The sequence below is a fragment of the Phocoena phocoena genome, chromosome 4 (assembly GCF_963924675.1).
Source record: "Phocoena phocoena chromosome 4, mPhoPho1.1, whole genome shotgun sequence".
NCBI classification, from domain to species: Eukaryota; Metazoa; Chordata; class Mammalia; order Artiodactyla; family Phocoenidae; genus Phocoena; species Phocoena phocoena.
Window position 1 is genome coordinate 91136596 of NC_089222.1, and position 144179 is coordinate 91280774.

The window sequence follows — 144179 nt, forward strand, 5'->3', positions numbered from 1 at the left end:
ACTATTTCTTTAGTTCAGATTACTATTTTCAGTCGAAGACCCAATGTAGCTGACATGCATTTCAGGTCTATGTGGTACCAAAAATGTCTGTAACAAGCGATATATTCCTAATCATTATGAAATAGTTGCACTTAGAACTATGCAGTATGACTTTTGGAAAGTCACAGAACACTGTGTGGTGTCAAATACCTTTAAGATCTGGTGATGTAGATTCACTTATATATGAAAGCAACAGAGCTTGAGGTCACTCCCCACTCTGAGATATGGGACTATGAAATAGAGTCCTTTCTATATGGAAGAAAGTAGTCAGCAAGTATTGATCCACAATAAAGAAAATCGGAAAACCCCAGTGCAAAATGCTACCTTTGACCTGTCACCACTAAGACTCTAGGTCAGCACCCACTTCAATCACCTAAGTCTGAATTCATAGTTTGGATTTTTGACTCAGCCTCAGAATTGATGGCCCTTTGACACAGAACTGTATCAAAAGTTTGTGTCAGTTTTTTAGCATAACTTTAGCAACAGAAAGACCTGCATTTGAACCTCAGAACCACTTTTGTTTTTCATTTTTCCCTTTTTGAGATAATTATAGATAAATGTAAAGTTGTAAGAAATAATACAAAGAGATCCTATGTACCCTTTACCCAGTTTCCCTGAAAGGTGGCGTCTTGCGAAACTGTAGTATAGTATCATAACTAATGTATTAGTTTGCTAGGGCTGCCATAACAAAGTACCACAGGTTGGGTGGCTTAAACCACATTAATTTATTCTTCATAGTTCTGGAGTCTAGGAGTCTGAGAACAAGTTGTCAGCAGGATTGGTTCCTTCTGAGGCCTCTTGGCCTCAGAAGCTAAAGTTCAGGTGAGCTGAATACCTCAAGGTGATGTCAGGGTTGGTTTCTCAGCATGTAGATGGCTGTCTCCTCCCTGTGTCCTTATGTCTTCCCTCTGTATATGTCTGTGTCCAAATTTCTGCTTCTTATAAGGAAAACAGTCATATTGGATTAGGGCCCACCTTAATGACCTCATTTTAACTTAAGTACCTCTTTAAAGACCCAATCTCCAAATATGATTACATTCTGAGGTACTGGTGATTAGGATTTCAAAATATGAACTTTGCTGAGGGAGATAAAATTCAGTCTGTAACAACTAGGGTATTAATATTCATACAGTCAAGATACAGAACATGTCCATCACCACCTCGTATTGACCTTTTAAGCCACATTTACCTCCCTCCTCTCACCCTACTTAACCCCTGGCATTTATTAATCTGTTCTCCATCTCTTTAATTTTGTCATTTTGAGAATGTCTTATAAATGGTATCAGAGAGTATGTTACCTTTTGGGAATGGCTTTATAAACTCAGCATAATTCTCTGGAGATTCATCCAGGTTGTTGCATGTAACAGTAATTCATCCCTTTTCATTACTAAGTAATATTCTATAGTGTGGGTACTCTAGTTTAACCATTCACTAGTTGAAGGACATCAGGGCTGACTTCAGTTTTTGGCTGTTATGAATAAATCTGCCATAAGTATCTATGAAAGGTTTCTGAGTGAACATAGTTGTTCATTTTCGGGGGATAAATACCCAGGAGTGCAATTGCTGGGATATTTTGTTTTTTAAGAAACTGCCTGTTTCCCAGAATAGCTGTACCATTTATATTCCCTCCAGCAGTATGAGTGATTCATTAGCAATATGAATGATCCAATTTCTCTAAATCTTCACCAGCATTTGGTGATTTTTTTAACCAGCATTTGGTGCTATCACTATTTAGCTATTCTGATAGGTAGGTAGTGACATCTCACCGTGGTTTTAATTTGCATTTCCCTGACGTCTAACAATGTTGAATATCTTTTCATGTGCTTATTTATTTATATACTCAAGTGAAAAGTTTGTTCATGTTTTTTCCCATTTTCTAATGATTTGTGTTTTTACTGTTAAGTTTTAAGCATACTTTATATATTCTAGATACTAGTCCATTGTCAGATACATGGTTTACAAATATTTTCTCTCTATCTGTAACTTGTCTTTTCATCCTCTTAACAGAGACTTGTGCAGAGCAAATGTTTTTAATTTATGAGACTCTAGATCTTACTTTTACATTTTAATTGGCTTTTTCTGCTACAGCTTCAATGGGGAAAGGCAGGGACGCCACTTCATTATGGCGGGGGTGGGCGAAGTTCTCCCTACTGCCTAGAAAGGATGAAAGTCCCTATTCAGCCTTCTCTGCCACCAGCCCTGAGGGAGGGCGTGGCACTTCCTTACAGCCTCCAGAAGGTGCAAGTCTTGGCTTTCCACCACCATTTTTCTGTGATGTTTGGTATGACTGGAGAGGTTACTGTCTAAAAGTTTTCTGTCTTGCTAGGTTTTCCCTTTCTGGTCTGTTTTGTAGAGAGATCAGGCTTTTATTTGGGCCCTTTGCTCTGTGCCTGTTGGCATTTCCGGTTGCCAGTCTCTTCAGTGCTAAGTCTAGGATACAAGAGGCTGAGAGAAAATTCAGGGAATTCTCCAAACTGTAGCTCCTTGGGTCCTGGGTTTCCTAGCCTGTTGTCCTTCCTCTTTCTACATTTCAGAGCCTTATATTTGTTCTGCATACAGTGTTCAGTGTTTTCACTGTATTGATACTTAGTGGGAGAAAAAGAGACAAGTACTTCTACTTGGTCTTCCTGGAAGCAGAAGTCCTTCACTGTCTCTTTGGCTATTTGACCTTTACACTGCAGTTACCTCATCTGTGAGACCTGGGAAACATCCACCTCACAGGGTGGTGCAGAAGATTAAACAACAGAATTTGTAAGGTGCTTGACTCACTGTAGACACTGAAATATTGAATTTCTCCTCTTTGAAATGAAACTATGCTACCAGTCTGCTGATCTTTCAAGTGCATTTTACAAGACTTCCTCTGAATCTTCTAGCTCCAGACAGACTCAGTATCTGCCAGACCCTTATATCCTCTCAATACCAATAAGACTATTCCTGACTTTCCCCCTAGGAGTTGGCGATTTTGCTCTGTACAGGAATGTGATTTCCTTAACAAAGCCCCTTGTTCATAGTAGACACTCAAACAACTACTCAAATGCAAGCTCCTCCTGTATTATTGTGATTTTTAAGAGTGCCTTTGGGCCTGTTCTCTCACAACAGGGCCATTTCCCCAGTAACAGAATGGGGATGACACCAGATATCTACCTCATAGGAACAGAGTGGTTAGACAAGGCAACCCCCTCTTCTGCATGATATCCTCACCTTTTACAAAAAAAAGGCACACTACTGCAATAATGCAATAAAATCCTGCCATTATCACCAGTCTTGCCCTGTCTTTATTCCCAGTTGCCCACTGTTCCACAGCAGGGTGAAGTAAAATTATAGTGAGGTCAGCAAAACAGAAGTGGAGACAGTTGCCAGCAGAGTCAAGGACTATCGTGTAAGGAAGTTACATACAGCCACCACAAGGGAAAACTCGGGCCTCTCTTCTAGCAGTCACAAACCAGGCTTCCCTCCATTATAGAACAGCAATATAAGTACATAGCTAGTGTAATATATAGCTTATTTCTCCCATATTAAATTCTTGGATGAGAGCTATGCATAATCAAATTTAAACTATAACATTCCAAAAGCATATAATTTATTGGGTGAAGAACACTAATTTTAAAATAATTTTAGAATTCTAAAACAATGGAGTACACAATGAGAATTTCTTTAAGTTATTAAATAGTTATTTAGAGCTGGAGACAATAACCCTGAGGTTAGTTGGTTCAGCTTCCAGGTTCTAACAATCAAAGTAATCTGAAGGTGAAGATTCTCTAATGTGTTTTGAGAAACCTCAGATACGTCAATTTGGTTGCCACCCCAGTGGTCTGTTTAAAATATTTACATTTCCTTAAAAAACAGTAAATGAATCCATCTGACTTTTACATACCCATTCTTCAAAATTTTTCTGGAAGATGTAAATTTGCCAGGATCTCCTACACCACTCTGGAAGAGAGTTGAAGGATAAATTCCTTAAGAGGAGCCTATTTTATATGAAGATCAGATGTCTTCCTCTGTGGAAATGTATTTTCTCCCTGCATGTTATACAAGGAACTCCCATCCCCAGAAACATAGATTTACCATCTCCATATGAATCAGATATTCCCTCATAGTTTTTCTCTTATTCATCTGTAGAGGCCAAGTTTACCCAGACTTAGATTGTATTTCTTCAGTTACCAGTGGATGTGAAGAAGTTTCAAATCACATGGAACCTATTTACTTATCTATATAATTTTTAAAAAGGCTTGAGGACAGGTATCATATTTATTCACTTTGTCACCATAGCAACTAAGGTCCACATTGCTTGGAAACTAATAAGCATTTATTAAACAAAGGGGTGTGAAAGGAGAGGAAAAACAAAAGGAGTTAACTGAAGCATTTATTTTAAAAGTTACAGTGTGATGAGTGCTCAAGTTGAGTGTTCTAGGGGGGAAAAGACACTTAAAGATTTTATAGACTATATTAAGGAAGGTCAAATTTCATTGTATAAGTTATTGAAAGGTATGAGAAAACTGAGGTTGTGTTAATCACAGGACAAAATGCAGGGATGTCAAAATTGGGGCCATGGTTTAGCAGCCAATGATGGGACAATTTGGTTTAGTAAGAGGTGAAGAGGAACAGTTGAGGCTAAGGTCTTTCAGGGGTCAGTGAAAAATTTTTAGTCCTTCAGTGTCTTTCACAGGAAAAATAATGTAAATGGGAATCTTGGGAATGCATATTTCTACGTTCCAATGGATTGAATGCTGCCCTACCATAAGAGCATTCAAAATATCCTGTGGGGATGGAAAGGAGACGAACAGAAGATCAGTAGAAGGAAACATGAAGGCCCTAGAAGCAGCATAGATTATGGATAAACCAGAAAGGGATAAAAGTTTTGTTAACATAAAGATTGTATTAGATAGCAAAGGAAAGCAGCAAGTTGGCTTTAAAAAAGAAAATGTTTTGGAGACAAATAGGTTTTTCTTCCTGGACTACAGTTAAACTTTTTCCCTTCTCATCAACAGGGAGGTTTTCTCCCAGGAGTATTTTTGGGTAAGTTAGATTTTTATTGAAAGTTGGTTTTATTTAAATTATCCAGTTACTAAAATACGCAACCTTTCTTTTGAATAAGGAACATTTTGGGAAAAATTGGGATTAAATAAAACACATAATAGATAAAGAGCTATCATTATTTATAGTTTGAGAAGTATGGTGGATTAAATATTATAAACAACACTTCCCAACTGAATCTAAGAGAATAAATATTTTTTAGATCTTCTATAAAATGGCAATAGACAAGATTAAGGAATATGAAAAAAATTCCTCAAATTATTTAAAGCCAGGAATGCTGGACAAATAGGCACCAAATCGGTTTCTTGACCTGTCAGTTTCTGCGGAACCCTAGAGATTCTCAAGCATCTTCTTTGTGACCTAATATGAGAAAAAACTAAATCCTATGGCCCATCTAGTTAGGGAATCTAATAGAAAATCCCCACATAAAATTTTGACTCCTTCAGAAAAAAAGGGAAAAAAAGAACATTGCCCCCAAAAGATCACATCAAGAAAACATGCCTTTTCAAACTTGGTGCTAGGGGAAGGGAAAAGAAAATAAATGTTTCCCAGAGAACACATAAACATAAACTAGTCCTCAAGCTTACCGCCTACATTCAAGTTACCTGTGTGGAAACCCCAAGCACAGAATTTAATTTGCAGTTGTCCTGGATTAGTTGAACCTCCAGGATACTAAGAAAAGGAAATATCAATCCTCTTTAGGAACCTAACAATAACCCAGAACTCTAAGAATTACCACAGATAAAACTCCAAGAAAACTGAGCACCTCCATACACATACCAAAAGACAAATCACAAAATAATAATGACAACATATTATGAGTAAGAACTGGCAGAAATAGACCCATAAACATTTCAAATATCTGAATTACCAATAAGAATAAAAAGCATATATGTTTACAGAAATGAGATCTTTGAGACTGAGCTAGGAACAAGAGATTTTAAAGAACAAAAACGAAGAGATTTAAAACACAACCAAATAGAATATGTAGAACAGAAGAATACAGTGCATAAAATATAAAATTCAGAGTATGAATTAAAAAGCTGACTAATTTTATATTTGCTCTGTGTACACTGGAGGTATAATTTGAAAAAAAAATCCAAAATGCATCTTAGAAGGATTGATATATAAATATAAGAGAGATGGCAAGAAACATGGAGAATCAAATGAAAAGTCTAACACATGTCTAATTGGAAGTCCAGAAGGACTTGAGAGCCTGAGGAAGAGATAGTGGCTGATAATTTTTTATAATTATTAAAAAGCGAAGATTTCCTAGAAGTCTGAAGCAGTAAAAAATAAAACCATACATTGACACATCATAAATATTAAAGAAAGACAGACTGTCATAGCAGTCAGAGAGAAGTAAAAGATAGCCTATAAAATAAAGTCAATTAGAATGATGGTTGAACACTTAAAAGAGTATCATGGAAGGCAGAAGACAGAGAAATGGTATATGTAAGATAAGATAACATCATTCTATACCTAAAGACATTCTGAAGAAAAAGACATTAAATTATTCTGGTTTTTACAACCACAATAAATTCACTAAGTAAATTCTAATGAATGCGATTCAAAGAGAAGAAATGATCTCAGATAAAGGGTCTGAAATGTAGAAAGTAATGTCTAACCTCTAACCCATATCTAATCTGGCAGCATAAAAGTATAAAAGCACATTGCTCAGATCTCCCTTTAAGGGAGAAACTGTAACATGGAGTGCAAGCCACTGACAACCTCCAGCTGTAGCATCTTCAGAATCTATTGTTGTATTTGAGCCAAAGGCAATCTTCCCCAAACAGCTCCCAGCCAGTGACTTAGAAAAACAGTGATACTGGAATGTGATCATTTCTGGCCAATGCAAGCATCTTGTGATATGCTGTCTTTACTCTGGAGCTCTTTGTCAGGCTCATCAAGTCAGAAAGATAAAAACAAATATCATATTTTGATGCATATATGTGGAATCTAAAAAAATGGTATAGATGATCTTATATGCAAAACAGAAATAGAGACACAGACATAGAGAACAAATGTATGGATACCAAGGGGGAAGCCGGGGGGGGGGGGTGGTGGGATGAATTGGGAGATGGGGATTGACATATATACACTATTGATACTATGCATAAAATAGATAACTAATGAGAACTTACTGTAAAGCACAGGGAACTCTACTCAGTGCTCTGTGGTGACCTAAATGGGAAGAAAACCCAAAGAAGAGGGGATATACGTATACGTATAGCTGATTCACTTTGCTGTACAATAGAAACTAACACAACATTGTAAAGCAACTATACGCCAATGAAAATTTTTTAAAAAGACTCTCAAAGCTACATTTCACTCTCATGCTCTTCCTATCCAAACTGTCCTTCCTTCACTGCCTTATTTCATAAATGTCAGACTTTCATCATAGTCAGAAGGCTTTCCCTATTCCTGCTTACTTTCCTCTTTATGTGTCCAGGCATTACCAGCAAAACAACAAACAAACAAACAAACATACAAACAAAAATTCATGCATTTCTCTGTCTTGGTGACTGCTTCCTAAAAGATACAACCTAACGCAATTGGTACCTTGAGTGGTCCAAGAGAGTAGGTGGTAAATGGGGTCTGGGGGCTGATTCAGTCACTAGCTGGGTGGCAAGAAGGACTCCATCTTGAGTGGCATGTGAGGCAAGGTTACTCCCTGGCACAATGTGGAGGCCCAATTGCCAAAAAATGTCACTGGTTAGGACAAGACATCTCAATGGAGGGATAATCTTGCCAGTGGGACTATTCAGGCATTTAAATATAATAAGAGTAACAATACATATAAGGAAAGTAGAATTGGCTGATTATTGCTAAATTTTGTTTTTTTTCAGATACACATATATACATACATATATATATATACACATACATATATATATATACACATATATATATATTCTTTTTCAGATTCTTTTCCATGAAATGTTATTACAAGATGTTGAGTATAGTTCCCTGTGCTATACAGTAGGTCCTTGTTGTTAACCTATTTTATATATAGTAGTGTGTATATGTTAATCCCAAACTCCTAATTTATCTCTCCCCCCAGCCCCTGCAACCATAAGTTTCTTTTCGACATCTGTGAGTCTATTTCTGTTTTGTAAATGAATTCGTTTGTATCATATTTTTAGATTCCACATGTGATATCATATGATATTTGTCTTTCTCTCTCTGACTTACTTCACTTAATATGATAATCTCTAGGTCTATCCATGTTGCTGCAAATGACATTATCTCATTCTTTTTATGGCTGAGTAATATTCCATTGTATGTGTGTATGTATATATATATATATATATATATATATATATATATATATATATCACATCTTCTTTATCCATTCATCCATCAATGTACATTCAGGTAGAACAAAATACTGCCATTTGCAGCAATATAGGTGCAAACTATCTATGAAATGAGCCTATCTATGAAACAGAAACAGAATCATGGACATAGAGAACAGACTGGTGATTGCCAAGGGGGAGGGAGCTGGGGGAGGGATGTAGTGGGAGGTTAGAGTTAGCAGATATAAGCTTTTATGTATAGAATGGATAAACAACAAGGTCATACTGTATAGCACAGAGAACTATATTTAATATCCTATGATAAACCATAATGGAAAAGAATATTTTAAAAATAATGTATATATGTATAACTGAATCAGTTTGCTGTACAGCAGAAATTAACATAACATACATCAACTATACTTCAATAAAAATATTAAAACTAATAAATAAATAGTGCTGCTATGAACATTGGGATGCATGTATCTTTTCGATTTAGAGTTTTCTCCAGATATATGCTCAGGAGTGGGATTGCTGGATCATATGGTAGCTCTATTTTTAGTTTTTTAAGGAGCCTCCATACTGTTCTTCATAGTGGCTACACAAATTTACATTCTCACCAACAGTGTAGGAGGGTTCCTTCTTCTCCACACCCTCTGTAGCATTTGTTATTTGTAGGCTTTTTAATGATGGCCATTCTGACTGTGTGAGGTGATATCTCATTGTAGCTTTGATTTGTATTTCTAATAATTAGTGATGTTGAGCATCTTTACATGTGTCCTTTGGCCATCTATATATCTTCTTTGGAGAAATGTCTATTTAAGTCTTCTGCCCATGTTTTTATTGGGTTGTTTGTTTTTTTGATATTAAGCTGTATGAGCTATTTGTATATTTTGGAAATTAATCCCTGTTGGTAGCAGCGTTTGCAAATATTTTCTCCCAGTCCCTAAACTTTTTGTTAACGGAGTGGGAGAAAACAAGACAAAACAAATACGTTTTGTTTATGGATTCCTTTGCTGTGCAAAAGCTAGGCCACAAAGAAAGCCTTGGTAAATTTAAGAAAACTGAAATCATATCAAGCATCTTTTCCAATCACAACACTATGAGGCTAGAAATCAACTACAAGAAAAAAACTGCCCAAAACACAAACATGTGGAGGCTAAACTATATGCTACTAAACAACTAACGGACTACTGAAGAAATCAAAGAGGAAATCAAAAATATCTAGAGACAAATAAAGTGAAAACACGATGATCCAAAACCTATGGTATGCAGCAAAATCAGTTCTAAGAGGGAAGTTTATAGCAACACAAGTTTACCTCAGGAAACAAGACAAATCTCAAATAACAACCTAATCTTATGCCTAAAGCAACTAGAGAAAGAAGAACAAACAAAACCCATAGTAGAAGAAAAGAAATCATAAAGATCAGAGCAGAAATAAATGAAATAGAGACTAAACAAACAAAAAAACAACAGGAAATATTAATGAAACTAAAAGCTGGTTCTTTGAAAAGATAACCAAAATTGATAAACCTTTAGCCAGATTTATCAAAAAAAAGAGGAGAGGGCTAAGTTTTGTTGATGAATGACAGAGGGGAAACAAGACACTGTAGGGCAGCTAAAAAGATCAGAACTAAGTATGGGAACCAGAGGGGCCTGTTTAGTAACTTACAAAGAGGTTCTTATATTCTTCAGAAGGAGAGCAGGTACAAATGAAGAACAAACTCCAAATCTGATAGGTAAGGTTGGGAAAATTCAAAGACTAATGAAAGCTCATCCAAAACAGAGGGTACTATGCCAAAGACAAGGCCATGTTTGGGGAAACATGGCAGGAGGGTGTCTGGATGAGTGTCCCTGAGGACTGTGGCTCTGTGGACACCCTGAACCAGAGCCTAGAAAGGTGGCCCAACACTGCCTATTAAAGACTAATATTGACCTCATACAGGAAGACACTTTGAAGGGTTCTTCCTCATAAGGCATCACGTGTCCACCCTAAGAAATGCCCCCATTTTGTTTCCTAGTTTTAAGGCTGATAACTAGGGTTAAATCCCAGCATAAGCCAGCTGGGGTTTAGATCCTAAAGGAATTGCAAAAATTGGTTGGCCTGTACTTACAGGAACAAAATCCACTGTAAAGGATTTTGAGGGTGTTTGCGCAAGAAGGGCACCAGACTGGATAAATGAGAGTTTATTGACTTGGGGGCACATATGGTTATAATATGGCAAGGACCCTGGGGTTGGAGTGAACATGCTGCTAGAGTGGCTCTTAGAAACCTAGTGCTGGTCCACACCGTGCAGAGTAAAAATGCCTGAGTTGCTGAGACAGACAGTAGAGAAAGGGCTCAGGAGAGTGGGCTTGCTGGAATGGATATATTATATGAGGCCAGAAAGAATACCCACCACAGGATTATGTTCCACACAAGGGCCTAGAAAATGTGCCATTCAACAAGGCTGCTAGGAATGTGCTGGAGAGTATGATGCCAGCATCTCTAAAAGGGTCAGTGTTTGCTTTCTTCTTCAGGCCAGGGCTAAGAGTAGGAAAGGTGGTCTTAGGGTTAGCTTATTCATAGCAATGAGGTTAGTGGGAAATAACAGGGGAGAGGTGGTGGTGCTTAAATACCATAAGCCAGGGGCCCCAAATTCCCTTAACAACCAGCAAGTTTAGAAGGGCAGCCAAGGGGCTTAGCCCACATGGGGTTGTAGTATTTCCAGAGACAAAATAGACCAGCAGTTAGTGAGGATGCTGCTAGTTCATACGAACAAAAGAAGGTAAGATTGGAAGAGCAGGAAGCTGAATGTGGTCATCTCATTTAAAAGTCACATTATTTTGTGTACTTCCTGGACTTGATCTGTTCTAAGACCTGGAACTCATTGACTAAAGAGGTGGCTGAGTCCTCATGATGAAGGACTTTTCAAAACCATAGCACAGGGAGATCAGCTTGATGCTTTGTGATGACATAGAGGGGTGGGATAGGGAGGGTGGGAGGGAGATGCAAGAGGGAGGGGATATGGGGATATATGTATACGTATAGCTGATTCACTTTGTTGTACAGCAGAAACTAACACGACATTGTAACACAATTATACTCCAATAAAGATATAAAACAAAAGAAAAGAAAAAACATGGCAGGTATGTACTGTAACGATTCCTCTAGTTCTTTTCCGATGAGAATTATGGCGATTTACTTGAAAATAGGAAAAAGGGGAATACCCAGACAATTCAAGGACTTTGGGACATAGGGTCTTCACTGACACTGATACCCATAGAACAGAATTAAGGCTCCCCTGTTAGAGGGGGGCATGCAGAGACCAGGTAATAAATGGATTCCACTGCCTTAGAGTGCATCTATTTGGTTTGTAGAACTACACATCATCAGTCTCTTAGTCTTCAAACATATAGTTAGGATTGACGTATTTGCCAGTTGACACAACCCTCATAATGGGTCCCTGTCCTATTGGTAGGAGCTATCAGAATCAGGAGGGTCAAGTGGAAGTCTCTGAAATACTCTCACACCAGATACAAGAGTAAGGAAAAAACAACATCACATTCCAAAAAGGATACAAGAGTGGTGGTCCCTATTATATTTCCGTTTAATTTGTCACTCCGATGCTAGAGAAGTCGAGTGCACCTTGGAGAGTGTCTATAGTCCACTGCAAGCTCACCAACAACTAGTAGCCCCTGTCACAGCCACTGTGCTGAATGTGGTAGCATTGCTAGAGCAAATTAGTAAGGCCTCAGGTACATGGTATGCAACCAGAGATTTAACAAATTTTTTTTCTGATCCAATCAGAAATGAGAATCAGAACACCTGCATTCATGTGAAACAGACAAAATTCCTTTACAATTTTACCTAAAAGACAGTTAACAATGTCCTCACTTAATAAGGCTCTCTGCCTTAATACAGTCCAAGAGATCTGGACTGTCATCTAGGATTCATCGCATCAGTTACAGCCACAAGATCAGCTGCCGTGGTAAAGTTATGGTTACTCCCTCCAAGTCCCCACTCAGGAGTAGAGGCCCATGGGAACTCTGGAGAAGCTGCTTCTTGAAGTTGTGTTCACTGGATCTGTGTAGTGCAAGTATGGACTAGGGCAGCAATGTAATGTTCCATTAGGACCTCCTATAAAGAGAAAACCTGCCACAAGGAGTACAGTTAGCTGACAACTTCCAACAGCTATGCTTTTGAGATCTGCCACAGCATTCAAATTGAGAACACAATCTCCCCAGGCAGGTTGTGCTCAGTCACTCTGGTATAAGGTCCTGGCCATTTTTCCTAACACGGGACTTCCTTAAAGGGCAATCTTTGCTCTAGAGGTCCCTGTTGGGTTAACCAAATGACTTTCTCTGAGATTTATCTAGTTTGAGGTGCTTTGTTCTTAATTCTCCTTCTTTCTCTTCCTTCACAAGTATCAGACCTGCATCACAGTCTAAAGACTGTACTTGATTACTCCTCTGTCCCTCTTACTTTTATACTTCACAAGCTCATTTCTTCCAATGAAGCTCTTGCACTTCTAACTTCTTCTTATTTATTTATTTATTTTATTTTTATTTTTGTCTGTGTTTCATCTTCGTTGCTGCACGTGGGCTTTCTCTAGTTGCGGCAAGTGGCGGCTACTCTTCACTGCAGTGCATGGGCTTCTCATTGCGGTGGCTTCTGTTGTTGCAGAGCATGGGCTCTAGGTGCTCAGGCTTCAGTAGTTGTGGCACGTGGTCTCAGTAGTTGTGGTTTGCGGGCTCTAGAATGCAGGCTCAGTAGTTGTGGCGCACGGGCTTAGTTGCTCCGCGGCATGTGGGATCTTCCCAGACCAGGGCTCGAATCCATGTCCCCTGCATGGGCAGGCAGATTCTTAACTACTGCACCACTAGGGAAGCCCCTAACTTCTTTTTGACATCTGTTTTCCCAGAAGTTCTGAACAAACACAGTCATCTATAAATCTGATGATATCACATGCAGCACAGTCCCTATTGCTAACTGAAAACATCTAGCATTTTCTGCTGATGCTGAACTAATTATGAAATATTGTTATTTTCTTCCCTTCATATTCTTATCTACTGATTAACATTCTTAATCCAGCAACATGATTAACCTTACCTAATGAAAGACAACCTCGTGCTTCTTTTTCTATACTTTGAAAAGTGTCTATCCTAGAACAGACCTTCTGGACATGCCCATACCAGATTCAGACTTTTTTTGTTATTGATAGGTTTTATCTTAAAAGTGAAAGGTAATAATACCAAAATGGATATGCAATTACTACTCTAGACTCTCTTGTAGAACCCAATCCCTTAACAGAAGACAAATCAGCTCAAATGCTTGAACTTGTGGTCATACAAAGGACATGTTAAATTGCTAGTAAATGATACACATACACACACACACACACATCACTGATTTGATTTTGGAATAGCTCATTAGTAGTTCAGTAGCTCATGAATTTGAAATGTTACAGAAACACAAAGATTCTCTACCCAAGAAAGTTGTTATCATCAAGATAGAGGCCTACAGTAAAAGAGATAGCCATAGCAGACCACCATTCTTAATAGATTGTGTTGACTAAAGTTCTAATACAAATACACTCTCTTACAGAATAGAAAGGAAAAAAATTATGCAGAAGTTCAAGGAGTCCACAATAGAAGCATAATATTAGACCCCCAAATCAGGGCAAAAATGGAAATCATCAAGTTTTAAAATTCATGAAAGTAAGATCTATGGAATCGAGGAAGGATGCCTGGTGTCACCAGATAACTTCCAAAGAACCTTGCTAAAATCCTCCATGATACAATTAATTATAATTGAGACAAATTGCTTCTGACATTAAATATTAACGGGAAACTTTTCTAGGATAAGAGAGGATATGCTCAGTTTATGCCTCAATCTGTAATTTACATAATGCTGAAAAAAACTGTAAAGTTAATACAGACTGAAACTATGAATGACAGGATCGGTTGAGCATCTCCAAATAACTTTTCTCAAATTGTTTACTCCATAGGTGAATATGTAGTAGTAATAGAACATTTATTTTCTGGATGGTTGAAGACACAGCAATTGCAGTGAGCAGAATTGAAAAAGAGAGACTGTAAGACTTCATGATTTCTACCTAGGTCAACCTAACATTTATCCCTACCCATTGACAGGGAAAGACATTTTGGTGGAGAGCAATTTTTCATGGTTTATGAAAGGCTTTGTCCTTAATTCAGAAACTTTACTGTCCTTATTAATCCCCAATTCGCTGTAAAAGTAGAAATATTCTTAACATAATTAGAAAGTTACAACTATTAGAGACCTTAAAATGACATTCAACTGTAAGTCAACTGCTGATTCAAGATCCTCAAGAGGAAGCAGACAACTGAATGAAGTAGCTATTTCTGCCCCCAAATCATCCGAACAAGATATCCAGAACCATTAACTGCCATACTCTCCACTGCCCAAGGACTGGGCAAACAAAGGACAACTGGATAGACTGGGGACTTACCAGGACAGAACTGTCTCCATTAGTACCTACTATAGACCTCTTAACAGAGTTCCTTCCTATTCCATGGACGGAGACTAGGCCAAGACAATATACCCACCTCTGAGAAATGGCTGGCTCAAGACTTTCTGAAGACTCCCAGGTCATTCCAGGAATACAGTCTTGCTGGACGTTAGACCAAGAGATAAAATGCAAAACAATTTTAAGTCTCCTTATGTCCAATATTTAAGGTACTACAAAAGCAGTATAGAACTGGGCAAGGGGACTTGGGCTGCCTTGGAGTTAAAGACAGCAAAAGCCATCAAGAAGTTGATGCAAACACACATTCTCGGCAGCCATACACCAGCCTTGGGGTTCCTTTTTGTTTTGGCCCTGGGGATTCTATGATGCCTGGCCTGGTTTATACTATCATGTACCAGCCTGACTCAGACCCTATACAGCTCTGCCCTGGCACACGCCTGTCAGGTGCCGTGCAAAACACCTGCCATGTACCATGCAAAACCTCAGTAAGACCTTCAAAAGGAGAGATGTAAAGACCGAAGGCACATGCACTAGATTTTCTCAAGATCATAAGAGGTCTTTTCCCAGGATTATTGTGCAAGAGCTGTGGTTAAAAGAGTTTAACTGCTCCAAAGGTGGGCATGATACCTGCAATTCCTTAGGCCAAAACATACAGAGCATTAAAAGAACTAAATAACCCTTTCTAGATATCAGCTCAAGATTTGAGGACTTTTTTGTTTGTCCTACAGATCTTCCCATCAGGAATCACAAAGAATGAGCGTAGGGGCCATTTTAAAATTTCTTTTTATAATTGAACTTTTGGTATGCTTTTAAAACCTAAATGTCTCCAATATTCAGAATTTTCCCATTTTTTTCTTATAGCCTAGATAGTGCTAAACTTTTTTCTAATCAAGTAAACTTTGATAGTATCTGTAAATTTGGTGTTGTCAGAACTGGTTTGAAAAGTACCCAGTTTTCAAGTTCTACAAAATTTCTCAAATAAACTGTTTAAAAATTACATCTTACATATTTTGCACATTCAAGACCTCCTTTAGTCTGTGAATATAGCTTTTGTACTCCTTTCCCTCTATGCCTATCCAAACCTCTGATAAGAGATAAAGTTATTTATCTTGGAATCCCCAATTATTTTTAACCACATTGTACAAATTCACTGGTGGTTGTTCAAACATCTTCATAAACCAGGTATAGATTAGAAAGTCAAATTGTTAAGGACATAATTGAAAATCCATCTCTATAACCAATTTCATCTTAGCTCTGTAGCCCTACGTATGCTTAGCAGTAGAAAAGGTGGTCCAATTCAATAATTATTTCCAGCTAAGTTCAAAATCATTTAATTGCATTCCTATTTAAAGATCCTTCTTCAGGCTTCTTCCTCATCCTTGTTCAGTAATTATGTCAATGCAGCTGTGGGGAGAAAGGGCATATCCACATCTTTCTATGCATAACTGCTGGTGCCTAGGGATTTGGTGTTTTAGCACAGTCATTGACCAATAATGACTCCATTATATGACATGAGTTTTTCCTGCAGATGTCCCCTAACCTCCCTTGTAGCATCCCAGTATCCATGGTCCTATAGATATCTGGACAAATTTCTCTATACCAGGGACTGACAAACGACAGCCCGTAGGCCAAATATAGTCTGCAGGCATGATTTTGTATGATCCAAGAACTAAGAATGTTTTTTTCATTTTTAAAGAGTTATAGCAGAAGAAAGAGGAAAATGAGAAGTAGAAGAAGGAAAAGGAGGTGGTGGTGGAAAAGGAGGAGGGGTTAGGAGAGAAGGAGGGGAAAAAGAATATGTGACAGAGATCACATATGGCCTGCAAAGCCTAAAATACTTACTATCTGGCTCTTTAGAGGAAGTTTTCAACCCTTTCTCTACATACAGATTTCATGAGTTGGCCTACATTTCTCTTTGATGCAGTCACTTTCTTCCATCTGCCCATCTTCCAGAGTTGATAACTGTGGTACCCAATAATCAGGTGTTAACCACCTGGGTTCATTGGGAGTTTGAGTCTTCTTGATGTCAAGCTCAGTGGTGTGATTAATTCAGGGTCATATTTGACCCTCTCTAGCCTATCAAGACTTCTTTACTCTCTTCATCCACCTCTTATGCCCTGGCAGTTCTGGATGGGTCTAAGATCTGTTGCTCAACAAACTCTAAACATGAAGCTGGTGTCAGCTCTCTCAAGTCTTATGGAAGAGTCTGTTGCCCACCCTGCCAGAGTAGAGGAGCATCGTTCATTTCTCTATCTCCCTCACATCAATACTTCAATACAGTAGTGTCTAAAATTACTCAAGAATCCCTTGAAAGGACAAACCCACAAAGCTGGAGACTGAGTATCCTCAACACAATTCCTCAAAAATTTCTGATTATGCAAAGACAGGTAATACCAAGTTACCCATTTATTCTTTGTACCTGTGTGAAAGAATCAGGCAAGAAGGCAAATCATATGAGAAATATCCTCAGGTTTGCTACAATTGTAACAAGGAGGAAAAGAGATATTCAATATATTAGTTTTAGATACTGATGATTTATATATTTATATTTATTTAGTGTTACTTGAACATTATATTTGGTAACTGACTTAGAAATATTAGAACTTAAGAGGCAATGAACCAATTAATTGTCCCCTCCTAATTCAGTAACAAGAGGAAGATAGTCCAGTAAGCAGCAGAACCTCACAGTTACCTGCTACATTAGCCACCCATCTTAGAAGAATGCCTGGATCATTATACAAGTAAGTATTTAGAAAAGGAGGTATCACCTAACAAAAATATCAACTTTTTTGGCACTGGCCTAAGGGCTAGGTAGCAAGAAAATAAACTTTGGAGGCTGAAAGAATAACAATCCATGTTATACAGTGGTGAAACATTTGGTTAAGTTGTCACCTGTGACATTTGGAAAGCACGTAATGTATTTTCTTGATAAACTTGCATTTCTGAGGGAAAAGCTTGGAAAGGAGAATTTAAATTACCATTGGTTATATTTGTCAATAAACAAGAAATAGATTACTTATTTAACTTGGGGAAAGAGTTGGCTGGTTTACAAGAAAGAATGAAAGGGAACAGAGAGGATCCAGGAAGTCTAGGACTTGCAGGGTTGGGAAGGGAAATACTTCTCAACCCCAACTGGTAAAAGATAAGATGAGAAGACTTTTGATACAAAAAAAAGGCTCATTAAAATTTAGCCTTACAGCAAGAACCAAATCAAAGGCATGACTAAAACTGAAAACTTCTAAATGGTTTCTGTTATCAGAAAGCATAGATCTAGTTAAGGTTATGGCATCCACTACATCATTTAAAGAGGACAAAATGACTCAGTGAAAACAGACAAAGGCTATGATTCTCCCACCAAATCCTCACAGGTTCAAGCTGTGCACTTAATTGAACTTAGCCCAGTCTTGAAAATTATTGTGGACGTCTACTGGCACATGCTGATGAATGAAATCAAACGGATGAGAACCTAATTAAATATGTAGTTTTAGTCCAAAGAAACCACAAGACTAGACCAACATTTGATGATTATTTGAAACTTAAAATGATTCTTGGCCCGAAAGCACAAGCTGAGAAAGTTTCTTAATCTCTAAGGCAGATATATTCTCCAACCCTCTCCTGAACTATAGCCACAGAAGACAATGGAGAAAGGAGAAACTTCCCAAGGCCTAAGCAAAGGACCTTGGAAAACAGTGAACTTGGAAGTCCTTCCCACAAAGCAAAATTGAGTCCTAATTAGATATATCTGGGACTTCCCTGGTGGTCCAGTGGTAAAGAATCCGCCTTCCAAAGCAGGGGACGTGGGTTCGATCCCTGTTCAGGGAACTAAGATCCCACATGCAGGGCAGCTAAGCCCCGGTGCCACAACTACTGAGCTCACGCGTCTCAACTAGAGAACCTGCATACTGCAAACTACAGAGCCCACGAGCTCTGGAGCCCACGTGCCACAACTATGGAGCTCATGTGCCCTGGATCCCGCACACCACAACTAGAGAAGAGAAAACCCACCACAACTAGGGAGAAGCCAATGTGCCACAATGGAAGATCCCTCGTGACTTAGCAAAGATCCTGCGTGCCACAACTAAGACCCGACGCAGCCAAAATAAATAATAAATCTTAAAAAAAAAAAAAAAAAAATATATATATATATATATATATATATATATATATATATATATCTCCCACCCACAGCATAAAGGATCCTGACAACACATTCCCAGGGTGATCTTAAAATTGACTTCCCATTTTTTCCCAATCTGAACAGGATTATTTGTTTCAGTTATCATTCCTTTATTCCACCAATGTATACTGGGTGTGTGAGAAACTAATAACTTGTCATTTTAATTCACAGGTTTCCAGATAATGAAGGACCACACCTGGACCTAATGTAAAGAATTCTATTTATTACTTAGAGATGTTGGGCTTTGAGTCTGATGCACTCACTGACTTTAAGTGACTTTTGGATTGTATCTCTCAAGAAAGATGGAATGGGTTTTGGCGGCAGGAAGGCAGATAATAGTGATTTTTGCTGACTATTTGCATCTTGCTTATTTCTCATAAAATGGCAGGATTGTACTTCCTGGACCTCTTGGAAATGGGTAAGGCCGCATGACCAACTCCTGGCCAAGCATTTATTTGCTGGTGCTAAATGCTTCAGAATTCCCTCTTTCCCTTTGTCTTAGCAACCAGCAATGCTGAGGTGGTGGCTGATCTGACAGTCCCTGAGTTACTGTAAAAAGCGGAGCCCCTCTGCTGATCCACAGTTGACATATTTATTTCTCTCTCAGGTATGCTGCCTGTTTAAACCATAAAGATATGGAAAATGTTTGATACTGAAACATGATCTAATCTATCTTGACTGGTAAAAGAACCAATCGCCACAATTTTCTTCTCAGTACACTTTCACCAAAAAATATGAGATTGTGGGTTCCTAATTTAAGTAAAGGAACTTAAATTTGTTTTTCCAAAGAAGTTTGCAGGATGTGAAATTGATAAGAAATTAATATCTAGAATGTACAATAAAGAGACAGGAACACCAAAGAAAAAAAGTTGTGCAAAGTATATACCCACAAGCTATTTACAGAAAATTCAAATGCTAGCAACTGTATAACAAGGTGCTCAGACTCATTAGTAATCAAAGGAATGTAAATTAAGAAAAGATATTATTTACACCTATTAGCCTGGAAATAGGAAGTTGGAAAATTGTCAAGTATTGGCAAGAACATGAGAATATGGGGATCCTCAAGACTGGATGATGGGGAAGTGATTAGTGAAGTCTTTCCAGAGGACAACTGGTTACAACATAGTCAAATTAAAAATCATTAATACTAGTTCTGGGTGTAAAAGGTATGGAACAGTGTAAGACAGATTGAGATGAACCATTTCTATAAATTAATATATGTATGCAGAACAGTTCACATTTTATAAGAACACATTCAAAAATATAGACAGTAAATCGATTAGAATGTTTGCCAATGACAGCAGAGGGCTTTGGGAAAAAAGAATGAGGATGAAGGGAAATAATAAAAGCTTTAATGATAATGAGGCACAACCTGATTACCACCACTGTCCACACTAGAGATCTCCCCCTAAATAAGTAACTTTGTTACTTACCTCATCCCAACCAAAAGTGTGTTATGTAAAAGAAGCAAATAATTTTTTCAGTAGTTGTCATATGGCCAGTGATTGTAAGCCATAGAAAGATACCCTTGAGTACAAGTAAATGCCAATGACCACAGTTGAATCATTTTATAACCTTTAAACTAGTATACCTATACAATGTTTAACAATTAGTTCAGAAGCAGGGAGTAGGGGCTGGATTTGTAGGGTTTTCTGATTTTGAGATGTAAATATTGCCATCACAGTTGATTTCAAACTATCAAGGATTTAATAGACAGATGGCAAAACTCCTGAAAATTTAACAACTGGTCCTCACAAGCTGGTAGGAGCATGTTTTAAGCACTACCTTTGAGACTCCAGAATTAAAGCACAAGACCTACTGATTTAAATGTAGATCTTACCAAGAATGGCACATAAACACTTAGAGGTTTTCTGTCCATAAACTTGTAGAAAGCAACACATTTCACCCACATTCAATCTTTAATATGAGCTAATGGGAACTTCTTCCATTTTTCAATTTGAAATGTTTAATTATCGTAAAATCACAGGCCACAATATGTAATGGGGTCTAGCCACAGCTAGACCTGAATCAAAAAGCCTAAAACTTGGGTGGTGTATTTTGTTCCTACCTACAGGGAACAAAGTACAACAGTGGTATGTTCTTACCACTTGGACAAAAGACCTTAGCTCAGGTTAGGAATACAGAGTGTCTGGACCTACCATCTCACAAAGGCTTTCTATTTCTCCCAAAACATTGATCTGTCACCTAACAAGCCTGCTTTCCCATTCAACAGCATGAGTATGCCAATCTGTTCCATTTCCAACATCCAGTTTTCTTCTTGTTCCTCTTGTTTGGCAGACTGTTCTTCAAACAAGGTAGGAAAAGTTACACAGTTTCTTAGAATCCCAGTCTCCTCTACCATAACCTGAGAATTAATTGAGAACAGTGTAGCCTCCTCAGAGTTTTATGGAGATTAGATTTGGAAGTGTCAGTACAGCTCTTGGTACCTGGTACACACTGGCATGTCAGTTTCCTTTTCGTCTTTCTTCCCATGTCCTCACCCAGTTTTGTGGACTAAAAAAACAACAAAAAATTAGCAACATTAGTTTCTGACCTAGCTTTCTTCTTCTCTAATACCCTGTTTCCTCCTCAAGGACATTTTTTGCACGTACCTTTGCAAAATCTGACATTTATCATTTGAACTCTGTTCTGAAACTCCCATTTCATCAAACACATGATGGCCTCTCCAGTCACCACGAAATTGTTACAGAATCTACTTATCCAGATTTCACTCACTAGGCTCAAGCAGCTGAAACTTAGAATATTCCTCATGAAAGTTTAGGAACCGTAGATTTAGTTGAGGTTCTCAACAAGGGAGGTACTGTAGGCTAGGGTACATCTTGGAAATATGGGAGCATTTTTGCTTTTCTGACGACTGGGGACAGAGACACGGAGGCTCAGGCATTTAGTGGTTAGGGGCAAAGAATGTTAGATATTCTAAACAGAAAGGACAATCCCACACATGGAGTATCTTCCTGAACACAGTTTTAATATCACAGAGTGCCAAACCCACTATAAGTACAAACTAATGATACTTCAGTAGATGAGATACTAAAAATATTTTTCATATATTTATGCAAAAAGTGAACATAATTTAAGAGAAGGATGTTATAGAGAGAAAAGCTTAAATGGGATAGAGACTTTTAAAACTATTGAATAGTTTACTATCTCTCTACTTTCTATCTACTCAATGTTATACAGCATTTTAAAATGCATATTAGTTAAAAAGGGTTTCAGTGTAGAAATGCAATTATTGCAAAAACGACAAGGCAGATTGCAAATATATGATAGCTTTGGGACTCCTTTTGCGACTTCATGCCAAATATTATAAAACTAGCAGAACACTACATTTCATTATAAAAATATTTTTTAAATTTCACATTCTTATCATCTTCCATTATTTCTTTGTAGTACAGGGACAAACACTTATATTGGGAAACTAGCATTGGAATTATTTTGGGGTTGCCTGTTTTCAGCTCTTACTACAATATTGTCCCTTACGGCTCATCACATTTCTCTACAGCCTTTTTTATTGGAGTAGAACTGCTTTACAACGTTGTGTTAGTTTCTGCTGTACAGTGAAGTGACTCAGCTATGTGTATACCTATATCCCCTCCCTCTTGGACCTTCCTCCCACCTCCCCGGCCATCCCACCCATCTAGGTTGTCACAGAGCACCAAGCTGAGCTCCCTGTGCTATACAGCAGGTTCCCACTAGCTAGCTATTTTACACATGGTAGTGTATTTATATCAAACCTAATCTCCCAATTCGTCCCACCCTCTCCTTCCCTCCCTGTGTCCACATGTCCATTCTCTATGTCTACATCTCTATTCTTGCCCTACAAATAGGTTCATCTGTACCATTTTTCTAGATTCCACATATATGTGTTAATATACGATATTTGTTTTTCTCTTTCTGGTATACTTTGTTCCTTTTTATGGCTGAGTAATATTCCATAGTACATATGTACCACATCTTCTTTACCCATTCATCTGTCATTGGACATTTATGTTGTTTCCATGTCCTGGCTATTGTAAATAGTGTTACAATGAACATTGGGGTACATGTAGCCTCTTATTTATAGTTTCTTTCCAATCTATTCTATAGTCCCTATTGCTTATGGAAGAATATAGCCTCCCAGGCTGTTTTAGCTGAGACTGAACGTATGTTCCAACATGTAATGGGATTTCAAAATGGCAGGAGACATGTACTTTGTCACTAACACTTTATGTCACAATATATGAAATTTTAACACCATACTTGTAATACTGAGTTCATTTGCAAGAATATCTCACCATTGCTTTCACTTCAACAGTCTGTAATTTTTAAAAGTTAAAAAAAAAAACAGTCTGTAATTTATCTTGGCATATTGGTCCTACTTCAACTGGGGTTGTTCCTCCTCATTACATATAAATAAGTTCTCTTTCAATTATGCACAAGAGTAATACTAGATTTTATTCTAGTGTCCACTCATACCAATGCTTCAATTTCCCTGTGTGTCTTGCATGGAGTGGCTTCTGATATTCTCACTTGTTCGGGAAGAAAGTACTAATACCTGACTACTTCATTGTCTTTTAATATATTTATGACTGAACATCTACATGCTTGAATATCTAATTTTTAATTTTTAAAATTTCTCCTGTATTTAACAATTATATTGATTTTTTAAAACTATGCAGTTAGGTTATATTACTGATTCATTTAATTTTGGCATAGAGAAGAAGGCATTACAAACATTTGTTGTAAGGGTGCACTGGGTCTGATAGGGCTGAGAATCATGGATTCCAGGGAATGTTTACAAACATGGGCTCTTCGGGGTCTTCAAGAAAATTCCTTAGCAGTGACGCCAATCCTTATTCTGTGAGGAGGAGGCAAAGTCTATGGTTATCAGTGTCTTTGAAGAGTATCATTTCCTTAATTAATTCTTCTGCATTCATTAAAAAGAATGAAATAATACCATTTGCAGCAACATGAATGGATCTGGAGATTATCTTACTAAGTAAGGTAAATCAGACAGAGAAAGACAAATATCATATGATATCACTTATATGCAGAATCCTAAAAAAATGATACAAACAAACTTATTTACAAAGCAGAAACAGACTCCCAGATTTAGAAATGAATTTATGGTTACCGGGGGAAGGGTGTGGGGGAGGGATAGATTGGGAGTTTGGGATTGACATCTACACACTGCTATATTTAAAACAGATATCCAACAAGGACCTAATATATAGCACAGGGAACTCTGCTTAATACTCTGTAATAATCTAAATGGGAAAAGAATTTGAAAAAGAATAGATACATGTATACGTATAACTGAATCACTTTGCTGTACACCTGAAACTAACACAACATTGTTAATCAACTATACCCCAATTTAAAGAGAGAAAAAAAGACACAGAAAAGAAATTCTTCTGCATTGCAAAATAATCTGTTTCCAGTATATATTTAAAAATAAAAATGTAATTTACACTACCCATCTATGATAATGGATAATTACTTTTTTAAACTGAGAATCCTAATTTCTGGTGAGGATGCAGAGCAACAAGAACACTCATTCATTGCTGATGGGAATGCAAAAAGGTACAATCACTTTAGAAGACAGTTTAAAAGCTTATTACAAAGCTAAACATAGACTTACCATACAATCCAGCAAGTATACTTCTAGATATTTACTCAACTAATATGAAAATGTATGTTCACACAAAAATCTGCACATGAATGTTTATTACAAATTTATTCACAATCACAGAAAACTAAAAACAACCTAGATATTCCTAAATAAGTGAATGGATAAACAAGCTGTGATACAAATGGAATATTAGTCAGCTATAAAAAAAGAAGCAAACTATCAAACCAGGAAAGGACATGGATTAATTTTTCTTAACATCTTTATTGGAGTATAATTGCTTTACAATGGTATGTTAGTTTCTGCTTTATAACAAAGTGAATCAGTTATACATATGCATATGTTCTCATATCTCTTCCCTCTTGCGTCTCCCTCCCTCCCACCCCTCTAGGTGGTCACAAAGCACCGAGCTGATCTCCCTGTGCCATGCGGCTGCTTCCCACTAGCTATCTATTTCACGTTTGGTAGTGTATGTATGTCCATGCCACTCTCTCACTTTGTCACAGCTTACCCTTCCCCCTCTCCATATCCTCAAGTCCATTCTCTAGTAGGTCTGTGTCTTTATTCCCGTCTTACCCCTAGGTTCTTCATGACCTTTTTTTTTTTCCTTAGAGTCCATATATATGTGTTAGCATACGGTATTTGTCTTTCTCTTTCTGACTTACTTCACTCTGTATGACAGACTCTAGGTCTATCCACCTCATTGCAAATAGCTCAATTTCGTTTCTTTTTATGGCTGAGTAATATTCCATTGTATATGTGTGCCACATCTTTATCCATTCATCCGATGATGGGCACTTAGGTTGTTTCCATCTCCTGGCTATTGTAAATAGAGCTGCAATGAACATTTTGGTACATGACTCTTTTTGAATTATGGTTTTCTCAGGGTACATGCCCAGTAGTGGGGTTGCTGGGTCATATGGTAGTTCTATTTGTAGTTTTTTAAGGAACCACCATACTGTTTTCCACAGTGGCTGTATCAATTCACATTCCCACCAGCAGTGCAAGAGTGTTCCCTTTTCTCCACACCCTCTCCAGCATTTACTGTTTCTAGTTTTTTTGATGATGGTCATTCTGACCGGTGTGAGATGATATCTCATTGTAGTTTTGGTTTGCATTTCTCTAATTAATGATGTTGAGCATTCTTTCATGTGTTTGTTGGCAGTCTGTATATCTTCTTTGGAGAAATGTCTATTTAGGTCTTCTGCCCATTTTTGCATTGGGTTGTTTTTTTGTTATTGAGCTGCATGAGCTGCTTGTAAATTTTGGAGATTAATCCTTTGTCAGTTGCTTCATTTGCAAATATTTTCTCCCATTCTGAGGGTTGTCTTTTGGTCTTGTTTATGGTTTCCTTTGCTGTGCAAAAGCTTTGAAGTTTCATTAGGTCCCATTTGTTTATTTTTGTTTTTATTTCCATTTCTCTAGGAGGTGGGTCAAAAAGGATCTTGCTGTGATTTATGTCATAGAGTGTTCTGCCTATGTTTTCCTCTAAGAGTTTGATAGTTTCTGGCTTTCCATTTAGGTCTTTAATCCATTTTGAGCTTATTTTTGTGTATGGTGTTAGGGAGTGTTCTAATCTCATACTTTTACATGTACCTGTTCAGTTTTCCCAGCACCACTTATTGAAGAGGCTGTCTTTTCTCCACTGTATATTCTTGCCTCCTTTATCAAAGATAAGGTGACCATATGTGCGTGGGTTTATCTCTGGGCTTTCTATCCTGTTCCATTGATCTCTGTTTCTGTTTTTGTGCCAGTACCATTTTAAATGCATAATACAAAGTGAGAGAAGCCAGTCTGAAAAGGCAGTATACTGTACAATTATGTGACATTCTGGAAAAGTATAACTGTAGAGACTGTAAAAAGATCAGTGTTTTCCAAGAAGGAGGGGTAAGAGGGAGGTTGAATAGGTGAATCATGGGGGATATTTTTAAGGCATACATTCTGTATGATAACATAATTGTGGATACATTAAATTATGCATTTTTCAAAACCCACAGAATTCCATAGCACAAAGAGTAAACCTTAATACATGCAAATTTTAAAAAATCATTCAGGAGCTTGGGATTCTAGGATGGAATGCAAACTGTGACAAAACAATCTAATTGTACTACAAATGTATGAAACAACTTTACTGAAAAGGTGGAAAGTGGGGGAAAGGTGTCGAGCAAACTAACTCTGGAAATGAGCGGAGTCTCTAACACTAAAGCAAAAGAAATTGTACGTAAGCACTGTACCCTCATTGATAAAGTTGTTCCCACTGGGGTCCAGATTAACAATTCTGACACCACTATATATGTACATTGGAGCTGAGCAATTAAGTAAATAGATGGCAGATGATAGGAGTCAGTTTTCTCACTGTTGGGAATTTACGGATAAGCAAGGGAAGGAAGCTAGAATGATCCATATGGTAACAGATTAGAGTTTGAGACGTCAATATAAACTCAAGTTTAGCTTAACTATAGATATAGATGGTTACATATAAAAATATTTCTAGATATGTACATGCAAGTTTTAGTGTATGAGTTAGCATAACACATATTTCTTTGATTTGTAGGCTAGAATAGTTGATTCTAGGACTGACGCAGAAAATCAGCCTGAACTTAAGAATAAAAGGTAAGACTGTGAAACTTTTAGAAAAAAAAAAAATAAGAGAAAATCTTTAGTAACCAGAGCTGGGCAAAATTTCTGAGATTTGGTACTAAAAGTATGATCCATAATCATACTTATAAACTTGATATCATCAAAAATTTAAACTTTTACTTTGTGAAAGACCTTGTTAGGAGAATGAAAAGGAAAACTATAGATTGAGAGAAAATATTTGTAAGCCACATATCTGGTAAAGAACTAGTATCTAAAGTATATGAAGCACTTCCAAAGCTCAAAAGTAAAAAAACAAAGAATCCAAAAGAAAATAGACAAAAGGCATGAGGAGACATTGTACCTAAGATATTTAGATAGCAAATAAGCATATGAAAAGATGTTCAGCATCACTAGACATTAGGGAAATGCAAATTAAAACTACAGTGAGATAATCACTACACAACTATCACAAAAAATTTTAATTAAAAAATTAAATAAAAATGATAAAAAGTTTTAAATGATAATTAAAATGTTTTAAAAGTAATGACAACCCCAAACACTAGTGAGGATGTGGAGAAACTGCATCACTCACATTGCTGAGGGGAATGCAAAACGACATGGCCAGTCCAGAAAACATCAATTTCTTTAAAAACTAAACATGCAACTACCATACAACTCAACAACTGCACCCCTGAGCATTTATCCCAGAGAAATGAAAACTTATGTTCACACAAAAACCTGTAATATTCAGAGCAGTTTCATTTGTAATAGTCAAAAATTGGAAACAACACAGCTATCCTTCAATGGGCGAATGGTTAAACAAACTGTGGTACATCTATACCATAGAAAACTACTCAGAAAAAAAAAAAAAAGTACCAACTATACATAGTTGTTGAATCATACAACAACGAGGATGAATCTCCAGAGAATTATGCTGAGTTTAAATAACCAGTTCCAAAAGGCTACATATTGTTTGATTCTATTTATGTAACATTCTTTAAATGACAAATTATGTAAACAGAGAACAGTTTTGCAGATGCTAGTGGTTATGTGAGGTGCGAGGGAGGTGGATATGGCTACAAAAGTTCAACATGAGAGATCCCTGTGGTGATGTATCTTGATGTATCTTTGACTATGTCAATGTCAATATCCTGATGCTATTGCACATAGTTTTGCAAGACGATACCTAGGTAAAGGGGACAAAGGATCTCTCTGGATTATTTCTTATGACTGCATGTGAATCTACGATTATCTTAAAAGTTTAATTCAATTAAAAAAATCTAATTGAGAATCAGGGCAATGGAGAAGCTTTATTGTATATCCAAATAATTCTGTTAGAGGCTGCTATATTATCCAAGTACTCTGGACAAAGCATGGTAATGTTCACTTTGTAGTGGAAAGACTATGGGCTTTGTCATTAGAGACCTTGGATGAGATATAGCTTACCACATATCAGCTGTGTGACCTTAGACAGTCTGACCTTCAGTGTCCTGATCTATAAAACACTAGATTCCTTTTGAGGCTTAAGCAAGGTAGTGTCTAAGTTAGATACATAAAACACTGTATACTTAAAACCGTTGGCACTGTGTCTAACCACACAGTAAGTACTCAAACGCTAGCTATCATGAAGGAGAAAGAATCAGAACAATTGTTTAGCAAGCAACTGTTTCCCTGTCCCTGTATTAAACTTGACAAAGGATTATTAGATTATAAAACAACATATAAAAGAGACATAGAATGCCAACTAAGCAAACATGTGTTAACAGAAGTGTATATGTGATTTTTAAAAAAATTGTCTAATAAATGTTCCTTATTTTTAAAGAGTGTATGATTACAGAGACTGGAAAAATTAAAAAAGAAACACAGATAATGCAATCATCATTACAGAATAACATGACTAACCTTATTTTTATATGCATATAATTTTAGAATACTGATATTATGCTGCTTATATACCATTTTCAAATCTACTTTTTGATTGCATGCGTATTTTTCCATGTCATCCAATATCTTAAAACACCTTTCTCAATGTTGCCTAAATTAGCGCCTATATATACAATGGAATATTAACTATGTACCAACGGACATGTTAGTTGATTCCAATTTTTTTCTACTGTAAAAACTAACAGAAAAATTCTAGTTACATAAAACTTTGTCTAAGTTGGCTATTGATAAAGGAATGCTTCCTATAGAGGGGATATTAAGAAGAAGAATATACAGGTACCACTCCCCTTTTTGAAAGTTTGCTTTACGCCACTTCATTTTTATAAATTACCCACACTAGTACCTGTTTTCACTAATGGAAGGAAATCCAAAGAGGATTTTGGGTTTTACAAAAAAAAGGCGAAAAGTAAAAATTACATTCAGCATTTGTTTTGCAGGGGGCTGTTATAAAGGCAGTGTGTGCCTCAAGCAGTGAGAGTGGCCCTGCTAAACTCCTTCCCCAGGAACTACACTCAGAATCTCAGCATCAAGCTGCCATAGCTTTGAACTGTTTCTGTGAGCATCTGTGCTTTATCTTGATTTACTTTGTGCATCCGTTAGCAAAATGTGTCCTAAGATAATTGCTTCTTTGCTTTCCACCATTTCCACTTACGAAAAGTTTAATAGGAATGCTCTACTTTCAGGTAGTGGGGGAAATTTGTACTATAAAATTCTTGATTTGCGTGACAAATCCTTCTGAGAGGAATGAGGCAGGATTTTTAAGATGCTTTTTTGGAAGTTAAGTATTTGTTCCACTTGAATTAGTTTCACTCTGATCAACATATATTATGCTTTTTAAAGTAGAAGTAATAGAAACTTTGGAAGAAAGTGAAAACACCTCAGAATCTATTACAATCAACGAAAAGAATGTCAAGTACATTGTGAAAAGTACACCAGATATTGGGAAGGTTTATTTCAAAGCAGTTAGAGCATTCAAATGCCAGACAGTCTATTATTGTGAAAGACAGTTCAGGCCTGCAACGGAGGCTCAAACTAAACTCTAGAATCATTTAGGAAGTGATAGAGGAAAGAAAAAAGGGAAACATATACATAAATTCAACAACCCAAATTATAGTTTCAGGGAACAGGCATATAATCAAAAAACAAGAAAGGACTGCAACAGGAAGTTGAAATTAAGTTTTCAAAAGAAAAAGCAATAAAGACAGGATAAACCCCACTACTTGAAGAATTGGATTAAAAAATCATCCAGTGAAAAGAGGCAGAACTGCTTAATTTTGGTTGTGTTTCTTCTTTATAAAGGAGAAAAAATCTTTATTGTACGGTAGAACAATATTGATAGAAAGTTGAAGCCCAAGATGGATACAGGAAAGTGATAACTGAGGGAGGAAACTTCACATCGCAAAATGTCACAGTGTAGTGTAGTTAACCCAACTACACTATATACACGGTATTTCATGAAAAGGGAGGGAGTTCTGCATTTTTATCCACAGCAACATGATGCAAGATAGAAGCAGTAACGTTACTTTCCCAAGAGGATGATATAGCTACTAGCTGCACTTCAGATTCAACTGTAGAGATTTTAACCATGTGCATGTACAGGCGCCTTCAAATGCAGTAAATCAAAACATCCTTATTGGTTGGGGATAGGCATCTGCATAGCAGCAGCATAACTGCTGCTCAGTGAACTAGTTTTCAGCAGATTAGGGTCGCCAACCCTATATATTTAAGAAGACTCTCAACAAATGTTACTATTGTAATCTAAAATGTTAATCCTTAATTACCTTGACTTTATAGCCAGAAACTGCCAATGACAAATTGGTACTATAAAATACATGTTTTATTGATGTATATTGAAAGATTATCTTAAGACTCTGATAAATTCAATTAATTTCTCAGACTAAAAGAATCTCCTCTCTAGTTTTGTAGCCTTAATTAACGTCAAACATAGGTGCCCTACTTCCCCTCTCTCCAAGACACTTAGAATTGATCTCTAATCAGGATATAACTACCCAAACAGATCTTTCTGGATTCATGGTATTTTTCATTATTATTTTAAGCTTTCAAAACCCAGTAGTTTATGCTAAAACAAATGAAAAGAACTACCCCCCATTTCTACATACATATTCTCTCTTTGATCAGAAGTGAGACAGAGAGACCATGGAGAAAGCAGCCCACTTTTTTCTATGCTAGTCTGAATACAAAAACAAAGGGAATATAAGAAAGATAAAGGTGTAATCCTACCAATCTTCGAAAAAGACAGGCCCAAGTCCAAAAATTAGATTCAGTAGAACTCAAGGTAAACCTATTGCTTTATCAAATACATAATGAAAAGCATGGACTCGTAGGAAAACTGTTTTTCTAATTTCAATGGATGTTTGTTTTCTCTTTAAAATTGTGTAGATTTCTTAAGTTACCAGGCTATGCAAATTATCACAGGCAAAATCAAATTTATAAATAAATGATATCTATTGCTACACAAGACTAAAATAAGAATTTTAAATTTAGCGATAGGTCAAAGCTAAGTTTTCAATAAGGATTTCATTAGTGATAGAGCTTTGTACTGAGTTTTGCTAGTCCCTAAGCCAATTTATTTTAAATGGTGGATTTTCTTATCTTCCCAACTCATTTTAGTTTGGAAAAACTGCCTTCACTCTGATACCTCTGAGTTCTCCAAACAATATCACAAATTAGCTAGCTCTTCATGTATAAATCACATAGAGATTAAACAAACTCAGGGGTAATTTGACACTCAGCCATAAGATGTATTTTGGTTGGTCTCATTTATTTCCCTCTTGCTTCTTCTGTTACTTTGCATTTTAACCACTGTGCAGAGAGAGATTAAATACTTTAATCCATTTTATTATCTAACATTTGTCATTTACTTTTTGGTAATATTTTTAAAGGGAGATATAAGATATATGTCCTTCAGGACAAAGTCCTGTCATTCTTCCCAGTTCTCTTATAGTTTTCTTACTGTGGTAAACACTGCACTTGAATACACTGAGAAGGTCCTTAAGACGTCATTAGTTACCTATTAAGGCCATTTAATTACCTTTGGATGAGAACTCTTCCCTAATTCCCAGTTTAGAAAGGCCATTTCAGGAAGCAAGTTAGGATTTTATTATTTTGGAATTAAATATCAGACTACAGTTGAAATGTTTATCAACCACCTCAGAAAAAGGAAGAATCTTGAAATAGCTCCCTGTAGTTTGTTTATTTGGATAATTCCTGGTTTTCATCAACCTGGATTTAATTCAGATGAGGGAGAAAAGAAAACTCTTAACTCTGACTACCCTGAGATCATCATGTTGTAAGAAAGCCAAGCCACACGGAGAGGCCATGTGTAGGAACTCTTATTGGACATCCTAATCGTCACACCATCCCAGCCGAGGTGCCTGCCATGAGTGAATTTGCCTTCGGAGGAACCCAGTCCTCAGCCATGGAGTCGCCCTAGCCTTCCAGTCTTCCTAGGTGAGGCCTCAAACATTACAGAGCAAAGACAAGACATGCTTGTTATGCTCTGTTTGAGTTCCTGGACCAATGTACTCTCAAAAGAAAATTCAGAGAGCATTACTTGATATAAATATTTTATTGAGCAAGAGACAAACCTTTTGCAACAGGGAGACTTCAAAACCAAAAGTAACACGAAGCTCAGGTCTCAGCAGTTACACCTCAATTTACAACGAATGAATGAGAGTTCAGTTGACCCTTGAACCACCTTAGGGTTAGGAACACCAACCTCCAGCACAGTTCAGCATCCTTGGATTCAACCAACTGCAGATCATGTAGTACTATAGGATTTACTATTGAAAAAATACACATATAAGTGAACCCAAACAGTTCAAACCCATGTTACTCAAGGGTCAACTGTAGCTTGTTTTCTATTGTGACTGGTTACTAGAAACTTACATTCCTTTTAGGGTAATAGCACTGTATAAGTTTACTAATTTGTAGCTTATTGGCTAGGAAGCTGTAAGGTCACACAGACATGAAGAAAGCTTAAGTTTTGTTTAAGGTCAGAGTCAGCATTTCAGGGAAATCAGCACAGCTTATTTTGGTTATGTGATATGAGTGTTTGATTTAAGGGTATATTCAAACTATGGCCTCCATTTTGTTTTTTCTTTAACACTATAAATATAATAGAATGGTGTCTTGAGCTGCAAAATTTTGGTGTATGTTGTGATGCAAAAATGGTAACTAGAACACTGATTAAGCTGTGGGGGTCATGAGAATGGGCTCCAACAGCTGTGCTCTGAAAAACCGCTACATGTTTGGACAGAGGCAACACACCCAAGGGCTGCTTGCAGGCAATGACTGAGTTCTGTAGGAGACATGCGCCTCCTTGGATGGGCGATTTTGACTGGACTTCCTTGACGGCCTTGCTGAGCATTCCTCAGACTGTAATGGCATGCTTCCACTCAACCGTCCTTCCATCTCTTCCTCATTCACATTCAGACTTGCCCACGGTCTGACTGCTCTTCCAGCCTTTTCCATCTCCCTCATCATTTTTTCTCATATAGGCATTTTCTCTAATAAAATTCTTTTACACTTAACCCAGTCTTGGTGTCTGATTTCAGAGGACCCAGACAAACACCAGTAGTACCAGAAATGGTCCGAAAAAACACACAGTAAGATGGGGCTTTGGTACTGGCTTACCCACCACCAGGCAGACAGAGGACACCATCCTCCTTAGTAGGTGGATCAAACACTTTCTGGCAAAAGATAGTGGCTAAATTGCTAGATTCTAGTGACCTCTCACCAGTGCATTCGTGATGGCCTTGGTGAATGCTCTCTGGAAAATGTTCCAGTGGAGGTGAATGCTGCGGCAGGTAGGGATGATACTGGCATTTGAAAAAAATTGGGGGGAACAATGCTTACAAAGATAGAGGGGTTGGCTGGTTACTGCTAAGTTGCATTGACACTTTACAGAAGGATAATGAGAGATGAGGGCTGTAAACATCACTCAGAAACTAAATAGAAGAGCCAGAAAGCCTTGGTGGTAGCTTACTAAGAGGCCTGTCTCTTGCTAGGAGGGTAGACACAGTTAAGCAGCAGGCTGAAGACTTGATTATTAAAGTTCCAGAGCTCCAGAAACATTTTAATTCTCAGCCAAGGCAGGTCAGTTGTGTGAAGGTCAGGGCCCTGGTGGGGAAAACCCATAACCCTGAAACTGGATCGGGACATCTGAGTGGATGTCCTGAGGATGTTGATTCTGCAACCTTCCAGACCCTCTGGGACTGCAGAGGTAGCATAACCCTCCCCAGTAAGAACAAGCCCAGCACGGCAAAAATTTTACCCTGACAAGGCAGTAGGTGATATACACACTGGCTACCCCTACTATATGTCTTGGCTGCCAGGACGATAAACAGGGTTAAATCTCAGCTTAACCCAGCTGAAGATGGGCTGGGCCTTATAAGGAAGGAAACAGACTATACACCTAAAGAATTATATGAATGACCTGGGATACACTAGTAGGAGCCAGGAAATTATTGCTGGAAGTGGATTTTGCAGTGCTTGATCAATGGGGACAGAATGTACATTTGAATAAGCCAGAATTCATGGACTTAGAGACACTTTATCAAGCCCCAGGATTGAACACCCTAGCAAGGACCCCAGAGAGTAGGTAAACTAGCAGCTGGGGTAGTTCCTAAAAGCCTGGCTAATTCTCAAAGAGGTTACCCTAACAGAAGGCAAGTGAAGGAATTAAGTAGCTGAGGAAAGAGGGCATGTGGTATGGATATGTAAGGCCAAAAGACCCACCAGAAGATCGAGCTCCGTAGGAGGGCACGAAGAGCACACCATTTACCAACACCATCAGGAATGCACTGGTTAGAGGGGTACCAGTACCACTATGAAATTCTGTGATGGCTTTCCTCTACAAGCCAGGGATGTTGATACTAAAGGCAGTTGCATAGCTAGGCTGGTTACCATCCATGGAGATGAAGGGGCTTTAAGTAATAGAGGACAGATGGCAGCACCTGTCTATCAGGAGCCAGGAGGCTGTAATTATCATAATGACTGGCAAGGCCAGAGGGCAGCCCAGGCTGCTTGACCTGCAGGGAGTTGTAAAAATGGTTAACAGAGCATGGTGTCTCTAGAGGCAAAACATATGGGCAGCTAACAAGGGTGTTGCTTAATATTACAACCAAATAAAGAACAGAGAAGCAGGATGCTGAAAGTGGCTGACCAACAAAGTCACAATTGCTTACTCAGTTCCCAGACCAGATGTTCACATCTGTAACCCTCTGACTAAAGAAGGGGCTGGGGGTCCAGGAGGAAGGACTCTGTTACACCATGGCAAGCATGTACCATGACAATAGAGTGCCTGTACGTGTGATTCAAGTTGATACAATTGGCGGGTGGAATAATCTCCACATTGTCTCTGGCCTCTGGAGTGAGAGCTGTCATAGTGGGGACAGTCATATGGAAACCTCTGAAACTGCCTCCCAAGATAATTTTAAAAAAGCATTATCATATCCCATGGAGGGGTGTGGCAAAGATGAGTATCAGCATTAAATAAATATCGGAAGGATGCAGGAATGGTGGGTTCTATCATATCTCAATTTAATTTGATAATCTGGCCCTTCCAAAAAGCCAGATAGTTCTTGGAGAATGACTGTAGACTGTCACAACGTCAACCAAGATGTATCCTAGATTGTAGCTATCGTACCAGGCATGGTATGCTTGATAGAGCAAATTAATATGGCATCAGGTACACATACACAGCCATTAGTCTAGTGAATGTATTCTAATTAATCCCAGTCAGGAAAGAGAACCAGGAAGTTTGCATTTGCGTGGATGGACGACAATATTCATTTAAAATTTTCCCTCAGGGCTATGTTAACTCTCCTGTCCTCTGTCATAGTCCAAAGAGATCTAGACCTTCAGGACATGCCACAGAACATCACACCTATCCATTATATCCATGATATAATACTGATTGAGCAGGAACAACAGGTGGTTGGTAGGCTGGAGGCCATGGTAAAATGCATGCACTCTAGAGGGTGAGAGTTCAAATTTTCAGGTGCCAGTCCCTTCAGTGAAGTTTTAAGAATCCAGTGATCATAGGTATGCTGGGACATGCTCCAAAGTAGAAGACAAATCACTGTATCTTGAATTCCCTGCACAAAGAAGGAAGCAATACATGTGGAAGGTCTCTTCAGCTTCTGGAAGAAACCTAGGAATATTCACCCTGCCCATATACAGGGTGATACTGCCAGCTTTGACTGAGGTCTTGGACTGCATGGCAGTGAGGAGTGAACACTTCCATACACAGTTTCTTCCCTTTATTCTTCAATTGGGTCTCTCTTGCGCCAAGATCTGACTGTTGACCCAGACTTTGCCAGCTCCCTTCCCATTTTCCATCCCAGGTATATAGCTTAATAAATGAGATTGCATGTCTAATCACATTTTGGCCTCTGATTCTTGGAAGACTCAAACTAACACAAGGCTTTAGAGAAAAGTCACCTAAAGAATAAGAAATCACTGCCATCTTTAAAAAGAGGTTCTAGAGGAAAGAAAAGGGAGGAACCAAATTTACTGAGTGAAGAGAGGATGGTCACATGGGGTAGGAAACAATGAAAGTATGTGTAGCCGTTCTCATCATTCCACCATCTCAGTCTCAACTGAAAAGAAACCAGAACCATCATCTGGTGTGAGGAAGAGTTAATCAGAGCACGACTTTGGTGGTGTTGACTACAAAGCCAGACAAAGGCAGAAGAGATATAGGATCCAATCAGCCATTGTTAAAACATCATTAAGATTGGTGGCTCAGTCAGACAAGAAGACTGTTAAAATAGATATTTCAACCATGTAGCTAAGGATTAGCGAAGGAAGTTAGTTACTACCATGTAGAGAGTTGCAATCTCAAATCAGAGGGAAGTAATTTAACTAACTTTAATTTAGTAATTTAAGGGTTGAACTGGAACCTATTTGAAATAAACCTAGTATGAAAACTATGGGCTTAATATTTTCCTTATTGTGGTGACTCTAAAAAGGCTCAAAATATGTCTCATTTTAGGAAGAACCATCCTGGCCACATGCAGCCACTGGGTCTTGAGTTCTAGTCAGATCTCAAGTCTGTAGGGGATCAGAATATGACACACAAAAATATGCCACTTCAGCATAAGGATTATTTTGAGCTGAAGACAGTTGAGAAATAGCAGACGCCAAAAAAAAAAAAAAAAATGTGCTCTGCCCTCCCCCACATTTGCCTGAAACAAACTTAGATACGTAAATCACTGGAGACTCTTACCAGCCCAGAGACAGCGCTAAGAGGAATCTACATAACATGCTTTACCAAAACAACCTTTATCTTCCATTGGTTCCCCCATATATTTACCTTGGAAGCTTAAAACCCTTTTCCTTTGTCTTGTCTCTTCTCTACACATTTACTGTTCTTTGTTAAAATGCTACATAAGCCCAAGTTCTAACCACCCGTATGAGTTACTCATCACTGAGTTTCTCTCCTGCATGTGAGCTCACTGCACGTTAATAAACTGTTTATTCTTTTCTCGTTAATCTGTCTTTTCAGTCTAATTCACAGAGCCTCAGCCAAAGAATCTAGAAGGGCAGAGGAAAAAGTTTTCAACTTTAGCTTATTGGACACTTTACCTTAGTCATGATTTATTAACCTGGTAACTGCAACTCATTTGAGATAATAAAACAATCCCCTTAGTAGAGGCAGATACCCTAGGAAATTAGTAAAATTTATGTTTCAAGGAGCATTGCCCCTTGTATTACCCCTTCTAAGACCCTGAGGCTCATTTTGAATTCAAAATTTTATATTTCTTTATATTAGGAAGGATCCCCACCCCCGAATTGCATAAGCTTCAAGCCCCACAAAGCCAGGATATGCCCCTAGAGGCTTCTATAGCAGGCTAAAAAATGCGGACATTGTCCCAAATGCAGGATCATGTACGGATGTCAGGCAGGACAGTGATGTGTCCATATTTGCATTTTAGAAAGATTACTCTGGGAACAATGTAGACAAAGTGTGAAAGAGGACTAGGTCTGCTGGGAAAACAGAAGGAAGCTGTCATTGTATTTCAAGCAAGAATAAAGACCTTTTTCCTTTTTATTTTGTGAAAGGACTTCATGTTCCTTTTGAAAGAGCAAGATCCTCTGGGGCATTTCTAATTTTACATATAAAAGCTCTGGCTTCCCATTTCAGAAGTATTATTCTTCCTCCAAGAATCTGAGGAGATTCAAACCTTCTGCAGTATAACAATCTTTCCTTGCCTTCAGAAAGTAAAATATGGAGTTTCCATACTCAACAGTGTTAACCTACTAGCATAAGTAAGTAACATAACAGCAACAGTTTGTTTTAAAATTACCTGTCAGTTTTAAAATTGAAAATATAACAGATTTTCAGAGACCTTTTTTAACCCAATAAGAGATTCAAATAGAGTATATGCTATATCCCTGGATGATAAACTTAATATTACAAAAAATATCCTAAGAGTACATATTTTCACATTGAATAAATTTTAGAGTTCATCTGGAAGAAGAATATATCATAGTCAAGAAGACTGAGAGAATTAGAAGTGGGTTGTTCTACCTGAGGGAAAATCTTATTTTAAAGCCACAAAAACAAAAACAGTTTTTCTTCACAGGCATGAGAATAAGCAAGGAGAAGTCTGTTCAAAGTTTGAAGTCTGAAAATGGACCAAGTATAAATCTTTCACATTAATAGGGTAAGAATGGGCTGGTAGATGGCTAGCCATTTTTTTCACAGCTCTCTGGGAAACCAGCAACTCCTGCTCTATGTGGGAGCTGTGGGGAAGGTCTCCCCTCCCTCCTGAGGGCTTAGACAATCACACAGTCTATGTACCATAACAACTGTCTACTCTTTCCCAGAAGGTTACTGTGACCAATCCATACTCTGCCTTGGGGTACTGCAGAGAAGGAAGAAAAGCTTTATACAGAGTTTATGAGTATTCCTCTGAACTCGGTAGCTACAAGTTTTCGAAATGTATATTGGGTGTGCAGATCAAGCACAAAGACATACTGAAAATAAGTTGTTAGAAAGTCAAAAGCATTTTTAGTTTATGCTCTTGATTCAGGACTACACTGAGGTGAGTTCTTTGGAATGCACTTAAACACTTTCCAATTCGAATTCTTAGTGAATGGGACATAGGTGCATGTTCTTCTCCAGATTCTGGAAATACCTGACTCTAAATGGCAGACCCCTTGCTAAAGTTCCTAGGTAAAGAGAATCAGCTCATACACCCCTGCCCCTTAAGCAAAAGGCTAAAGGGCATTGTCCCCCATACTAGACACAAAGGAGAGGACCCATCACCTTTATTCTGAAGTTTGGCTCTCCAAGCAAGAGATCTACCTCAATCATATGAATTCTCCTACCAATTTCCCCTAAAGCTTCGCAACCCTTCAGAGCATAGGAGAAAAATGGGACTCCAGAAAGTATCACAGGCCATGGGGGTACAGAGGAGGCACAACCAACTGTCTTGTGGAGGGGTACGAGAAAAGAATACACTCTACTCTTCTATATCCTAGGTTGCACTTGCCAATTTACACATGTATGCCGTGCTAGAGTATGAGCTATTTGAGCACAGAGAGGAGGCTCACAAGTCTTTGTATCACCATGCCCAAGCATAGTGCCTAATGCATTGTATGTACTCAAATATTTGCTGCGAAAAAAAATTTAGAAAATACTCTGTGGCTGTCAAAAGCAAAATACTGATCTCTGGACCTATTAGTCTGGGCTTTCTCCTTCACACCTCCAGAAAGAAAGAAAAAAATTCTCTCGTCAAAATCTCACTAGATGCAAAGGCAGAATGGATTACTTGTTCTATTCATGAAGCAAAATATGTAGGTATGGAGTAGGAAATCATCTCCACTAAATAGCTAGGAATAAAAATAAGGTGTTTGGATTTAATGTTTGATTACCATGTAATGGTTTGAGCAATGGGTTCCAAAACCTCAAGACAAGGTGCCAATAACCATTTGAAAAACAGGCCATCAGAGAGCCTGGTGTACTGTGTATTGCAATGCAAAGTGTGGCATATAGCAGATTTTGCTTTTATTAGGTTCTAGGGACCCCCATTAAGAAAGATTTTATGACATTTATTATTTACTCTCCGTCTTGAATTTAATTTTTCCTTGAGGGAAAAAATGCTGTCCCATAAATAAACTGAATCTTCTCAATCTAGACCTTAAAGAATAAACCTATTTCTATTTAACCTTTAAAACTCTGAAAAATCAGATCAATCTTTCTTGTTAGTACCCAATATGTGTCAAATTAAGTGTTACTAACGTATATGATGGAATAGAACTCTTTATCAAGAAACTAGAATGTTTCAATATTTGCAGAGTTACCTATTTTGCCATCTGACAGTATATACTACAGCTGATCAATCTTTAGCAGACTCTTTAAAAACAAAAGCTTAAGACCGTCTTCACTACTTCAGAACCACATAAGAAATTCAGAAGTGTTGCATTTTAATGTCAACTGTTGTAGTAAAAGTTGCCAGTGCCTGCCCAGATCCCTTTTCACCAGGCTGATATATGTATTCCCCAGTTGCTATGAATATTGGGGGCTCAGTGTTCACAGCTGCATCCTTTTCCAGAAAATTACCCTTGACAATAGAGGCCACCTCACCCAGAGGTGTCTGGGACAGCCCACAGCCAATGACCCAGGGAGACAAGGGTATAAAGACCAGCCATTTTGCCCCACAGTGGGGCATCTTATGGTGCCAATCATGTCCCAGAGAACATATCATGGTGCCCATTACTATGTTCTGTTGAATCTCCTTCCGAATATCTATCATTTTCTCACCATTCTAATTGTTTCTCATCCCAGTTCAGGAGCACCTCTCACCTGACTATTTGAATTGCCTTCTGAATCAATGTTCATCTTTCCATAGTCCCTTCTCTACAATATTGTCAGAACACTCTAAGATGCAAATTTAATCATCTTCCACTTCCCCTCCCACAACACACGTGCCTCTACTTGAAATCCTTCAATAACCATCCCCATCACCTACACAGAGGCATTAAATGGAACTCAGTTCACCCATGCACTTTGTTTCTCCTCCAAGAAAATGAGACCATGGAGCAAAGAAAAGCCTTGATACACATATAATACAATGCAACTTGATGGCATTTATCTACCTTGAGAGCCAAAGTTAGCTGAAACAGTTAACTATAATCTTGGAGGCGTTAGAAGACTTCCATTTAGTAGAGGAGAACTAAAAGACCAAGTAAATCCAGGGGAATGGGTTACAAAACCACTCACTTCCCTTTCTAAGTTAGGGAGTTTATTACAGCAAGTTAGGACTGAGTGTGTCCTACTGGTGTTTTGGGCAATAACCTCCTGGACCTCTGGCCCAGGAATCTCTTGGAACATTGGATGTGAAATTTCACAGGTTAAGGTTGGGATAATGATGAGTTCTTAAGTGGGTAACTAATGATGAAAGTCAAACCTACAGTAGTATAATTATGTTAAAGAATAATGTGTGCCTATAGATACTTAAGTATCTAACGTTTGAAAGTTTTGCCTGTTAGAGAAACAGACTTGTTGGGAGCCAAGAAGTTTTCGCCATTAGAAGATGGCCGACATCCTGCTTCTCTTCCTGCTTAATGAGATAAAAGCCCGCGCCTAAAAACAAAAGCCCGCGCCTAAAACGAAAGCCCGCGCACGCAGCACCAATGATAATTTGCCAAGTACTTCCCTTATTCTGGATCCCGCCCCCCTTTCTCTGTACTGTATAAATACAGCTACTGCAGCAATAAAAGTTTGAGGCTTGATCAGGATTTTGTCTTGCCTCCATTCTTTCGCGTCTCCTGCCCCTTCTTCTCTTTTCAACCCCTACAGGTTCCTCCTCGGACTCACAAGGATTTGTCCTGCTGGTCGGGACTCCCGGGGACGCCCGGGGCCGAGCACACAGACTGACTTGTGATTCCCATTTATAATACAGTTGAGTAACTGATTTAGACTTTTGGTTTTACATTAAAATCTACCTTTACAACCAGTAATGGAATATTTCATAGAACTTATTTCCCTCCTCTCTCACTTTTTACTTTTAGAGTCAGGAGATTTTATAGTATCTGGAATAGTTTGTCAGATAATATTAAAACAATATAATAAGCTTATGAACAGTTTAAAACCTCTATAGGAATTTAAGTTGTAAATCCCCTCATTAAACTCCACTGTAACAAATTTACTATATTTACAAATTGAATAAGATTTGAACATCAAAATAAAAGAATAAGGTTTCTCATTTTGAACTTCAATGCATTAATAAATTAAATACATTTAACAACTAAAGTAGCCCCTGAAATAGTATTTTCTGGGTTAGAAAGGTCACCCTCAAAGTCATTAGGATCTCACAGTGACATACAAATCCAAGCTCAGATCCTAGCAGAATCATAAAACATCACAAGATTGAGCTGAATTCCTGCATGACAAAAATGTCCCCTCCTTGAGATGGTTCATGAGTTTTCTAGGTCACCACAGTCCCTCCCCATACCACATACACGCATCGCTCAGTCACTCATTTACCTTTACATTCCTGGTTTTTACATAGGCATTAGCTACTTCAACCCATGTCTCTAGAGCAGTGGTTCTCAACCAGAGGGGATATTGTCACCCAGGGGCCAGCTGGCAATGTCTAGAGACATTTTTGGCTGTTACAAGTATGGGTGGATGCTACTGGCATCTAGTGGGTAGAGGCCAGGGATGCTGTTAAAATCCTACAGTGCACAGCATAGCCCCCAACAACAAAGAATTATCTAGCCGAAAATGTCAATAGTGCTAAGGCCAAGAAATCCTGACCTAGAAGAATGCATCTAAAACCCTCCAACACGGCACAGAGGCCTTACAGTGATCTATCATCTTTGTGTATCCTGGAAACTAATCCATTACATTAAATAGGTCACAAGTATCTCCTTTCTTCATGGTTTATGGAGTCCTCATTTGTATTTAATTTCTTAAATTTTGATGAGCTTCTCTTTTCTTTAAAATTTGTTCTTTATTTCCTTCAAGAAATCCTTCCTTACACTGAGATTAAAGATACTCTATTTTGTTTCCTTCTAACCATCTTACAAGTATTTCACATTTATGTCTTCAATCCATATGGAATTTATGTGCTGGAATTCAGAGATGTAATTTTGTTTCCATATGGATAACCCATAGCATCAACAGCATTTATTGAACAGTTCATCTTTCTCCACTAGTTGGTAACACCAACTTTGTCATACTGAGTTTCCATGTAAACTCTCACCTGTTTCCAGGCTATTTTCTATTTATTCCTGTGATGCTATTATTTTAAGTTATACTTTTATTAGGGAACTTACTACCTGATATGATTCCTTTCTCTTGCTTCTTTAAATTTACTCGTACATGAATTTCAGTGTAGGCCCTCTTGGAATTATACTTGAAATTGTTTATGGATTAGGTAAAGATAACGGACTTTTCTCATTGATGAATAGTGTATCCCTATTTGGATTTTCCATGACTTTAACAATTTCTCTGTAATCATAATGACAGACTTATTCCTGGGTGCTATATATGGTTTGTTTTTGAGGTTTTTGGTTTTTACATAATTTTTCTTTAGTTTGGATCTTATATATGGCTAACTTGCTGAACTGTCTTAATAGCTTGTCCGTAGATTCTCTTGGATTTTTCACTTAATCATATTACCTGCAACAGTTTTTTCTTCTGCAATACTTACTAATTTTTTGTCTCATTGTACTGGCTCTGATCTCTAGCATAGTTTTGAAGAGTGGATGTCTTCACTTTGTTCTTGACTTTAAAAGGCTTTGCCTCTAATGCTTCACATTTAAACATTTTTTTCTTTCTAGATTTGTGGCCAATACTTTCTATCAGGTTAAGGAAATTTTATTCAGTTAGTGGTTTTCTAAGTTTTTAACATCCCAAATGGGTGGTACTAGACCATTTATAACACAAAGCAGCTTTGTTCTTTAAGTCTGCCCAGTCTTCCTGGATGACTTCTTATATTAGGAGATACAGCTGGAAAGCCTTCCTCCATCTTTGAACCTGCCTCCTTTTCACCCCTAGCCTTGCTCAGCATCTCCCAGGAAAACCTATTTAGCTTAAATCACTTTTGATTGGGATGCTCTTTAGTTTTCAGAGATTAACCCATTCACAGAAATATCTTAAGGACCTTAAAAACTACCTCCTATCATTTCACAGATAGTTTGCAAGAGATAAAAGAGTTAGAAGCCCAGCTATCAATTGTGGTCAACACATAGAGCCAGGGATAAATCTTTAAGATTCTTGAAAGTATACACATGCCTCAACATTCCAATCTCTTCAAGCTCTTATTTAACTCCTTAGTCAACCAGTGAGCAAGTCCTGCCAAAATACTAACACAACTGTACCCCAAACTCCTGGGTGGCTGAGGAAGCTGGAAGAGGATTTGAGTGTGTACTCTCACACAAGTGAAGGAAACGACCTCCATCAGGCAAAAGACCTCTTGAAGTGTTAAACTGTTATGGGTAAACAAAACTTCAGCAAAAATAATCCCTAGGTCTTATAAAAATAAAATGACATTTCAGTGTTCTTTCCCATCTTTTCTTTCTGTGAGAAAATATGCAGTGTTGAACAGTTGGTTTTTCCTTTGTTTCTTTCTTTTTCTGTGCCAGTTACTGGGGGACAGTTTATATTTTAATTTCATCTTTTCTTCTTCACACAGTTAAAGGGGAAAATAATTATTCATACTGGTTTCAAGCCAGGCTGCATCAGTATTGTACCTGGGAAGGAAATGGGTAGGTTCTGGGAAAGGTTTTTTCTCCCCCCAATCAAAATACATATGTTGTTGGAGGATTTCTCATCAGCCAAAAAACAACGTTTGACTATTTCATTCTGAGTGTTATATATAACTTTCTGAAAATGTCAGAATATCTTATGTAGGCAGCCTGATTTCAAGTGAACATCTCCTTGGTTATAATCAATTTGCCTGTAAAGCCTGACATTGTTCTGAGAGTCATCTAAAAAGCCACAGGTTACTTGTGGATTAATCAAGGACCTCAAAGCATATAACTGAGCTTATACTTTTTTTTTTTTTCCAGTCCTAAAAAGCTATGCATCTCTCTTGTTCTCTGAAAGTTATACAGACATACCACAGTACCCTTTACCCACAGGTATGGTGGTTGCTGTTGGTATGTATGGGGGAGAAACACTGTTCTACGGATCAAAGAAAAACAACAATTCGGCAGTGGTGCAGAATCAAATCCAAATTTCCCACTCGTTTTTATTAAAAGCAGCTGTTAATGACCTGCAGTAGGCAAACGATGTCATTTATCTAAAAAAATTTTCAGTGGTCTTCCCCTTTGGGTTATTTTCTACATAAATCAGTCATTTTACATATTCCTTTTCTTTGGTAAATAGAAAAAGGTATTTGCCTTTCTGGTTTTTCACTTTGATCCTTTATTGGTATCAAAAGCAAGTTAGGTCTAGACTGATATTAAAATGAGAAGTGTTCTTCTGCCCATTTTTCTAACAAAAAGATACTACAAATAAATTTTAAACTTCAGTTCTGTCAAAAAATGGGCCGCTTCTATGTTCTCTAGTAGCAGATACAGGAGATCAGAGACCAAAAATCACATAAATACAAACATACATTCAACCTCTTGCCATACATTTTCTTCTCCCAGGAAACCTCCAGCATCCACCACTTACCTCATTTTTTATGTAGCTGGTAGGAAATCTGCTTGACACACAAACTCTTTTTGACAACTGTAAAGCTGTGGTCAATTATGCCCTTTCTTGTATTTTCCAGGTCAACAGCTGCGCAGTACAGTAGTTAACACTCTGTCTTTAGCCACACTTAAGAGTTATAGCGCGGGGAAATTCCTTTCAAGATTATCTCTCCTTTATTTTGTTGACTTTTAACAAGGAACCCCCAAACTTTACACTACGTGTAATGGGCTTGCAACAGATTAAGCAGCAGGATGTGAGTTTAGAGTTCTTATTTCTGAGGTAGAACAAATCGTTCCTCATGCCTCCTTTCGGCTTATCCTCAGCCTTTCTTCTTCCCCACCCCCTCCCAACCAACAACTTTTCCCAGCCCTGGAGTAACAGCGGAGAATTATAATACTTCAAATCTTACAATATATTGTTAAACACAGCATTCCCGAATGAGAGAAAGATTGATGAAAACTCTCGTTGGAAAGCTCCTCAGGTAAGGGGAAACCTATGATATCGACTATCTTTACAACTGTGAAAAACTTTCAGTTTTGAAAAGGAAAGTAAAAAAGATACCAGCAGGTTAGCGTAGCCTTCAATACTGCAGCACGTCTTCCTTTACTCTTTTTAACTGCTACCAGCTGACTCACACTCCGACTCAGGGGCCCTTGGCAACCAACGGCCCAAGCCCCCTAAAGACTGCCAAGGACCACCAAGAGAGCACAGCGGAAACGCCCGCAGACCCTCCTCGGTGTTTAAATTTCAGCGGGAGGAAGCGTGGCCTAACGTGAGTAGGAGAACGCCACGCCCCCACGGGGCGGGGCTGTCTCACAGCCACCGTCTCCCTAGAGGCGGGGAAGGGGCGGGGGCCACACGTGACGTCATCCAGGGAGCCCTCCCTGGTTGGAGGGAATTTAGAAGAGACTAGGTGGGAAGGAGGCGGAGTCTAGTTTCCCTGGTGATGGGTTGCCCGGCGGTCGCCTGGTAACCGGCCGCGGAGGTCCTGGCTGAGCCAGCTCAGGCCGCGGAGGTCTGTGGGCCGGAGCTGACGCTGGACTCTTTCTGTCTGTTCCGCGATGGCAGCGGCAGTGGTCACGCCGTCGGGTTTGGAGGATGGGGTTTCTCGGTCCCGCGGCGAAGGGGCAGGGGAGGTGGTCGTGGAACGGGGCCCCGGCGCGGCCTACCACATGTTCGTGGTGATGGAGGACCTGGTGGAGAAGCTGAAGTTGCTCCGCTATGAGGAGGATCTCCTCCGGAAAAACAACCTGAAGCCCCCGTCCAGGTGGGTGCCCTTGTCCCCCGAGCGCCTGGATACGGGCTGGGCTCTGGGGAGATGCCTTCCTCCGGCCTTCGGGGGAACGCCAAGCGCGGGTTAGCGAACACTTGCCTCTGTCTTCCTACGCAGGAAAGGGCACTTCACCCCAAACTTGGCGACGGAGGGCCGGACTACTCACGGAGCTTAGACTTCGTATTTTCGTAGGGAGAGTAAAGTTTTGGAACTACAGATAGGATTGGAAGACAGCTTGCCTAGAGCACACACGCGGCTCCATAAAACACAATTTTTTTTTCGGATTATAAACGTAATAAAACAACCTCATAGAAAACTCAGAAAACACAAGAAAATGTGTAAGAATAGTACTGCAGTCACTCATAATCTCATCCCGAAAGATGAATGCCATTATCAGTTTAGATCTATCTCTAGTTTTTGTTTTCCTCTTTGAGAGCCTGTCCCTACAACTTGTAACTGTGGGTACCTAGACCTTGCTGAGCACTTTGTATGCAGTTAGTAAACTTGTTCACTAATTGCTATGGTTTAAAAGACTTCTGCCTTTGCAGTAACGGTATTCTCGGAAACTGAGAAGTGAAAAAGACAAATGAAATGACAATTATTGGAATTGTCTCTCTCTCATAGAACCCAAAGGCCTGCCCTGTTCTGGTGGGGAATAAGTCCATCATCCTCAAGCCACTGGCATTAGTTACTGAGAGTAGTGGACAGCCAGCACTTTCTCTTCCAGTCAGTGTAGCTTAGTGATAGCCTCATAAATAAGTTTTATAGCTTTCCTTCACATTAGTACTTAATTTTTTGTGTTTATTTTAAATCAAGAATTTGTAGTACTTTCTCTTAAAGGCTACAGCTAGTCTCAAATAATTTCCCTTGACAGTTTGGATCTCATTTCTTGTTCTCTTCCAATAACTCACATTAGAAGATATGTAGGCTTCATGTAAACTGCCCATATTGCTAAGCCAGTCCGTAATAGGAGAAAAGTTAGAGGAAGAATCATTGTTGCTTGATTCATAATAGAAATTGTAGGATTGGAAGTTTTTACTTAAATGAATAGGATAATATAAACAACCAACATCTTCTATGTTAATAAAAATGTGGTTTTTTAATCCAAGTATATTTTCAAACTAAAAGAAAGGCCTTAAGGTTCTATTGATATAATCTGTATACTATTTCCTCAGCAGGTTAGCAGGGTACTTTGAGTGATGGATTTGCATGGAAATATCCTAGTTTAATGGTTCTCAAAGTGCAGTCAACAGACCAGCAGAATCAGTATCACCTGGGAACTTATTAGAAGTGCAGTCCCGCAGGCCCTTTCCCTGGTCTAGTGTATCAGAAATCCTAGGGGTGGGGCCGGGGCCCAGAAGTCTGTTTTAACAAGCTTTCCAGGTGATTCTGATGCCTGCTAAAGTTTGAGAGCCACTGTCCTAGGTCTACACTATTTAACAGTATCCTCTGTCTTGGAGTTGTTATCAGCTGATACGGAAAAGATGGGTTGTTAGTGGTGGGTGACCATACATTGATACCTACCTGGAAGGACTTCATGGCCTTTTCTTCTTCCCAGCTTTCTGTTATCTTTCAGAACATTTACACTTACCCTGCAGGAAAAAGTTTTGGAAACAGGAAGGAGTAGACTGCTGATTCTTACGAAAAATAGTTATAATATCTATAAATCCAAATGTAAACACAATAGTGATGGCTACACATAAAAGCAAAATAAGATCTTTGATCAAACTGACCAATGCTGTTGCTAGCAGGTTTTATTCCTGATATGTTTAGGCACAAATCATGTTGACCCTCATAGGGCTATTTTTAGTAGGCTGGGGATTTAACCTAAAGTCAACAAATGTTTGTTAGACTGGGGATGTGATAAAACGCAGTGGTTCTTACTCCTGGCTGCACCTTAGAACCACCTAGGAAGCTTTCGAAACATGCCCATACTGGAGCTTCACTCCCAGAAGTTCTGATTTAATCTGCGAGGGAAGAAGCAATGTTTAGTAAGGTAGCAATAGTTTGACAAGATCCTCAAGTGATTCAATATGCAGCCAAGATGAGAACAACTGTTTAACGTAGAGGATAGGTTAGAATCAGTAAGCAAAGATAACAGTGACATTGTAAAAAATGTAAAAATGCATAGTGAATAATCATTAAGGTCTTTTTTTAACCTCTGAGCATCTCTTAATTCCAAATGACCATTTTCTGGAAGTACTCTCTTATTAATTATTCCTGACACATAAATGATTTTGGCCAAAGTTCTACATGCTCGGTTTTTTAACATGACCTGCACTTTCTGGATGTAAAGTCTTTGATCTAATATTTTGTGTCCAGTAGTAATTGCCCTTATCCTGTTGATTAAAAACTTTAATGTGAGTGTTGTGGTTTACTAGAAACTTCAAAGAGTGAATTATCAATGTGTTTTGTTGTTAAAGCCATTTGGAAAAAAAATCCTTTGGCAATTTTGGATTTAGCTCCTTTAGCTACTATGGACTTGTTTGAAATATTTCATATTCTACCCTCTCCCCTTCTTTTGAAACAGACACTATTTTGCACTGCCTACCAATCCTGGGGAACAGTTCTACATGTTTTTCACTCTTGCTGCTTGGTTGATTAATAAAGCAGGACGCCCCTTTGAGCAGCCTCAAGAATATGATGACCCTAATGCAACAATCTCTAACATATTATCTGAACTTCGATCATTCGTAAGTGTAAACAACTCTCTTCTTTCTGCATGTTCTCAAGTTAGGACATTTTTAATATTGGTAATACAGCCACATAAATGCTAGCCTTTTAGAAGAATTCTCTGAATAACTATATATATACACATGCATATATATGTGTATATATGTATACATATAATTATATCTAGATTTATTTTTCAGGTAAAATCGTCTCAGAATGGTTGATATTATAACATTAATGCCACTTCTAAACATGTTTAGTGTGTACACATTATAGCCGAAAGTAATAATATTTTTCTTAATCTTGATATGTCTCTGAGATAAATTTATGGATACTTAGTTCTCCTTCTAAAAAATGACTAAAAACTAGGAAGCTGGAACACTGTATTTTGAAAGGGAACTTTGATTTAATAGACCATGATAGCAGTTGTACTTTTCTGACTTTTCCTGGGGACAAGCAGTAAGAATTTTTGGCACACATGTTATTGATTTTTGACAAGTGAATCACTTCATCCTTCGCATGGTTGTTTAATGATATGATACCAACCTAGTGGTTATACTGAATTTTCACCCTAACAAGATCGATTATTTTTTCTGCTGTCATGAGGTTATTGCCTTTTAATTTGATACTTTTGACAGTAAAACATATTCATTTTCCTTTAGTATTTCTGTACCAATGGATTAAAAAAAAGACTAAAGAGATGGATTTCTAAGAAGCAATGTAATTAGTTATTTTAAATCATATTTGAAGAATAGAGAAGTGATACACTTATTCAGCAGTACTTTGCTTAAAATATTTTGACATTTGCAATATAAATAACAAGTTATACCCTGTTTATCTTTTGTATTTCAGGGTAGAACTGCAGATTTCCCTCCTTCAAAATTAAAATCGGGTTATGGAGCACATGTATGCTATGTTCTTGACTGTTTAGCCGAAGAAGCATTAAAATATACTGGTTTCACTTGGAAAAGGTAAAAATTACCCCACCTGGCAAAAGTAATTTTATGTGCGGAGCTTTTTGTTCTAAGGGTTCAGAGCTATTTAGTTGAACTGATAGGAAGTATTTCTTCTTGACTGTTCTAAACTGAAAATGCCACACTTAATTAGAAAACTTAGTATAGACAAAATTGGAATATCTGGTATCTTCAAAACCAGTTTTGATATTGTGCCCCTTCCCAGTTGAGATATATAATTATTAAGGATTTAACTGTAACTGTATATCCTGGTCAATTTAGGAAATTTTTTAAAAGTTTCTTTGCATATATTTATTTATACAACCAAAGATAGTATATACATGGGGGTAAATGATAGCTACAGATTTAAGGGAAAAAATGGAAATTAATATAGTATTTTAAGTGGGATTTTCTCCTTTGTTTATAGTGACTGGGCAAGAATAATACTGAAGAAGCCACCTGACACTCTGTTAGATATCGTTCATTGCTTCTTTCTCCGACCTGTGATTTGTTTATATTTCTATTGTTGTATCTATACCATGGTATTAAAGTCATTTGTTTACAAGTCTGGCTTTCTTGCTAGAAATTATGAAATCTTTGTATGTACTCTATGGCAGTTAACATAGCATTTGATATATCATAGATGCTCAATAAATGTTGACCACATGGATAAGGGAATAAAATATTAAGAAACTATCAATTTGTATAGGTTATAATTAGAAAATATATAAATTTGGTCCTTTGGAGATTGGGATTATTGATAGGTTAGAGACTGTGGAAGGCATTTTTCAGGTAAAAACATGAGCAAGCAGTGAATTTGGATTAGAACTACCTTCTTGGAAAGGTGTATATATTGTTTGTATATTTTAATGTATATTCAGTTACATTCTCTCTGGAAAGTTATCTACTCTCTATTAATGAATACTTTTAAAAACGTACTTGGCTTAGGTTATCATCAGGTTGAACCATATGAAATTACTGATATTCATCTATTTTTGAACTAAAAAAATGGTAATTTCATACGCTCCAACCCAAACAGTACCACTTAGTGCAGTGTGAAGAATGAGTACATAATCTACATTACTTCTTTATTAGATTCCATGAAATGTTATGAGATATCCTGCATTTGGCATTTTTTAAAAATTATTAAATATATTGCCTAATGAATTCTAAATTCACCAGAAATTATTGGTATCTTAACCACTAAGATAACCAATTGGTATCTTTCCCCCCATGTATATATGGTTCCTATAAATTATACAAATCACAATGTGTGACCAAGAATAAGATATGCTAAGAAACAAAGGAAGTACCAAATTAAATAGATAATTTGGTACTTCCTTTGTTTCTTAGCATATCTTATTCTTGGCCACGGATTGTGATTTGTATAATTTATAGGGACCATATATACATGGGGGAAAGCAGGGGGAAACATTGAAAATAGGGATTAGAGAATATATCAACTATGTGATATGTAAGTGACGTAGAAGTTACGTGTTTATAGATGCTTATTTTATATATCTAAATATGCTAAAACAAACCCTAGAAAACGTAGAAATCCTAGGAAAGCATTGCCTTTAAGATATTATCTAGTTCTAACTAGTTAAAAAAAAAAAAAGGAAATTATTCTTTAAGAAGATTGATTTGGTTTGTAGTACTTTACTTCCTTAATATTAAATGTCGATTTTTGTATTTTGTTAACCTGAGGTATGGATTTTTAAAATAACTTTCCAGAAATAAATGCAAAGACTTTTTTTTAAAAGATTTATTTTTTTTTTTAATTTTATTTATTTTTGCTTCATTGGGTCTTAGTTGCGGCACACGGGATCTTCATTGAGGCATGCAGGATCTTTCTTTGTGGCATGCAGGCTTCTCTTTAGTTGTGGTGTGCGGGTTTTTTCTCTTCACTAGTTGTCGCGCACAGATTCCAGGGCGTGTGGGCTCTGTAGTTGTGGCACACAGGGTCCAGAGCGCGTGAGCTCTGTAGTTTCCGGCCCACGGGCTCTAGTTAAGGCACGCGAGCTCAGCAGTGGTGGCACGTGGGCTTAGTTGCCCTGTGGCATTTAGGATCTTAGTTCCCTGACCAGGGATAGAACCCCCATCCCCTGCATTGGAAGGCAGATTCTTTAGCACTGGACCACCAGGGAAGTCCCCAAATACTTTTGAGTATTTTCAGTATGGGAAATGTGTGTCATTAATCTTGATGGAGAAAAGAGTGCTCAATACTTAGTGTTAGGACCACTGTTTAGATTTTGGAAATAAGAACAAAGCTGGAGTCCTTCTTATTACCTCTATCAAAATAAATTTCAGGACTTCCCTGGTGGCACAGTGGTTAAGAATCTACCTGCCAGTGCAGGGGACACAGGTTTGAGCCCTGGTCCAGGAAGATCCCACATGCCACGGAACAACTAAGCCCGTGTGCCACAACTACTGAGCCTGCACTCTACAGCCCGCAAGCCACAACTACTGAAGCCCACACGCCTAGAGCCTGTGCTCTAGAAACCACTGCAAGAGAAACTACTGCAAGAGAAACCACTGCAATGAGAAGTCTGCGCACTGCAACAAAGAGTACCCCTGCTCACCACAACTAGAGAAAGCCTGCACGCAACAACGAAGACCCAATGCAGCCAAAAATAAATGAATAAATAGATACATTAAAATTTTTTTAATAAATTTCAGATTGATCAAAGACGTAAATGTGAAAAATGAAACTATAGGAGTGCTGAAAGACCAAAGGGTTGTGGAATGTGTCATGTGATGGAAAAGCCTTATGTATATGATGTTAAAGCTAGGACCCATGCAAGAAAATGTTGCTAAGTCTATGTAATAAGAATTGTAACAGTCCTGAATAGCTAAGAGTATAAGAAATAAATAGGAAAAATATTCTTAACACAGTTAGGCAAAGCATTAATTTTCTTAATATACATACACAAGGGCAGGGGGCATAAATATGCATTTCACTGAAAAACACATAACCAATTGAAATATGAAGAGGTATTCAACCGCTCTCATGTGAAAGAAATGCAGTTAAAACAAGAGTGAGGTTTTTTCACTTAGATGATTGGAAAGGATTAAAGTTTGTTTACCATATTGGCAGATGTTTACCATATTGGCGAATGTATGGAAACAGAGTCCCTGTTGTGCGAGTGTAAATTAGGGTAACATTTTGGAAGCTGGTTTTAGCAATATCGAGCAAAACAATAAAATGTACAAAGTTGTCGACCCAGCCCTTATACTTGTACAAATTTATTTTAAATGATATACATAAATGATAAATGTATAAGGATGATCTTTTCAGTATTGTCTAGTAAAGAAGCTAGAAACAACGTCAATTTTCAGCCAGAGATTGCTAGTCATATGACTTATGGTTCAGTGGCATACACTGCAGGTATGTTGGGGGCGGTGAGGGGAAGTTGTACACTTGACCTTTGAACGATGCAGAGCTTAAGGCTGTGGAAAATCCGTATATAACTTGTAGTAGGCCTTCCTTATAAGTCATCCCTCCAAATCCGCAGTTCTGCATCTGCAGATTCAATCTACCACAAAACGTGTAGCAGTGTAGTATTTACTATTGAAAAAAATCTCTGTGTAAATAGACCCACGCAATTCAAACCCATGTTGTTCAGGAGTCAACTGTATATGTACTTAAGTGTGGTATATTAGTAAGTGAAGAAAGTAGGTTGGCTAACAGTATGTGTGGTATCATCCCATTTATGTACTTGATTCTTCAAATTTGGAGGTAAACATTTTTGCTTCTTTACATAGAAGGTTTCAGGAAGGATACGTGAAACATTTATCAGTGATTCTGGAAAAGGGGGCAGGTGAAAAAGGACCAGAACTGGTGTAGCGGGGGGATCCTTAATATTCACATTATGCCTTTTTGCTCTGCTGAAATGTTTTGGTTTTTACTCTCATCTCATGTTAAGCTTTATTATTTTAGACCAACATACCCAGTGGAAGAATTAGAAGAAGAAACTGTTGCAGAAGATGATGCAGAATTAACATTAAATAAAGTGGATGAAGAATTTGTGGTATGTGTGTTGCGGAACTTTTTGTTCATTTTCACCATTGGATTCATTTCCCTTAATCAGTATCAGTTGTTTAGACCTTTAGTTAAGTTAATACTCATGTTCTGTAATGATTGAGGTCTGAATTTTAGCAGGGGTTCTTCAAATGTAGACAGGAAGTAGTAGACCGCTAGTTATATGGGTTAACATTTTATTAACAACCATTCATGATCTTAAATAGGCCATAAATAATAAAGAATTTAGAGGAGAGCAATAGAATTTAGGATTAATGCATTCCGCTTCATAAGAACACCATTCATTTCTCAGGAACTCCTTTATGCTTCTAAAATTAGGATGAAGACCACCCTGCAGGAACTTAAAAAATACTTATACATACCAACATTATTTAAATTGTTTGGCAGCATCTGGGCCTATCCGCATACTTAACATTCTATCTATAGTGTGAAATTAAATGTTCACGTCTCTACAACAGACTAGACTAGGAAAATGGTGGAGAAAAAGAGCTTTTCTTCAGAACCAGATATGGATTGACCCTGGTGTTTTAGGAAGTGTACATATGATTTGAAATTAAAATGGCAGGGAAAAAGACTTTGTAGTGTATTTTACTGTCATAAACCAATTAAATTTTTCAGGTGATTTTTTTGAATCCACAGAAAGTATATTCTGTATTTCAGCTTAAAGTAATTTATTAAGGTACTGTATGCTGCAAAGATATTAATCACTGCATTATTTTATAGTGAATGACGAAAATAACCATTAAATAAATTAGACTATATCAGATAGTAGAATATCATATAGCCATTAAAAATTGTTTACAGAGAAGGGCTTCCCTGGTGACGCAGTGGTTGAGAGTCCACCTGCCGATGCAGGGGACACGGGTTCATGCCCTGGTCCGGGAAGATCCCACATGCTGTGGAGCGACTAGGCCCGTGAGCCATGGCCACTGAGCCTGCGCATCCGGAGCCTGTGCTCCGCAACAGAAGAGGCCACAATAGTGAGAGGCCCGTGTACCACAAAAAAAAAAAAAGAAATGTTAGTGACATGAGGATGACAACTTATACTATATGCATAAACTCAACTATATAAAATATGCAGAAAAAAAATTAATATATTAACATTAGTTATATATGGGTAGAGGGATTATGGATGATTATTTTCTTTTCTATACATCTTTATATCTTCAAAGTTTTTAACATGTATTTTATTAGCAGTAGAAATATTTTAAACCATATGTATTAAAAAGATGACTGCTATTTATAGAAGGAAAAAGACCACTATAAAACAAATCAATTTAAAAGGTATCTTTCTTAATGTGATAAATTTTTAAAGTTAAGGTAAAAATGTAGTCATTCATGTGTTCATTGAGCATCTGTTATGTAGCAGGCACTGGGCAAGAACCTGATGATGCTGGATGTACAAAAACTCTGAGGCAGGAAGGAGCTTAGCATGACCAAGGAACTGAGAGAAAACCACAGTGGCCGTATCTCCTAAGTGAGCGGGAGGGTGGCTTAAGATTAACTGGGAAGATAGACCAGGTCCAGATCATTTTGGGTGTTTTAAGTTTAGACTTTATACTTTGTGTAATAGATCTTTCCATTCAGGCTCAGAAAATTTTAAGTCCTCACATAGTCCCAGTTGTTCATCTCACTTATTTTACTTGGGTATCTTCCTCATCTTGTCTTCTTAGTTACTGTTTATTAGTTATTAGTTAATAGCTTATCTACAGATACCTGGTCCTAGTGCATCAATATTTAGCTTCAGGGCTTCCCTGGTGGCGCAGTGGTTGAGAGTCCGCCTGCCGATGCAGGGGACACGGGTTCGTGCCCCGGTCTGGGAAGATCCCACATGCCGCGGAGCGGCTGGGCCCGTGAGCCATGGCTGCTGAGCCTGCACATCCGGACCCTGTGCTCCGCAACGGGAGAGGCCACAACAGTGAGAGGCCCGCGTACCGGAAAAAAAAAAAAAAATTTAGCTTCAAAGACCTATAACTCAAAACTGCTAGTCAGGGGGAAAAAAGGAAGAAAACCTACTAATCAGAAGGAAAACTCTATGAGGGCAGAAACCAATTTTGCACATTTTTTGTATCTCCAGTTTATTATGCAGTGCCTGGTGCATTAGTAAGTGTTCATTAAATATTTGACCAAAAATCACCTGTCAGCATATTGCTTGTAACTTTTAGAAATTATAGCTTTTTTTTTTTTCTGAGAACCATTTAAAGTTCAAAGCAGCATTATTGTTTGTGTAAATTAGAGAAACAAACTAGAAAGCAGCCTCTTCACACATTTCTTGCCAACTGTGAAGTAGAGACCTTCTGCTGTCATAAGATCAAGCTGAAGGCCTTCCTCAGGGGGTTGCCTCTGAGGCTGTCATGTCTGTTGAATTTTTTTATTTCCTTTCTTCCTTATTGTCATTATATTATCCTAAGGAACCCTCTCTTACCTCTCCCATTCCTCTTGCTAAGGAGAGCTGGATCAGTGCCAAAAAGCCTTTGACTGGTGGGATAGTACTTCATTTTGTTGCCAGTTTGTGGGGTAGCTCAAGGATGGTAAAGATCATTTCTGACAGAGTAAAGTTAGTCTATAATCAACAAGGAACTCAAAACCTTCAGTTTTAGACTGGCCAAATAAAGATAGGACACATTGGAAAGAATGAAAGTGAGGAGAGAGAGGGGAGGAGGGAGAGAGAGAGGCAGAGAGGAAGGGAGGGAGGATTGGGATCACGACACAGAATATTTTCAAAGAATATTCTCACAGAATGTTCTCACAGTATATAATCATATCCTTAGTAATTGGCAATAAAAGAATTAAGAGGATACATATTAGGCAAAGAAATGACAGGAAATTGTTGAGTGCCTTCTAAATTACTGAGATTAAAATCCTCTTAATTTATTTTAAAACTATTTTTGAGTCTGTTTATATTCAAATTCCTTTCGAATGCTTTCTTAATAATATTTAGTAACTTAAATCCTTTTTCTAGTACCTACTCTTAAAGCTTTTTGCCTATGAGTGTTCAGGCCACCACAATTCAACAAGTATTTATTGATCACCTATATTAATAGTACTGATTAGGTTATTATAAAAACATTATAAACTTGTCTCTTCTCCCATGGGCACTAAGTCACTGGCATTTCAATCATTTGCTCTGGCTAAGTAGACCATCACTAGTGCAAACACAGGATAGACTGAGCTGTTTCTCAAAGGTGTGGCTCTGCATGTATGCTTAAGATTTAACATGTAAACAGATCAGTTTTGTCTACACCTCTATGCCCCACTGCCCCATCCCCAAAAATATGAACGTTAGTTGAGTGTACGGAATCTGCATTTATATTGTTTCATGTTTTACTAAAATCTTTCCAGTTCCCCAGAGATTAGCAGAGTTCCCCTATCTTATTTTAGTGGCCCTACTCCCAGAGATTCTACTTTCTGAGTAGCTCTGGGATGGAGCCTTACATTTTCACAAGCTCCCAGGTGATGCTGATGCTGATGCTGCCTGTCTAAGAACCACAATTTGAGAACCACTGTCTTACATACTTCTTTTTTTAAATTTCTTTTATTAATTTTTACTGGAGTATAGTTGCTTTACAATGTTGTGTTAGTTTCTTGCTGTACAGCAAAGTGAATCAGTTATACATATACATATATCCACTCTTCTTTAGATTTCCTTCCCATTTAGGTCACCACAGAGCACTGAGTAGAGTTCCCTGTGCTATACAGTAGGTTCTCATTAGTTATCCATTTTATATATAGCAGTATATATATGTCAGTCCCAATCTCCCAATTCATCCCACCCCTCCTAACCCCCTTGGTAACCATACGTTTGTTCTCTACGTCTGTGACTCTATTTCTGCTTTGTAAATAAGTTCATCTCTACCATTTTTCTAGATTCCACATATAAGCAATATTATATGATATTTGTTTTTCTCTTTCTGACTCACTTCACTCTGTCTGCCACTCTCTAGGTCCATCCATGCCTCTACAAATGACCCAATTTTGTTCCTTTTTATGGCTGAGTAATGTTCCATTGTATATGTGTACCACATATTCTTTATCCATTCGTCTGATGACTGACATTTAGGTTGCTTCCACGTCTTGGCTATTGTAAATAATGCTGCAATGGACACTGGGGTGTGTGCACCCTTTCGAATTAAGGTTTTCTCCAGATATATGCCTAGGAGTGGGATTCTGGGTCATACGGAAGCTCTAGTTTTAGCTTTTTAAGGAACCACCATACTGTTCTCCATAGTAGCTGTACCAATTTACATTCCAGCCAACAGTATAGGAGGGTTCCCTTCTCTCCACACTCTCTCCAGAATTTATTGTTTGTAGATTTTTTGATGATGTCCATTCTGACTGGTGTGAGGTAATACCTCACTGTAGTTTTGATTTGCACTTCTCTAATAATTAGTGATGTTGAGCATCTTTTCATGTGTTTGTTGGCCATCTGTATGTCTTCTTTGGAGAAACGTCTATTTAGGTCTTCTGCCCATTTTTTGATTGGGTTGTTTGTTTTTTTGATATTGAGCTACATGAGCTGTTTGTATATTTTAGAGATTAATCCCTTGTCAGTTGCTTCATTTGCAAATATTTTCTCCTATTCTGAGGGTTGTCTTTTCGTTTTGTTTATGGTTTCCTTTGCTGTGCAAAAGCTTGTAAGTTTCATTAGGTCCCATTTGTTTATTTTTGTTTTTATTTTCTTACTCTAGGAGGTAGGTCAAAAAAGATCTTGCTGTGATTTATGTCATAGAGTGTTCTGCCTATATTTTCCTCTTAGAGTTTTACAGTATCCAGCCTTACATTTAGGTTTGTAATCCATTTTGAGTTTACTTTTGTGTATGGTGTTAAGAAGTGTTCTAATTTCATTTTTTACATGTAGCTGTCCAGTTTTCCCAGCACCATTTATTGAAGAGACTGTCTTTTCTCCACTGTATATTCTTGCCTCCTTTGTCATAGATTAGGTGGCCATAGGTGTGTGGGTTTATCTCTAGACTTTCTATCCTGTTCCATTGATCTATATTCCTGTTTTTTGTGCCAGTACCATACTGTCTTGATAACTGTAGCTTTGTAGTATTGTCTGAAGTCATGGAGCCTGATTCCTCCACCTCTATTTTTCTTTCTAAGATTGCTTTTGCTCTTCGGGGTGTTTTGTGTTTCCATACAAAGTGTAAAAATTTTTTTGTTCTAGTTCTGTAAAAAATGCCCTTGATAATTTGAAAGGGACTGTGTTGAATCTGTAGATTGCTTTGGGTAGTATAGTCATTTTCACAATACTGATTCTTCCAATCCAAGAACATGGTATATCTCTCCATATGTTTGTATCATCTTTGATTTCTTTCATCAGTGTTTTATAGTTTTATGAGTACAGGTCTTTTGCCTCCTTAGGTAGGTTTATTCCTAGGTATTATATTCTTTTTGATGCAATGGTAAATGGGATTGTTTCCTTAATCTCTCTTTCTGATCTTTCACCATTAGTGTATAGGAATGCAAGAGATTTGTGTATTAATTTTATATCCTGCAGCTTTACCCAATTCATTGATGAGCTCTAGTAGTTTTCTGGTAGCATCTTTAGGATTTTCTATGTATAGTATCATGTCATCTACAAACAGTGACAGTTTTACTTCTTCTTTTTCAATTTGGATCCCTTTTATTTCTTTTTCTTCTCTGATTGCCATGGCTAGGACTTTCAAAACTACGTTGAATAATAGTGGCGAGAGTGGACATCCTTGTCTTGTTCCTGATCTTAGAGGAAATGCTTTCAGTTTTTTTCACCATTGAGTATGATGTTCACTGTGGGTTTGTTGTATATGGCTTTTATTATGTTGAGGTAGTTTCCCTTTAAGCCCACTTTGTGGAGAGTTTTTATCATAAATGGGGTTGAACTTTGTCAAAAGCTTTTTCTGCATCTATTGAGATGATCATATGGTTTTTATTCTTCAATTTCTTAATGTAATGTATCATGTTGATTGATTTGCATATGTTGAAGAATCCTTGCATCCCTGGAATAAACACCACTTGATCAGGGTGTATGATCCTTTTAATGTGTTATTGGATTTGGTTTGCTAGTGTTTTGTTGGGGATTTTTGTGTCTATGTTCATCAGTGATATTGGCCTGTAGTTTTCTCTTTTTGTGGTATCTTTGTCTGGTTTTGGTATTAGGGTGATGGTGGTCAAATGAGCTTGGGAGTGTTCTTCCGTCTGTAATTTTTTGGAAGAGTTTCAGAAAGGTAGGTGTTAACTTTTCTCTAAATGTTTGGTAGAATTCGCCTGTGAAGCCATCTGGTTCTGGACTTTTGTTTGTTGGAAGACTTTTAATCACAGTTTCAATTTCAGTACTTGTGATTGGTCTGTTCATATTTTTTCCTGGTTCAGCCTTGGAAGGTTTTAGCTTTCTAAGAATTTGTCAGTTTCTTCTGGGTTGTCCATTTTATTGGCGTATAGTTGCTTGTAGTCGTCTCTTATGATCCTTTGTATTTCTGTTGTTACTTCTCCTTTTTCATTTCTGATTTTGTTGATTTGAATCCTCTCCCTCTTTTCCTTGATGAGTCTGGCTAAAGGTTTACCAATTTTGTTTACCTTCTCAAAGAACCAGCTTTTAGTTTCATTGATCTTTGCTATTGTTTTCTTTGTCTCTATTTCATTTATTTCTGCTCTGATCTTTATGATTTCTTTCCTTCTACTAACTTTGGGTTTTGTTTTGTCTTCTTTCTCTAGTTGCTTTAGATGTAATGAGAGGTTATTTGAGATTTTTCTTATTTCTTAAGGTAGAATTGTATTGCTCTAAACTTTCCTCTTAGAATTGCTTTGGCTGCATCCCATAAGTTTTGGATTGTCGTGTTTTCATTGTCATTTGTCTCTAGGTATTTTTTGATTTCTACATTGATTTCTTCAGTGATCCATTGATTATTTAGTAACATATTTTTTAGCCTCCATATGTTTGTGTTTTATACAGTTTTTTTCCTGTAATTGGTTTCTAATCTCATAGTGTTGTGGTCAGAAAAGAAGCTTGATACTTCTAAGTGCTTAAAGATAAGGGTTATCTTTGAAATCTGCCACTGCAGCTTTTGTACAACTCTACATGTGTAAGTGTCCACCAAACAACACCCACTTATTTTTTTTGTTTTTCTGTACAAGACTTCAGGGCCAAGTTCCATTTGCTTTATTACCATGTCTTTAAGCTTTGGATATGCTTGTTAAATTTGTTTCACCCACTATGTCACCTGTCACCACAAAGACATTTGAAGAGAAAGGGGAACTAAAGTTTTGTTGTATATGCTTAGAGAGCCTGCTCAGACTCTGTATTTACTGTATATTGGAGAGGGAATTGATTCTCAAAGGGTCTCTTCTGACCCCATTCCCCATATCAGTTGGGCTAGGAATCAGGACCAGCTTGGAATCTACCTGAACTTTTCTTTTAGATAGTTAATATCTAAGATACAAGTTTAGTATCTTACATGTATATATTTTACATCCTTATATACATTTAATATTTAATATCTTTAAACGAGCATATAAAAGATGAGATGTCAAAAATATACATTAATGTGATTGGTCCCTGGAGTAGGTGAGAGTATTCTAATCTGTCAGCCTCTTATTTTTGTCCATTTTAGTCATGTTACTCAAAATTTCCATTAACTCCTTCCAGTGTCTCTTTATTTCAGATATGCCACTTGGGACTGTTTCTTGTTATGTTTTTATGTTTATTTATCCCCAGGTTCACAGCAGTGGCATCTTTCTCTCTTTTTTTCTTTTCTTCAGTGACTCTAAAAGAGGTCCTATTTTTAAATGGCATCATCAAAAAACAGATAACATTATGCCCTACTTTATGCACACTACTAGGCTTTTAAATGCCCTTTCCTGCGTTAGTCTTTCTATAGAGCTTAGCATATTAAGTATGTGAAATCTGAAAATACCTTTTTTAATTACAACTTTTATAATTATTAACTTTTAAACTCTTTTATTTTTCTAAGGAAGAGGAGACAGACAATGAAGAAAACTTTATTGATCTCAGCGTTTTGAAGGCCCAGACCTATCGCTTGGTAAGTTACATGGGATACACACAGGACCAACAAGCAGTCAGTACACATATTCTGCTAGAAATTGAAACAAGTAGAAATCATTCTTGGCCATTGCTTTGTGTGTCATTTGAAAAGTAGCTCTCGAAGCTGTTTTTCTATATATACAATATTATAATTATAGCAAATATACAAATCAGAGGGGCAAGTGGGAAAGCCTTCTGTCCATACCATGGAATATCAACTCAGGGCTTCTCATGTAAACTGGAAATAATTGATTTGCCTTATGTTATTTTTTTATTATGGAAAAACATATATAGTTCAAGTTATTTTCCATTAAAATGGGCAGTATTGAATGGTCTTGATTATAGGAAATACTCAAATGGTAATTCGTTGAAATAAAATGGTTTATATTAAGACTGGTATATGGATAGGTAGTCATATGTTGCTTCAAGTCAGTTTTTGCTCTGTTTTAATTAGGAAATAAATCCAGCCTATAAAAGAGAACCCACTCAATGAGATATTTCAAAAGTACATTTGGGATTTTTCTGTTTTCCTATATGTATGTTATATTTCAATAAAGTGATACTTTTTGCATGCTCAAAAAAGTACGTATGAAACACAATCTTATTTGTTCTTTATTTAATTATTCTTATCTCAATTCTACCAACAAGTTTAGATCTAGTTTTGGGTTCCTGTCATGAAGACTTCCTTGGCCACCTCACCCCACACTGATCTCTTCACTTATCATTCACTGCCTTAGTATTGTTAGTCAGCATTAGTCAGTATTATTAATGATATGTGTGCGTTTTCTGCCCAATTTGAGATGTAATATAACATAACGTTGTGGCTAATTTTACTGAGTGTGTGAGTTGACTTTGAGACTTTCAGTACTTAACCAGCTGTCTGACCTTTGGCAGGTTTCCAACCTTCTTGTGCCTTATCTTCCTCATCTGTAAAATAAGGATAAAAATATTAGCTTTTATGTAGAGTTTTTAAAGATTAAAAGAGTTACTACATCTAAAGCATTTATAACGATGTCTGGCACATAGAAAGTACTTAAAAGGTGTTGGCAAAAACCAAAACCACACCTTCCCCCCACATTCCTTCTCTCAAATCTGACTTGTACAAGCTCCTTGCTAACACGGATAACTATCATTTTTTATATTCTCCATAGTATAACACAGAAGATTCTGAATAAATGCTTCTTAAATGAAAGAATGTATTTTTTGTTGCTCAATTGAAAATTATTTCAGAATGATGTGTTAACATTTAAATCCAAACAGATAAACTCCAGTTGTAACAATACATTTGCACATCACTTTGTAATTTTCAAAGTACTTTAAAACATGTTTTTTAGTGACCTTGTAAGGCATTTGAGAAGATGTTATTTTCATTTTACAGATACAAAAACTGAAATTTATCACCTTGGGACAGTTTGATCTTTTAAAAAGCTAATAAATTAGAGTGGCTTAATTTGAACTCAGTTTCTCCAAACTCCCAATTCTATTGCTTTTTCTCCTTTACCTTAAAACAAGAGTTCAACAGGGTAGATTCCTATCTTAAGCAAGGACACTATGGTGCTTGGTGTTCCTGTATGTGTTGAAGATGTGATGACAGAGTTCTAAAGTATGAAGAAAAAAGCATAAGTAGCGATGCATACACCGTTATTCTTAGAAAGAAGCTGATATTTGTACTCTTCATTCTTATGTTGATGGTATAAATAGAGGCCGGTAAAGGCCACCTGTAATTCCCTCTGGGCTAAGTAGTTTGAGTATTAGGAAGGAGCAAAGTGATTTAACTTGCCTTTACCATTACTCTAAGTCCCTATTGGTCCTGATTTCAATTTTTCACTTCAATTAAGCTGTGTAAGGATGGGTTTTCCCCCTACCTATGACTTTATAATTATCTAGGTATTAGATCCTTTGGACAATGATTATATAACATATACCTTTTTGAACTAAGACTATGTATGGTTTCATTTTCACAAGAGGAAGAAGTCTGAACACCAGGTGTTTGTGGATGGTCAGCCATGAAGTACTAATGAGGCAGAAAACCCTTTCATATTTTAAAAAATCTGGCAAGTTTATGATGTTGCCCACTAAAGCCATCTGCCTGAGACAGCTGTATCTGACTACAGCTTGCGATGGCTCAGGCTGCTCTTTCCCCAAGACAGAATTGCGCTATAGGTTAGTAACACAGATTTAAGATTTTGTGTTTCATGCAGCATGTGGGCTCACAATGCAGAAGAAATATTATTTTACTAAAGTTGATGTGATGAATTCTGCACTAGAGCAAGAATGATGGATACTATCTAGGAAATTGAGGTACTAAATGTATATGTGACTGCCAGCCCAGCAATGTGCGGATTACAACAGTCCCCCTCTACCTGTGGTTTTGAAACAATAGATGTTTCTCCAGTCATTCTCTAATCCTCCCCATTTTATTGTTCTTCACAGACTTTGGCATTGTGTTCATCTGATTTGTTTATTGTCTATCTCAACCAGTAGGTTGCAAACTCATCTAGAGCAGAAGCTTTTTTAACTGCTTTTGTACCTGTGCCTGGTGTGTAGAAAGTGCTCAGTACTGAATAATGTTGAATGAATACACACGTGAATGAATGCTATTTTATATTTATAGTTTTATGAGAAAGTATAGTTTAATCTTCATAGAGAAAAGAACTCAGCAATAATTGGGTCCTCTTCTATGTACTGTGTAGGATAATACAGGGAGAAATCTACTTATATTCCTTTCTTTCATTAAATAAAGCCAAGTCTAGGCCCTGAAAAGTGTGCCCTTAAGTATCATGGTGACTCAAGAACCTGGGTGTACATGAGCATTTTCCTGAGATTTCTGGTAAATGGAGCACGAGAAAAGGTAAATGAAAGAGACATATGTTGCAGATTGTGTTCTCTGGAAGTGGACACTGAGACCCAGTTTGGGATGCAAGATGTTCATGGTGAAAGGCCGGGGTGAGAAGTGTTGCCTGCTGGGCCGGTCGCCGGAGGCAGTCTGCCCTGGGAAGGGTGCGGCCCCAGGTAAGGTGGCTCTGCAGGTGGGACAGAGCCCGAGGGAGCTGACAGCCGGAAGCCGGCTGCTGGCCACCTTGCCCGCAACTGAGGGCAAGTCCTTCCTTGAAGGGAGACCCTAGAGGTCTAGCTTCCTGACTCCCACTGCATAATTGAAGCCTGTATCCGCTAATTTGAAGAATTTGTGAAGAGATGCTGTGTGCCCATTGACTAAACTTTAAGATGTCTGCCTAATCAGACTGTAACGCAGCAGCAGTATTTCATGAGCACTGAAACCGGTGTTCTAAGAAAATGGCGCTTCCTATCAATCACGAACGCTTATAGTGATGGCACTGGTTTGTTGGGAAGCAGGTGTTTTTCAGAATAGTTATTTACTTTGAGGTTTAAAAGTATTTTAAAGCCATTTTTGCTGTGATTTCTTCCTCCAATTCTGTTACCCCATTGTGGTTTTACCAATAATACAGGCATACCTCATCTTGTGGCGCTTCACTTTATTGTGCTTTGCAGATACTGTATTTTTTACAAATTGAAGGTTTGTGGCAACCCTGCATCAAGCAAGTCTACTGGTGCCACTTTTCCAACAGTATTTGCTCACTGTGTCTCTGTGTCACATTTTGATAATTCTCGAAATGTTTCAAATTGTTTTCAAATGTTTCAAAATGTTTTTCATTGTTGTTATATTTTTACAGCAATTTGTGATCAGTGATCTTTAATGTTACTGCTGCAGCTTGCTAAGGGCTCAGATGATGGTTAACATTTTTAGTGATAAAATATTTTAAATTAAAGCACATACCTTATGTTTTTAGACATAATGCTATTGCACACTTAATAGACTACAGTGTATTGTAAATACATCTTTTATATGCACTGGGAAACCAAAAAATTTGCATGACTTGCTTCTTTATTGTGGTATTTACTTTATTGAGGTGGTCTGGAACCAAACCTGCAATATCTCTGAGGTATGCCTGTACTTTGCAAGATAATAACTTCTGCAATTAGTGAAGGATTGCTTTATTTTTCCAGAGTTTGATTTGCAGGTTAGTTATTGAAATTTTGACTTTTTTCTTAGAAAGAAAAAAATATGGATGGATATTAGTCTTTGAAGCTAGCCCACAAAGTTCTACACTCTTTCTGTCCCTCTGATTTCTGAATGTTCTTGAAATCTGAAATTGAGCAGAAGTGTCCCTGAGAGTGGCCATGGTGGGAGGGACACTGGTGTGGAATTAAAGCTCTGACAGTTGGGCAGAGCCTGTGAGGGTTAGGGGTGCGGTAGAATGTTCAGAGATGTGAGGGGTGGGAGCAGGGAAGGAAGGCTCTGGTGGCAAGGTGTTCGGCAGGTGTTCTGGGTCATTTCTGTTTCAAACTTGAGTATGCTGATTGGAAAGTACCTGGATGTTCATGGTAACTATGCTGTAATTATGAGTGGTCTCTGTAGCTCCCCTCCATTCTGAAGCTCAGTGGAATCACAGCAGTAGTGTTCCGGCAGCATGATGCAGATGTGTCATTCTTCTCCCCCAGTGAAAAAAAAAAATGATGGGAGGGAAGCTGTGTGCTCTCTGAATTCTATTTTTAAATGCCCATCACTTCATTTCAAAACATTTTTTTTCAAACATGCCATAGACACCATTCTTCCTTGAGATGCTAAATTTGAGGTTTTAGAAACCAAATCCTGAGTTATACAGCGTAAAACCAACTATCTCAAAAGGTTTAAACACAATTGGTTTCTAATTACTTAGCAAAAAATTCATTGTACCAAGAATGAGAGAATTTTTATCTTAAAAAGCAGAAGCTGTAAGGAAGTAAAAATCTGGGCGTAGAATAAAAATCATCATTTCAGTTTTAGTTTAGGATGTCATTGTGGCAAGCCTGCAATATTGTGATCAAAAGGGGGAGAAGATGGATCTACTTCGATTAATATCTTAAATACTTTACATTTTCCTCATTTTACATATGATTTACACTTTACTCTTCAACAAAATGTCCTTTCTTAATACAGGAAAAAAATACCATTCTACAACACAACGTGCCCCATAGGAGGCCCCTGGTTCTGATTCCTGCTCGAGGAAAATGTTTTTTCTTCTCTTTTCCTGAAACATTTGGTTGTGAGTTCTCCTATCTGGGCTCTGACTGTGGGAAGTCTATCGTTGGTGTTTCACAGAAGAAACAATTAAAACGCCACATGTTCGAGTGTGATGGAACACATTGCTGAGTAAATGCTTTTATTTCTCTGGTAGCTAGCTCGTACCACCCCATCAGTTTTACATCTGGAGGTGAATAGGAAATGTAGGTTAGAGAAAAATGCTGTACTCCTCACTGCTCAGAGGAGGCTCAAACAGCAGTTCTTGCTGGGTGTAAAAGACACTTTTACTTGATCTTTAGTGTAGCTTTTGAACGCACACTTGAAATAGGAAAGATCCTTATTTTCATTCGTGGTGTTATTGTGAGCCTAGAAAGAAGTAGGAAGCAAGGACTTTTCAAGGTCCCTTCTAGCTCTGAGTCCATACCTTCAAGGTCAATGCTACAGTGGAAAAGCAGCCTTAGATAAAATCCTGACCACGTGTCACTAGCCATGTGGCCATACTGATTTATCCTCTCTGTAACTCAGCTTTCTTATCTGTAAGATGGGGACACAATTCAACCAAGGGTTATTTTAAGATTAAAAGAACTTGTGCACCACACCTAGCATGGTGCTGGCCTAGAGTATACATTTGATGCATTTCTTATTTTGTATAATTTTTTACCTCTCCTAGAGACTGGAATTAGTTACAAACATTCTTAGGTGCTGTAGGAGAATAGAAAAAGCCCCAGTCCCTCAATACAAATAAATTTCTAGATCACCATGAGTATTTTTGAATAAGAAGCTTACGTAGCATATAAGTTATCAAGAAGGTTGCATCTTGTTGTAAATTAGGAAGCTCTGCTGATAGCATGGCTTTATTTTCATAATCTGTCACATGAATTATTATTGAAGTCCCACTGGACTCAATCTGTGGGGTCACGTAGGGTCTCCCCTGCGGAAATGACTAAGGGGAATTTAATGAAAAGTAATACAATGATTTTTTTTCCGGGAATCATTTGAAAGCTGTCCTTTTATAAACGGGTAGGTTGTATTTCCTAAATCAACACTAACAGCCTATATTTATTATGTAATTCAGTATATTAGATGCATACCCAGAATGTGTGCTTTTTTTCAGTCCTCCTCTGCAAACGTACAACCTTTAAATACACCCACCCCCACCCATCCCCCCCAACAGTGTTAGTGCTTTGAATATCTGACTAATGATTCATTTTCATCCAGGACATCTAGTTAGTTACTAAGACCTCTGGATGCTGCCTTTGAAATCTCTCTCATCTTCATCTCCCCACCTCCCTTTTCCAAAATAGTTTTCATCTCGCTCCTCAGTCTTACTTACCAAAACGTGACTTTAGTCAGATCATTCTGAATTCAGTAACTTTTGATGGCTTTTCGTTGCCTTCAGGACAGTTTATACAGATTATAAAGCAATACATTTTTGGTCTGGCTTTCAAAACCCTTAGCAATTTGACCACTGTCCACATAGCCAACTTTATTTTCTTTCACTGGAATAACTTTTCCAGGTTAAGTTAAAGAGGACCTCTCGTAGGTTTTGAAACACCTCAGGAGTATATCTGCTCTCATCCCATCCTCTTTTCCTTTGTCTCTTACCCAAAATGCCTTCCCATCATCTCTCTACCTGACTCTTCAATGTTCAAGGTTCAGCTCAAACTCTGCCCTCTTAGTGATACCTTCCCTTCTCACCCAGCCCCATTTAATCCTATGATCCACAAATGTACAACCCACAAATCTTCATAAAACACAACTAGCATGTTCTTTTATGAGGATTTTTTATCATTTTATTCACTGTCCCTGGAGTAGCACAGTACCTGGTATATAGTAGGTACTAAATAAAGTTTGGTGGGCTAAGTTATTTTACCTTGTTTGTAACTTTACTTTGCCTCCCCTCTGGCTTGAAGGACAAAATTCACATTCCTCAGCCTGTCCTCTAAGGTCTTTCACAATATATTCAGTATTTTTTGCTCCCCAGTATTCACCTTTTTAAGCCCCTCGTCTCTCTTCTCGTGTGATCTTCACAAGCTGTGTTCATTCAATATTTCATATTTTGGCTTATGATGCTCTCCTGGCTATATAAACCCTTGGCTTGCCTTTTCTGCCTGTTTACATCCCCAACTTCCTTGTAAAGTTAAACTTAAATCTCACCATCGCCATTAAAACGCACTTCTCTCTCTTATTCAAACTCGTGAAGCATTTACCACCTGTACCAGCTAGTTTTTGGAAGTTAATTCAACATATATTTTTACTTGTTTTTATTGAAAAAACTTTATTGTTTTTAAAAGGGAAGTATATTCATTGGGTTTTTTTTTAATGAAAGCACAAAAGAGTACAAAGAAAAAATTAAAAATTTCTTCAAATCTCAGCTCCCGGATATAAACATTATATCCCTTTATGCATAATTGCCCTGAGATCATGTAAGATGCTAACATTTAATGAATCTGGATGAAAGGTATATGGGAATTCTTTGTGCTACTTGTGTAATTTTTTGTGTAAGTCTGAAAAAAATTATACTGACACAAAAATAGATTAATGAAGTAGTGCAGAGTTCATAAAATAATCCACATATACAGTTGTATTAGTATATGAAGCAATGCAAATCAATCAGGAAAACTATTCAATTAAATGGTGATAGAATAACAGGCTATTCATTTGGAGAAAAAAGATGGACTCCTCCCTCATATCTTACACCCAAATAAACCTCACATGGATCAACAAATTAAAAAATGATGAGGCACAAGAATATGAGTGGCAAGTGTAGTATTCATGGGTTGAAATAGGCATGATAAAGCATGGCAAGAAAACTAAAAACCATAAAGGAAAAATACTAATAAATCTGAACGCATAAAAATTAAAACCTTATATATGGAGGGGTGGGGAACACCATAAAGTTAAAAAACAAGTAATAAACTGGGCGGATATAGTTGTTACCTATATGACAAAGGATTGATAGGCGTACAGTAAGGTGTTTCAGAGCTTGTGCTCTAGGGTAACATTGCCTGGGCCCTGCCACTCACTAATGATGTGACATTGGGAAAATTACCTAACTGCTCTCTACCTCATTTTTCTCATTCGAAAAAAATAGGAATAAGTCTCCTTTGATTCATGGTGTTATTACTGGGCACTTAACCCATATGTAAAAGTATCTAGTACCAAGCGTGGCATATAATAATGATAATTATAGCTGCTAACATATATTGAGGGCTTACTATGTACCAAGTATTGTGAAAGCCTTTCAAATACATCATTTAATTTAATCACCATATCAACCCTTCCAATGAGGAGAGGGTACTATTATTATTCCCATTTTACAGATGGGAACCCTGAGGTTTAATGACAGCTAGTAAGTGATGAAGGGGGGGTTTGACCAAAGACAGCATTCCTGATTCATCCACTTAACATTTACATCATGCTGTGGTGATTCTCAAGACAACTTAGTTCCCTTTTCCCTGAGTCCTGGGAATATTTACTCTTGACAGTTAATTGGATTTTCATGTTCCTCTCAGTAAGTATATGAATCGAGTTCTTCAGATGTATTTGAGCACTGATATATCCATGTGGTTACAATCTCAAAAGAAACCATATAGAAATTTGTTCCATTAAAAAGTTAGACTTATTTCACACTCTACAACAGCAGTCCCCAGCCTTTTTGGCACTAGGGACCGGTTTCGTGGAAGACAATTTTTCCACGGACCGGGGGCGGGGATGGGATGGCTTCGGGATGATTCAAGTGCGTTACATTTATTGTGCACTTTATTTCTATTATTATCACATGGTAATATGTAATGAAATAATTATACAACTCACCATAATGCAGAATCAGTGGGAGCCCTGAGCTTGTTTTCCTGCAACTGGATGGTCCCATCTGGGGGTGATGGGAGACAGTGACACCCGAGGTGTGTTGATTATGTCCAGTTTACTCCGTGATCTCGTTTTGGCTGCTGTCACTGCAGAAAACCCTGCTTCACAAAGATAGGGTGTTGGAAACGGAAGCAGGCTTTTCAATGCTTTTGTGGCAATCTCAGGATACTCCGCCTTGACTTTAATCCAGAACGTATGGAGATTTGAAGTCTCAAACAAACTTTTAAGGCCACCATCATTTGCGATCTCAAGCAGTTGATCCTCTTCTAGCACGGACAAAGTCAATTGCCACTCACTGGTAGGATTTTGATATGAGTTTGCAAGCAATTGATTTATTATAGTCCCTGTGCAGTCAAACCTCTCTGCTAATGATAATCTGTATTTGCAGCCGCTCCCCAGCGCTAGCATCACAGCCTCAGCTCCACCTCAGATCATCAGGCATTAGATTCTCATAAGGAGTGCGCAACCTAGATCCCTCACATGCGCAGTTCACGGTAGGGTTCACGCTCCTATGAGAATCTAATGCTGCAGATGATCTGACAGGAGGCGGAGCTCAGGTGGTAATGCGAGCAATGAGGAGTGGCTGTAAATACAGATGAAGCTTCACTCACTCACCGGCCGCTTACCTCCTGCCGTTGTGCCTGGTTCCTAACAGGCCACAAATACAGGTGTGCGGCCCGGGGGTTGGGGACCCCTTCTCTTGGTATTGACCAAGTATAGTATTTGAGCACTGGTATATCTATGTGGTTGCCATCTCAAAGGAAAGAAGCCTTTTAGAAATTCATGCCATAAAAAGTTAGACTTATTTTGCATACTCTGCAACACCAAGTATAATGTCTACATTAGTTCCTCCAGACATACTTCCAGGGATACTTTCTTTTGGTTTTATTTTGAGAAAATAAAAAGTCAGAGATGGTTTTATCTTAGCACTTAGTGTACCAATGTAGCTAAAGTAGTTAAAGTAGTAGCAAAGGTAGTTTGATGTATTAAATAGAAATAATATTGGAGGTTAAATTGTCGTTCAAAAATAATTTCATATTTCCTATTGGAAAATTAAATTTATTTTGTGTTAATTTGGGGAGCTTTCTTTTTACCTTTTTTGATTTGTTGGAGCATAATTTATTCAAGTCTTGGTTCACATTATAACTTAGAATAAAATTTCTTTTGATAGTCTTAAAATTGAACTTAAGAAAACCTTTTATGAACTTCATATATTTAAAGATAGAGGCTACCATCTATCTATTTCTTTTGATAGATTAGCCGGGGTTTAATTTGGTTATTCAGAACAAATCTGAAGATACTTTTTTTATGGTATTAAACATTTTTTTCTTCATAGTAATATAGTGTTAAATTATGTAAAACCTAATTTGGAAAGAAAATAATGAATCAAAATCACAATTTGTGCTTCTTTAATCATGAAGAAGAATTGGCTTGTACGGACATGAAAGGTTTTAACTCTGCCTTAAGTATAGTTTGTTAAAATCATTGGATTTTGATGAACACTCTTGATTGAAATAACTTATCCCTCTATCGAGCTTTATTGATAGATTGTAAGGAGACAGGGACACTAGATATCCTTAGGAGAAACCCTGTTTAATTCATAGTAAGACCGTATATACTATGTTAGCCTTTTGGCCACATAGCCTATCTTGGAAAAAACAGCAGATGAGGAAAAATGCAAAAAAGGCCTCTGAGCAACCAAAATAAGTATAAACACTTCCATTTAAAAATATTCTATGAGGAGACCTAACCTCACTGCCCCCTGTCCCTGAGTGCCCACTTTTTCCCCCTGTATTCTGACTTTGCCTACGTTCTAACAAGCTTGGTTATTAGGTTTCTAAACCCACAGCAGCCTAGGAGGAGGAAGGGGTGCTACAGGCAAGCAGGGAGACAGCCACAGGTGATCACTGGCATCTTGATAACAGGAAGCTACAGAAACAGTTTACAGGCAGAATGTGAGCAACTTTAGTTATCTGGGATCATTTAGTGTGGGATCAGTCATATCCAGATTTCTCTGCCCTGAGGGCATCATTGTATTACGGAATAGTACATACAATATGAGACATCAAAAAGATGTAAGGGACTTCCCTGGTGGTCCAGTGGTTAAGACTCCATACTCCCAATGCAGGGGGCCTGGGTTTGATCCCCGGTCAGGGAACTAGATCCCGCATGCCGCAACTAAGAGCCCACACACAGCAACGAAGATCCTGCATGCCGCAACTAAGACCCACTGCAGCCAAATAAACAAATAAATATTTTTTTAAAATTACAGCCAGTAGGGCTTCCCTGGTGGCGCAGTGGTTGGGAGTCCGCCTGCCAATGCAGGGGACGCGGGTTCGTGCCCGGTCCAGGAGGATCCCACATGTCGCGGAGCAGCTGGGTCCATGAGCCATGGCCGCTGGGCCTGCGCGTCCGGGGCCTGTGCTCCGCGGCGGGAGAGGCTGCAACAGTGAGAGGCCCGCGTACCACAAAAAAAAAAAAAAAAAAAAATTACAGCCAGTAAATGTCAGCATTTACCAGTATCCAGAATCCAGTCTGACAGTGGTGTCTGATCTTCCTAAGAAGTAGGAATTTTGGCTTGGTAATTGTAGAGGTAAGCACCTCCACTTATTCTCGTTTCATTACTAGTTCGGTGTTGGGATCTTCTAACTCTCCCTTCATCTCCCGTTTTCACCTGGAAGTCTGTGAATCCAGCTTCTGTCCAGGCCCTTATGATCTAGGTCCTCCCAGCAGGCTCCCATCTGAACTTGTGATCTCTCTGTAATGTCTGACATGGGGACTCCATTCCCAAGGAAGTGTCTTCTCACTTCCTTGCCTGAGCCTTGAGCTTCACTCTTGGGTCTGCCCATGCAGGCATATATGTTCCCTTTACCAGACGAGGTCTCAGTCAGTGATCAAGGGATGTTTTGTAGAGTGGCCATAATTAGTCAAGTTTTAGAAATACTGCCTTACGCTATTCCCAGCTTTCTTCTTTATTCCCAATGGGGAGATGTCTTAACCAGAGCCAACTGCCCAATCTGGCTTGGACCCTTGGGATCAAAAAGATCCTGTAGTACCAGGCTTTTGTTGTTATGGACCTAGCAGAGTTGAAATGAGTGGAGTTAACTCTTGCTGATATCAGGAAGTCATAGTCAACATTTCTCTGGCCAGTAACCTGATTAGTCCCTGTTCTCTTACCGGGTTTTCCAGTAATGTGTGTGCAGTACCCATTAGGAATAGTTTCTCCCCAAAGAGATAGTTTTAAGTTCTTTGTTTTAAGATGGCAACTCAACAGGTATACCAAAAACATGACCAGTGCTTCCACTGTATATCACCTGTAACAGTTTTCTGTATTAATACTTAATAGGTCCGTCTCTCTCTGTTAATACATTACTCCCCCTACTGGTAGCCGTGGCCTACCTGTAGCCCCCAGAGTTAAGTAAGAGGTTTTGTACTTTGAAAATGTATCAGGTTTTGTAGTCATACTTAGCCTAGTTGACCAGAACAGCTTTGCAGCACTATGCACGCTATCCAGTGCAAAGGGCTTTATATATCCTCACATGATCTCTCTTACTGAAATGCAGGGCCTTCTCTTATTACACCCCTATCTTCATAAGACCAACCACAACCAACTATGTATATTTGTGTGTGTGTGTGTGTGTGTGTGTGTATAAATACACACACAGAACACAGTATTTATTCAGATGCTTACCTATCCCATTAATATTACCTGGGAAAAGGGGAGACTACTTTCTGGAACAGGATTCTGAGCAGGCTAGTAACGTTGCATTTTTGGGGGGGTTGTATTTCAGGTTCATTTTATTTTTTTAAAAAAATTATTTTATTTATTTGTGGCTGTGTTGGGTCTTCTTTGCTGCGTGAGGGCTTTCTCTAGTTGCAGCAAGGAGGGGCTGCTCTTCGTTGTGGTACGCGGGCTTCTCATTGCGGTGTCTTCTCGCTGCGGAGCACGGGCTCTAGGCATGTGGGCTTCAGTAGTTGTGGCATGCAGGCTCAGTAGTTGTGGCTCGCAGGTTATAGAGCGCAGGCTCAGTAGTTGTGCCACACGGGCTTAGTTGCTCTAGGGCATGTGGGATCTTCCCGGACCAGGGCTCCAACCCGTGTCCCCCGCATTGGCAGGCGGATTCTTAACCACTGCGCCACCAGGGAAGTCCCTCAGGTTCATTTTAGAAACAAACTTCTCAGGACTAAGGTGATGGTGACATGGTTCAGATCAAATGTCTTGGTGGCAAGCTGGGGAAAATCATAGGAGAAGATCCCAGGCCTGTTGTCTGTCAGCTTGGCAATGATGTTTGAGCATTGACCTGGTTGTGAGGAAATAATGATATTGTCATCCTGTCCTTTATCTGGTCCAAAAGTAGAGTTCAAAGAGCTCCATACAGAGCTCTTGATATAAGGCTGTTCAAGGCAGATGGCCCTCACATAAAGTGTCTTGAGTGGTGGATGACCTGTGAAAGCAAGTTCCTTGACAAATTTTTTAGTGACTGTGTGGACAGTAATTAGCTTGGAAGGATGCTGTGGGAGAAGACACCACAAATATAAAGTATAATTTGAATTGCCTCTCAATCAAAAGAAGAAATAAAAGTGACCAAATAAAAATATTTGGAGCCTATGAAATTAAATTTCACTGAAAAAGAAATAAAAATGATCATTTTACATATGAAGAGGCACCCAACCTCAATGATGGTACGGGGAAAATAAATTACAATGCCAGTATAATAGTTTTTATTTCCATTATATTGAAAACTGAAAGTGCCTTTGTAGCATCTCTTGTCATCATCAGTGGAAACAAGCCCTTTGATGTACTCTTACAGGGAGTATACATGACTAACATCCCTTTTGAGGCAGTTTGTCTCCCCTTTTGCTTCTTCAGGATCTGGGCTTTAGGGGTTCTGTGGGGCTGATGTTTGTGATGACTTTTGGTATTTCCTGTGTTCTTGGGCCTCTGGTCAGTCTCCTTCGGCACTGATAATTTGATTTCCTGGCCCGCGGTCCCCAGGAAGGTCACGGCTTCGGCCGGAGGGGCCCTTCCAGACCTGGCGGCGCTGCAGCCGTGGGCAAGGGCGGGGTTGGGGGTCGCTCCACCCTCCCATTGGGCTCTGGGGCGGCTCAGCGGCAGTGGAGGGAAGAGATCCTGAGCCAGGAGTTCCAGCTCCGCATAAACGCGGGCTCCATTCTGGGCGGCAGGGTTGGGGGGGTGGGGCCCCGGGTGGGGCCTCTCTGCCCTTAGTCATTCCGGGAGGGAGGTAGGGAGGCAGGGGCTCCCGGGGAGGGAGCAGTACGGAGCGCCAACCTTGCATGTTCGATCCTTGAACTGACCCTGGGTAGTATGCCTCAAGGTTATGTTAAGGGGATGCCTTGGACTGTTATCTTCAGCTTTCCCTTTGGCAGTCTTAGGGTCAGTTCTCATCAGTTTCTTTTTCTTAGGACCAATTATTACCCCCACTAACTAGCCTCAGACTCTTCCTAATAGGCTGTAAACTCTTTGCAGGCAGGGATTAAATCCTTCTATCTCTCCATACCAAGCACAGTGCCTGGATTCTTACCTTGAATGTTGTAGGAGCTTAACAAATGGCTTATTGGTAAATTAATTAATTATAAATGAGACTTCGGGATAACCTGTGTCTTACTGAGCTTCTAATTGTTTCTTCAGCAGCATTAACTGGAAAATGCAGTTTCCCAGGAGCCATGCTTTATCTTCGTTAATGTTGTTTCAGAGAGGAACTTTGTCATGATGATGTAAAATTTTGATTAAATGGAAACAGCAGTTTATTTCTCTTTAACTAATAGCTCCACATAAAATACCATTTGTTATTAGAGAAACAATCGGAAAGGAAAGGTTTTCTCAAAGTATTATAACCAAGGTGTGGTTAAAATGATTTATGCTTCATATGTAGGGCTTGCTCAGTTAATGTATCCACTTATTAGGCATTAGGAAATTCTGAGTGAGGAACAAGGTTATGAAATAGATGTGCAAAGATGGAAGTAGAAAGAGACTGTATAGTTTGAATAAGTTAATGCTGTTCTACCAAGCCTAATGTTCTCTTTTTTTGCCCTTTCTTCATTTAGTAACTAGGCCATTTCCCCCAGTATATTAACTATAGCCTAGGAATGAGTGAAAATTTTTGAGCTGCTACATTAAATCATTTCAGGACATTGGGAGTAGGAATTAGCAAAGTATTGCCTGAAGGAACCAAATAATAAGCTAAGAAGGGTAAATATAACTTACTGAAGGGCCCAATATAAAACCAAATAGTATTACAGCTTATGCACAGGGCTGTCTTGATGTGGTGTTTGATCTCCATGTACTCTACTGTCCGATTCAAACAGAGCCAATACTAACCATTTGCCTTTGTGAAAATTAGAAAAATGTGCCCTTCCTTGAGTAAAAATTTTAAGTATGTTATGCACAGCTTGAACAATCCAATGTTCAGGCCTGAAGAAGGTGGGAATGTGGATGGGTATCCTCTCTGGCTTTGTTTGGTGATTTTGGACTCCACCCTCCTGTAATGAAGGGAAGAAGCGGGGATGGGATGGAGGGGATGATGGGGTTGGGGAAGAGTGGCTCAAGGATTTAATCAGTAGCACTAGTTTCAATTCACCCAAACAGTGGTTCTGTAAGTCAAACTTATTTTTAAATCAGTGACCAGAACACCTGCGTTCTATTAAGCATCATACAGAACTGCTGCTTAAGAGGACGTGCCCCTTTTTGACTCAGTCTGGCTCTGTGCGATTGGGATGTGAGGCTCATAACCCTGGAAGGAGCAAGCCTGTGTATATATCACACACACGCTCCAAATGTCAGCGCTCACATCCCACTGGTAGTGTGTACATCCTCCCACCCGCACTGTCATCCTCATAAGTCTACCGGGTTTTTTATAGAAAATGAATTGGGCCTCCTAGAGCCAGGGATGGGTCCTGGGATGTGCCAGTGAGTGTGCAAGTATATGAACATTAATGAATGTCAGTGTGGAGTTTCATGACTGAGAATTTTCCCTGTGGCTTTAGGTTTCCACTGGGAGACCCAGTATCTCTTCTCATGCCATCACATACATTCTTATATAACTTCACACATGTCTGCCTTGTGAATACTGCCACCCGTCCCCAGCTATGATGCTATTGTGCTACCTTGGATTCAGTTTATATAGGTCTATAGCATTATATTAGGTGCTCAAAATAATACAAGGTTTCTGTATTTAAATGAGCACTTTAATGCTTAAAATAGAATCTTGGACATTTTTCACTTGGAGTTTCCACATTTTACTTTTCTTAAATTAATGCTTGTATTTTTTATACTAACTGAATAAATTCAGACCACATATTATGAAATGTAAAAGCATATATTAGTTACCCATTCTCTAATTGCGTGGTTAGAACTGTATAGCCTCCTGAATTTCTGAACAGAAAGCAATATATGCTCCTTTTAAGGCTCTAAGTCTGTTTAGAACTTGCTAATATGAGCTGGGAGGTAGGAGAGAGAGAGAGGTTTTTTCACATCAGCAGTGACCTAGAGACTCAGTCGGGAGTCAGTTCAAAGCCCCTGAAGACCTCAAGCTCCCCCTAAAATTAAATCCCAATATAAGGTTATTCTTGTACTTAGTGTTATACTGGACAAGAAATATGTTTTAGTGACAAATTCACAATGAGAATGTAATTTCACCATGAGGTTGTTTATATAGTCTTTTATTTTTAAATGTTGTATTATGGGAAATTGCAAACATAACAGAATTAGAATGAGATAATGAACCCTTATGCAACAGTACCTTGTTTAACAGTTAACCTTTGGTTGATTGTGTTTCCTCTAAAGCCCCTCCCTCCTTTTCTCTTCACCCCATATTATTTTAAAGTAAATTTCAGACATTATGTAAATTCACCTGTAAATATTTCAACATTTATCTCTGATTTATAAAGCCTTTTTTAACATATCCATCATGCCATTGTCATATTTATAAAATTAATAATAATTCCTTAATATCATCTAATACTCTTCGTATTCAAATTTCCCTAATTGTCTCAAAAACATCTTTTTACAGATTGTTTAAGTTAGAATCCATGTAAGGTTTATACATTGTATTTGGCTGTTTGTATCTCTCAGGTTTCTTTTTTTCTATATTAATAATTTTTTATATTTTTCTTACTTTTTAAATAATTTTTCAAGGGAGCATAAAAGGAAAAATACTACCAAAATCAATGCATTAAACTTTATCTTTAAATCATTAATTTCTACGTTCTTTATGTTTTCAGATCCATACATACTTAATGCCAAAATGTGGAGGGCTGAGAAAATGGAAAAAAAAAATTTTCCTTTTCTTATTCAAAAACAGGACTGAATTGAGCTTATTACTCAACAGCAGAAAACAAATGCAAGAAAGTCGACCTCTACCCTATTTGAGTTCAAATAGGTCTGCATTAAATCACATTTTTAAGCTATATTATGGTTTGACCTAACCAAAATATCACCTTATAAATACAAAATTTGTAAACAATGTGCCCTTTACTTCTGGGATCTTATCTTTTTTGTCTTTCAGATTTTGGGTTTGTATTTCAGTATAGTGAATTCAAACTAAGGCAATGTTTTCTTACCAAACATGTGAGTGTTTGCATCTTTTCTACCATTACCAATTAACATACCTAAATGGCTTATTCATTTGACAGTATTCCCATTGAGTTCACTCTGATATCTCAAAAAAATTATTCTTTGTAAAAATAGTTAAATCACATATTTGCTTCTTTTATAAATACTAACTTTTCTATTCTACCAGGTTGGTGCATCATTTTCTTTCAACATGGATAAGAGGACAGAAAAAAATTTCTTCTGCCGCTGTAATTTTAATACTACCATGCTTGATATAAATTGTGCAGTGCTGCTAAAATGCCTCAAAATTTTACCATTTCTTTTTATAAACTCTCAATCCTGTGATATCTTTCCTTTCTTAGGATATGAACGAGTCTGCCAAACAAGAAGATATTTTGGAATCCACAACAGATGCTGCGGAATGGAGTCTAGAAGTGGAACGTGTACTACCACAACTGAAAGTCACGATCAGGACTGACAATAAGGTATAGAAGAGAGAACACATTTTGTTCAGATAGATTTTTATTAAGGCCATTTCAGGGTCAAGGGTACTCCCAGTTACAAAAATGATTTAAGAAGGGATTCAGTTTCCAATGTTTTATTTTAATAGAGATTTAATAAATTGTTGTTGAATGAATAAATAATGTAATATGGCCCACAAAGCAAGGAGTGTATCTTTAAAATGATTTGGAACACATCATATTTCCCTAGGATTAAGGCGTATTTTCTCAATACATTTTGATATATTTTCTTGGCAATCATATTTTGTTTAGGTGAATAGTGAATGAAATTGGAATTCTGTGACTGTATACTAACTGAGTAGAGTTAAAAAATGGTTTAGAACTCTGCTGGTTGACAAAACAGAAGACATCCTGGAAGCCACCTTACATAATCTACTCAGTACACATGATTAAAAGTTTAATATTAAGAACATAATCAAGAAATCATATGCAATAAAGATTTGGGGATTAGGCCAGATGAACTGGCCCATTTAATCAAGTTTCTGCTTACTTTTTACCTACAATTTATGAGTAAGAACTTCAGAACAAGCTAATAGGTGACTAGACAATACTACTCTTATTAGTATTATAATAATCTCTATAAAAGGGCTAGAGAGACATCTAGGTAAAAAAATTAAAGGATTTTTATCCTTGGAGGCTAGAGACAAGCCCCAGAATTATGGAACAAGGTTCTAGGGAAACTTGTCACTCTACAAATGTGGTTGTATGTCTGCTCCCCAAAGTAGCAGCTATACAAAGATTGCTGTTTTCAGTGCCTTGGAAGCGAATTCATACTTCGATTGCCTGGATTTGGGCATGTAGAACTGTATCCTAGAGAAGCTAAGAAGTAGCCTAGACTCCTAGGGCAGTCCTAAAATAAGATAAGGACAACAGAGGTTTTCCTGGACTGTGAACAGCTGTGGAACAAGCTTTACCTAGAGTAAGTGGGCAAATCCTACAGCCTGTTTACAATATATTTACCCAATCATTATGGAGGACAGCTATTATTTGAGTACATTGGGGGTAAATTCTCTGTTTATGTATCTCTTATATGTAAGTACATATTAATAAGAATTTCTTTGCTGATTTGATCTCTGCTGGAAGTCATAATTTTCAAAAATGTAATTTTTTTGTGAAAATGTAATTTCTGATTCTTTAGTTTTGTCAGAACAAATTTTCTTCATACAATTAAACATCACTATTATTGTGACTGTAGTTAGAACAACATGTTAAAATAATTGTGTAGTCGGGAACTCTCAAGTACATCTTAGTCCCGTGAGGAAGCATGTTTAATTTGTTTACTTTCAAGATAAGTAAACTCTTGAAATCAAACATCTCACTTAAAATCTAATAGGATCACACAAGTGTGTTTTTTTTTAAGAACTGTCATTGATCTCCACATAGTAGAAGTAACTGAATAAAGAAAGAGAGAATATAAATGTAACTGCTAACCTATACAGTTTTATAAACCAATACTGCAGTAGTCAAAATCCTGGATTCTTAAAGAATCAATGTTCTACTGATTTGGGGAAGAATTAACTAATTCGGAGTTGGACTCTTAGTCTCATGCCATTCATTACCAGCCTTGATCTTATGAGGATATACTGTGTCATTAATTATACAGTCCGTGTTACAGCAACATTCGAAAATGTCAGATAAAGTTTTTGGGGGGGGGTTGGTATTTTTTCGAATATGTGAATGTCATTTTGAGTTTAGATTTTTGTGGTAAAAATACTGACATAAAGTCCTATTTGATTGCTTTTTCAGAATTCTTCTCTAGATAATTTGGTCCTTGTGTCCAGTGTTTCGTAAACCCTTCTTTCTCCTAAGTATTTCAGCTGTAGCAAATGGGAATTACAGCTTTAGGGTCAATTCTTCATTCAGTTTACTTAAGAAAAATAAAATTATACATTGATTTGAGAAAATAAGGGGCTAATGAATAGAGAAATGTTTTTCATGTCTCAGAAATAAAGTAATCTGGTTATACATGTGGTTTCTCATGGACTCATTATCCTCCTTAATCAGGAAGTGTTGACACCAGAATCATGGTTGATCCCATTCTTCCTCAACTCCTAACTCAACCAAAACCAAACCCTCTCCTTTACTTTTGGACAAAACAATAACCTCTTACTCACCGCAGGCCATTTAGGACCTTTCAAGATTTCAACTTCATGTTTGAGGGGGAAGAAAAGGAATTAATTACTTTCAGATCAATGTGTTTTACTGATCACTGTTACATTAATTTTTAAGTAGCATAGAGATGTAGGAGATAAGTAATATAGGGTCAGCATTATTTAAAACAATGATAAATTTCTTTAAAATTACCTTGTGTTAGAAGTAAAAAACGTCCCATATTTATTTGGCACCGGATCAAATGTTTTGCTTTTTTTATCTCACAGGTTCATTTTAGTCCTTGTATGCTTCCCAGCAGTGTATTATATTAAAAAAGTAAATCTTCTTTTCCGTTCTTTTTGCATATTATAGTCTGTATGCTTGATGACATCCTGTCATACACCAGTATTTTATTTTGTATATTCTTCATAATGTAATCAGGTTTTTATTGCTAGGCTAGCTTATCCTTGTTTCTGGCACTACTTGTTACTATTACCAGTTCTCAAAGAATGCAAATAAATTTTAATATTAGCTTAAACAAATTACAACTGGGAAAATAAGTATGTTGCCAAAACTACAAATAATACATTCTACAACTGAAGATAAAGGATTTTTGTCATATGCTGGCTTGAATGGACTGTATTAGCAGTTCCCTTTTTAGAGCTGGGTATAGAGAATGCTCCTGGTGATTACTTCTAGAGTAGCTATATACCCATCTCCGATCTGCCTCAATTTGGAATAATGTATCTGAAGACAGTCAGAAGTTTTGCCAAGAGAGTTGATAAATTCAGCCAAATCCTGGGTCATTAACCAGGTCAGTAGCCAACCCTAGTTAAAGCCTTAGTTCTGACCAAGTGAGTAAGGCTCAGGCATCAATTCCTTAGAAGGGCAGTCTGAGGACACCTAACCTAGAGTGGATGTCGGTGCCACCTAATAAAATCGTCTACGAGTATAATACATCCTGGACTTTTTGTTCTTTCCTTTCTTTTTTTTTTTTACTCTTTATTTCTCTAACTCTTTCCTTTTCTGATTTTTTTAATCTTTTTTTTTTATTGTTCTCTATTAGACCCCATAGTAGTGCCCACAAGTGTTATATAACTACGCTGGTGGAATTTAAAACTAAGAGCAAACATCTGTGATTATACTCACTAGACTTAAATCTGTACTTGGTCAAGAATTATCCTAATCTCTGAGTCTTTTTAAAACACAATTTTGTTGTTAATTATAAAAATAATACAGAAGTAATATTTCAAGGGGAGAGGAGTCAGGTAGTGTACTGTGATTTAGAAGCTAGGGATCACACATTTAGTCCCACCATCAAATCCTGATTTATTGACCCAGAGTTTCAGAAACTTAGTAGAACTTTGGTAGCTATAAAGACCCAGAGAGGATGGAGCCTATCTCACACACCTTCCCTTGACACCCAAAATTCATATTTCTACCACTTACTAGCTGTGTGATCTAGGGCAAGCTACTATAGCTCTCTGTTCCTCCTTTCCTCATCTGTAAAATGGGACTAATTATATTCCTTACCTCATGGAGGAGTTGTAAAGAAACAAGAACAGTGTCTGACACATAGTTACTGCCTAATAAATGTTAATTATTGTTATGTTACAATATTGTTTTGTAATATTATTGTATTCTATGATAGCTCTCTTAGGTTTGTGTCTGTATCAGTATTCAGGAAGAATTTACAAAATTCCTGCCCTAATGCTTCCATCACTTAAGGGAATATTGATAACAATCAGCCTTATATTTTTACCTAGGGTGTAACTGGATTCATATAAGTATCACTTTGGTAAATCTTTCTAATTTTTTCCTTAGTAAAGGTATATATGATATGATGAAAATAATAATAATAAATGATATTTACTAAGTGTTTGCATTGTGCCAAGTGCTGTTCTTAGCACTACGTACATTGACTCATTTAATCCTTTCCACTGCCCTATGATATGCAGGTACCTTTTACTACAGATGAGGAAACTGAAACACAGAGAAGTTATTTGCCTCTGCCTAGTGACAGGTATGATATTTGAACCTCCAACCCAGGCTCTTACCTATTCAATTAGTGACAATATAGCATACTGGTGAAAAGCACAAATTCTAAACTCAGGACACTTGAGTACTCATCTTGAGTCTAACACTTATTAGCAGTTGGAACCTGTGGGTAGGTTATGCAACCACTCTGTGCCTCAGTTTCCTCATCTGTAAAATGGAATTCATTATAAAGCTTACCTCAACAAAGTTATTAAAAGTATTAAATGAAAAAAAGAAAAAGGGGGCTTCCCTGGTGGCGCAGTGGTTGAGAGTCCGCCTGCCGATGCAGGGGACATGGGTTTGTGCCCCAGTCCAGGAAGATCCCACATGCCGTGGAACGGCTAGACCTGTGAGCCATGGCCGCTGAGCCTGCGCGTCCGGAGCCTGTGCTCCGCAATGGGAGAGGCCACAACAGTGGGAGGCCCGCGTACTGAAAAAAAAAAAAGTATTAAATGAATTAACATATCTAAAGCACTTAGAATGGTGCCAGAGGAATCACTTAATATATGTTGCCCACTATTTCTGTGTGCTTTTATGTATGGTGTTGAGATTTTACCTCTTTTTTAACATATCATTTCATCATGAGCATTTCCACATATCCTTAAAAATTACAAACCATACCTTTAGATGGCTGTCTGTAGTGCTAGAAGGTTACTGTCAATCTCCAGCTGAGTGCTTGGTAGGGAGATGGCTTGGCCAAGCTCAGCAGGTTGGGGTCAAACCAGGAGCTCTAGGATCTGGGTGGAGAAATGACAGGGCATTGTCCTGCAGGAACTGATGCTTAGGATATGGGCAAGCCTAAGGACCAGAAGATCTGAGAACACAGACCAGTAGCAAGAAATGGATCGGCCAGTGGGTCATTTTAGAGAACAAGTGGTTGTTGAATTTGGAAATCCAGCTGAAAGAGAAAACATGGAGAGCAAGAAGCAGAAATGAAGATTAAATAGAAAATGAAATTTAGAAATCTTGTATACTTACTCATTGCTGCAAGAATGTACAGTCAGACCAGCCTGTAGGTTGTAGCTGCTTTTACCTGTTTTTAACCGTGTGAGGGGCTCTTCCTCAGGGTACTTTATGATAATTGTTGAAGGGTAATATTTCCTACTTGATTGAAATATTTTAAATTCCATAATAGTAATTTTTTAAACTTTTAAGTGAATCAGTTGACAGTGGCTGAGTTGAATAATAAAATGATTGAAGCTGAGCTGCGAAAGAATTCTGCATGTCCTCTATTTCTAGGGGAATAAAAAATGTGAATGCATATTCATATAGATTTCACTCTCTGTATTTTTGATGAATTTTGATTGCTAAATAAATACCTAATGCTGTTTCTTGAGGAAAATTATTCTATTTTAGTTTCTGTTTTACTATTAAAAACAGCAAGCTTTTATTTGGCTTTGTGGAAATAAACAGAAGCCGCCTAAATGAGAACAAGCAGAGGCTATTCAGAGCTTGCCATAGCAAGGGAGTCAGCCATCACTACTTGCGTCGGCAGAGAACTTAAGGCACGCAGGAGAATTTGAAAGACTTGTAGTGGAAAAAAGGGAAGGCTTCAAGTATGTTCATATGTGACTAGAAATTTGGAGGTGGGCTCACTAGAAACAGGGCCTCTCATGTGATTGGTTAGGGGAAGATATTTGGCTTTGTCTAATTGGTCCTACATTGGAAATGCGGGGCGGGGCGGGGCGGGAGAGTGCGGTTTGAGCAAAAATTGGGGAAGCTGACAGTTACAAAGTCCTTGCTACAGAGGTCAGTTGCTACAGAGGTTATATTTGGCTTCCTGGACTAGGTGCCACAGATTGTGGGTCAGGATTCTAAATATTTTGGGTAATGATCTAGCTGTTATCTGTTGTCCATTTGTATGTTCAGTTTCTCAACTTCATTCATTGAACCGAGGGAAAGTGTCTTCTTAAAATGGTCACTCTTATTAATCTTTATCAGGAGAATGATTTTTTTCAAGTCAGAGGTTTTTACAAAGAAACTAAGTAATCATTAATAATATTTATTTCTGTTCCCAGAATTAAAGAAGAGCAGCAAGCGTGAAATCAGTTTTCAACTAAACCTTACATAGACCCTTTTTTTTCAATTATGCAGTATTTATTCCTAAAAGATTGTATATTGTAATGATTTAATATTAGGTATTTAATGCAATGAACAAATGTTCTATCATGCTTTAATGCCCTGTGGATATTGTAATTAGAATTTTGATTAATGACTTAAATAGACTTTTTTCCAAATTATAATTAAATGTTTCCTGCTTTGTTGTTTTAAAAGATAGTTGGCTAGGTACCCCCTTCATTCCACCAAAATGTCTTTAGTAATTATGTAAATCTTCAGGTTCATTACAAGGAATTTAGATAAAGAGATTATTTTTTATTTAAGGCTTAGGAAGTACTACAGCATGTGTTTCTAATTATTTCGAGCCTTTGCTTCACTGAACTGCTTTTTTACATCCTTACCTGTTCTTCAGTGTCCAACTTTCTGAAGGTTGCAGTTGTAAAAAGAACCTTAAACTTAAAATTTCAACTCTAAGCAATTGGATTTCGTTTTAATGTAAATAAACCATACAGGTGTTGCCTTGGGTAATTCACAGCAGGAAACCTTTTGGGAAGAGTCTTTCTGCTAAGGATGGAATTATGACAATAGTCTTAAGCCCTTGGGCTCTCTAGTCACTGTGAGAGCTAAAACCTAAGAGGGAATAGAGAGGCCTTCATTAATCAGCAGGTGGAATTCCATTTAAATGAACCTGGGAGGACCACAGAATTGCCATATTAGATCTAAGTCTCTTGAAATTGGAAGCCACATCGTGCAGAAATGGACAATGGTAGCTTCCTCTTTTCACTCTTGTAGACAAATCTATATCTGGAAGCAATGGAGGGTATTTTTTTTCATTCCGAAGCAGTGGAAGGTCAACTTGCTTTGACCTTCTGCCATCACTGTGTTTGGATGCAGAGTAATAAAATTTAGCTTTCTAAGTATTTCTGACCTGTAGGGTTTTATAAATTATTATAGTTTTGGAGTAAAGAGCATTTCTCAAGACTTGTACTCTGGTTGCCGGATAGGCTATATTGATAGGTTTCTTGCAGTCATGAGCAAAAAAGTATAATATATTCTGTGGGCTAGGTTACAGGAATACCTTTTACATGTATGTTCCTCATAAAATGGGATTCTGCCTGTTATTTAAATAACGGAGAAACCACGTTTATAATTCTTACAGATGTTCTGGTAGACAGACCTTTTGTTGAAACATAGTCACACAATTTCTAAAAAATAAGGAACCAAATTTTTAAAAATCGGCTTTTGCAATTACCGGTAACACATGTAAATACAGGTGGCAATAAGTTGGTCTTCATGAGACTCCATGCAGGAGTAATAGCTCCAGTTACTGTCACAAATGTTTGTAATTGTATCCATTGCTGCCAGACAGTAAATGCTTTTTAATATAGTAAGGCCATAAATGTACATGCTGCTGTTGTTTAAACAAAATACAATTTTCAGCAAATTTATCCTTGAAACACCTGCTGTAATCAGAAAGAGGTGAATGCTATCAAAATAAACTGCCTAAATTAACTAGACACACATACATTTTTAGAGCAGCCGGTGTGATTACTCAACTGCCACGTCGTCTCAGAGAATGAGGGGAAGTATTCACTGATGGACTTTTACGGGCAAGCTTTCTTTAAGGGAGACTACACAAAACAGAATACCGTTTTGGATTTTTGTGTTATTTTTAAAATATGGTGTTATTTGGTGGACTTTAAGTTGTATTCTCAAGGTCAACATTTTTTTTTTCCTTTGTAACATGTAGGTCATGGACAGGGTTGTGGGAAAGAATACTATGCTTAAATTATACATTTGAAAATACTGCATAGGGGTGTAGAAAAACCCAGCCATCCTTAAGCAACTGGAAATGATTTTCAGCTGCTTCTGTCCCAGTCTTGTTGAACATTCAGGGTATTCTGTGTTTAAAGTTAGTTGATGATGCCTTCCTTCCTATTTACCCTGAGCATGATAAATGTTTCAGCTGGATCCGGAAAGGTTTCATTTATCACAAGTTGAAATAGGAGAACAAGTGTTTTTGCTTTAGAGATTACCATCATCTCTAACTAAAGAGCATCAACAGGGGTAGATTTTTAAGGAAATAACCAATAAAGACTGCATGTTATGTAAATGCTAAGGAGGAAAGTTACTAATGCCTCACGGTAAATATACCTCAAATAGACATTTGTGATTGAGAGCATTGAGTTAATATACATTGATTATAATTGAAATTTCTAGCCTAAATACATCATTATTACAAAGTATAATTTCATGTTTCCTTTTACTTAATATAAAATATGAATTGAAGCAGAAACCATGTATCGTATGGACCTCCCTATAAAGTGCACTTTTTAATTGCCTTGACTCATTTTTCTAATCAACAGTATTAGAGCGGTTCTCACTATCAGAGTGTTTTATTACAAATTTCTTAATATTTGGACAAATTGTTACCCCCATAGTCTTTTTCCCATTATATGTGATTGTTTCTTTAGACCAAGGTAGTGACTTAATGTTTCTTAGTTCTTCAGATATGGAGATGATTCCATTTTTTTCAGTTTTTGTTTTTTGAGTATCAGTATGAGATCAAAGTTTTGATTAGTAGATTCAGAGGGACTGGCGAGGTCATCTCTTCCAGCTGTCCACCGTGGTTCCTCAGCATCCTATGAAACAGTGACATTCTGAGTCAGCCTAAGGGTGTTCCTGCATTCTCAGAAGGCCCCCAATCTCTGCCTTGCCAAATCTCTTCTCAAGGCTTGCAATGCCTTCTAAAGTCTGGAAAACCTCGCTCGGAAGATTTGTGTGGCCCATAGAAAAGGGGTGTGGATAGAATAAGCATGAATAATAAGTCTGAGTCAACATGTGAAAATGCTTAGTAGCAGACAGTAGTAAAGATAATTTCTGAGCACACATTAGAAATGTAATCATTTTACTAACAAGGTATTTTATGGAGAGATTATGGATCTCCAGTTTCAGTTCAATTACAGGCAGGTGTGAGAATCCCAGTGATTGTTATGATAGCCTTTGCTTACCCTCTATGCACACGTATTATTTTTCTCTACAAGAGCAATATCTAGAAAGCAAGAACTTTCCCGAGGAAACACATATTTCCAGCTTGACTGCCACACCCCCTGCAACAAACACACACATACAGCGTACAGCACACGTACATACTGAACTCTTCCTAGGTCATATGTCTAGTTCTTTGAACACTTATGAAGAAAAATCATGCTCTCACACCACAAAGGTGTATACCACAGAAGACTTTAAGCTGCTGACAATTAAAGAAAAATGTCACATTTAAAAATTTAGGAAAGCCACACTCTGCAACTATCCTGCAACCTGATGGGCATTTTTCATTAAGAAAGTAATCTCATGAAAAAGTTACTTAATTTAATGGACAGTCTCTCTCTCTCTCACACGTACACACACACAAATACACACATAAATGTGAGCAGTGATGAAGCTGAAAATTAATCTAACAATTAGAACAGGAAGAAGAGATGGCAAAACTGCTTGTGCAAAGTGGCAAAAGGAGGGAATACGAATAATGTTCTGTCATTAGAGAAGGCAGTGCTCTGGGTAGAGGAGGGAAAGACGCTGCTCATATCCTTGCAAAGAGAATGATAAATTATTGACCTATCCCAAAACTATTTGCTACAGTGAACTTAGACATACGCAACTCCTTCTATCAAGCTGTCTTCTCTGCCTCTTTCATTTAACCTGATTTCTTGCCATCAGATTTCCAGAGAATTTTATCATTCACTGTGGATGGAGTATTAAACGTGTCACAGGAACATCAGTATTCCACAGTGAAATCTTGAGACTGATCACTTTGGGACTGCAGCTCACCCTTGGCCCTACCTCTCTACCACAGCAGCTACAGTTATCATTTTAATAACTAAGTCTGTCTCCCTGTGGTTAAAACAGAGATGAATTGTCCAGATCCCCTTCCAAACAAGGACTTGCCGCCCAGCCACAGAGAGTGCGGTCAGCAGACAACCTCCAGCTGTCTGCTCCTTCAGTGCAGAGCTGCCTAACTCAAGGCTGTGCCCTTCCAGGGGAGCCCACATCTGGCTTATGTGAGTTGTTTATAGTTTGTGACTTAAATAATGCTGATTTGAAAAGTCTTGAAGTGTCTTTTGGGAAACGTAAGTACACCTTTCTCCTGCAGTTTCTGTGAGAGTGAAATTGCTAGGTCATAGTGTCTGCATATTCGAAAGTGGTTATACAAATTTATACTCATAGCAGTATCTGAAAGTTCCAGTTGCTCCCCATCTTCATCAACATTTAGTATTGGTTCAGTCGTTTTTATTTTAGTCATCCTGGTAGGTTTGTTGTGATGTCTCACTGTCATTTTAATATGTATTTTCCTGATGACTGATGAAATTGCGCCCCTTTCCATATGTTTATCTGGCAATTGGGTATTCTCTTTTGTCTTTTGCTATTGGCTTATCTGCTTTTTCTTTTGATTTATAGAAGTTCTTTATATACGCTGGATATGAGTCCCTTGTCAGATATATGTATTGCAAATATCTACTCTTTAGCTTCCTTTTCACTCTTATTGGTGTATTATGATAAAGGCGGCTTAATTTTAATATACTCAAAATGATCTCTTTTGTGGGGAGTGGAGTATGGCTAACATTTATGTTTTAATCTTTGTTTAAATAATCTTCGTTTACTCTTTGTTTAAGTCTATGTTTAAGAATCTTTGCTTCCCCCGGTGTTATGAACATATTCTCCTGTTTTCCTTTTGATGCTGTATTGTTTCACCTTTTGCAGTGAGATCTACAGTCCATCTAGCATTTATTCTTCTGGACAGTATGAGGGTGTGAGGTAGAACTCAAGATTTATTTGGTTTTCGTATGTATATGCAGTTGACCCAGTTTATTGAAAAGGTTATCCTTTTACCAGTGCTCTGCTTTGTCATAAAAAGAGAACATGCTTGTGAGGGTCTGTATCTGGACATTCTATTCTATTACATTGGGCTATTTGTTTCAGTGGTATCTTTTAGATTTTCTTTTCTGTTTATTTGTTGCTGTTATATAAAAATACATTTCTCTGTGTGTGTATATTTGTATACATCTTCAGCAAACTTGCTAAATTCACTTATTCTAACCGTAAGCCTGTAGATTCTTTTGCATTTTCTGTGTATACAATTATCTCATCTGCAAATAACATCAATCTTATTTCTTTCTTTACAAGCTTACCCCTTTTATTTCCTTTATCTTGCTTGAAATACCTAGTCTGTGTTGGATATAAGTGGCATTAGCAGGGGGAAAGCTTTCAGTATTTCAGTTTTACCATTCAGGATGATGTTAGCTTTATGACTTTCACAAATATCATAAGGTAGATTAAGGAACTTTCCTTTGGTTCCCAGTTTGCTGAGTTATTGTTATGAATGGATGTTAAATTTTTTCAAGTGATTGTTTTTTTTTTTCCTTCATCTATTGAGATGACCATTTGACTTATCTCTTCTTTTTTTCTCTCTTGTTATGGTGGATTATAATGGTTGATTTTTTTTTTTACTCTCTCCATTTTATTGCTAAACAATCAATATATTTGTTAACAAGCAGTTGACTTTTATGCAATAACATGTAATGTTTGTATGTCAGGCCATAAATGTTATCATTTACAATATAACAAGGCAAAACCAAAACACAAATAAATGAATTTTTGTTAGAACAAAATATATTAAATATATTCAATAAAAAAGCAAAGTGTTTCCACAAAAAGAACTTTTACTCCCAAATGAGAAAGAAAATTGACGCATGAAAAAAGCTGAGGAAGGAGAAGGAGGTAGGCTTAAAGCAGACACAGTTTGTCACTGGCTGTGAAAGTTTATGGTGCTGGTTTTTGTATGAACATATGTCTTCAGTTGTCTTCATGTACTTGGCAGCAATTCCAACAAGTGGAAATGCTAGATTGTATGGTAACTTTATCAACTTTTTGAGGAAATACCAAGTGTTTTCCACAGGGGCTGTACCATTTTACATTCCTACCAGCAAAGAATTTAGGATTCCAATTTCTCCACATCTTTGTTAAAACTTGTTAATTTCCTTTTCCTTTTTTAAAAAAATCACCTTCCTAGTGGATATAAAGTGGTATTTCATTGTGGTTTTAAAACTCTTCCCTGATGACTAACGATGCTGAGTATCTTTTCAAGTACTTGTTAACTATTTGTATATCTTCCTTGGAAAAAATGTCTGTTTGAGTCTTTTGCTCATTTTTTAAATTGGGTTGTCTTTCGTCTTGCGTTATAAGAATTGTTTATATATAATTGGTACTATCCCATTATCAATTATATGATTTGTAAACATTGCTTCCCCTTCTGTGGGTTACCTTTTCACTTTTTTGATGGTTCCCTTTGAGCCAAAGTTTTTAATTCCAGTGAAGTTCAACTTATCTGTGTTTTCTTTTGTTGCTTGTGCTTTTGATGTCATAATTAAGAAGTCCTTGTCTAATCCAAACTCATGAAGACTTACACACATTTTTCCTCCCAAGAGTTTTCTAGTTTCAGCTCTTATATTTAGGTCTTTGATTCATTTTGCGTTAATTTTTACATTTTGTGTGAAGTACAGGTCCAGATTCATTGTTCTGAATATGGATATCCAGTTGCCTCGTGACTATTTGTTGGAAAGACTATTCTTTTCCCATTGAATGGTCTTGGCCCCCTCGTTGAAAATCAGTTGACCACAGATACGTGGGTTTATAACAGTATTACTCATAATAGCCAAGAGGCGGAAATAACACCAATGTCCATCAGTTGATGAATGAATAAAGTAAACATTGTATATACATACAATGCAATATTATACAGACATGAAACAATATTCAGCTTTAACAATAAAGGAAATCCTGACCTTTGTGACAAGGTGGATGAAGCTAGAAGACATTATGCTAAGTGAAATAAACCAGACGCAGAAAGACAAACATTGTATGATCTCTGTTATAAGAGGAATCTGAAATAGTCAAATTCATAGAAGCATGTAGTAGAATGGTGGTTGCCAGGGGCTGGGGATAAGGGGAAATGGAGAGAGATGATCAAAGGATACAAAGTTTCCATTATGCAAGATGAATACATTCTGGAGATCTAATGTAAAGCAGTATGAATATGGCTTACAATACTGTATATAATGGTTGATTTTTGAGTATTAAAACTAACCTTGCATTTTGGAATAAGTGCAACTTAATCATGTTATATTACCTTTTTGTATATTACTGGATTCTATTTCCTGGTATTTTGTTGAGGATTTTTATATCTGTTTACAAAAATATTAATCTTTAATTTTCTTGTTTTTTAGGTGACTTTGTCAGGTTTTAGTGTAATGCTATGCAGTTCTTATAAAACAAGTTGGCAATTGCTCTCCCTTTTTTTCCTGTTCTCTGGTAGAATTCATACAAGGTTGCTGTTATTTCTTTCTTAAATGTTTGAGAAAATTCACTGATAAAGCCATGTAGCTGTGGCTATTTCTTTGTGAGAAAGTTTTTAATTATATATATATGTTTATCCTAAAATGTTTTAAATATATTTTTTTCATTATACAGTTGATATATAAATACATTCTTATAAAGATTCAAACATTAAAGATAAAACTAAAGTCTCCTTTAACCATTGCCCCATTAAAATTTTTAGTTATGCTTTACTGCATTTCATCAGGGGAATGACATGATATGATATAGTGGTCTTTGCAGGTTTAGGCTCTACCACTGTGTGGGCTTGGGAAGCCTACTTTAAAGTAGCTGCATCTCAATACCCTCATAAAGTTTTTAAGAGAATCGTATGTGATGACATACGAACAGTGCTGAACATAGTGCCTGACACTTATGAAGCCTTCCTCGAATGTTAACATGGAAGTTGTTGTTATTAGACTTAAAAAGATCTCAAAATGGATGTGAAGTACATAGGATTTCCTCCCCAGGGCGATCTTGAAAATCCCTAGAGAAAGTGAATTCAGAGCTGAAACAAAGGCCTAGTAAGAAAAAAATGGGTTAGGCACCTTTAATGGAGGGAGCCCATAAAAGAAAGCCCTTGTAAATATTTTTATATTCATTAAAATAAAACTGCAAAAGCAGAACAATGAATTAAGATTTCATCACTAATTATTCATAACAGAATTGAGGGAGGAACAGTAAGAATAGAGGAGAAAAGTGGGGTATATGGCAGAAGTTGCATTTTGTGATGGACAGCAATTCAAGGCACGTCAGAGCCTTGGGGCCCTGCACCTGCCCTTGGGAGACAGGCAGGACCCCTGCTGCCAGAGTCAGCTGTGCTCTGGCATGGACTTTTCCTGAGCCTAGGAGAAAACCATCTCAGTACGCATGAAGGTGCCTTCCTCAGCTTTTCTGTATCAAGAGTCCTTTGGCACTCTGCCTCTCCACACGTAAAGAAGCTCAAACTTGGGTGAAAAAAACCTGAGAGTTTGACATTTCACAAGTTGTAAATTAGTGTAACTTATACACAGATAGAAGTTCCATTTGCCATGCTTAGCTCATGTTTCAGTCTGTCTTTCCCCTGCAGTTTCAGAGAGGTACTTTAAGCACTGAGCTGGAGATCCAGGCAAAGAAACAAAATGTCTCTGTGTCCGCAAAGGAAACAGTTCAGGTGCTGTTCTGTTGAAGGAAAACCCAGAGATCCGTATAGTCTTCCAGTCACCTTAACTTCTGCAACAAGATCTCATACGTTGTGATTTTACGGTATACTGTGAATCACCATCTGCAGAGATGTCATCACAATTCTCCAGTTTCTGAAAAAGGGAGATATATAATTTGGTGCTAAAGAATTTGGAGCCAGGAGGGGAGTTAAAGTTCAACAATACCTTTGCCATCTACCTCACAAGTGACAGAGAGAATTACACATGAGAGTTTGTATGAAAGGATTTTTAAAAATAGAAAGTCTAAAGAAATGATATTCTGTATCGTTACTAGTCTTCTCATTTCCATAGAGAGGAAATGTGCTAGATTAGGTGAAAAACTCAACTTCAACAGAGATCAGAAATGATGCTTAATAGACACACACGTAGAGCACTTTGGGATAGGTGACTAGTAACCTCCAGTGGCCCATGTGGTCTCACTTGATATATAACAAAAAGAATTCTTGGTTTACCTTAGATACTCTTTGGTAGTTCATTTTATCATAAAGAAAAGCAGCATATAATATGTGGAAAAAGCACTGGTATGGAGTGCTTTCCACTTTCCAGACATAAAACTTTGGAAAGGTCATTTAACCTATCTGATTCTTTTTTGTCCCTATAAATTATGTATATATAGTCAGTTTTTTGGTATCACAAACCACCCCCAAATCACAGTGGTTTACAACAAGAATAGCATACATTTATTCTCACTCAAGATACACATCTGCCGAAGTGTGGCACAGCTGTAGCTCTATTCCAGCTATGTTCCATGTTTCATATTCTCAGACCTAAAGGATAAACCGCTCTGTGGGGCATGCCTATTATCATGGCTGAAAGAAAGGGCAAGAGAGCTGGTGGATGCCTCTTACAGCTTCTACACAGTCCTGGCATAGGCCATGTCCATCATCATTCTACTGGAAAGAGAAGCACATGGCCAAGGCCGGCATCACTGGAGCAGTGAAGTGCAGTCCTCCCACAACCAGCCAGCAAGTCACATAACCCTCTTACAGGGAAGGATAGTGGTGAAAAGGAAGGGATGAGAATATGTACTTAGTGCTCCAAACCTTTGTGAGTCTCAAGTAAGGAAAGATGTTTAAAAGTGCATTGTAACCCAATGGATTCTCTCTTACTTAAGAATAGCTATTATTGATTAACAGTTCCTTTTACTGTTACTTATTTGGAGGATCAAATCCTTACATATCATTAAAACCTGTATTCTCCATTCTTACCACAAACGTTTGTAAAGCTTTTAACCATCTCAGTTGCAGTTTTTTAAAAGCTGTGTATTCATGTCTTTAAACTGTTACAAGTACAGTCATTTATATTCTCTGTTTTAACTATATTAAACCCCTTTAGGAAACGTCTTGGGCACCCAGAAAGTTTTTGACATTTTTTTCCCCTGATGATTAAAAGTGACAAAATTCTCTTATAGGAAATTTGGAAAATGTTGTTAGGATGAGGAAGAAATTAAAAACACCAGTATTCAAATCCCTGTGTTAATACACACATACAGATATACACAAATATTAATTTTTACTAAATTGGACAGCTAATGAATATACTCTTTGGCAGTGTTTTTCCACATTACTGTATGTTGTTAACATGCATTTTTTCTGACTATGAAATATTTTTGGGAACATTTCAATATACAATATTAATGTATTTAATATGCAATCATATAGAATTATAAAATCCAGTAATAAAGCGATCACTTATGAAACCACTACCCAACTTGAGAACTAGACCATTACAACATCCTGGAAGTTACCTATGTGCTGCTCTGCGGCTGCCCCTTCCCACCTATAGGTAACAACTGTCCCCTGGTTTGTGTACTGTCATTAGCTGCTGCTGCCTCTTCTTCTTCGTGTGTGTGTGTGTGTGTGTGTGTGTGTTTTCACATATGTGTGTATCTCCAAATAGTGTGTATCCTTGAGTTTTACTTTGAGCTTTATAAAAACGGTATCATACCGCATTATTTTTAGGGATGAAATGAACATTACAAAATTAGTTGAAATTGTCCTCTACTGTTAGATAGAGAGTCTTCTGCTGTTTTACACAGAACTTGTACATTGATCTTTGTGTGTATCCCCAATTATTTCCTTGGAAATAATTTCTAGAGGTGAAATTGCTGGGTTAAAGGGTAAGAACACTTTTAAAGCTTATATAAAAATAGCTGTACATCAGGAAGTATGTCCACTTAGAAGATTTTAATGAAACAAACATTCAGATTTGCCTGATGGATAATTATAAATCATTACTAGCTTTCCACTTTGAAAGGCAATAAGAATACACAGTGTTCCAGTGGCTTATCAAATTAAAAAGTCCAAAACCAAATTCCTCAATAATTCAGACTCCCTGAAATCTACTCTGTTCTTGTCACACTGTGATATTACTATCCTCTCAGTTCCTCAGACTAGAAACCTTACAAACATCTTCTCTCTACTGGCCCACCTCCACTTCAGCCACCCCTCACTTCCCCTTAGTCAGTAATCAAGTGCTGCTAGTCTGTGTTTGCAATGTCCCTCAAATCCATCCCTTCCCTTCCATTCTTACAAGCGCTGCTCTAATTAACCCCTGCTAATCTGTCAGGTGGACCGTGACACAACCTCCTAACTGGTCTGCTACCTGTCTTCAGTCTCTTGCCTTTCTAATCAGTCCTTCACTCTGTTACTTTCCCAAAACACAGACTTCTCTTTAAAACTGAAACCAAAAGTCGTTGATAGCTCTCCATTATCTACAGGATAAAATCCACACTCCTTAATTAAAGCCCTTGATCTAATTCAACCTACCTCTCCAGCTTTGTTTCCTTGTGATTCACCTTCCACACCCCACCCCAATAACTTTTTGTGTTATATTCTAGCCAGCCTGGGCTGCCTGTTCCCTATAAACTTTCCTGTTTTTCTTTGTTCTTGTTACTCCCTCAGCCTAAAATACCCTTACTCTCCCCCTCCTTTCCAGTGTGTTGAAATGCTACTCATGCTTCAAGGTGCCACTGAAATGCCAGCTCCTCCGTGGAGCTTACCATCAACGTAAGTTATCATAGTTATACTTCTTAGATGAGTCAGGCATGTTTTCTTCTCTCAAAGTACTTTGAATATCAAAACATGAAAAAAATACATATTTTACATTTGCTGGGTAGAAAATAATGCTGCGTAGAAAAAGCAGAACACAAGCTATTTTAAACACATCAATTACAATAAATTTTAAAACTATATATATAATGTATGTATAGATATATATATATGTGTATGTTTATACATTTATATATGTATATATACACACATATACATATATATCTATTGACAGAGACAGAGACCAATAGGAATACTTGAGTTTGGTGTTTATTAAGCTTCTAAAATGCTTTCTGGAATCAGGCAGGATGAGTACTTCTTTAAAAAATCAATATAATGATACTTGTTAGGTTTATTATCTTTCATAAAGATGCTTGCTTGGACTTAAGCAGGTTTCCATTGTGAAGCTTAACCATATTAGGTCTCGTTGCAGGAGGCCAGCCAGTTGCTTCTCCTTCCTGTTCCAGTGTTGAGCTGAGCTGGAGGGGCCTGTTTTCTGGCCGCATCTGTCTAGCCGTAGTCACAGGTGGTGAACAGTCCCCTCAACTGCAAAATGAAGGCATTGCTCTAGATGACTGTTAGACGGATGAGTAGGTGATCTTCAAGGTCCTTTCCACGCTCTGTATTCTGAGATACTTTCCGCTCATGAGACAGAAAAATGCTCAAGGACAAAGGAAAGTGCTGTTTGTTCTCTGCTCTAGCACTTTCACTGGTGTCAAGCAGCCAATTCCTCCTTTTATTAACTCTGAACTGCCAAAAGGTACTGCATGGGAATTAGTGCATTTGGCTTCTGATCCAGGTGTACCACCACCTCCGTGGCCTTGGGTGTGCCCCTTTCTGTCGCTGGGCCTATGTTTGCCTATCTCTGCAATGATGAAGGTCAGGCTAGATATTCTTTGAGGTTCTCTGCAGCTGTAATGTAAGTGTATAATTGGTATGTGTGAAGTACCCAAGGATGTTTTTACCCTATGGTCACTGGCCCACGTTGCAAAGTTAAGAAGTCAGTAGAATGGGATTATTCACAAAATCGTTTTTCCTTCACAAAATAGTGTAGAGAGCAAAGTGGAGCATCAGGGCATGCAAGAAGATGTGTGTGATTGAGGGATATCCTGGCTCCATCACTTACTCCAACTCACCTTAATATTTTTTCTCTTCTGATGAGTATTTCTCAAGTCTTAAAATTGTTGCCTTTAGTAATGTAAACCAAAACATTTTGAGGATCTTTTGTAGGAAATTAAAATGTTAGATTAGAGAGTTCAAATATGCACACAGGGCTTCCCTGGTGGCACAGTGGTTGAGAGTCCGCCTGCCGTTGCAGGGGACACGGGTTTGTGCCCCAGTCCGGGAGGATCCCGCATGCCGCGGAGCGGCTGGGCCCGTGAGCCATGGCCACTGAACCTGCGCGTCCGGAGCCTGTGCTCCTCAATGGGAGAGGCCACAACAGTGAGAGGCCCACGTACCGCAAAAAAAAAAAAAAAATATATATATATATATATATATATGCACACAAATTCAGATCGGTCTAGCAGTAGTACAATACATCTCAAATATATGAACTCTAACTATCATTACAGACTTCCTTTCTTAAGAAAGAGATTCCAAAGTCCAAAGAAGCGTCCCACTTTAATTTCAAGGGACAAGCTAATATTTGATATATGTTACTTGATTCCAGAGTTGCTTCTGGCAAACATAATTGTTACTGTTTAAACAGGTATTTCTTTTCTAGCAATTAGAATTTTTTTCATTTTGATGGGTAGTCATAACTATTAACTACCAGCAGTGCAGGGATAATTTACATTCAAATTGTGAGACATCACTCTGTGAATACATAAAATAATTTAGATTTATTTAGAACCTTTTATCCTAAAGTGCTCTACACACATTTCTTTACAATCTGATTGCAAGCTATATATAGGACTCTCCTACCTGAAATAGGGCAGCAACCAAAGTAATTAAAATAAAGGGTACAACTTCAAAAAAGTAGTGGCAAGTAGGAAATGTAATATGTCTTACTTGTTCCTGTATGCTCTTATGCCTATAGGATTGGAGAATCCATGTTGACCAAATGCACCAGCACAAAAGTGGAATTGAATCTGCTCTAAAGGAGACCAAGGTATGTGAATTACTTCAGATGAGTACATGAGTACATTTACTCATCTGTGTAATACCTATTAAGAGAGAACATGAAAGGAAAAAAGACCCAATCCTTGCCCTTGAGGAGTTTCCTGATTGAATGTACCATATTATGTTTCAACAGCCCTAACACTTAAACCAACTAAAGAAAGGTAACTGTATAAAAGCAATATGATATATACCTAGTATATTATTACATACCCTAGATATATAGGTAGGCATATTAGAATCATTTCATCATTCTTTCCCCACTGAATCTCAGGGGATAACAGCAGCAGGCCAGCAGTGCCTAGAACCTACAGCTTCCCAGACCTGCTGCCCTGCCAGAAATAGGGACTTTTGGAGAATACCACAAAGAAGCAAAGCTGGAGTAAGAAGTTATGGGTCCCGGACTAGAGCTATAAGTTTAATGATCTACTTCCAACTGGAATATTCCAGTCATCTTTGAATTGTGCTATAAGAAAATTGTGTTATTCCCTTACCTACTTTGATTGTGGACTTTATATAAAGCACATTCCACTCACATATATTTTAGATTTGCGTAAGGACAAATAAATTGACTAACACTACCAGGTGCTTTTTTATTTTAACATTCTGCAAAGTGTGACTAAAATAATTTTCATTACAGACTTTTTTGTTGCTGAAAATTTCAAACTACTTTTTCATTGGTGGTTGAGAATTTGTGAGATGAATTGAGGGAGATTTAACCCATTTAAAACTACTTTTGAAGAAGATATTTGTGAATTCTCTGTCTACTAAAATTTCTAGGGACTTTTGGACAAACTTCACAGTGAAATTAGCAGGACTCTAGAGAAGATTGGCAGCCGAGAAAAGTACATCAACAATCAGCTTGAGCACTTGGTTCAGGAATATCGTGCAGCTCAAGCCCAGCTGAGTGAGGTAACTGAGGAATGATATCCAGGGTTCATTTCAATTAATGATCCTAATCCCTAAACTTGACACAGCACTTTTTTTTTAAAGTTTTTGGCCTCACCCCACTGCATGTGGGATCTAATTTCCCAGACCAGGGATTGAACCCGTGCCTCCTGCACTGGAAGGCAGAATCTTAATCACTGGACTGCCAGGGAAGTCCTGACACAGGACCTTTCATTTGAGAATCATGAAATACTTTTCACAAACAGCAGCACATTGATTCTCTGCCCACTTTAGGAAGCAAATACAACTTGTCATCTCCATTTTACATGTGATAGAAATTATCTCCTAGAAGTCTTTAAATGTATTTCTTCATTTGATTTAAGTAAAAGAAGTCATATTGCTGAGAAACGTGGCTTAGAACAGGAGCAGAGTGTCAGGACACCTGGTTTTGTTTCTAAGTCTGCTGTTAATTTACTGTCTGAGTAGGAGGAAGTGGAGTAGTATACATTTACATGTGTCAGGGAGAAAAGACATCCTTGCCATTGTGGCTTACAACCACATAATAAGGAATATGAAAGAAGACACGTTCGAAGGCAAGCAGTTTAATTAAATGAGCAAATTTTTTAATCTTTTCAAAGTTTTAGAAATTCTACCAAAATAAAATAAAACCTTCAGCCTTTGAAAGCAGCAGTGCTTTGTTCCAACAGTAGGGATCTAAAGGCTTTCCTTTGGGATTTATGCCCCCTCTTTCCTGATGTTGAGGAAGACTACTAATGTCTTCCTCAACAACTGCGAATGTCAGTTGAACGCATATTTTTTTCTTTCAGCAGACAAGGTTAGAAGGAGAAAAAAATAGAACTAAACTTGAGATACTTCCATACTTTCAGAAGTTCTCAAAGACCAAGCAGAAAGTAACCTTCACTGTTTTATTATTTATTTAATTAGTTATTCACACATATACACGTCTATTTGCAAATGTTTTTACTTTTAAAATGCTATAAAAAGTCTCTGATTAAAGCCACCCTGTATCTCTCAAACACTGATATTAAATAATTGATTAAGTTCGTTCCCAAGGACATATTCCATATTGTCATACTGTTTGTTAATCCTTATTAATTACTGACTCTGATGCTGTATTATGATTGATTTTTTAGAACATGTTTTCTCTGCACAGCACGCAGATTAGATCGACCAAGAGCCGTTGTCTAAACTGTTTAGGAGTGGCTGAGGACAGTTTTTATTGTGAACCATGCCCCTGTGAGTTACACAATTATTATATGAAGGTTAATGTAGTTCATCGTTGTATAGTGCTTTTGTTAAATACATGGTGCCTATGAGGGACATAAAATAGCTACCGTTAAAATGTCACTTTTCGCAATAGTATTCACAAACAAGGAGGGGCGTTGTCATAAAATGATATGCAAAAATTACAAACACAACGAGGTCATATTTAAGTCATGGGCTTCTGTTTTGAACTTGCCATTAAACAAAATGTTTTCTCCCTCAGGCAAGGGAGCGTTACCAGCAGGGAAACGGTGGAGTAACTGAAAGGACCAGACTCCTGTCTGAGGTACATACTGTGTGCTCCTGCCAGATTCTCACCTGTCAGCGGGGTACCGTGGTTCAGAGCCATGGATGGTTTAATCTGCTACTGCCGTGGGTTGTTTACTCTAGTAATTGCCTCCTGTGGCTCTTAAATCCTTTCCTTCAAGAGAAAATCCCTAAATTGTCTTATCAGTGAATCAATTACCTATTTATATACTACTTGTTTCCACAAAAATGCCTGAAGTTGTTTTACTAAATGTAACATAACACATGCTCATAATATTAGCACATTTATAATCTTCCTTAATCTTTTTTAAAACATAATAATTGTAATTAATACATAGAAGAGTAGGTAAAGCATTGACTTAAATGTCTTATAATAAATTTTAATGTTAGTCTTTAAGATATAAGATTTGTTTTTAGTGATCGTTCTTGGTAACTTGTGTGTGATCCTGCGTATTTTTCTGTCCACAAATTGGGAATGGCTTGTAACCCTTTCCCTTCTAAAAACTTATGGAATATTTACATATAGTGTATTTATTTTCATCATCTTGCAGGAGATGTAAGACCTAACATATAACATACTACATGAATTATATTAGTAATACATATATATTATATATTAGGTCTTACCCATGTATATTTATATATGTATATTAATAATATATACTCCCATTTTTCACTGAAGAGCTGAGAGGAAAAAAAACCTTACAACAAGGTCAGCAGCCAATATGGGAGTAAAGTCCAAGATTATCTTTGGATACAATCAAGTATAATTGTCACAAACTTTTCTGTATAATAGAATTAAGCTTCTTTTATGGAGATTATTTGAAGAGTGAATAGTTATTTTAAAATACTAAAAATATAACTTTAGAAATATTTAGACTGTAACCCCGTGGTGCTTCTAGGCAGATAAAACATTATACAGAAGTAAAGTGCTCACTTATGTTAGGTAAATTAACACTTGAAGGGAGTCCAGGGAACCATTTAGTTCTTTTGGAGTATGTAGTTATCCCCAGTTGTAACATTTCAGGTGCCTGAAAAAAGTTAACTTGCTTTTACTTGGATGAGCACTTTATTCCCAAGGAAGTTTTTACTCAGCAGCATGATAAAAATAAAGCCTACTAAGTTACGATTATGGTTTCATTCTAGATCATATCAAAATTTTTCAATTTTTAAAAGATATTTTCTACCTACATTTATGCTAGCTTGGAATTTATAGAGGCTATAGGAGTATAATTTTGAGCATGATATAGAGTACAGACTAGAGCCAATATAATAGCCCAGTGTGCCTCTTGGAGTTCATGGTTTGGATAAAGTAAAGCAGTTAGAATATTTTTATATATAGCCATATGGTATAAACGTTATTTTTAGTGTCCTATAGAGGAAAAGGTGGCATATTCTCTTATAAAACTGTAATATTAAAGATACGTAGTAAACTTCTAGAAATTTAAAATCTTTTTAGGATGTTTGTGCTGTTTTAGTTAATAACTGATCATTAGAGACTGGCATGGTAGATGCTATGAGATAACTGCAAAGCTTGAGTGCTTGATGCCTAAAAAAACAACTTGATCGTTTTTATTCTATCATGTTACAACCTGAGACGGTCAATTAAAGAATAATTTGGTGAAGTTTAACAATAGGAGCACTCTCAGAAGATAAAAAGCTTTTCATGTCTGCATACTTCATTATTCAAATTATGCCCAGAATACTGCTAATATCTTTGTATCCCTTTATGTATGTATTATATCTGAATTAATGTTTTAATACATCATACAAAAATCTTGAAAGTTTATTAAAACACAGTGCTCATGAAAACTTTTGTTTTCAATGAAAGGTTACAGAAGAGCTAGAAAAGGTAAAACAAGAAATGGAAGAAAAAGGCAGCAGTATGACTGATGGTGGTAAGTACACACTCATTTTAAGAAGCAAATGAGCAAAAGAAGAATATATCTTTAAGAAATCTATTTTTAAAGAGGTATTAATAAACAGGAAGACTGCTTTTTAAAATGAATTTGTTTGAAGGGGAGGTACATGGTGCAAAAATGAGATCTGATAATCAGTATACTGTTTTCCTTATAAATGAACTGAGAAGAGTCATAATTTTTTTTACTATCATTTAGGATTTTTAAAAAAATTCAAACTGTATTAATTCAGAAATAGAGTAGGAGACAGTTAAATATGCACTTTGTTATGCCAGTTAAAAAAAATAATATTTTGTTCTGTTTTCATCAAATGAGCTGCATTATTCCATTTCATGTACAAAAAAAGCACTAAGTGTACGCCCAAACGGCACAAAGGTGGTGATGTGATGACCTTTTTTTTCCCCTCTTCCCTGGTAGACCTGACTGGGCAAGGGTCAAATAGAGAAGAATTAATAATCCTGCAGTAATCATCCTCTGTTGTGAGCTAGTTACTTTGACATGGCCCAGTGGTGATTGCCTAAGGCCCTTCGTTGCTCTAGAAAGATTTTCTAGAGTTCTAACAGAATATACTGAGTGATCTTTCAGAAGGTGGTGTATAGGGGGTTTGCAGTATGTTTGAATGAGCCATTAGCTATCTCTTAAAGGTAGTTCTTCCTTCTCTTTTTCTTCCATTGTATCCCCTTTTCCTTTAGATAAATATACTAGCCCCTTAAAAAATATTGAAGACATTCTTGGGCTTCCCTGGTAGTGCAGTGGTTGAGAGTCCGCCTGCCGATGCAGGGGATATGGGTTCGTGCCCCGGTCCGGGAAGATCCCACATGCCACGGAGCGGCTAGGTCTGTGAGCCATGGACGCTGAGCCTGTGCGTCCGGAGCCTGTTGCTCCGTAACGGGAGAGGCCATAACAGTGAGAGGCCCGCGTACCGCAAAAAAAAAAAAAAAAATATTGAAGACATTCTTAAAAACACCTTTAGCAACTCTTCCTCTAGAAAAGAAAGGAAGTTCAGCCTCAGTACCTCAAATGCTGCATCATTTCCCAGGCTAGAAATCTCAGGTGTTTAAAATGCCACAGCAAAACTGTGTGAATGTCAGTAAATTGTTGGCTGTGTTTTTAACCCCACTTTTGGCTTAACACAAAGTGAGGAAAATGTCATACCATTCTGTAATACACTGATACTCCAAATGAACATTTTTATTCCATGTTATTTTCATTCTGCAGCTCCTTTGGTGAAGATTAAACAGAGCTTAACGAAGCTGAAGCAAGAAACTATTCAGATGGACATTAGAATCGGTGTTGTGGAACACACATTACTCCAGTCAAAATTGAAGGAGAAGTCCAACATGACCAGGGACATGCATGCCACAGTCATTCCAGAATCTGCAATAGGCTCTTATTAAAACATATCATTTTTCAGGCTTCTGATTAGTTTTTTTATATCAAATCATATTTCATGTTGCATAGACTTCAAAACACAGTTATTCCTTTAAAAGCATGTTGAACGGGTATTTTTTACATATATACACACATATTGTATGTGTGTATACATACAATGATGATTATGGATGGTCAAAGCCTTTGAATTGAATATAATATTTAATAAAGTAATGAAAAATTCTCACTTTCAAAGAAGCTTTCACTAATCATTACATATGTTAAAGCCCCCACCTGGTGGCTCACTGTCCTTATGGTTCCGTGCACTTGAGGAAGAGGTACATGATGCAAAATGTGTAGGACCCGTGCTTTCTGCAGGTGCTGCCGCTGCTATCAGCACATGGACCTTTGACATAAGCCTGGCCCCTTCCACTGGATCCACACACAAGTACTTCTGCACCCAGAGGCAGCCAGTGATGGCTGGGGATTCTTTCCAAGAACCCAAACTACCCTTGCCTCAGCTTTATGGTTACCTAAAATTACATTTTTTTTAAAAAGAAAGCATCAGAAAACTCTTCAGTATCTTTATTAACATTTGAAGTTTATTATTTATCACGAGCATTTCATGACTAAACTGATTTTATATCTTCTGTGATCTAAGGCCACCTAATAAAAAATAAACATTTCAGTCGTGTTTGGCTTTGCTCCTATAGTGATGGAAATGTATATACATTTCTCAGTTCTACTTTTTTCTGTGGTATCAGCTATACTAAGGAATCATGTTGTAGCAGAAGGAGAGACAGCAAGTCATGTCAAGATCAACCTCCTGATGCTGGTGACCTTTACTTACATGTATTACTGAGCAGCTTTCTAGTCTGGGATTTCTAAATTGGTGAAATAAGCAATATTAGAGTGACCAACTTGGAACTGGGGGAAACTGGTGAGATGCACTCAAACCACAAGATAGTCCACATTTATTTTTTGAAAAGAAGGGGGAAAATAAATTTACCTAGTGATAAATTTTGATAAGAATACATATATATACAACAAAAATAATAAAATCCCTTTCTCATTTTTATCTTAATATTTTATCCCCACCCCAATTTCTTTTTTTAGCCATTACTTTCTAGATATATACCCTCACACACACAAATCTTTTTCTTTCCTTCATACTCTCTCTAGTTCAAGACTGAGTTTAGATAAAAGAAAATCAGTACGTGTAAACTATTACACAAGAGGGTGGCAATCGATACAATGGCAAAGTCAGTTTATTTAATTTGGGATAACGGGCAGTTGGAAAAAGTCCAAAATTTTTCCCTTCCTGTATGGTCAGAGGAAGGGGCAGAATAGTAAGTGTGAAACCTAACCTTTGGACCCACAAACTAACAGTGATTCCCCTGGAACTTATTTGCATAGGTATTGTCAGGGCTGAGTAGTTTTGTGATGAATTCAATCGATGCAGAGAACCCTTCTAGATAAATCAGAGCTCTCCACAAAACGTACTTTTGCTTGGAAGCAAAGTGCACTCTTCGTTTCATGCAAATTCAGTAATCTAAGAACTCTTCCAATAACTACTGTAAGCAACCTATTTTTACTTCCTTTGAAATAACCCAGTTTACTCGGGTTGGGTTGAGGGGCCCTCCTCTCTGTTTCCATAGAGCGCTGTGAATAACTCTGATACAGAACTTATTGTACTATACTGTAATTATTTTTTCCTCAGCTGTCTCCAGTAGATTGAGCTGCTTGAGGACAAGGAGAAAGTGTCTTTCATTTCCACATTCCTAGCCAAGTCCTAGCACATAGGGTGTGACCTAGTAAGTGAATGGGTAGATGACTGGAATTATGCAGTTCCAGAATATCTTGTAGCTGCTCTTCTACAGCAGGTGAATTTAATGTCTTCAAGTCTATGAGATCTGACACAGTTTCAAGGTAGTAATTATAAATGATGGGTCCAGGACTGGAATTGGCAGCATCAGTATGAACTCGTAGGTTTTTCATACATATAGATGAATAGAAAATATAAATATTTATAGATACAGATATGCATATACACATATACATGTATTTACTAGTTCTGTCCTTTAAGAGGGTCTAGAAGCAGTGACAGCCCAATAACAATGAGAATACCTAACACATCCTGGTTTCTAAATTTTCTACTTAAAGAAAAAAACCCAACAAACACACCCAGACTTCTTAGGAAAACAACTGATTCCTGGGCTGGGGCAGGGAAAGCACAAGATAAGCCTGGAATACCTTGCTCTGCCAGTTAGTAAGGACGTGCTCAGAGAATGATGGGGATATGACTAAAGGACACAGATTGAGGGGTATCCCACCAGCCAATCTGAGATAATTGAGTGTCAAAACAAATAATTATAGTAATAAATTATAACCCACAGAATGAAACAAGAAACCACAAGTCCATACAGATAGAGATAAATGAATCAACAGCAGAAGAGAAGGGTCTTCCTTACAATAGAATGACAGTTAAAGTAAAAGGAATACTGCGTTTAGAAATCACTATCTGGCAACTACCATGCAAGGATATCTCAGAGACACTGCAGGTTCAATTCCAGGCTACCACAATAAAGTGAATATCACAAGTAAGTAAGTAACATGAATTTTTCAGTTTCCCATGCATGTAAAAGCTATGTTTACAATATACTGTAGTCTACTAACTGTGCAATAACATTGTCTTTAAAAAACAAGGTACATATTTTAATTACAAAATACTTTATTGTTAAAAAATGCTAGCCATCATCTGAGGTTTAGTGACTCATAGTCATAGTAGTAGCAACAAAGATCACCAATCATATAATAATATAATAATAATTAATAATAAAGTGAAATATTGCAAGAATTACCAAAATGGGACACAGAGAATGAAATGAGCAAATGGAAAAATGGCACTGGTAATTTGAGCTTGCCTCAATTTACCTCTTTATTTAGGGTGACAGATGCTAAAACTAGTAGGTGAATGTTTAATGAAAAACTGAATATTTACATAATTTCGAAGCCTATAAGGTATTACATGAAAAGAAAAATTGTAACTTTATGGTAGAGAAACCTGGCAGATATCACTTTAAGTGATCAAAAGTTAACCTTACTAGTAGTGGAACAAATAGCCATCATGTGTCTCTCCTGAAAAGAGCACACATTCTTGAAAATGTATGACTTGAATCTAGTCATGAGGAAACATTAGACAATCCAATGGAGGGACATTGTTCAAAATGGCCTGTGTTCTTCAAAAATGATAGCATCATGAACTCAAAGACTGAGGAACTGCTCTAAATTAAAGGAGGTGAAAGAGACATAATTAAATGCAACAAGTGATTCCAGACTGGATCCTGGGCCAGGAAAAAACAAAACAAAACTTTGTTTGTTAGAAAAGGACTTTTTTTTTTTTTTGGCTGCATTGGGTCTTTGTTACTACGCGCAGTCTTTCTCTAGTTGCGGCGAGCAGAGGCTACTCTTCGTTGCAGTGCGCAGGCTTCTCATTGCAGTGGGCGGGCTACTCATTGTGGTGGCTTCTCTTGTTGCGGAGCACGGGCTCTAGGCGCACGGGCTTCAGTAGTTGTGGCTCGCGGGCTCCAGAGCGCAGGCTCAGTAGTTGTGGCACACAGGCTTAGTTGCTCCGCGGCATGTGGGAATCTTCCCGGACCCGGGCTCAAACATGTGTCCCCTGAATTGGCAAGCGGATTCTTAACCACTGCACCACCAGGAAAGTCCCAGAAAAGGACATTATTGTGACAGGTAAAATTCAAATAAGGTTTGTAGACTGGATAATAGTATTAAATCAATGTTAATTTTTTGATATTTGTACTGTGGTTATATAAAGGGATATCCTTGTTTTTAGCAATACACACAGGTCTTTGGAGGTAAAGGAGCATCATGTCAGCAACTTGCTCTCAAATGGTTCAGGGAAAAAAATGTACATATACATATGTGTGTGTTTGTATATTCACACACATATAGAGAGAAAGGGAGAATGATTTTTAAAATGTGAACCATTAACATTTTGGGGAATTTGAGAGAAGAATATATAGAAATCCATTGTACATTTTTTACAACTTTTCTATAAATCTGAAATTATTACAAAATACAAAGTTTAAAAAAATGATGTTTCTTGGAAATGATATGCTTTATACAGAATTTAGTCCCCCTCTGAATCAAATAGACAATCAACTGTGTAAATCATATAACCTCTCCAATAAAATTATATGGCCTGGTAAACATGTCTTAAGTTATATAATCATTTACTCATTGACCAAGTAGGAACAATTTTTTGACACCTCTAAGGAAGTTTTTCTCTACTGCCCTCTTAATTTATCTAGGTCAGCACTTCCCATGAGTTTAAACAAAAGAAAAAGTCTCTGTAACCAGTAAATTTGAGAAACGTTAAACAAGTTTCATTTTCTTCAGGACTTCTCATCTACATTTTGAATCTGCAAGCAACAAATGTAATTCCTTCTTTTTGAAAGTATGTAATCACAGACACTTTTCACTCAGAACATGCTTTAAGAATGCAGATTTAATTAAATGGGTATGTGAAAATCAGTATACAAATCTGAGATTATTTTCCAACCTTTTATTAGAACCGGTGGACCTGTGTAGGAATATGAGAAAACATGTAATTCTGATTCAAAACTCTGCTGCGTGGACGGTTAACAAGCATGGGGTGGATGCTCTCTGAATGTCAGTAGACTGAGGATTTGGGAAACTTTGTAGAGAACATGGGATTAAATGGCCAAGTGCTTTTCTTCTTAAAACTCTTCTCTGCCAGCCCAAAAGGCTTTTTGTGTTTTCTTTAGTCTTCATTATAACAATGCAATTATAGTAGTTAGAAAGGACCCCTCTACTTTGCGGTCAAATAGCAACCATTGTCAAAGCATTACCTTTTTAAAACTGAGTTTGCCCAACAGCCAAGTCGTAATTCCTAAAACTTTATACTTGAAGAGGTGTAATGGCATTTATAAAGGGTAAAGACAATTTGGGGTTCACTAGTTGTTGTTGCTGTTGTTTGACAAGTCTTTTTAAAAATACAGGGAAGAGAAGGGCAAGAACCATGCTCATCTTAATATGTTCTAAATAGCAGGTCTCAAGTGTTGGATTTCCATAATTGGGTGCTGTTGATACAGACATGCAAAGTTCAAACCTGTGATTTGCTGACTTACCATCAGTGCTTTATTTTAGGCCCACCTTGATCCCCTCCATACTTTGTCCTTGCATTGCTAAGTATTACAAGGACATTTTCCAGTTGACCCTCAGACAGTACCCTAGAGCCCACCTGCTTCTTCTCATCCCCTACTTGAGAAGCTATTGGATAAAGTCTTTGTACATAGCCCCTACTGTATGGGTCAGTAGTTAACAACTAATTACTGCTTTCTTACCTTACACAGCAGTCTCTAGGCTAGAAACGGCTGAAGTTCCTAACTCTAATTGGGAATCAAAATCAAACAGGCAACTTCTAGAAAAATACCCAATTTTTCAGCCCTCTTCTCCCTCAGTTCTTACTTCACAGGTCTCTGGTGGGACCTTGGGTGGTCAGAAATTTTAAAAAGCTCCTCACGTGACTTTTTTTGTTGTTTTATTGTGTTTTTTTTTGGTACTCGGGCCTCTCACTGTTGTGGCCTCTCCCGTTGCGGAGCACAGGCTCCAGACGCACAGGCTCAGTGGCCATGGCTCACGGGCCCCGCTGCTCCGCGGTATGTGGGATCTTCCCGGACCAGGGCACGAACCCGTGTCCCCTGCATCGGCGGGCAGATTCGCAACCACTGCGCCATCAGGGAAGCCCTCCTCATGTGACTTTGATGCAGCTAATGGAAGAACTACTTTAAGGAGCTACCACTCTAGAAATGTTTCCTGGCTGCGAGTAAACAGGTAAACCATTTTAGATCTAAAAGGGTCTTTAAAGAGGATCTAAATTATTGTTTTTTAAAGTATGGCCTGTAAACAGTCTCAAAATTTGCCCTGCCTGGAATGATTTTTAATAAGTACCCTAGATCATGTAACGAACACTAGAGTTTAAGACATACTAATATTAAAAACTGTTACTTAAAAAAATCATAAAACCTAAGCCCCAAAAGGTTAAGTGGCCTGCCCATTTAACAAACCAAGATTAAAAACTTCCCGGTTTCCTAAGCGATTCTCAACACGGCTTGAAACAGCTCTGAGGGAACTTCACGTTCACAGCCCCTGTCACCCATCCTGTCCCATCCACATCCCAACGCAAGATTATACAGTAATATTTCCATTTATATCCAATGACTACTTTTTTCTCTACTCCCTATATAAAGGCTTTTGCATAGAATACTGCATGGGGAGTCCAGACACTTTGATTCCAATCCCAAGTTTGCTAGTAATTGCCTGCATGACTTTTAGCATGTTACTTCTCCTTAGTGTCAATTTTCTTCTTCTGAAAAGTTAGCAGTAGGACTAGAATATTTTGGATACTTCTAGTCCTAAGACTGCATGATTTTAAAACTTTAACAGGCTCTCCTCCACTGTTTGCGATAACTTGCAATGGTGCACCATCTCCTAAGAGCTGATTCAGAGATTCAGAAACTTTGAGAGCAGTTGTTAAACTTGGTAGCTTAAAACCAGCCCATAATGGGAGTACTTACACCATAGAAATAGGAAAACACTAAAAATCAGGGCTTTAAAAAACAAAAAGAAAACAGAACAGAGATCCGGTTTACCAGCACACCACTGATAATAAGTATTATAATGTTCCATAGACTAGAACCAAATGCAGTGAATATACAACAGAATGTTCCACCATATTTTAATGTAGATTATTATAGTACTAACTGAATTAGACCAGATTTGCAAATTGTTCTCAAAAATCATTAAGTCTCCATAAACCTACCGAGTGTGTCAAATGTGCATCCCCTGCACCATTTTATTGATGTTACTTTACTGCCTTCCTAACTAAACCCAGTTCCTTTTACTGCTTCTCAAATCAGTAGGCTAAAGCAGCCCAAGCACCTTTTTACATGATAGATTCAAAGATCATGCTTGTACAACTAAAAATATGTAGAATGCACAACTAGTTCAATTACTTGGCTGTAAGAAAACAACTAATTCAGTTCACTGCATCATTAATCCATTTAATTGTATAGCAGCTTCCTATTGATAACAGGAAATGTCCCTGACCCAACCATGCTGAGACTGAAACTGGCCAATTTTCCACAAGCATAAATTTCAGTAAGAATTCTTCATAATACACAGGGACTAAAAATCACAGCCAGAGTTTATTAGATTTTTTTCGTAGTTTCACTGATCTATTGCCCTTGCATATGACCTGGTTTCTTTCACGCTTCCTGGACTTCGTCAGTCATTAAATGTTAGCTTATACTTATGTTCATGACTGGATATTTTATTTCAGATAGATATTGTGATACATTTTAAACCACCTATTCATCTGGTTCTTGGAAACCATTCAGCAACCCGTGAGCTTTACAGAAGGTACCGCTGATCCAGAAGTGTCACCTTCCGTCATATGTCTGACCTATTGGTTTAGGCAGATGCTATTCAGTACATTTAAACAGTACAAATACAACAAAAATTTGATGAATTACTCCTATATTTTGAGCACAATATTAGGTACTGAGGGAAACAAATATGAATAAGACATTATCCTTCCCTCCAAGAGCTCACAGTCTAATGGGAAAGATATGTGCATATAATTAAAATGTTATAATGCTGAGTTTCCTAACAGAGAAATAAACAGTGTTACTGAAGCTAGTTGAAAAAAGTAATTCTAACTTGGAGGAGACAGAGAAGAATTCGTAGAGTTGGTCCTTGATGGATGAGTAAGATTCCAGTAGCAAAGAAAAATGGGGAAAAGCCATTCCTGGCAGAAGGAAAGACACCAAGTCATGGGGGTGTGTTACAGTAAGGGATCAGGTGGTTGAGAGGAAGTATTAGAGGAACATTGGGAGAAAGGAAAGGTAAAATCAATACCAGGATAAGGAGTCAAGCAGGGAAAGTGGTAAATCAAATATGTATCATGCAATAAACTATAATAATAGACCTGAATGCAGTGGAACACAATTGAGGAAACATGAATCCACGAGGAAGAAAGGATGTTTCAGCATCGATTGACACTTCCTTTCATGAATGATTTCTCTGTAGAGAAATCATGATTTCTCAATTCTCTCAAACCCTGCCACTGCTGTATCAACTAAGTGTATATCGTATTCTAAATCCTTTGTTGTCATTTCAACAATCTTCACTAGGAGTAGATTCCATCTCAAGAAACCACTTTCTCTGCTCATCTATAAGAAGCAACTTCTCATCCGTTCAAGTTTCATCCTGAGATTGCAGCAACTCAGCCACATCTTCAGGCTCCACTTCTATTTCTAGTTCTCTTGCTATTTCCACCACATCTGCAGTTACATCCTCCACTGAAGTCCTGAACACCTCAGAATCATCCATGAGGGTTGGAATCAACTTCTTCCAAACTCCTGTTAATGTGTTTTGATCTCTTCCCATGAATCTCGAATGTTCTTAATGACATCTAGAATGTTGAATGCTTTCCACAAGGTTTTCATTTTCTTTGCCCAGATTCCATAAGAGAAATCACTATCTAAGGCAGCTACAGTCTTACAAAATGTATTTCTTAAATACTAAGACTTAAAAGTCGAAATGACTCCTTGATCCGTGGGCTGCAGAATGGTTGTTGTGTTAGCAGGCATGAAAACAACATGTATCTAATTGTACATCTCCATCAGAGATCTTGGGTGACTGGGTGCATTGTCAATAAGTGGTAATATTTTAAATGGAAACTTTTCTTCTGAGCTGTAAATCTCAACTGTGGATGTGTATTCCATAAGCTATGTTGTAAAAAGATGCGTTGTCATCTAGGCTTTGTTGTTCCATTTAGAGAGCACAGGCAGTATAGATTTAGCATAATTCTTAAGGGCCCTAGAATTTTGGGAAAGGTAAATGAGCATTGCCTTCAACTTAAGTCACTAGCTGCGGGCTTCCCTGGTGGCGCAGTGGTTGAGAGTCCACCTGCCAATGCAGGGGACACGGGTTCGTGCCCTGGTCTGGGAGGATCCCACATGCCGCGGAGCGGCTGGGCCCGTGAGCCATGGCCGCTGAGCCTGCACATCCGGAGCCTGTGCTCCGCAAGGGGAGAGTCCACAACAGTGAGAGGCCTGCATACCGCAAAAAAAATAAAAAGTTACTAGCTGTATCAGCCCCTAACAGGAGAGTCAGCCTGTCATTTGAAACTTTGAAGGCAGGCATTGACTCCTGTGTCACTATGAAAGTTTCAGCTGGCACCTTCTTCCAATATAAGACTGTTTCATCTATGTTGAAAAATCTGTTGTTTAGTGTAGCTAGCTACCTTCATGAATTATCTTAGCTAGATCTTCTGATAACTTACTGCAGCTTCTACATCAGTACTTGCTGCTTCACCTTGTACTTTGATGTTATGGAGGCAGCTTCTTTCCTTAAAACTCATAAACCAGCCTCCGCTGGCTTCAAACTTTTCTTCTGTAGCTTCCTCACCTCTCTCAGCCTTCACAGAAATGAAGAGAGTCAGGGCCTTGTTTGGAATTAGGCTTTGCCTTAAGGGAATGTTATGGCTGGTTTGATCTTCTATCCAAACCACTAAAACTTTCTCCATGTCAGCAGTAAGGCTGTTTCTCTTTCTTATCACTCGTGTGTTCACCGGAGTAACACTTTAATTTCCTTCAAGAACTTTTCCCTCGCCTTCACAACTTGGCCAACTGTTTGGCAAAAGAGGCCAAGCTTTCAGCCTGTCTCAGCTTGTGACATGTTTTCCTCACTAAGCTTGATCATTTCTAGCTTTTGAATTAAACTGAGAGACGTGTGACTCTTCCTTTCATTTGAACACTTAGAGGTCATTATGGGGCTACTAACTGGCCTAATTTCAATATTACTGTGTCTTAGGGATTAGAGAGGCCCAAGGAGGGGAGAGCTGGGGTACAGCCAGTCAGTGGAGCAGTCAGACACACGCACCATCTATCCATTACGTTTGCCATCTTAGATGGGCATGGTTCGTGGTGCCCAAAAACAATTACAATTGTCACATTAAAGATCACTGACCCCAGATCACCATAACAAGTGTTATAATAATGAAAAAGTTCAAAATGTTGTGAGAATTACCAGTACATGACACAGACACGAAGTGAGCAAATGCTGTTAGAAGGTTAGTGCTGATAGACTTGTTCAACAAAGGGTTGCCACAAAGCTTCAATGTGTAAAAAACACAATATCTGTGAAGCACAGTAACGTGAAGTGCAACAAAACAAGGTATGCCTGTATTAAATTTTCAGAACAGCTTGAAGAAAAACTTTGACCGAAGTCACCCAGTTAGTGGCAAAGCCACACAAAAAGGGCAGAGGGAGCTGAGGGAGGGAGGGAGACAAGACACCAGTCATGACTTTCCAGAGAGGTATCAGTGGAAAATAAGTGAGGAAGTCTTGGTAGCTATGGATGACAACTACACCATTCTAGGCCTTCTGCCACTGACCCTTCTTCCATTTGAACAGAGAGAAGGAACCAGGGTCAGGGTCAGGAGAGAGGCCCTACTTTATCTGAGTCTCGTGGGATTTGAAGCATGTTCAAAACATGCATGTGGATACACTCAAATAGGCAGCTGCTGGGACTGTCAGTCAGTAGTTGGTATGGGAGATGGTGGAGGAACCTGACTTGAAACTAAAATGGAAAATGAGAAAATGGACCAAGCTTCCGTTCCTTGGAGGGGGCCCATATGGCAAAGACTGAGTCTGCTCAGGGATGTCACGATTTAGTCCAGTCTGGAATCAGGAAGTGGCGATCCTGAGGTTTCAATCCAGGGACATGGGTCAGAGCAGAGTGGGTATGATACCAAATGCTAAAGTAGGTAAAGCCAGATTGTGGAGAACGAGTGTAAGAGCTGGTCTTCCCAGGCCCTGGGGCTGGTAGGGAAATAGGATTTGGTAGGGATACTGGATGGGATGGGTGTCCCCATGCAGTGAACACACCTGGGAGGGGATCCAAAATGCCCAGGAAGCCAGAAAACACAAGGCCCTTGGAAACCACTCAGCAGCCCCATTATTTCCAGAGGGTACTGCCGATCCAAGGTGCCCCCTTCAGTCAGATTTCTGACCTCCTGGCTTAGGCAGATGCTCTTTGGTCCTGCTCTCACTGGGATTCTGGAAGGGGCTGGAGTGACTCTGGCCTCACACACACCCATTGCCCGTGAGCAGTTCAGCCCTGCCCATTTAGGTAGGGCTGGGAGCCCTCAGGTAGCTGGGAGCCAGCAAGGCTGCACAGGTCTGGAATTAGGACTGAATCAGGGCTAGAGATGGGAGTCGTCTTTCAGGAGGCTGTACCTCAAGCCTGGAGTAGGTAAGATCTTTCAGAAACAGAGACTGGGAAAAGACCAAGGATTGGAAATGCTTACCCTTAAGGGCTGTCCAGAGGAAGGAAAGTAAGAAGGATTAATCAGATCAGTTAAAGGTAGGTGAGGAGAATGTAGCTTTTAATGTTTCCCTTCTTTCCCTCCTTCCCTTGTTTCCTGTGTATCACTTTTATTTTTCACTTTGATTTCCAATTAGAACAAACTTTCAAAAAGAAAACTCGTTTCATTAGAAAATGAAGGTAATGATACCTCCCTCTGGGGAAGCTGTGAGTGTTAAATGGGACTGTGGACATGACTGCATCTTTGGGTGCCTAACGTGTGTTGATTTGCACCACTTCTGGCACAACTTCCTACCCTCCCGCTTCCCTGGGGTTATACGCCTCAGCTTATAAATCCCTTGAGCTCATCATCAAAATAGAAACAGGTGTGATTATATTAGGTGTGGTTGATTTCTACACACAGGCTTAATAGTGAAAGAAAAGAATCAAGCCTTTGGTTTCTAAATCAGCTTTCACGGTGTATGAAAAGGTGTTCTTTGCTATACCCTTTAATGGGTGAGAAAATTGAAATAATCAACTAAATAGAAGTACCCTATCCAGACTTATAGTTCTAGTCTGTGCCCTGGCAGACACTTTCTTGCCTGTCGCTTAGCATTTGGGAAATTCCAGGGAGTCAAAAGAAACAAGACAATGAGTCATTTGGAAGTACTTATCCTTCCAGTTCTGGAGCAAAGCAGTTCCCCAGAATTACCTTACAGGAGGCCTGTTGCTTAGCTCTTACATTTCAGCTCTTCTATTTCACAAGTGCAACGAAGTTAATCATTGGCCTGTTTACCTTTTCCCCTTATTAGAAGTAGCCAGAGCTTATGATTCTAGGAGTCACCAAGACCACTTCCCAGACCCTCATTTCCTGTAATACAATGCACAGTGTTTTCACTTAGAAACCCACACAGCTGTCAAAGCATAGTTCCATTATCTGCCTGTTAACTCTCTTACGGCCAGGGGAACCCATGATCCTTGACAAATCAAACGGGGAATCTAAAACAGTTGTAAAGGAGTCTTTCTCACCTGCCAGTCCCTAAGAAATTGATGAATGTTTCCGTCATGGCCCAGCAGCCTCTCTTCCCGCACCTTGGAGGTTAGGCTGAGTTCCAGAAGGAGAGACCACGATATTGTTGAGTTATAATCATGTCTGCTCCTTGTGCCTGGCACCACTATCTCCTCTCCACCCCTGAGGGTCCAGGGATCCCCAGGAGACCACCCCAGCTTGCCTCACATAATGATCTGTGCATGTCTGTATATGTATACACACGCCAACATCCAAAACTTAGAATAATGTCACATAGAATTCATTAGACCTCAACTAAAAATCGGAGGATGCCACAACACGAAGCCTGCATCCCATCTGTGACCTCAGATCAAGAGGATCGATACTCCCTGTTGAACCTCAGTCCTCCCCACTCCCGGCCGTATTCCTAAAATGAGGCTTTTGGTTGCCGTTCTGATTACGAAATATAACGACACTGGATGGTAAGAATTCTTATGTTGGCTGCTTCACCCTTCTACATTACCTGCTGAGCCCAGTAGGCGTTTGAGTGGAAACGAGTGAATTTTCACTTCCTCCTGGACTCTCATCACCACCATGGGCACCAGCATCACCAGCCCTCAGTTAGCTGTCCACTTTCAGGGAAAAAAAAGGATCAACAGGTTTCTTTTTCCCCCCCTCTCACTGAGTCCCTAGAGCTCTTGGAATGGAGTCTGTACCAGGCTCCTAAGGGCATCCAAAGGCCAAGAGCCTGTTCCCGGGGCTGGAACGTGGGCTGGCAGGGCTCTGAGTTTGGCATTGGCCCCTTTGACATTTCTTGTCTCTTCAGGGGGCAGAAAACCAACTTCCATCATAGGCCAGTTCAGTGGGATCTGACTGAAAGGAAGATCTTTTTGTTGTTGCTATCACTGAAGTATTGGTATCCCTATATTTTATATCCATATATGCATATTTTACATATATCCTGTGTACATATTTCACACATACATAGGCCTATGTGATTTTGATATATCACAGTAGAAAACTTAGATATATTACCGGTCTGTAGTTCAGTTGAGGTTGGGAAGCCCTAGCCTGGGGTGTGTGGCCCCTGTTTCCTGACATCTCAGTTTTCTTTCCCATGTGAGGAAGTACCCTGCATAGACATTAATAGTCATATTAATCTTTAATGGACCATGTCCTACAAAACAGCCTGTCCATCCGTTGTCACTGAGCTTTCCCATTTACTCACAGAGACGCACAGGGCAGGAGTCATTACCCTGATTTGCTGAAAAGGAAACTGAGGCTCCGGTGAAGTGGCTGCTCACAGGCTTTCAGGTGGTTGGGGAGGAGTCGTAGAAAAGCCAATCTCCTGGGCAGGAGCCCAGGGCTCTTTCTGAGACTGATGCCTCCACAGAATCCAGTGAACATTTAAAACATATCTGCTGATTGACTAAACGACCACAGTCTCCGGCAGTTAGTACATAAGAAGATAAAGCCGAATATTAAAAATACACATGCGCTGTACTGAAAGTTCCTAGGTATTGTATCGGAGTTCGAGGCTTAAAGCAGTTGTCAAGGTACTCTACAATGAAAAATGGTCATGGTTGGAATGTGCTTCTTTATCTCACTAACTCTATACCCCAATTTTTATCAAGAACCTCAGGGCTGAAGAGCTCAAACTGCATTTTGAACCTTATTAATATTCACCACCACACCTTCAATGGGTGCAGGGCATGTATTATTATTTTCAGGTTTCCGACGGAAACATGGCAGGGAACAGAAGCATAGCCACGTGTGTCTGGGTTAAGGATTCAGAGACTGTTCTCTTTTAGCACCATCATCCACGTACAATTTGGCTCTGCCCTCCCCTATAAGAAACAACACTGAGATAAACCAAGGGGGATGCTGTCATTTCAGCCTGATGTCCCCAGTGTCACAGTCTGACCAAAATAATAAGATCAAAGCCCCAAGGCTATGATGAAAATAAGAGGCTATGGTGAAGCGAGATCAGCAAAGAACCCTGGGTACTCAATTGTCCTTAGAAAAGAAGTAAAAACATAGATGTGTATTATGATACAGTGGCAATTAAGACCTATCTCTCACAGTGAAGACAGCCAGCTTAGCCATCCAAGCAGTGGCCACACAAGAGCTGGGATTTTAGATTCGATTCTGCAGTGATGTTTCAGCCTGATCTTAAACATCCATGTGTCAATTTCACTGCTTCCTATACTCCACTATTTCTCATCCTGCAAATCTCTCTGGTTTTTTTAAAGCAGGCCAAAGACACCTGGCATTAGCAATGACCACTGAAAAACACATAAGAAATGTCATGCAGGGCAGGTCAGTGGTCCATTTGATCAAGAATTCTGTCACCATTATCTGAGACATTTAAGGGAAGACATGACTTCTTAAAATCTGGTGTTGTACATCTGAAAACTTATCCTACAAATACAAGAATCACACAAGATTATTCATTGCACTGACATTTGTAAAAACAAGAACTTGGGAACTAACTAGGTGGTCATTAATGAGATTGGTTGAATCAATTATGGCACATCCATACAATGGACTATAACTCAGCTCTAAAAAAAAGGATGGGGGCTTCCCTGGTGGCGCAGTGGTTGAGAGTCTGCCTGCCGATGCAGGGGACACGGGTTCGTGCCCCGGTCTGGGAGGATCCCACATGCCGCAGAGCGGCTGGGCCCGTGAGCCATGGCCGCTGAGCCTGCGCGTCCGGAGGCTTTGCTCCGCAATGGGAGAGGCCACAGCGGTGAGAGGCCCGTGTACCGCTAAAAAAAAATAAAATAAAAAAAGGATGAAGGTCTTTATGTACAAATAAGGAAAGATCTCAAGGACATATCTTCAAATACACAAAGCAATATGCAAAGAAGCAAGTGTGTATAGGATGCTGCTATTTGTTTAACAATTATGGGGGTAATTTAATTGATCATTTAATATATATTTATTGAACATCTTCGATGTCCCAGGAACTCTTCTTGACTCTGAGGATATGACTGCAAACAAAACAGATTAAACTCTTTGCCTTCAAGGAATTTATTCTTATCTGCCTGTATATGCACCTTAAAAAGTATTTTAAAAGATAAAGAAAATCCATAATAGTGATTACTTGTTGGGAGAGGCAGGGACTGGGGAGATGTAGAACAGGGGTTAAGAGAGCAAGTTTTCACTGTATGGCCTTTTACATTTACTAAATATTCAAATCAAATAAAATACATATGAAAAAATAAACAAGAAAATCTTAAACATCTTTCTTTATTAATCTGATATGGATTTGCACTCAGTAATTTATCCAAACCTGTCTTGAACCTCTTTATCAATTCAGCCTACATATTACACCCTGTTAGCAGGGATTCTTCCATATATTTCCTTGTTGAATTAAATAAAATAGCATTCCTTTTGTTTATCCTATAAGCATTTCTTTCTTGGTTGAAAAACAAACACCTTTCATCTAATATGCTGAGATTAAATGAACATATTTATGTTTACTGTCCTCAGACCATTCATTAATCTATAAGCCTTAATGAAATCTCCCCATTCTCTTTGCTTTTTCTCACTGAAGAGTTCTCATTCCTGCTAATAAAATCCTTATTTCCATTCTGTTCATTACATAAATCAGCTTCTCGGCTTGTAATTGAAGTGACTGGGACTTCATTTCTTCCCCCTACTGGAACCATCAGCCACCAGTCTCACCCCTCCCCTGACTACCTTTTACCTTCATTTTCATCCATGAGCTCTTTTCCCTGAGAAAACATCCAAAAATGATCATTATGCAACACAGACATTTTTAAAAACATCCTAGCACTAAATTCATCTCTTCCTGTCCCCCGTCATTCCTCTAACTCCCAGGTTTCTTGTTCCCTTTACACCCTCGTCCATGGGGGACGCGGCGCTGTCTACCCATTGTTGAGTTTCATGTCGTACCACTGTGTGTCTGCCCCTCTTCTTTCCCTCATGCCTCTAATTGCCAAACTAAAAGACAGTTCCCCACTCTGATCATCCTCAGCCCTTCTGCAGTGTTTGAAACAGTTTGAAATCATTTATACCTGTCATAGGTCACAGGCTCTTATCATTAAGAGGGTCCTTGACTGCTGGTTGAAGTCCAACATCCCTGGACTCTTAAAGAGGTGCCTCTGGCGAGTCCTGTGAGCCCCACTCTCTCCAGTTTAGAGATATTCATGCATCCGCTATAGCAGATGCTGTCAGGCTCTGCCCATGTCCCCTGGGATCCCTTTCTAGGGTGACCAACTAATTGTTTGACTTGCCTGGAACTGAGCAGGTTCCCAAGATGTGGGGCTTTCCATTTTAAATACAGTCCCTGGCAAACTGAGATGAACGGCTTACCCTCCCTTTTCTAATTTACATCCCCTGCTTCTGTGAGCATCTTCGCTCCTGGCACCTGTGTCTCCTTGCTGAAGAGCTGCCCTCAGGCTGCTAACCTCCCCTAACCTCCTCCCACCCCTCCCAAAGAGCCAGAAGTGACTGAGAGTTTATCTGTCCCTGGGCCAGCTCTTAACCAATAACTGAAGGGTGAAGGGGTTTAGCTACACCAGTGTTTTTGACCCTGATGGGGTCAATGCTGAGTTAGGACTTTCACTGTCTCCAGCGCTCCTGACAAGATTAGGTCAAACTTACCCTCCGTGGGACTTTGTTTGATGCCACATCCTTGCTTGGTTGTCTTTCCTTTGCCCTCCCACTTCCTCATTCACTTCTAGTATTCCTGGGAGTACCTCCTAATAAGTCACTTCCTTATCTCAGAGGCTGCTTCTGAGGAATCCAAATATTTTGGTTACCTCTCGCTGTGTAGTATAACCATCCCAAAATGTAGTGGTTAAAACAACAGTTTTATTCTCTCTCACAATTCAGTGGGTGGACTGTCTCTGGTGCGTGGTTCTTCTATCGCAGGTGATGACAGCTGGGGCTGCAGTCATCTGGGCTGGAATGTCCAAGACGCCCCATGCCGTGGATCCTCACGTGTCTGAGGCCCCTTGACAGTGCTGCTTGTCACACCTGGGGTCTCTCGTGTGGTTGTGGTCAGATGACAGCTGGGCCCAGAGTCACCTGAAGAACCAACCAGAATGCTGTATAGCTGGTCTTCATTCCCTCTCCATGTAGTTCCAAGGCTGCTTCTCTTATATTTGTTTCCTAGGGCTGCTGTAAAAAAAAAAAAGTACCACAAACTGGTGGCTTAAAACAACAGATACGTGGGCTTCCCTGGTGGCACAGTGGTTGAGAGCCCGCCTGCCGATGCAGGGGACACGGGTTCGTGCCCCAGTCTGGGAAGACCCCACGTGCCGCGGAGCGGCTGGGCCCATGAGCCATGGCCGCTGAGCCTGCGCGTCCGGAGCCTGTGCTCCACAGCGGGAGAGGCCACAACAGTGAGAGGCCCGTGTAATGCAAAAACAAAAACAAAAAAGACAAACAAAACCAGATATGTATTGTCTCACAGTTCTGGTGGCTAAAAGTCCAAAATCAAGGTGTCAGCAGGGCCATGCTCCTTCTGCAGGCTCTAGGGAAGAACCCTTCTTCACCTCTTTCTAGCTTCTGGCAGTTGCTGTCAGTCCTTGAGGTTCCCTGACTTGCAGCTGCATCACTAAAATCTCTGCCTCTGTCATCACACGGCCTTTTCCCCTTGTGTATCTGGGTATTTACATGGCCTTCTTATGAGCATACCAGCCACTGGCTTTAGGTTCCATCTAATCCATATGACCTCATTTTAACTTGATTCCATTTGCAGTGACCCTATTTCCAAATAAGGTCTCACTCACACGTTCTGGTTTGGCACATGGTCTATCCACCTGGTATCTCCATCAGAGTAGCCAGACTTCTTATAGGCAGCTCAAGGTTCCCAGAAACACAGAAGTAGAAGGTAGCAGGGCTTCTTGAGACTTACCAATTACTCACAATGTGCTTGGCACTGTTTTAAATGCTGAGGTTACAGTGAAGAACAAGACAGGCAAGGTGCTTGCAGTCATACTATCTCCAGTGTAGTGGAGAGAACATCATTGACCATTTATTTCCCTTGCCTAGAACTCTTTGAGTTACCATGTTGTGATAATGTAGGAAGAATAATAAACTACATCTGACTCCTGGACTTTAGCTGTGCTTTGGGTTCCAGACAGAATAAAGATAAAGTAGCCCATCCTTGGGCTCAATCACATAATGTCCCTAGGCCTCCATTTCCTTGTCTACATAGTGGAAGGTTTGAACCAGACAATCTAACAGTATCCAGCTGAGGTCTCCACCATCGACACAACTGCTTTCTTTTGTTCAAACAACGTTCCAACTTCTATCTCCTTCATAGGCTTTAGAAGTACCTAATGCTTTGGGGGATGAGTAAGGAGGGAATGAGAACTTATAAAGAGGAAGAAAGAAAATGATCTTCCTGGACAGTTGAAAACTGCCTCTCCCACTTCACAAGACAGCCCGTCTTCTTGTCCTCTTTCCTTTAAATTGTCACACTTCCCTAACTTATTAATACACATCTGCTCAAATTGTGGTTTCCATCTCAACTGACCCATTTGGCAGGAGTGACAGGCTGCAAATCGTGATCTGAGCCAACATCTGATTTTTTACCATTGCTATCTCGAGCATACACCCGTCACAGAGAACGCCAGGTGATAGGCAACAGATGTTCCTGGGATTCACAAAGAAAAACAGGTAACTGCTCCTCTATGCTTCTTAGCATAAAAACACAATAATAGCCATTAATATATTTCATAGAAGGGACCAGAGGATCAGCCCATTGGTGGAATATGTGTATCTTGTTCCAAGCAAGTCAGTAGAGCTAAGAATATGGGCTTTTTTTTTTTTTTTTTGAGAATAAGTGTTAACAGTGCTCTGAATAAAAGGCGACTCTATGCCACTGTTGTTTCAAAGTGCGGTACAGGGACCACATGCATCCAAATTACCTGGGCTGCATGTTAAAGTGTAGATTTCTGGGCCAGTCTCAGAGATTCAGAGTTAGAAGACCTGGCACTGAATCGTTTCCCCAAAGCACACTGAAAATATTGAATCCTATTAGGATCTCATCTTTTCATGCAATTCTCAACACTCCCTGTTCTTTCTTCTGGATTGTTTGGATTCTAGGTCAGACCTTCACAAATTTCCCTCCTGCCATGCCTCTGGAATGAGCCCCAACCATCAGTATTCCCAGTGCCATCCTCTCTTCCTTCCATCCCCAGCCCTGCACTCCCCACTTCTGCTGAAGCTGTAGGGACACAAAATCCAAGGGTGGAGCAAAAAATAGAGCCCAAGAATCACCCCAACCAAGGGCCAGCAACAGGCTCTGAGTTGAAGGCAGGGTAGCTGGGAAGCCCAAATTGTTGAAGGTGCAGGGAAGTGTAGTGAGTGTGGTGGAAAGGGGGCAGCCAAGCCAGCATCCCAAAGCACCCTGTGGCTGCCACACTCTGCAGTGAGGCCAAGTTTCAAGACCCAAGGATGGAAAAGATTAGATCATACCCTTTTGTCATATGTCACTGAGAAAATTAAAAGGATTATACAATTCAGAGTGTGGTAAGAGGCTTACAAGAGAAGAGAGTTTTGAGTCAAAAAATTTTAACTACCTTAAAATTTAATATATTCCCTATCACTCAACAGACATTTAGTTCTTGCCATTTAATCTGTTGCATTTAAAATGAATTCTGTTGTGTTTTAAAAGTCAACTTGGATTCGTTCAGTGAATATTTATCAATGCCTGCAGGGGATACAATGTTCAGCAAAAACTGACTTGGTCCCTGCCCTTAGAGAGTTTATATTCCCACAGGGAAGAGAGCGGTTGAGTAAATAATCACATTAAAAAAAGCATTATTGCAAACAGAGCTAAGTGTTACGACGGTGAGGTTCAGGATATTATAAAGATATATTACAGGAGTACCTGTCCTAGTCTGGGAAGGTCGGGGGTGGTGCGACAAGAAGGTGTCCCTGCAGAAGTGACATGTGGTCTAAGAACTGAAGAAAGAGCAAGTGGATCAGACTTGGTGGGGAGAGCATTTCAGACAGAGGAAACAGCATTTTTCCTCTGCAGTGGGTTGAAGATGTCCACATGAAAGCAAGCAAGTGGTCCTGAGTACAGAGAACAGAGAGAAGGAGATTCGCATGAGGCTGGAGCTACAGGCAGAGGTCAGACTTTGCAGGGCCTTGCTGGTCCAGCTAAGCAGACAGTTCTTTATCTAAGAACAACAAGAACCATGTGAAGCAGGGGATGATATGGTCAGTTTGCATTTTAAAAATTCCTCTTATACTGCAGTGTCAAGAACAGACGAAGAGGGCTGAGGTTGGAAGTGAGAACACCACTCAGGGGTCTATGGCACCAGGTCAGATGAATGATAACTGTGGCTTGGGCAAAGCGGGTGGCAGTGGAGATGGGGAGAAGAAGACTGCTTTGAGACACATTTCAGAGGTATCAGTGACAGGACTTAATAATGGATTTGATACAGGATTAAAGGAGAGGAGAGGGATGAGTCAGGAATTATGCCTAGGTGTCTAGCTTGTACCACTAAATGGAGGACTCTGTCCTTCACTGATGGAAGGGAACACTTAAGAGGACTGGGTTTGGAGGGGAAAATAATTGTGTTAACTTTTGGATATGCTTAGCTTGAAGTGTTTCTGAGACATCCAAATGGAGATCTGGAGGAGGGACCTGAAGTTCAGGAGTCATCATGCTTTGATGGCAATTGCACTAGTAAGTGTGGATGAGATCACTTAGAGATTCCATGTAACCCATGCAATACAGAGTGGTGATTGAGGGCAGGGGTCCTGGAGTAAAACTGCCTGGATTTGCAGCTCAGCTCGGTTTCCTCCTAACTGTGCACCCATGAGGAAATGGCGCAAATACTCTAAACCAAATTTTCCTATCTCTAAAACAGAGACAATAATATTTCCTACCTTATAACACTGTTGGGAATATGAAATGGCATGAGGAATTTAAAACTCTTAACATGGTTCTCAGAATCTAGTAACTATTTTATAAACCAGTGTAGACTTTCCTTCTTCCACCCAGGGCTAAGCCTTGTGGAAATCCAATGTTTAATGACCGGATACAGAAGGATGAAGAACAACCGCATTACAGCCTGAATCTGTGCTGTCCAAATCCACCCACCAGAGAAACTAGTTCAGCAGCTGTATCTGGAGTCTGCTGGGGTGGGTTATCCCTTTTCAAGCAGATAGAAAGGGAGGCAAGAGTCCTTGAAGGGAACCCAAAATCAAAGACCTGGTTCAAGGAATAAAAGGACATAGAGAGTAGGGGACAATAAAGCAGAGTCAGGAACAGGCTGGAAATAGCCCAGGAACAGGTCAGAAATGAAGGAGCGAGAGACTGGGAAATGCCTGCTAACTATGAGATGCCCAGAGCATCTTACTGAAGATAGAGGGACAAGATGGGAGAAGCCACAGGATTTCATACCATTCTTAGGTAGATAGATGCCTGCTGCTCAGAACCATTTACCCCTAAAGATAATTAAAATTGTTCTATACATAAACAATGAAATAATAGAATTTGGTAGCCCTTCTAGTTTAAGAGTGTCCTGTGTTATATAAGTTAAGCCATGACACATTATGAAATTCTGATATATATGATGTTAATATGTTACTTTAAAAAACATTCTCTACAATTTTCAATTACTGTTATTGTTTTGGGATATATCATACAGGAGGTATTTACTTTATCCAAAACACAGTTCACAGCCACATTCAAAACGTTCTAAAAATGTTTACCAAGATGATGCCAGAGACAATAGGATCTGGTCAAATGTGATACCTGTGCTATCAAATATATATATATAAAGTTTGTGTGTGTGTGTGTGTGTGTGTGTGTGTGTGTGTGTGTGTGTGTGTGTGTGTGGAGAGAGAGAGGATCATGCAATGGCAAAAAACTTAATTAAAAATTGAAGCCAAATATATAGCAATCGAATTTGCATTATTAAAGTATTGATATTGGCTGCTGCTCCTAGAAGTCTATTCTCATTATTATGATAGCTTCTGTTTCTCCCATTAGATTGATGAATTGCTGAAGGAAGAAAAAAGTGAATTCGTTTCAGTAAGTGAAAATCATTTCAGTGAGCATGGATTTCTTTTGGTCCAGCCCCAATACTAAAATAGTCACAGGGTGAATATCAAATGGTGTCTAGCTCAGGCTATTTTCAGTCAAAGGCAAACATGCAATGAGGTTCAAAGGAAGAAACATTATTACCTGAAATTTAACAGAGGTCTTGGGGAATATTTAAATAGACTCAATCTACTTTTATTTATTTTTTTTTTTTTTCCGGAGTAGAAATGTTGTTCTGAAAGTTCTTCAGGCTGACATGGTCTGTTTACTTATCGATTGCATGTTCCTCACTGTGCCAGCAGCATTCTAGTCCCCGGGATCGTTTTTGAACATAGCTTTTTAGTTTTTTATATTAGGACACTGTAATGTATTAAAGGCAGGCAGAAAGTGAAAAGTAGCTATCTCTCCACACACCCCCACAGGCACACCCATTCCTCCACGATATCCTCCCCTCCCATCTCCTTGCTGCCCTGCCTCTCTTCAGGGATGCTCCCTTTCTATTGGAGTTTGGGGGCAGGGTAAAAATCACTCATCCAATCCTCACCTTCCAATTCCACGCAGTTAAGAACTTGGCAAAAGGAGCAACTGGAGAACCAGAGCACAGCATCAGCTTTACCAGCAGTAAAGCCGGATAGGGTAACACTGTGACGTCCAAGCAGAGTATCAGTTTTCTGATAGGGCCAGAAAACACAGGGCGCTTTGTTAACCTGCGCGGAAGTTCAGCCCGGACCTCCTAGTTCTCTGCTCAGTATCTATACCTGGGGATCCACTGGACCATGACTTATTACCCACCTGCAAGTGGAGAAGCAAGAACAAGTCACTTAGCTGGACCCGTCAGTGACAAGCTAACCTCTTGGAGAATTGAGATAGGCACGTGCAGCTCCTAGGAGCACCTGGGTCTAAGAAACCAGGAGAAAAAGAACAGTGACCTATCAGCACTTAACTTTGCCCAGTAAGGAAGTGTGGCGAGTAGGTGGGGCACTTTCCCTAGTCTCACCAATCAGAAGACCATCTTCCTCCAAGAGAAGAACTGAGGAAGGTGGGAAGGGCAGGGCTATAGAACATTTCCCACCAGGGTCAATGACCATTCCGGAAGCATGTAGAGAAACTGTTATTTTTCATTATTTCTCCAGTGGAAATAATACACCAAAATACTTTTTCCTTTCATATCAAGCACTGGTTATTGATGACCCAGAAATCCCAGGATGGAAAAGAATTTATTGAGGTCAAGTTTAATTATTCATGTTCACCATTTTGGTGATTATTAACCCTCTTTTCAACTGGCAGCAAAGGACTTCTGGAGATCAGCTAATTCAGTGTCTCTGAAGAAGCTGGTACAGTTTGTCGTAAATGTGTTTTGCTTCACAGACAATAGTGCTGTGATGGAATGGTTTGTCCATGAGTCTGTGAATAAATGAATACATCACACACCTGTTAAATTGGTGCTGCACCTAATGAAAGGTTGCGATGTGGGTTTTTTTTTTAAAACAAAATGTTGCTTCTCTCCATTTGCTGCTCCTAAACAATTTCTCAGTGTAATGTCTTGTGTATCTCCCCTTTTAGTGACGCTCAAAGTACTTCATGGTGTTCGTATTTATGAATTCCAATTCTATTTATTCTCCCCATCAACTTTCAGAGTTGCAAATATAAACACTGCAATTTGGCATATGAGCAAATTAAAATATATCAACATTCTGATCCTGTACTAGGTCATACTGTAAGTCAAATAGGAAGAAGTAGAAGTGGTAGATCCTGAACCGGTACCAGGGCATGCCACTCATCTGGATGCCCTGTGGAAGGTGTGCAGGACCCTGGAGGGACTCCCCTAAGCCTTGGAGCCTCAGGCACCTATTCAGGAACATCTACAATGGATGAGATCTCTACACCAGGAACATGGCCATTTTGTCCACTGACCCAGGCTAAAGGAAGGAGGAAACCATGAAGATGCTGTGTTTAAAGACTTGTGCATGGATAGCTTCTGAATCTTCAGTTGTATCTTGTAGCTTTAAAGCAATTTTGTCTTCAAGACTAGGGAAATGTATTCCCCATGAAGGAGGATATTACATCTTTATCTAAGCTAAGAAATAATTGCAACACTCATTTGGTCCTACTTTGTACATGTTATCTCCCAAGATAGGCAGGGAAAAGAATAACGGCATTGGAGCCAGACAATCTGGCTTTGAATTCATGCTCCACATTCTAGTTATTGACCTAGCTACTTAACTTACCTGATTTGTTTATTCCTCTTAACATAGGCATTTTTTAGATTCCAAATGGAATAGATTCTAAAAAATACAACTAGTGAATATAACAATAAAAAGAGGCCGACTCACAGATACGGAGAACAAACTAGTGGTTACCAGTGGGGAGAGGGAACAGGGGAGGGGCAACATAGGAGTAGGAGATTAAGAGGTACAAGCTATTAGGTGTAAAATAAGCTATAAGAATATATTGTACAACATGAGGAATATAGCCAGTATCTTATAACTATAAATGCAATATAACTTTTAAAAATTGTGAATCAGTATACTGTACTCCTGTAACATATAATATTGTACATCAACTATACTTCAATAAAAAAATTTTTTAAATAGGCATATAATTATTATAGAGTACTGCTGTTGGGGGAATTAAATGAGATTGTGTGTGTGTGTGTATAAACAGAACATGTCACATGTTTTGTTAGATGTTAAACATGTAGAAGTTAGATGCTTTTACTGTGCTTTGGCTGCTTTATATATTAACTTCTTTATTGGTCCACCTGGTCCACATATACTGATCTATCACAGCAGAGAGGTTCTTTAGCTTGAAATATCGTAAATGCAAAGGGAAGTGAAAGAGACAGAGAGAGAGAAAGGAAAAAGAAAAAGAAGAATTGAAAATGACTGAAATGCCATATTACTGAGAGCTACATGCAGTTGACTTAGCCATAGCTGTACTAAAAAACTGTGTGTTCCATACAGTGGAGTTCTGATATAACTCACAATTCCTCCTCACTGAGAACTGAAGAAGACTCCCACGGGCAAGACAAATAGAGTAGTCTCTGGTCTAGGATAAACTTTCCTTTCCTCCTTTTTCAGCCAAGCCTTCCCCGCCTGCTCTGAGAGGCTGCGGTCTAGTTGGCCCCTGTTCTCAATATTTTCTCATTCACTTGCTCCACATTTGCTTTACTTTGAGAAGAGCTCTTATCACTGTATTGCTAAGGAAGGTCTCATACTCTCCAGAGACTGAATCAGAATGCTAGCCACTGTTTACTTGGGATATCATTGAAATACTCCTCTTTTTATTTTTGTTTCCCTCAAAGCTTTTTTCTCTTTTTTAGCCGACCAGAGGAGCCCCCTGCCCTTTTCCACAGGGGATACGTTTCACGACCTCCCAGTGGATGCCTGAAACCACAGATAGTACCAAACTCTATGTATATTTTTTTTTCCTATACATACATACCTATGATAAAGTTTAATTTATAAATTAGGCACAATAAGAGATTAACAGCAACTCATAATAAAATAGAATAATTATAATGATATACTGTAATAAAAGTTAGGTGAATATGGTCTCTCTCTCTCAAAATATCTTATTTTACAGATTTAATACCCTTTCCATCTTAACTAAGCACTTATCACTTAATGTGGTGAATGTGAATTTCTTTTTCCCTCTTCCAATTTTACAAAGAGAAGATTCATTCTTACCATAGATCTTAGCAACCACAACACGTGATTTTTTTTTTTCTTAATAAGTTGAGAACTTTCACCTTTACATTAAATTTGGATAACACTTTACGGCTTCTCTTTGGCATATCTGAATTGCCAGCATCACTACTTTGGTGCTTTGGGGCCATTATTAAGTAAAATAAGGGTTACTTGACAATAAGCAACGTGATACTGCAATAGTTATCTGATAACCTAGGTGACTACCTGGCGGAATACACTGGACAAAGGGATGATTCACGTCCCGGGAGGGACAGAGCGAGATTTCATCATGCTACTCAGAACAGCATGCAACTTAAAACTTATGAAATGTTTATTTCTGTAATTTTCCACTTAATCTTTTCTGACCGAGGTTGACTGTGGATAATTGAAATTTCAGAAAGCAAAACAGCAGATAAGGAGGGTCTGCTGTATTCTAGGTCATACTGGGGAGATTTTACTTTCGTTTTTCTTCTCATTCTCTGCTCCTGTTGGTGGAGGCAGAAATTTTCAGGTTGGTTTCAACCTGAACAATGAATTCCCTCATTGAGTAAAACATGGATGCCATGACTTTTTCTGTATAATTTCTGTATATGAACAGTATCTCTGGCTGTAACAGATTAAGACTGCACCCCTTAACTAACCATTTACATCCAATGCTGAGTGGGCTTCTAAAAGCACATAAAGTGATATTGAAATCTGTGTCTGTCATCTTCATGTGCTATTTTCTGAGGTTGGTCAGCAGGGCCTTCTAGCCTCATAAAATAACTAAGTAGGAAGCATAAACAAAACCATCTGGCCTCGAAAATGCTGCTCTCCTCTCCCCTCACTCTTCTATAGCTTCTGAAATCCTCAGCACTTCACTCATTCTTCAGTCCACAAGTATTTATTGAGGTCCTCCAAGTATTTCATCACAGAACTAGGTGGTGGGAACTCATAGAGCAGTATATGTATATGAATATATATGAGGCTGCAACGTACACAGAACTCACAGTGGGTCCAGAAGGGGGCCAGTTAAACAGTGATCACAGTAATGGGTGCTCAGTGCCATGGCAGGAAAAGTACACTTTGCTCAGGAGCCTTTCTATAACATTTTAACCTGTGGGGATGGAGGGAGACAGGGGATACTTCCTGGAGGAAGTTAAATTTTAACAACCGTATGATGCCAGTCTTTTGAACTAAGGCATTTGTTTTGACCTTTGTTAAAATGCAAACTACGTACTCGGAAGAAAACTACTTTTATGTCATAAGAACTATGGGTATTAGTACCAATTAATGTTCACAAACTGAGGCCCTGAAGAAATAAATATTTGAACTGTTAAATTTTGGATGGTGGCAAAGAGAAATTAAGCCCAGGGCACTGGTAAAAAGAGCAGGGAGCCGCTTCTGTGGTGGATTTTGTGTCTGCAGGAATTCGAGGTGCTTGGGAGGGGATAGGGCTTGGGCTCAAGACACTGAAACTAGGTGCAGCTACAGCAGTAATTTCCCCTGCATTTAGCTTTGCCTAAAGCCCACTCCACTCTTGAGCTAGTCCTTACAAATCCCCCTCATCAAGGAAAATGCCTCAACTTGGCTTCTAGATAGTGAAAGTGAAGTGTGAGAGGAAAAATATCTTTATAAAATCTAACAATATGTCTAAGGTAGTTGTGATCCAAGACAAGTTTGGCTGGAAAAATCCATCTTGTTTTCCTATAGGTTATCTCTATGACCCCCTCCTTCTATGTAAATTGTTTATAACTGTGTGATTCTATAACTTAACATAAAAATTGGTCGTTCATTATTTGATTACATTACATGAACATGAGCTGGCATCTCCACTTCCTCATTCCTATAGCATTTCAGAAATGCCAATGAGTCTCCTCTTTATTATTTAGAAAAACTTTCAGTTAAACATAACTGCAGCATAATTTATATTGGTGCTCTGGGATGTAATAAAAATCCTTCACCCTAATCTCAATCTGTGTCCTTTTTTAGTCCAATTCAAAACATTTATCAAATGATTTGCCTTCTTCCATTAAGTAAATAATAGGAACTGTTTCCTTGTGAAAATGAAGAGAGTTTGCAAGTTATCCGCAAATAAGAATTTTGTCTCTATTCCCCTTCCTGCTGTAGCGGATGAAAACTCTGCAAACCAGGAACCTTACCTCTCCTGATAGTGGAGTGTGTGTGTGTGTGTGTGTGTGTGTGTGTGTGTGTGTGTGTGTGTATGTGTGTGTATTAAGCAACTTATCTAATTTGTTTATTCATCCAACAATCGGGCATAACATTATTATAGAGTTGTGCTGTTAGGAGAATTAAGTGAGACTGCGTGTGTGTGTACGTGTGTGTGTAAATAAAACATGTACCACCCTCAGATTGAAATAGACATGTAGAAGCTAGATATTTTTACTGGGTTTTAGCCACTCTATATACTAACTTCTTTATTGGTCCACTGGTCCATAGATATTGATCTGTAACAGCATCAACAATGTTCTTTAACTTGAAATATCATAAAGACAAAAGAAGGTAAAAGAGACAGAGAGAGAGAGAAGAAAGAAAAAGAAAACAAAAAAGAGAATTGAAGGTGACTGAACACATGCTCATATGTTTGAAATAAAGAGGGATTGAGCTTGGAGTTCCCACTTTTGCTGTGGGACAAAGATCTGGCCCTGGTGTCCCAACATGGAAGTGCAGAAATGGGGCGTGTTTCATGGAAATGGGGCGTGTTTCATGGAAATGATAACAAAGCTCTGAATAACATTTCACAGTTTCACTTCACTTTATTCCAACAACAAAACTGTGAAGAAAGTAGATTAGTTACAGTCACTCTTCTGCTTGCCGACTTTCAACCTATGGATGTGCAGAGATAAAAACAAAGCCCTCCTGTGAGAACACACTGCATGGTACCAGCAGATGATGGTGGAATGTGGGCTGCTGCCTTTTGGACTCTAAAACTGCATTACTTACCATCAGTGCATCTTGCTGTGTTTGTGTTTAAGACACTTTTCCCGAACATTATTAACCACATCAGGTCCAGTAAGTCCAAGAGCACTGAGTGTTAAAAGTCTTTGCAAGACATACAATCACCATGGAAACAGAAGACATTTAAAAATTTTTTAAGTGGTGAGAAAAGTAGGAATGTTTCATGTTAATATAGAATGAATTATTCAAGAGTAGAAATGATTCTGAAGACAAAGAGCAAATCATGTAACATATAAAGATGCTGTGCTTGTTGCAATGGGCAATATCGTCAAGAGAAGGGAAGAGGGGCACAGTGGAACACTATTTGAGTGCGCGGCTAGACACGGGGTGGGTAGGAGCCTTGGGTTAATTCTAGGCATTGGAGAAGTTTAAGGATTAGCTGATGGGGCCCTACTCCTGAAACTCTTGTCTCTAGCCAAAGAGAAAGTCTCTTCCAATCTGCCTTACATCCACCCAAGTGGGGAGGTGATGAGATGGTGACTAGCTGCTAAGGGACAGCTCAGGACCCTGGTAGGTTCCCGAGGAGAGCAGTTATCTGCCTGCATAGACTTCCAGTAGACACAAACAAGGATGATGTGGAGAAAATAGATCATTCAATCATTCAAAAAATATTTATTCAATATTTTGTGTGTGTCAAGCTCTATTGTCTCATCTAGGCCTTCATGACATAGCACATGTATGAATAAGACTGCTAGCCTTAGTTAAAAGTTTACAGAACTGATTCATGCTCCTATTTCTGGAAATGCACTTGAGACTGCAAGTTTAGTCACTTTGGACTTTCCAACAAATGGATTCACTTGCAACTTGATTGTTGGTAGAGTTTCTGTATTCGTAGCTGGTCTACTGATGAGGAAAGTGGGCTTTAGAGAGGTTAAGAGAATTGCCCAAGTAGTCAGAGGTGGAATGAAAATTCAAATCCTGGAGCTGACTTCAAACCAATTCTGTCTTCTACTGCATCACGATTCTTTAAAATAGCGTTCAATGTATTATCCAAAACTGGACCAAAAACAAATCCCCAAAATTTCCTTCCTCCAGTTCTTGGAAGTAAACGACATACATGACATACAATGCCTTAGATTTTCTTTTTTACATATAATGAGAGCTTCTTTCTAATAACCAACAAAGTATGTTGCTAAGGATTACTAAAATATGGTATTGTGATCTAAAATAACACACTATTAGAGTTTACCAAGGACTTAATTCTACATTCTACTAAGAAGATTGAATAGCACCAAAGGATTGTCATCTTTGGCATGTGACCTCCTTAAAGGCATGGAGATAGTTTGGAACTTCTGTAATTTTGAGTAAATATGCTCTACATTTTTAGTGCTGTTATCATGATGGGTGGGAGACTTCAACTTCTATTGAAGTTACTGTTACCTTTAATTACAATTCATTGTTACTTTAATTTTAGAATTCTTGTTTTAGTTTGCAGTGAGTTGTTGGGTTAATCCTACAGTGAATAGTGATGTATCCATAATATTTGGGCTCAAAATTACCTAATGACTTGATTTTAAGCCATAGATTCTTTGAAGAGCAAAATAAGCATTTATTTTGCTAACGCACATATATGTAGAATCCACCCTCATCCATACTTGTACGTGGCCTTCATTTGGAAAGTGGAAATGAGTAGAATAGTAAACAGTATTTTCCACCTGGGCTCAAGAATGTCTGAGAGTCACTTTAACCGGTAGAATTCAATTGTTACTATCCTCTAGGTGTGTCATTCACAGCTGGTTAGCTGTTTATGAGCTGCTCCCAATCCCCTGTCTCTTTCCACCTCCCACTATCGAGGCTGAAAAACAAAACATGTGCTTTCCCCATTTTTCTTAAAGCTAGAGACAGTCAGTGATCCTGTCTGGCCCATGAGATGTAAATGGAAGTCTTCTAGGGGAGGTTTCATAGAGAGCTCGTTCTTTCCTCATTCTTTCCAGGGCAACCCGACTTCCAAATTCTTCTGGCATTGAAAGTAACATCTGGAACAAAAACAACCATTCTGTAACTATGAGGAAAGCAGCAACAGAAACACAGGGATGCATTGTGAAAACCCTGAACTCATGCTGACAGTTGCCTATGTACAAATTTCTTACTATGGGAGAAAAAGAATCCCCTATTCGATAAGGTCAATGAGTGCTGAGTTTTTTGTTAGGATCCAAAAGCATCTCTATTAATACTTATGTATGGGAAAGTAGGAATTTAGGTGCTGCCTTTTGTGTACAATTCTTATTTATAACATTGCTTCTGGGGGGACAAAGTATTCTGGGTTCAGACTTTTTTAAAAGTTTTAAACGTGTTTTTAAACTAACACAACATTGTAAATTAACTATACTTCAATAAAAATGTTTTTTTAAAAGTATTTGAAACTTAAGTCCCTAACTAATAAACAGGTTCAAGTGTTCATTTTCGTTACATCTCCCTCAACTCTTTGCTCTCCCTAGCACCCACGCACACACACATTTGTGCACACACACCTGCTCAAAGACCCATATTTGTCCCTATTACCTAGTGCTGGGTTGATAAATTGGTTTCATCTCAGATGCCAACATTGATAAATTGGCAGTGGCTGTCTGGATCACTATGCTGATAATAATTTTGAGGCAGACAACACAACTCACGAAGAAGAGTGTTGTGATCAATAGGCCAAGGCCCCATGAATGTGAAAAATGGAGTGGCAGCACCTTATTTTTGTAACAGTTGACCTGACCCAGTGTATCAGATTTTAATTGCTCAACCTAGTGTAACCCCTTTTCTTCTCTTAACCCTGTAGGCAGGAATTTAGTATTTTCAAACTGAGACATTTAGTCCTTACGCAGGCCGTAGTTTACTAACTAGAAAGTCAAAGTATTCTACGTAAAACAATATCCAGCTAGCGTACCTAAACTGTAATTGTAGAGAAAATGTCATATCTTAACTAACATTCAATATTTGCTGTACTGACCATGGGAGTGCACCGCTTGCCTCTCCCCTTAAGAAAGAACTTGTCACTCAGCTACAAGAAGAGCAGTTAGCTGATAACATCCAGCTGCAGTGCCTGCAGAATCCACCTCAACCTTCAAGCCAAGGACACATGCTTCCTGGGCAGACCCAGACCTTGATGAGCAAGGTGAGGGGTCAGAGCCTGGCCATTTCTATCCAACGTGGGGCTCCACTACAGGTAATCTTCGCTCAGGGATGCCCCTCATATTGGTTAAGACTTCATCAGATCTGTAACATGGTCTGAGGCACTCCCAGCTTGAGTCTGCTTCCTTCCACCTCTTCTCTCACAAGGAGGGATGCAAGATCTGCATCCCTGCCGCACCCCGCTCCCTCCTTCTTTATCTTTCGCATGTGGTACTTCCTCTTCCTCCTGCCACACTCCATCAGAGTGTCAGCTTCCTGGAGGACCCAAACTTATACACAGACCTACTATGGGTATGGCTACTTACATTTACAAGGCTTTTACATTAAGTGTACAACATTCCAAAAGAGGCAAAGTGCTGTATTGGCTTTGACATCGGAGAGTATGGATTAAAATCCCAGACACTTACCATCGAATGGCATTCAACTAGTGTCCTTATCTTTAAAATGAGGTTGCTAGTGGTGATAACCGATGGGACTGTGTGAGGATTGAATGAAATAATATCCATGAAATTGATTCCTAAACTATTAAGCACTGCATACATTTTAGTTATCACTATTATTATTATTCCAAGTAATCTTAAATAGCAACTACCGGCTGATCAATTAACATTCTTTACAAATATTGATTGTGCCTTTACCAGGGCACTAGTGCCGATCTAGGAAATGAGGTAGACAAAGTCCACCTGCTCTGGTGAAGCTTACATTTTCTACACTAACCAAGTAAATATGAGTTTCATTTTTAAAATACTAGTAAGTTAGCATTAGCTCACTAACAGGGGAGGCTTGGTTCAAGCATAATCCCAGTTTGGTCTAGTCCCAGGATTTGTCTTTATTGATCTTTCCTGCTGAACTGCCTTTTCCTTCTTTTAGTTTCACCATCCTTGATGCTGTGAATCCTGCAGGGGGCTAACAGACTAGAGTGATAGCTTTTTACTATGCTGTGGGTCAGCTGGCCCGCTCCTTGCCTTATACACTTGCTGTTTTTCTCTTTGCCTTTCTCTCCTTGATGACCCTACCCCGCCTTTTCCTGAACACTTGCCACAGCTCACCTCTCTGCCCCCTATTTCTCTGTCTTCACTTTCACATCTCCTTTTTTGCTGTCATCCTCAGTGGGAGCCGCTCTCTCTGTGTCTTCAGATGGCTTTGGTGTTTTGGCAGGAAAGAACAAACTTCCTGGCAGAAATAACAGGAAGACACACTTCTCAGGAAATAATATGATACCTCTGTTTCTAACACTTCTTGGTGCCTTGTAGCCACAGGAATCAACATGTGTCTCTGAGAGGTTTCATCATTTCAGATTAACTCAGGCCTCAACAAGGAAGAAAGACATGTAGCCGTGCATTACAAGCCGTGGTCAGGGCCAGCTGGTGACCATCCACCAAGGGGATGGATGTACAATGTCAAATGTCTGCATCCAAAATATGAATATTTTACCACATTCTGCAGCCATAATTTTTAAATGGGATTTTTAAGTTTTTACCCTAATGTCTAGAAGCCAATAGATTGGTGGCTACCAATTTTTTGGACCATACTCTACTGTTATAAATAAATATGTATACGTATAAACACACACATGCACACATATGTATACATATGTGTATTTGTACACACACCTATTTATGTATCTGAAACAAAAGTTTCACAAAATAATACTCACCCTTATCACATACGGAGCTCAAATTGTTCTTTTTCATTTTAATCTAGTCTATCATAATAACTTTTTAAAAATATTGGTCTTGACCTTGGGATTTTTAACCTTTTTTTTTTGGTGCCATTTCTACTCAGTGTGGTGAAGCTCATGGATCCCTTCTTGGGCTAATGTTTTTTAAGGCATAAAACAAAACTCATAGGATTACAAAGGAAATCAATTATACTGAAATACAGTCTTAGGCTTCTGCCTCTAGGGGGAGCGGGGACTGTGTCCATGGACCCAGGTTAAGAACCCCTGCATGACCAAATTGATCTCACAACCGTCTGCAAGGTACAACCTGCGGTACGGAAACTTTGGCTGTAGATAAAGCCTCAGAACACTTTGTAGTAATTAAATATTTCAGATGCTTATTATCCTGTCATGGTTTTACAGCTCTCTTTTCCGTCCCTTTCCCCATGCTTCCCCCTCCAGTGACAGCCCACCCCCCCGCGCACACACACACACACACACACACACACACACACACACACACACACAGATCTTAGGTCACGTATCTGAAATGAGACCAGCCCCTAGGCTACTGTGTCTGGCCCCCATTATCTCCCCATTCCCACTCCCTGACTTCTCCTCCATCCCAGCCCCTCTGGCTCCCATCTCAGAACTATTTCAATGGCTCATTATCTCTGCAGGCCAGTGCTCACAGTAGTGGTTTTCTTGGTTTCCTTCATGGCACTGTGATCTGATAGGTGCATTCTAACCAGAATAATGGTGGAGGCCAGAGCCCTGGACATTTATTTCTCAGGCCTCAGAGAACCCTCTGTGGCAGGTGTTTCCATTTGATAGGTGGCTCTGCCACCACCCACCCCACCGCAAGTCAGCCTCTTGCCTGTCACTCCCAGGCTGCACCTGAAGCTCTAACTTGGCTCCCCATGGCCATGCAGGGCACATGGCGTCCCTAACCCTGAGCGGCTCAGTGAGGTCCTCTGGGAGGGGCTGTAGTTATGGCCACACTGAATCGCTCAAGTGCTTTCTTGAATGGTTTGCTGCTGTGGCTCCCCACAAGAGTGTGCCCACTCGCCTGAGGAAAGAAGGAAACAGGAAAAAGAAGAGCCTGTGTTCACTTCCTCTTTGGCCCGAGAGCAAGGCAGACTGCTCTAGAATCATTCTATCAGCAGAATTTCCTGGTCCGAAATAGGAATGTTTCACCAGACCCAACACTCCGAATTTTAAAAATAGACTTTCTGGGTTTTACGCTAATGTCTGTAGCCTATAGACCAAGGACTACAAAATGGTTCTTTAACCATGTTCTATGATGAGAAATGCAAACATGCAGAATAGGGCCTTGGAGGCGTTCAATCCAATGACTTCATGCAGACAGGAGGGCACTGAAGCCTGAGAGAGGATGGGACTTGCCCAAGGTCACACAGCAGGAAGGAGCAGGTTGGGAACTTGAATTCTGCCCTGTTCTCCAGGGGTCTTTCTACCAGGTTTCCATGGTACATCCTGCTAAGGGCATTCTACTGTAAGATCTATACCGTGAAAATTAATTTTTAAATTCATGCCTTACTACCTTTCCCTCAAATAGGCATTTAGATGTTGCAAGATCACAAGGGCCTCATAAAATTACCCAGAAGGATTCTTAAAAAGGCAACTGAAGACAGAAGTCTTTGTTTCAAAATCTTTGTTTTTCATGAACACAACTTTTGTTTTCCTCAGATAAAATTAAATTTCTCTTTTTTCCTTCCTCCTGTTTTTCTAATTGTGCTTAGGCTTTCCTTTTAAAAATTCTCTGAAATAGTTCTTTCTTTCTATATGTTAGTCACCTTACAATGCACCTTTTTTTTTTTTTTTTTTTTTTTGCGGTACGCGGGCCTCTCACTGCTGTGGCCTCTCCCGTTGCGGAGCACAAGCTCCGGACGCGCAGGCTCAGCGGCCATGACAATGCACACTTTTTAGCAAACAAAATTCTAAAACTTTTTAAAACTCTTAGTCCTTTTCTCTTATCCTAATTCGTTTTTCCTACGCTGTTCAATCAATTATATCATTATTTTCTCAGCTTCCAAATAGTTTGCTATTGTACGTGTTGTAGTTCACTTCTGGATGAGAAAACTCTTATTTCACACAATAGTGTTATTGCCTTTATTATTCTTCCTGTCACCGAGGGGGCAAAAGATCAAGAACCAAACAATAAGACTTTTATTTCCAGCCAGTGGAGAGCTGTCTTGAAAGTTATTACAGGCCTCTGCTATTGTGTGCTTCCATCTTGGACATGCTATGCGAGATGCGTAGAATGGCAGCAGCCTTGGTCTCCTAGACCATGGAGTCTAATCCCTTCATTTCACAAAAGAAGAAACTGAGGCAACCGGGTCTTCCCAGGACCACACAGCTAGCTAGAGGCAGACGCTGAACCCAACCTCAGGCCTCTGATTCTCGACACACTGTCTTTTCCACTGTCTGATAAGTCTCAGGAATTCCTCCTGATCTCCTCAAGTTCATCCCAAACCAGGACTATGGTCCATTTGTGTTTATCTCAACAATATGGAGGAAAGAGGATGTCATGACTCCTGTCTTAACAATAAATTTTAATACTAATTTGCATACTTTTGTTGATTAGTTTCAAACTGCTCCAACTCCAACCTTCAATCCCTCTTTGGAAGTTCTTCCATCTATCAGAATCTAGAAGCTGTCATCAGGATCCTGCACGTGACCTTGTGTTGGCCAGAGGATGGGCTCTGGCATCAAACCCAAGCAGGTTATTAACCTTCCTCTGCCTCAGTTTCCCCATTTGTTAGATAAGGATGCTGATAGCACCTGCTCATGCTGCTGTTTTTGAGGATTAAATGAGATAATGCATGGAAAGGGCTTAATATTCATAACAGCTCAATAAATATTAACAGTTATAAGTATTATTATTTATAAATAATAAATAAATATTAATTTATTTATAAATAATATTTATAAATAAATATTATCATTAAACAGTTATAAATATTAACAGCTACCAATGAGGAAACTACTTGACAGTGTTTTAATAAAAATGTATAAACAAATGTAAAAGAAAAATTGAGTGCATCTTTAATAGTTGAGGTGCAGTAGAGATCATTGTGGGAATTGGGAAGTCCCAGCACCAGATTCAGCTCTGCCTCTAACAAACTGTGTGGCCAGAGAAAAGCAGGCTCATCTCTCTGAATTTTTTAATCAACAAATCTAATTCTAATCTCTAAACGGGAGAAAAGGACTCCCTGAGAAGTATAATTTAATGGACTCAAAATCTGTCAGAGCAACACCATCTCAAGCCAGAAGAAGGTGAACCTCTGCCAACAAACATCGTCCTCTCTGCAGCAAGGAAGCTGGTTCCTTGGTCCACCTACATGACAGAAACAATTGCTGGGACATTGCTCTGAAGCACCCTGTCCCCAAAGCAACCCAGAAATAATTCCATCCTTGCCTTTGCGTAAGCCACCTGCCTGAGCTCAAGCCAGAGAAGAGAGCAGATGAACAATGAATGTCACAGCAATTAGTTTTGGCAATTAGGCAGCCAATTAGTTCTGCTGCATGGAGAATGGGAAGAGAAAGTAAATCAGTGCTGAGAGGTGACAGGGAAATATGATTAGGACATCAGTTTCCAGTGACACCCAGGTGGAAAGGCGTGCAGCAGGGGCCCAACCTCCCCCTTCCCATTGCTGCCATGA

General features: G+C 38.6%; 1 protein-coding gene across 1 annotated transcript; it reads left to right on the forward strand.

Annotated features, from left to right (window-relative positions):
• Nucleotides 1-46831: 46831 nt before the first annotated feature.
• On the forward strand, nt 46832-106858 carry IFT57 (intraflagellar transport 57). The gene is made up of 11 exons (XM_065876340.1): nt 46832-47144; nt 49681-49843; nt 50676-50794; nt 54717-54807; nt 62768-62836; nt 80726-80848; nt 100795-100866; nt 101655-101786; nt 103270-103332; nt 105145-105211; nt 106451-106858. Exons 1-11 carry the CDS (start codon nt 46939-46941, stop codon nt 106627-106629), a joined length of 1284 nt encoding a protein of 427 aa, XP_065732412.1. The 5' UTR covers nt 46832-46938; the 3' UTR covers nt 106630-106858.
• The last annotated feature ends 37321 nt before the right edge of the window (nt 106859-144179 follow it).

Bases quoted from the DNA above. Each gene is read 5' to 3' on its own strand.
- IFT57 (XM_065876340.1), top strand. From the start codon at position 46,939: ATGGCAGCGGCAGTGGTCACGCCGTCGGGTTTGGAGGATGGGGTTTCT. The intron at 54,808-62,767 runs GTATGTGTGTTG...TATTTTTCTAAG, and splicing joins AAGTGGATGAAGAATTTGTG to GAAGAGGAGACAGACAATGA. The intron at 100,867-101,654 runs GTATGTGAATTA...TAAAATTTCTAG, and splicing joins CTGCTCTAAAGGAGACCAAG to GGACTTTTGGACAAACTTCA.